This window comes from Leucoraja erinacea, chromosome 39 (genome assembly GCF_028641065.1).
Source record: "Leucoraja erinacea ecotype New England chromosome 39, Leri_hhj_1, whole genome shotgun sequence".
Taxonomy (NCBI): domain Eukaryota; kingdom Metazoa; phylum Chordata; class Chondrichthyes; order Rajiformes; family Rajidae; genus Leucoraja; species Leucoraja erinaceus.
Genome location: NC_073415.1, coordinates 3,126,156 through 3,249,921, shown reverse-complemented (window position 1 = coordinate 3,249,921; position 123,766 = coordinate 3,126,156). Strand labels below are relative to the sequence as shown.

General features: G+C 43.1%; 4 protein-coding genes across 6 annotated transcripts in view; 2 read left to right on the top strand and 2 right to left on the bottom strand.

Annotated features, from left to right (window-relative positions):
* Window positions 1-2,578: 2,578 nt before the first annotated feature.
* Window positions 2,579-13,477, bottom strand: LOC129714336 (coiled-coil-helix-coiled-coil-helix domain-containing protein 5). Of its 3 annotated transcripts, none has more exons than XM_055663880.1 (4): window positions 13,398-13,477; window positions 8,768-8,908; window positions 3,831-3,982; window positions 2,579-2,746 (listed from the first exon to the last, which is right to left on the bottom strand). In XM_055663880.1, coding segments are annotated over exons 1-4 (318 nt in total). In that variant the 5' UTR covers window positions 13,400-13,477; the 3' UTR covers window positions 2,579-2,723. The 3 variants fall into 3 exon arrangements, with proteins under 3 accessions (XP_055519855.1, XP_055519856.1, XP_055519854.1); XM_055663881.1 differs by lacking the exon at window positions 13,398-13,477 and adding an exon at window positions 12,198-12,297 and having other exon boundaries at window positions 2,579-2,731; XM_055663879.1 differs by lacking the exon at window positions 13,398-13,477 and adding an exon at window positions 12,198-12,223.
* Window positions 13,478-14,060: 583 nt separating this feature from the next.
* On the top strand, window positions 14,061-75,181 carry atp13a1 (ATPase 13A1). Its single transcript, XM_055664087.1, has 26 exons — window positions 14,061-14,475; window positions 25,595-25,684; window positions 27,570-27,757; window positions 30,335-30,407; window positions 33,205-33,360; window positions 36,180-36,249; window positions 37,250-37,356; window positions 38,154-38,283; window positions 39,405-39,460; window positions 40,907-41,033; window positions 43,127-43,264; window positions 49,943-50,063; window positions 51,940-52,097; window positions 54,977-55,152; window positions 56,482-56,592; window positions 58,675-58,800; window positions 60,402-60,510; window positions 63,099-63,295; window positions 63,834-63,930; window positions 65,447-65,625; window positions 65,768-65,882; window positions 67,661-67,857; window positions 70,581-70,723; window positions 72,028-72,139; window positions 72,983-73,126; window positions 74,840-75,181. Exons 1-26 carry the CDS (start codon window positions 14,089-14,091, stop codon window positions 74,948-74,950), a joined length of 3,618 nt encoding a protein of 1,205 aa, XP_055520062.1. The 5' UTR covers window positions 14,061-14,088; the 3' UTR covers window positions 74,951-75,181.
* Window positions 75,182-82,081: 6,900 nt separating this feature from the next.
* On the bottom strand, window positions 82,082-110,722 carry mvb12a (multivesicular body subunit 12A). Its single transcript, XM_055664047.1, has 10 exons — window positions 110,510-110,722; window positions 98,744-98,893; window positions 97,187-97,285; window positions 95,270-95,366; window positions 92,526-92,655; window positions 89,986-90,120; window positions 89,587-89,693; window positions 86,071-86,123; window positions 84,519-84,578; window positions 82,082-83,094 (listed from the first exon to the last, which is right to left on the bottom strand). The coding sequence occupies exons 2-10, from the start codon at window positions 98,837-98,839 to the stop codon at window positions 83,032-83,034; spliced, it is 840 nt and encodes a 279-aa protein (XP_055520022.1). The 5' UTR covers window positions 98,840-98,893; window positions 110,510-110,722; the 3' UTR covers window positions 82,082-83,031.
* Window positions 110,723-110,864: 142 nt separating this feature from the next.
* The window catches only part of LOC129714447 (kinetochore-associated protein DSN1 homolog), a 27,871-nt gene continuing 14,969 nt past the window's right edge, over window positions 110,865-123,766 (top strand). Inside the window, exons 1-4 of the mRNA XM_055664046.1 lie at window positions 110,865-110,977; window positions 114,995-115,037; window positions 115,982-116,036; window positions 118,420-118,725. Coding sequence (XP_055520021.1) covers window positions 110,874-110,977; window positions 114,995-115,037; window positions 115,982-116,036; window positions 118,420-118,725 — 508 coding nt within the window. The 5' untranslated portion in view covers window positions 110,865-110,873. The remainder of the gene's footprint in view (window positions 110,978-114,994; window positions 115,038-115,981; window positions 116,037-118,419; window positions 118,726-123,766) is intronic.

Sequence of the window (123,766 nt, the reverse complement as noted above, 5' to 3'; positions counted from 1 at the left end):
TGTAAATCATCAAACATCTCACTCCCCCTTAAACTCTGCTGTGAGTGGGCAGACGTCAAGGCATTAGTGAATAAAGATTCTTTATGTTAAAATATTTCAATGAAAAATCAGAATTCATCTGAACTAACTGAAAATGGTAAATATGCACAAGCACTAAACCTGTCTGTGTGTGTGTGTTAATAAAGTTGTGTTTGCACCCAGACACGACTTGGGTTGTTCTGTTGGCCTCAGGAATAACGATTAAAGGGAGACAGGAAACTACAGATGCTGGTTTACAAAAAAAGACACAAAGTACTGGAGTAACTCAGCGGGTCATCTCTGTAGAACATGGATAGGTGATGGTTACACAAAAAAGCTGGAGAAACTCAGCGGGTGCAGCAGCATCTATGGAGCGAAGGAAATAGGCAACGTTTCGGGCCGAAACCCTTCTTCAGATGGATAGGTGATGTTTTGGGTCAGGGACAGGATGGGTGGGGGAAAATGTTGGAAGAGAAATGATATTGTAAATCCGTACATATCCTCCCTCTCTCCATCGTACTAGTCGTTTAACTAGTTTCATTGTCCTGTTGAGATTCATTGTCTGGATAACTCGTTATCACCTACCCCACAGCCAACAATGGACCATTGTGAGCTCCACCTTTCATTGATCATCATTGCTTTTTGCATATCTTTCATTCATTTTGTCGATGTACCTTCTATATCTCTTGTTTCCCTCTCCCCTGACTCGCAGTCTGAAGAAGGATCTCGACCCGAAACGTCACCAATTCCTTCTCCCCAGAGATGCTGCCTGTTCCCGCTGAGTTTCTCCAGCAGTTTGTGTCTGCAAAATTCTATGTTTAAACATTCACTGAATGGCTCAGTTGCATTAAACCGTTACAAAATAATTTAAAACCCAATGAAAGATATGGTAATAAAAAATATTGAACATTTCCTTCAAGCCCAGAAATAGAAGATTCAGTGGTTGATATCATAAACGAGGCATGACCTTATGCTGTGAAAGACATTTGAGCCTATTGATTTAATCTGCTGATCTCCTGGTGATCTAGCAGAACTAGATATTCAAGTGAAATGGCCAGAGTTTTTGTGTTGCGTAAAATGAGATTTAATGTAGAAACAAAGAACTGCAGGTGCTGGTTTATATCAAAAATAGACACAAGTGCTGGAGTAACTCAGCGGGTCAGGCAACTTTTGGAGAAAAAGTATGGGTGGCGCTTTGGGTCGGGAACCTTCTTTAGACACGAGATTGAATGAGATTTAAACCTGGGTTGGATCAGGAGAATGGAAATAGGGAGGTGTTTCCCAGCTAGAGTGGAGATACTGAAAGATGGATCAACTAAATGGCAGCATTCAGTCCCATTATAAATCGCACTCAGTACTATTGGTTAAAGGGTGAACCAGAATTTTCGGTTCCTGGACCATGACCACAAATCAAGCTTCGCTCAATAAGATGCAAAGGATGAGAAAGAATATCCTGCCGAATAACCCTTACCTATTTCTCACTTTCACTTAACCTTCTATACATACAATGCGTTTGGAAAACACAAGGCATTTATTGAGCGAGCTTCCTGCAATTTTTCATCCATGCATAAAAAAATGCTTGGGAATCAGTTTTTGTACTTCAAAAATTATTTATTCAGAGAAAAGTATAATTTCAATTCCTCTCCAAATCTTAGCTAAACAACGATAACTTGAAGGGAATAGTATAGACAATAACATGGCAGCGATGTGAATGAAAAACATTGAGTTGGATGGAGAGATGTGAGAATGGAGCATAAATGCTGGCACATTTCAGCTGGCCCAAATGCCTGTTTGCATTGTAAATTCTCTGCAATTTCCTGAATGGTGCAGATATAATTTCTGGGATTATGTATGGTCCCAGATTGGTAAAGTTTTGTTGAAGCCTGACATGAATCAACTTACAAAGGGGTGGAATCCTCATCAGCTATGAACAGGTCAAATCTCCATGTATTTATTGCTGATACTAATGTGAGGGCATGTGTATGGCTTTCCGTTTTCAATAGCACTGCAACACTACTGGATATGACAAGGAATATGCATTTCCTAGAACAGTAGAATACAAACCAGATGGATCTTGCTCCATTGGTGTCCAGCGATTCCTGGGATCACTCTATTGGAAAAGCTTCTTGCCACCATATGTTTTTCACCAATTGTGCCTCAAAGTAGTGTTCTAAATGTTGTTGTGAGTAACTTTATTCCTTTTCACCCATCCGCTCCTCCCGGTCACTGCCTTCCATCGGAAAATGCACAGATAATTCCAAAGATTTCGATTTTCACGGCAATACCGCGTGTCTAAGCTATTTATACTGGTTTGGTTCTTCCCTCTATGAACAAACGTGATCTCAAGCTCTGCATTGTCATCGCAGACTCTTCATTTTAATAGGTACACAAAGATGCTGGAGAAACTCAGCGGGTGCAGCAGCATCTATGGAGCGAAGGAAATAGGCAACGTTTCTGCCCGAAACGTTGCCTATTTCCTTCGCTCCATAGATGCTGCTGCACCCGCTGAGTTTCTCCAGCATTTTTGTGTATTTTCGATTTTCCTGCATCTGCAGTTCCATCTTAAACACTTCATTTTGATACATTCCCTTATTGATAGCTGGTCATTCTTAGTCACACATCACCTTCCTTGGGTAGATTCTTCATTAAAGCAGCTCCCGCGGTGTGGAATCTGTGGCAGTGATGATCCCAAGCCCATCAAGCCATTATAAGCCTATTGCAGTATCACCTAAGAACAAAAATTAAAAGGCAAATGAGTGCAGAGTTTTGTACATTAAAGGTCTAGTTTTGTTGGGAGATACAGCGTGGAAACAGGCCCTTCGGCACTCCGAGTCCGTGCCGACTAGCGATCCCCGCACATTAACCCTACCCTACGCACACTACGGCCAATTTTTACATTTGCCAAGCCAATTAACCTACATATCTGTAGGTGTATCATTTCAAGATGGCAGCGCTGGCTAACAGCTGCGGCCCACCTGCAGTCCGTCTGTGTTTTTTTTCTTTCGTTTTGTTCCTTGTCATGTTTTAGTTCATTTTTGTTTTATTAAGTTGTGTATGTATGTGGGTGGGGTGGGAGAAACATGCTTTGGCCTCTTCCTTCGGGGATGCGACTTTTTCTTCGGTCGTATCCCCCGTCTCCGTCTGCGCCGAGGCCTAATGGCGGAGCTGGCAGCAACGGAGCTGTAGCGGCGGAAGCAGCGGCGGAGACCCGACTCGGCACCGAAGCTGTAGCGGCGGCAGCGGCAGCAGTAGCGGAGACCTGACTAGGCCCTGGCGCTATGGCGGCGGCAGCGGCAGCAGCAGCGGTAGCAGAGACCCGACTCGGCCTCTGAGCTGTGGCGAGGCAGCGACCACCCGCGGAGTTTGAACCGTCGCCTCGGCGCAGAGGGAGAACAAAGAGGGAAGAGCCAGAGACTTTAAGATTTTGCCTTCCACCACAGTGAGGAGGTGTTTGGTGAACTCACTGTGGTGGATGTTAAATTTCTGTTGACTATGTGTTTTGTCATGCAGGGAAACAGAATTTTGTTCAGACCGAAAGGTCTGATTGACAATAAACAAATCTAATCTAATCTAATGTACATCTTTGGGGTGTGGGAGGAAACCGCAAATCTCAGAGAAAACCCACGCGGTCACGGGGAGAACGTACAAACTCCGTACAGACAGCACCCGCAGTCGGGATCGAACCCGGATCTCCGGCGCTGCAGGTGCTGTAAGGCAGCAACTCTACCGCTGCGCCACCGTGTCGTGTAGTGCTGTGTAGTACACAGTTGTAATTTTTTAAGAGAACTGTGAATCTCACAGAAATGTTATACCTGGGTTTGGTGCTTTGACTCTCTCCGCACAGGCCAGGAACTTGTTGACATGGTCTGCGCAGTTCATTACGGATGACTGGTTCTGCCTCAGACATTGCTCGAAAGTCATGAAAGGCTCGGCACATTCCGCACGGATCCTTTGAATAACTGGGCTGGGAAAAAAGTGATCAGATTTTAAAACAGGAGGATTCAATCTGTGGCAAGATTCCTGGAATAGAAACATCATAAGCCGACCTATGTTGGAATGGACTGAAATGTTTGCAGTCCAACAAAACACCTCAGTTGTTTCCAAAAACAATGCTACAGGTCTTTATAGATGAAGGGTTGTAGGTGGATGGTTCTGGCTGTTATTGGTGGCAGATAGTTCTGCCGAGAGTGTCATCAATGGGAACAATGCTGATCCACTCCAACTTTCTGAGTATTGAATTGTCATACCAGGCAACGATGCAGTCAGTTAGGATATTTTTAGACTTTAGAGATACAGCTCTGAAACAGGCCCTTCGTTCTACAGAGTCCGCACCGATCAGCGATCACCCGTTACACTAACACTAGGGACAATTTATGTTTTTACCGAAGCCAATTAACCAACAAACCTGTACGTCTTTGGAGTGTGGGATGAAACCAGGAGAACATACAAACTCCGTACAGACCCATAGTCAGCATCAAAACCCAGGTCTGGTGCGAAAAGACAGAAACTCTACCGCTGCACCACTGTGCTGCCCTTTCTACTTTCTACAAGGTATTTGTGGAAGTTTGCTAGAGTATTTGGTGACATGCTGAAACTCTCTGCACTTATTAGAAAGAAGTGTGCAGATGCACTTTCTTTGTGCTTACATCTATGCGCGGGGCCCAGTACAGGTCATCCCCAAGATGTTATTCCCAGAAGTTTTAAGCTGATAACTCTATCCATGAAAACAAGCAAATGGTCTCCTGACCATTCCTTTTAAATTAAAGATGAGTTGCTTTGTTGTGTTGATATTGGGAGGTTGTTGTTGTGGCACTATACAGCAGCTGTTCCATCTCTTTCCTGTATGTTGATCCATCACCTGTGATTTGGCCAACAACAATGGTGTTGGTGGTGAATTTATAGATGGCATTGGATTTTCCTCTGCTACTGTTACGGCTGTAAGGTGAGTGGAGCGAAGGGCAAAATACGTAGCCTTGAGGTGCACACCCTAATTCCACTTTAGCAAAATGGAACACCATTGCAACGTCTTGCACTAGCATCGACTTGCCCTCATTATGATTTTGCACCAAAGTTTTTTTGCAGTCTTCTTTTACGTAACATAGAAAATAGATGCAGGCCTATGGCTGAATCAGTACCCCGTTCCTGCTTTCTCTCCATATTCCTTGATTCCGTAACATTTATGTTACTGTTTATGTTATATAACATTTATGGATGTTGTTTTGGCAGGTTTGGAGGGATATGGGACAAATGTTGGCAAGTGGGACTAGTGTAGCTGGCACATGTTGACTGGTGTGGGCAAGTTAGGCCTGTTTCCACAATGTATCACTCTATGATTTATGTGTAATGTATTTGTGTGTGTTTATCCGAGTCAATGTGTCTGTGATACTTGCTGCAAGCAACATTTTCATTGGATCTTGTCTTTACCATACTCATGCCCATAACAAATTGAACACGTCAATGAAGCAGGGACGTTGTTACTGATCTGCCATCATTGAGGTCTGCTGATGAAAAAGTCAGGGATCTGTTTGCAAAGCGAGTCTTGGAGCTGGGTGACGTTTGAAGACCATCTTCTTTTCGTGTCCATCTTGCGACAAATGCTGACCTCGCTGTCATCGTCCGTCCGCAAGCTTCCGGCGACAATCAGTGTGAGCCATCACTTGTGGCACTAGATGATGGTGGTAGCACAGAATTAGCTCAGGATACTTCCAGTTACCAGCCCCACGACATGGACGCTTCTGCTATGGGGCTTTTGAAGACCATGAATGTGTTTTACATTGAGCTGCACATTGTTTTACAGTGAGATGCTTCGGAGCAGAGTGGAGAGCCAGTGAAACAGCATCTGCTGTTGACCTGTTGTGGCGGTAGGTAAAATGCTAACTCTGTTTTTTTTCCCCACAGATGTGGCCTGACCTATGGACCCTTTCCAGTATTTTCTGTTACTTTGAGTCTCATTGATGTCAGTTCTTTGTGAATGGAAAACTGCACCAAGTTCAAGTGAGTTTATTGTCATGTGTCCCTGATCGGACAATGAAATTCCTGCTTTGCTTCAGCACAACAGAACATAGTAGGCATTGACTACAAAACACATGAATAAATAAACTGATAAAGTGCAAATAACAGATAATGGGCTATTAATGTTCAGAGTTTTGTCCGAGCCAAGTTTAATAGCCTGATGGCTGTGGGGAAGTAGCTATTCCTGAACCTGGTCGCTATATGCTAGCTATAATCAATTATTTTGAGTTAAAACTAACGAGACGTTAAATTCTTACATCTAGAGCAACAGTGCAAGGACAGTCAGTGACTTGGCGAGATGAATGTGTAATAAACAAGCTGTACCAAATTAGGTGAAGAAAAACAATGTACGAAAAATCTATAGGGAAATGGAGTAACAACATCTTCAGGAAAATGCAAAAACAGGTTTAAAAACAAGTCAGCAGGACAAGATAAGAACTCTTAGGGCAAGACGACAAACATTTAATTCCACAGCACTAATAGAAAGAGGTAAACTAGGATTAGGAAGCCTCATAATAATAATAATAATAATGTTTATTTATATAGCACTTTTAAACAAAATCACTTTGAACCAAAGATCTTTACAGAGATTGGTCAAACTAATTGAACAGATTAAATGTCAATAAATCCACACAAAATAAAAAAGAAAAAGAAAAAAAGACACAGAACAGTACACTATAGAAATCAACAAGAAACGTCCCCCCACAGCAGAATTCACTGTGAGGGAAGGCACTAAAAATATCCAGTTCTCCCCCTCACCCGAGGTCGGGGTCTATATGTGGCCTCCTGAGCCAACCCGATGTTTTCAGGCCCTCTGCCGCGAAGCTGGATCATCGGCGTCGGGTGAACATTCCTCATGAATTAAATTGCTGAGGAACAAGGCATTCATACAAACTAGTGTTTAATCTTCTCGCTCCATATTTCAGCTTGCTCCATCTAACAAAATGGTCTCCTCATCTCTTCTACATTGTACAATTATCCAGCTTTTCCTTAAATGCATCCACCAACCACTCCATGTGGCAATGTTTAGTCTAGTTTAGAGATACAGTGTGGAGCCAGGCCCTTCGGCCCACCGTGTCCATACTGACAAGCGATCCCCATACACTAGGACTATCCGACACAGTCGGGACAATTTACAATTTTACCACAGCCAATTAGCCTACAAACCTGTAGGTCTTTGGAGTGTGGGAGGAAACCGGAGCACCCGGAGAAAACCCACTCGATCACAGGGAGAACGTACAATGAGGAGTTTGGGGTGGAGTATTCCAAAGATTCATAACTCTCAGAAAAATAATTTCTCTGAAACAGGTGACACCTTTCTTTGGAACGATGTCTCTTAGGTCTAGATACTGCACCTAGAGGGGAATATTCCTTCAACATCATCCAAATCATTGATATAGATGACAAACAGCATTGGGCCCAGCATCAATCCCTGAGGCACACTACTAATCACAGGCCTCCAGTCTGAAAAACCTTCCACCACCACCCTCCTACCATTAAGCCTCATTAACATAGAAACATAGCAATGAGGTGCAGGAGTAGGCCATTCAGCCCTTCGAGCCTGCACCGCCATTCAATATGATCATGGCTGATCATCCAACTCAGTATCCCGTACCTGCCTTCTCTCCATACCCCCTGATCCCCTTAGCCACAAGGGCCACATCTAACTCCCTCTTAAATATAGCCAATGAACTGGCCTCAACTACCCTCTGTGGCAGAGAGTTCCACAGATTCACCACTCTCTGTGTGAAAAAAGTTCTTCTCATCTCGGTTTTAAAGGATTTCCCCCTTATCCTTAAGCTGTGACCCCTTGTCCTGGACTTCCCCAACATCGGGAACAATGTTCCTGCATCTAGCCTGTCCAACCCCTTAACTATAGGAAGTGCTTTCAGTGACTGGTTCGCCAGAAAATGTGGCCATATTTTTACAAAAAGTTGTAAACACTGCCCAGTCCATCATCGGCTCTGACCTCCCCTCCATCGAGGGAACCACAGTCGCTGCGTCAAAAAGGCTGGCAGCATCATCAAGGACCCACACCATCCTGGCCACACACTCATCTCTCTGCTGCCTTCAGGTAGAAGGTACAGGAACCTGCAACATCCATAGTATAGTATAGTATAGTATAGTATAGTTTTATTGTCATTTCCTGAGTATTCACATACCCAGAGGAAACAAAAAAACGTTGCTATCCATGTTCAGGAAGAAGCTTCTTCCCCACAGCCATCTGACTATTAAACTCAGCTCAAACAAAAATCTGAACTTTAATAGCCTATTGCACTTTATATGCTTATTTATGTGTTCAATGATATATGGACACACTGATCTGTTCTGTGTTTATTTATTTATGCCTTCAATATTCTCTTGTGCTGAAGCAAAGCAAGAATTTAATTGTCCATTCTGGGACACATGACAATAAACTCTCTTGAACTTGAACTCTTAAACATACATTACATATAGAGACGGTGATTAAGGGCTAAGGAGTGAATGTGGATCACTCTACTCTTCCAGTAGAGTGATGCAGATTGTCGTCAAGTGGGTTCAGTTTAACAATTCGCCCAAAAGACAATATTTCTGATAGAATAGTAGTTGCCTAAATGTGGTGCTGTTGAATGCTCATCATTCTGACTCGGGCATGACCACTTGTGGGCACCCTCCATGGTCAGCTGATCGCTCCCCGGGCACCCAAACATCTACTGCGCATCTTTCAAAGACGGCTGCAATGCTTAAACAAACTCACTGTGACGATGTGCACTGGGCAACTGCGGTTTTAAGTTGATCACAGTCCTTTTGCCATGTGGATGGGTTCAATGAGACACACTCCCCATATGCCTCCATCTCCTTTGAGCAGTACCGAGCCGTTATCTCAAAAGCTGCTTGCCTGTGAGTAAAACGAAGCAAAGATTAGACACACTCAGGATGAATGGCACTTATTACAGCAAAACTTTTTGTTTGGAAGAGCAAATAGAGTCAGATTGTGGAAACGGGTCCTTCAGCCCAACTTGCCCACACCAGCCAACATGTCTCATCTACATTAGTCCCACCTGCCTGCATTATCCCATATGCCTCTAAACCTGTCCTGTCAAGAGGCAAGTGTTTTTTTGTCATATGTCCTGGACGGGACAATTAAATTCTTACTTGCTGCAGCACAACAGAATATGTGAATATTTAAATATTGTATATAACAGGAAAAAAAATAAAAAGTTCAATAAATAACAAACATAGTGCAAATAACAAATAATAATATAGTCTTTTGCAGTTCAGAGCTCATAGCTTATTTGTTGTGTTTAATACCCTGATGGCTGTGGGGAAGTAGCTCTTCCTGAACCTGGACGTTACAGTCTTCAGGCTCCTGTACCTTCTTCCTGATGGCAGTGGTGAGATAAGTGTGTGGCCAGGATGGTGCGGGTCCTTGATGATTTTGGCTGCCCTTTTGAAGGCATCTATCGACTACGATAGATGCCTTCGACGGTGGGGAGGTCAAAGTCGATGATGGACTGGGCAGTGCTCACAACTTTTTGTAGTCTTTTTCGCTCCTGGACCAGGAGCAAAAAAGTTGCCGAACCAGGCCACAATGCAACCAGTCAGAATGCTCTCTACCGTGCACATGTAGAATAATAATAATAATAATAATCTTTATTTATATAGCACTTTTCAACAAAACCAGTATTTGAACCAAAGTGCTTTACAGAGATTGATTAAATTAATTGAACAGATCAAATGTCAATAAATCCATAAAAACAAAAAAAGAGAAAAAAGAAAAAAGACACAGAACAGTACACTATAGAAATCAACAAGAAACGTCCCCCCACAGCAGAATTCACTGTGAGGGAAGGCACTAAAAATATCCAGCTCTCCCCCTCATAGTCCACCCGAGGTCGGGGTCTATATGTGGCCTCCTCAGCCAACTCGATGTTCTCAGGCCCTCTGCCGCGAAGCTAGATCATCGGCGTCGGGTGAACGATTCTTCAGCGGCCTGGACTGAAGCGGCCGCCTCCTCCCTGAAGACTGCAATGTTTAGGAAGTTTAGGAGAATCCTCTTCGACATGCCGAAACTTCTCAGGAAGTAGAGTTGCTGATGTGCCTTCTTTACAATTGCATTAGTGTGCTGGGTCCAGGAAAGATCTTCTTACATATGCACGCCCAGGAATTTGAAGTTATTGACCCTCTCCACCATCGTCCCATTGATATAAACAGGATTGTGGGTCCTCATCCTTCCACCGCTAAAGTCCACAATCAGTTCCTTGGTCTTACTGTCCATGTACCTGTCCAATGTTTCTTAAACGTTGCGATAGTACCAGCCTCAACAACCTCCTCCGGCAACTCATTCCATACACCCACCACCCTTTGTGTGAAAAAGTTTCCCCTCAGGTTCCTATTAAATCTTTTCTCCCTCACCTTCAACCTATGTCCTCTGGGTCTCAAAGCTTTTCACTGTACCTCAGTACACGTGACAATAATAAACTAAACTACACTAAAAGGCGATCTGAGGAGAAAGTTGTTTTTTCACACAGTGAATGCTTGATATCAGTAACACACAACCAGAGGAGATAATGGAATTAGATACAATTACTATATTTAAGAGGCATTGATACCACCACGTAAATAGGCAAGGCACCCAAGTACAGGGATTTAATGTCTGCAAATTGGATTAATGCAAGGTGCAATAAGGTCAGTGCGGATGTGGTCAGCCAGAGTTTAGTTTAGTATAGAGATACAATGTGGAAACAGGCCCTTCGGCCCACCGAGTCCACACTGACAAGCGACCCCCATACACTAGGATTATCCTGCACACTAGGGACAGTTTACAATTTTACCAAAGCCAATTAACCTACAAACCTGTACGTCTGTGGAGTGCGGGAGGAAACCGGAGCACCCAGAGAAGACCCACGTGGCCACGGGAGAGAACATACAAACTCCATAATGACAACACACCGGCGCTGAAAGGCAGCAACTCTACCGCTGCACGCGTGCTGCCAATGGCCCATTTGTGTTCTGTACAAGTCTATAACTTTAATTTGTATGTGTTGAGCTGAATTAAGAGTGTCCTGTTCAAAATTGAAATGGCAGAGAACCCTCTTTATGCATACCGTTCCATCGCTGGAATGCTATCAGGGTTATAACATCTATGATGAAGCAAACAGTACAAAATATTAAACTGCTGGTATATTCAAATGCTTGGCACACCCATTCAACCTCAGGATCCCAAAATCAGATCCCTTAGTTACACCGAGTAAGGTCTGTTAGTGTCTCAATAATGAAATGGCCTGCAATTAGAGTTCAAAGGCTATTGACTGAGGCTACACAAGAGCTGACCTGGTGGTTATATTGTTGCATCAATCAATATCACTGCTATAGGGGGGTTGCACGTAAGGTCACTGGGTCATAGGGCTTGACGCACGGAGCCGCTCAATCCATCTGGAGGACATCCGTAACTTCCGGTATATGTTATTAATGCAAGAAACGCGTACTTTCCTACCTGTTAAAAACCGCCAAAATGTTGAATTTTTGCGCTGAAAAAAATTGTGGAAGTCGGGGTAAGTGTGAGAGACATGTACCCAACTTCAGAATTCCAAAAGTGAAGTGAAATGAAGGTAAAGAGAAGCGAGAGCTGAAGGGACAACAGCAGCTAAAGTGCTTGGGGAACATTGGCTGTGCAGATATCGGAATTGAAAATATTGGGAATTATCGCGTTTGCTCACTGCATTTCATCAACAGTAAGGCATTATTTGTGTTTTTTCTTGATTCCTTTGGTATCTAAAAAGTCTCAGAAGTGATAAATCTGGCTGTAAATTTTTCTTCAGAGGCGTTTTCATTTTGTATGTAAAAACCCACTTGAGAACCATGGGCGATTTAAAAAAATTACAGCCAGATTTATCACGTGTGAAACTTTTTAAGTTGCCAAAGGAATCAAGAAAAAACACAAATAATGCCTTCGTTGATGAAATGCAGTGAGCAAACGGCCAATGTTTGCCAAGCACCCTGGCTGTTGTTGTCCCTTCAGCTCTCGCTTCTATCTACCATCATTTCTCCTCACTTTTGAAATTCTGAAGTAGGCTAAATGTCTCACACGCTTATCCCGATTTCCATAATTATTTACAACGCAAAAATTGACAATTACGGCGGGTTTTAACGGGCCCGCTAAGCTGGAAACAATGGTAAGTGCCTACCTGCAGTTCATCGCATGTACTCCATTTGGAGTAGCGTAGCAACAGTACGGGTCATGGGTCGTGACCCGACTGCCGTGAAACCTCCCTATACCTAATGTAATGAAGTGTTCAAGAGATTATCAGCAACTTCATAGATTCTGGTTGTGAGAAGAGAACTCAAGTTCATTTCCTCTTTTCTAATTAAAGATCCCGATTATTCCCTATCATGTATCTGCACACTGTGAATGGCTCAATTATAATCATATATAGTCTTTCCACTGTGTAAGAAGCAACTGCAGATGCTGGTTTACACCGAAGATAGACACAAAAAGCTGGAATAACTCAGCGGGCCAGGCAGCATCTTTGGAGAGAAGGAATGGGTGACGTTTCGGGTCATGACCGAAGAAGGGTCTCGACCCGAAACGTCACCCATTCCTTCCCACCAGAGATGCTGCTTGTCCCGCTGCATTACCCTAGCTTTTTGTGTCTATCTGTGGTCTTTCCACTGACTGGTTAGCACACAACAAAAGCCTTTCACTGTACCTTGGTACACGTGACAATAAACTAAACTGAACCGAGATAGTAGTTCAAGACTGCTCTCAAGTTCATAAGGTCATAAGTGATAAGAGAAGAATTCCGCCATTCAATTGCGGCTGATCTATCTCTCAATCCTAACCTCATTCTCCTGCCTTCTCCCCATAACCCCTGACACCCATACTAATCATGAATCTATGTATTTAAGAAGGAACTGCAGATGCTGGAGAATCGAAGGTTACACAAAAAAGCTGGAGAAAGCTGAAAGCTGAAGAAGGGTTTTGGCCCGAAACGTTGCCCATGAATCTATGTATATCTGCCTTAAAAATATCCATTGACTTGGCCTCTACAGCCTTTTGTGGCAAAGAAATCCACAGATTCACCACTCTCTGACTAAAGAAATTCCTCATCTCTTTCCTAAAAGAACGTCCTTTAATTCTGAGACTGTGACCTCTAGTCCTAGACTCTCCCACTAGTGGAAACATCCTCTCCACAGCCACTCTATCCAAGCCTTTCACTATTCGCTGTGGTGGGATGGTACGGTTGTCTTCCCCAGCAGGACACCGTGCTCCACTCGGCCCATTCCTCTTCCCCTACTATCCCTTGAGCGATAAGGGGATATTGACAGGGTCCGGTGCCCCCCGCGGGCCGCTCATCCGCCCCAGTCCCAGCCCCAGCTTCACTCACATGGTGCCGGCAACCTCTACACGCCGCAGGCAACTGGGTGGGAACCACCCACCGACCCCCGCTGATTGGGCTATCAGTCTGCCAATCAGGCGGAACAATCTCCTGATTGGACAATGGGGGCGGGGCATCCACTGGTTCCGCCCACTGACCCCGTCTATTGGACGTTCCGCCTGTCGATCATCACTTGATTGGACAATGGGGGCGGGACATCCACTGGTTCCGCCCACCGACCCCCGTCTATTGGACGGTCCGCCTGTCCATCATCACTTGATTGGATAATGGGGCGGGACATCCACTGGCACCCCCACCGCCTATTGGACCGGCCGCCTGCCCATCATCATTTGATGGACAATGGGGGCGGGCCGTCCAATGGCACCGCCCACCAGCCCCACAGAGGCCGCTGATTGGAGAAGCCCCCTGTCCGTCACAGCTTCCTCCTCCTGATTGGCCAATGGGTAATATCTCTAAATCAAGGCATTTGAGGGTTTGAGGCCACTCTGGGCGAGTGGATCACAGTTCACGTGACACAGTTAGGGACTGGATTGTCGGAGATTAGATGATATAGTATCAGGTGGCCGGAGTAGACGGTTATACATGTTACGAGGGGAGGAACAGGCAGAGCGGAAGTGCCGGTTGCTATGGAGGTCACGTGTGACGTGCTCCGGAAGTAGCGGTCGCCACTGAGGGCGGGATGCCGGTCGCTGTGCAGCGTCACCGCGGCGGGCCTGCTGCTCCGAGTCCGGCCATGAAGGCGGTGCAGGAGGAGACGGAGCCGCTGCTGGGGCCGGGACAGGGCGAGGACCAGGACCAGGGCCCGAGGAGGGCGGGCGGCCTCCACGAGGAGCTGGTGGAGAGCGTGTCGCTGTACCGCCGCCGGCCCTTGCCGCTGTACGGCACGCTGGGGCCTTTCGCCGCGCTCTACGCCGCCTGGCTCTACCTGTGGGTCGGCCACTACGGGGTCAGCCAGTACCCGGAGGCGGGCCTCATCGCCCTCGCCGCGCTCGCCATCCTGCACATCCTCACCGTGTTGTCGGGGCACTGGTCTGTGCACGCTCATTGCCTGCTCACTTGCACCGCGGTAAGAATGCGCACCAGACAAAATCAAATGTGTTATTATAGACCCAAAACCGCTGGAGTAGCTCAGCGGGTCGGACAGCAGCATCTCTGGAGAAAAGGAGACCCGAAATGTCACCCATTCCTTCTCTCCAGAGATGCTGTCTGACCCGCTGAGTTACTCCAGCTTTTTGTGTTTATCTTCGGTTTAAACCAGCATCTGCAGTTCCTTCCTACACAAATGTATTATTATAGACAGACCGTCTGAAGAAGGGTCTCGACCCGACGAGATGCTGCCTGTCATGCTTGGTTACTCCAGCATTTTGTGTCTCTCTTCGGTGTAAACCAGCATCTGTAGTCTACACAAATGTATCATCGCTATCCATTGAAGGTAAACCCAGCTACTGGAGCGCGTAACGTCCAGTGATGGACAGGTCCAGCACAGAAGATGAACACAAAATGCTGGAGTAACTCAGCGGACCACACAGCATCTCTGAAGAGAAGGAATGGGTGTCGTTTTGGGTTGAGACCCTTCTTCAGACTGGCTATACCGAAGTACCCCCAGCTGGATATGCACGGAGACATGCTGGAGTATTGAGATGGGATTATACTCTGGGAGGGATGTGTGCATTGCAAGTTTGCTTGGATACGGAGAAGAGGTGTACGTTGTGGGTGTGTTAGGGTTCAGGAACTGGGGCTGTACAGTGTGGGTGTATCAGGGTAGAGGGACGGGGGAATGTGCAGTGCGGATATGCTCGGGTACAGGTAGATGTAAAACCCAAAGTGCTGCAGTAACTCAATGTGTCAGCAACATCTCTCGAGGACATGGATATGTTGGGGAGTTTTGTATCTGAATAAGGGTCCTGACTTGAATTGTTGCATATCGTGTACTCCAGATATACTGCCTGACACACTAGTTTGTTCTATGCAAGATTCCAGGCTACGGGGCCAGGTGTTGCACAGTGTGTGTGCAGGAGACGGGGACTGTGGTTGTTCTGTGTGTTTTACATGATACAGGGACTGATGTGGTACAGTGTGTATTTCTGCAGGATACAGGAACTCGGGCTGTACAGTGTGTTTGTGTGCCAGGATACAGGGAGTAGGTGTGTCGGAAAGAACTCCAGATGCTGGTTTAACTTGAAGGTAGACACAAAATGCAGAGTAACTCAGCGGGTTAGGCAGCATCTCTGGAGAAAAGGAATAGGTGATGTTTTGGATCGAGAGCCTTCTTCAGACACAGGGACTAAGCTTGTATTGTTGTGTGTGCACACCAGGGACTGTGTATGAGTGCTGCAGGTGTAAAATCGAAAAATACTGCAGATACTCAGCAGGTCTGGTGGAATCTGTGGAGAGGGGTGAAATTAAGGTTTCAGGTTGCCTATGAGAATTGGGATTAAAACTATGTTTTAAGTTACCGAGAAGGGATGGGTGTAGGAAGTTGAAAGTGCAGGTATATCTGGATTCAGGGCAAGAAACGTGCTGCTGGTGTGCCTGGCTACAAGGATGAGGAATATAAAATGTAAATAGTGCCAAGTACAGGATTATGGAGGTAAATTGTGGGTGTAGGAAGGAACTGCAGATGCTGCTTTAAACTGAAGATACACAAAAAGCTGGAGTAACTCAGCGGGTTTGTCAGTATCTCTGGAGAAATGGAATCGGTGACGTTTCGGATTGAAACCCTTCAGCCTGAGCCTGAAGAAGGGTCTCGATCTGAAATGTCACCTATTCCTTTTCTCCAGCTTTCTGTCCACTTTGTGGGTGTGCCTGGTACAAAGAAAGGCAAAGTGCCATGCAGGTGCGCTCAGTTACCTGAATGGGCAATGTGCACCTGATATCATTTTAATTTACAGTCCCTGGGGTTATTAACTTCCATTGCAGCTCTGAGTTGTGAAATGGATGAGATCTGCAGACTTTGCCACAGCTGACGTTTCAGGAGTATGTTTGGAATGCTGGGCCATTCTATTGTTTGCTCATGTACCCTTCTACCTCCCATTATAAACGTTTGAATTGCTTGGTGTTTTCCCTGGTAGATGCTTCACTATTTTTAGCCATCATAGGTTAGGGGTTGAAGAGATTATTGCATTCATTTTTAAAGACATTTTGACAGTGTTTATTTAAACTGGAAATCCTTTGCCCTTCAATTTAGCCCAATTTGTCCATGCTGATCAGGATGCTCCATCCTAAGCTACTCCCATTTGGCCCATATCCATCCAAACTTTTCCTATCCATATGCCCCTGTGTGTATGTGCAGGAAAAAACTACAGATGCTGGTTTAAAACGAAGAAAGATACAAAATGCTTGAGTAACTCAGCGGGAAAGGCAGCTTCTCTGGAGAGAAGGAATGGTTGACGTTTCGGATCGAAACCCTTCTATAGACTGAAAGGCTTTTGTGCCCTTTCTGCCATTCATAGTCATAGCGTTGGAAACAGGCCCTTCAGCCCAACTTGCCCACACATGTCCCAACTACACTAGTCGCACCTGCCTGCATTTGGCCCATATCCCTCAAACTGTCCTATCCATATACCTGTCTAACTGTTTCTTAAATGTTGGTATGGTTCCTGCCTCAACTACCACCTCTGGTAGCTTGTTCCATACACCCACCACCCTTTGTGTGAAAAAGTCACCCCTCAGATTCCTATTAAATCTTTTTCCCTGCACCTTAAACCTATGTCATCTGGTCCTCTGTTCACCTACTCTGGGCAAGAGACCTAATTTAGTTCAGGGTTAATCTTTTTGCTTGGCAGCACTTTCCAGTACTAACTTTAAATCTGTTGATTCCTTTGATATCTTTAAAACAAACTATTACCCTCCATCATGAATTTGGAGAGCTTGAGATTCCCTACCCTGGGTAAAGAGACATCCATAAACCTCCAGATTCAATCTTCTTCCATATTGACATCTCCAATGTGATGTCACCACCACAATACCCATGTCCGCAACCTTGTTTTTCAATACTCCCAAGGGGACAGTTCTTCCTTTTCTGCTTTTCCTACCACCTTCCCCCCCCCCCCCCCCCATGTCCCCTTTCAGTCTGAAGAAAGGATCAGACCCGAAACGTTGCCCATCCTTTTTTTCCCAGAGATGCTGCCTGACCTGCTGAGTTGCTACAGCACTTTGTGTTGACCCTTTTCCTTCCTCCAGTACCCCCCCCCCCCCAGAAGAAGGGTTTTGACCTGTTGAATTACCCCAGCATTTTATGTCTATGGACTTCCTGCTTGTTGTGATTCATATTTCCAGCTATAACCACTCAACTTTGCACATTATGATGCAATAATAGGAGATGCTACACCTGTTTTTACTTTCATCCTGACCTGGGCCCAAACTATTCTCCAAGTGAATTTACAGTGATTTCACTACAGTGAAATTACAGTGTAGTGCATTTGGTGCTCCAATGTGCTCAAAATAGTCAATACTTTGGTTCTCATCTTCAAAATTATTTTACATTCTGGAATATTTTGTGTCTTGGTCGAAAATGTTCACTGTTTTAAAGGGATGAGAGAAAAGGGGATCTGTTGACCAAGTAGCCCAACCTCAATAGTTGGGAAAAATGTAGTAGTATGTATAAAGAAGTATGTAGTATCGGAATGCTTTGAAAGGAATTGTAAGATTGAGAAAAATATCCATGAATTTATGGAAATCAACTGGAGTTCTTCCGAAGATGTGGTTATAGAATAGATAAGGAAAATCCAGTTGATGTGCTGTATCTGGATTTTTACGGATCTTTTGATATGGTCTTAAGAAGGGGGTTGATCAAGGTTACAGCACACGAATTTGGGGATAACATGTTGGTATAGATGGAGAATTAGTTACTGTTCAGAAAGCAGAGTTGAAATAAGCTGAGAAGGGTCAAATTGGCAGGCTTTGTCTATTGGAACATGATTGGTGTTTGCGACCCCACTTGTTTGAAGCCTTCTCAGCTTATTCCAACTGATTTTCTGAATAATAAGATTGAAGGGACGAAATGTCATATTTCCAACTTCTCTGATGCTGCTGATCTATATGGGATTGTAATCAGGGAGGAGGATGTAAAGTGGATTCAAAAGGATATAAAACAAGCTGAGTGAATGAGTGAAAACATGGTGGATGGAATATAATGTGCAAAACCAGGAGATCCTCCACTATCCACATTACAGTAAAGAAAACTATTGGTAAAAATAGTGAGTGGTTGTTTGATAATGAAAGAGATGTTCCAGCATCGGCAGTGCATGTGGCTTCAAAGGGATCTAGATGTTCATAAGTTCTAGGAGAAAAATTAGGTCATTTGGCCCATCAAGTCTACTCATTCAATCCTGGCTGACCTATCTTTCCCTCTCAACCCCATTCTCCTGCCTTCTCCCCATTACTGCTGACACCCATACCTAATCAAGAATCTGTCAATCTATACCTTAAAAATATCCATTGACTTGGCCTCCACAGCCTTCTGTGGCAATGAAAGAGACTATTTCATATTAACCCCCCCCCTCCCCGTACAGAACTACATGGTCTTGCTTTAGATTCCTCAGTGCTGGTGGAGTACCACTAGCCTGCAAAAATCAACAGGCACTGAAAGTGAGCCAACATCGGGTATCCCTTTTCATAGCTAATATTCCTAGAATTGAATAGTAAGAAGGAGCTCTCAATGCTGGTTTACAAAAAAAAACACCCCGCTGAAGTAACTCAGCGGGTCAGGCAACATCCCTGAAGTACATGGATAGGTGACGTTTTGGGTGGGACCTTCAGACTGATTGTGGGGGGGGGGGGGGGGGTGAAAACTGGAAAAGAGGAGGGGCAGGACAAAGCCTGACAGGTAACAGGTGAAGACAGGTGACGTGGAGTTTTTTGTTGGCCAAATGCCAGAGATATAAATAAACAGTAAGAATAAGGACTTGCAACTGTGGGTTCACATTGTTTCTTTGCTTCAGACTCCTGAAACAGGCACACCGTTTCAACCTTTAAATGATAATCAGAGAGAAATATTCAAGGTGCTCTCAATGAACATGGGCATGAATGATTAGATATCAGATGCAGAAATGATGGATCAGCCCTTCTAACATTTTGTTTCCTGATGTGGTTTGTCAATGCCTTTTGTATATTGAAGCATAACCACCTTTTGTATTCAATTCCTTTAAATAAACAACATAATTGCTGATTATGACCTGCATGCTGGCCTTCTGTGAATCGAGCTATAGACAAACAGATCCCTCTGCATGAAGAACATGTGTACAGAGGAGGAATGCCTGGTAGGGAAATAGCTTTCAACCCAGCGGTATGAATGTTGAGCTTGCAACCCAGTGGTATGAATGTTGATTTCTCCAAATTCAAGTAATCCCTGCATTCCCCATCTATCCGTCCCTTCCCCACCCTAGTCTTCCTGCCCGATTCACTATTTGTATGGGGTGGCAGATTGCAACCTTCACGTGGTCCGCCCTGTTTCGACAAATGCAATCAACCCGGCATGCACAACTAAATAAGATCAAATAGAACAAGTTGTCCTACAACTATAGGCTGCGCACGCCATATGCAAGAAGAATTTGCATCCATATATACACGTTTATTTTCACCTCTTCCACAGCCAACAATGGGCCATTGTGGGCTCCACCTTTTCTTGTTCATCGGTGCAGACTCTGAATTGTTCTGAGCATTTTCATACCTCTAGTTTCCCCTGCCCTGACTCGGTCTGAAGAAGGGACTGAAACATCATCTATTCATTTTCTCTAGAGATGCTGCCTGACCTGCTGATGTACTTCAGCATTTTGTGTCTATCTTTGATGTAAACCAGCATCTGACGTTTCTTCCTACATGTAGGGAATGTGCAGTGCAACTATACGGAGGAATACTTTTTACACCGTAGTATACTGAGGTACAGGAATAAGGGAATAAACATTAGGTATGTAGAGGTACAGCTGTGGAAATATGTAGTGCAGTTATACCTAGAATAAAAACTTTAAAGATATCATCCTTGTTGCTAATTTAGAGCAGGCTATATCAATAGTTATTGGGTTTAAGAAGGAACTGCAGATGCTGGAAAATCGAAGGTAGACAAAAGTGCTGGTGAAACTCAGCGGGTCTCAGTGATATTTGCATCGGGAAAGATTTTTGGGATGGTTTGCCTGTTACTGTGAGCCAGATATTGGTGTACTCAGTTTAAATGTTGGATGTCCTCGTGTTTGAGTATCACACTGGATGGCAAGATTGAAAAGATTCCCATCAGTTTGCCATGCAGTGGGTATCACTGGCAGGAAGCAATGAAGATAGACACAAAATGCTGGAACATGCAGCATCTCTGTAGAGAAAGAATGGGTGATGTCTCGTGTTGAGACCCTTCGGGACAATAAAGAGCAGGTTTCCAAGAAGATATCCATATTGGGTTTGCAAGTTCTAGCCGTGGGAAGTTAAATCGTCATGCTTTCAACAGTCGTGATTTCTGGACTCCAAACAAAATCTGTGTACAATGCTGAGGTCACACAACCTTTATGGCTAGGAAGCTGCCATTTGTATCAAAAATACGGAAAAACATGTATTAATGCTGCTGAGAGCAATACGCAGTCAAACTACTTACTGAACGTGCTTTAACTGAATATATTCATTCCGCATGTGCTCATATTGTCTTGGTTAAACTCATGGATAATGTGGATGCTCTCTTCCAGAATCAAAATAGTTAGAAGCCACTACGGTGGTACGAGTCCAGTCTCTGAGCCACAAAACTATAGACTTTTGTCCTGCTGAGTTCCTTCAGCTGTGTTTTGCTCAAAACTTACGAACGCTGCTTTCAAATTTTCAGAAACAGGCGGGACAATAACCACACACATGCCAATGTTTTGTCCAATATTAATGCTATCACCAGCATGATGTGGTTGTTAAGCAGAACTTTGCTGTTCTGCTCATTGTGGATGTGTGTCTGACACGTGCCACCTCGTATGTTCTCTATTCCCAACTCGATCAATGCCAAATGGGCAACTTTGGACTTTACTCTTCTTCAGGTAATCTGTTGCTGGCCCGGATTTGTACTGGCCTTTTCTTGCCTCCAGCCATCCCACCCGCACCTCCATCTTTCAGTCTGAAGGAGGGTTCCAACCTGTTACGTCACCTATTCCTTTTCTCCATGGAGCTCATTGAAAAGCTTAGATTGATATTCGACTTCTGAATATTACGGGAATCAAGGAATGTGACATAAAGTAATAAAAATGATCGGCAGATGCAGGGCTGCCTAGACTGTGACCCCTGGTTGCCTTCAAAGACCGGGAACCAGAGAGGAGGTAGTTGGCAATAGTGCCGAACGCTGAACAAGGTCCAGTAAGTAGGGACCCGGGATCTTACCTTTGAAAACAGGCATAATCACTGAAGTTCATGCCAATATTTGTACCTACACTTGGTTTATCACTGCTTTTTTTTAAATTCTCGCTCTGTATACAATTGGCCTCCAAAGCAAAAGTACTTTTTGACTTTAAAATACTTCTGGTTGTCCCAAGGTGGTGAAAGGCACCATGTAAAAGGTCAGCTGCGGGAGTCTCCCTGGGGCACGATGGTTGACGATGGCCAGGCAAGGAGAGGGGTGATGGGTTCACGGGATGACTAGATGTAGCAATGTTACAACATTTTGAGATTTAAAAAATCAAATCTGCAATTTATCCCATCAGATAAAGCACAACAATAAGTTTAATTTGACACCTAATTCACTTTCATATCTTCAGTATTAAAAAAGTTATGGCCATTTTCATACTCGGAAATTAGCATCTTGTTCCCTATTGATTTTCCATTGACTTAGCACAAAAGCTGTGATCGAGGACAGTGAAATGGCCTTAACTTTATTAAAAGTTAAGAGAACTGAAATAAATGTTCAGTTATTATAGATTGAAGCATTCTGAAACAAATATTAAACAATCTTACTTGGATGACCTGAAATTAAAGCATATAATTAGTTAGTTACCCAATTGTAGCTAATTCAAAACTTCAATTACTAGATCTAAACATCTATCCATTTCTTAAGAAAAGATTAACATTTTTAAATAGCCTAAGTGTCCAAATAACATTCACAAAGAATTCACAATAAAACATGATTTTTAAATCTCATTTACATTAATTTATAGGCTAAATGGAAGGAATTTAGTGTTCAATTGCTGTAAATTAATGGCCATTTAAATCAGCTTTCGAGTGGGATCCTGTGGAACTCTGTGGAACGCGCTGGTTTGGAACGTTCCCATTGCGGTAGATTTGTACCCCATATGCCCAGAAAAATACTGCAGGATTTAATGGGCCCCCAAATTAGCTACTCGCAACATAAAATTTTGTATAAAGGGATCTTAAGAAGCGCTTTTTAATGTAAAAATAAACAACCTACCTTCCATTGTCCCCTGCATGAGATCCGTCCCGTTGTCGGCGGTCGCGGGTTTAGAGGATGATTTTTAACCTACTATAATAATTAAATTAACCAATTACGTTTAAAAATAGCTGCAGCGAACGAACCTCACAGCGATTTTTCGTCAGCAACTAAGTAGGCTGAACAACCTCGATTTGAATAGCCAAGAGAAAATCGCGTTTTAAACCCGCCCCCCTCTCAAAGGCGCCAAAATCGCGCACACGGGCAGCGACAGATCTGCAGCGCCGCTGAAAGTAGGTTTTGCAACATACCTACTAGATGGAGACGACAGCTGCAGTGGCCTTTGATGCCAGCTGCAGTTGGGACTGTGAAATGGTGCCAAAACCTGGCAACTCTTGCACATGGACTCAGTGGGCTGTTTCTATGTATTATGTACTTATTGTACCCGTGGCAATAATTTCTACTGATCTGTATGCAAAAAAAAAAGGTTTTTCGCTGAACCTTGGTGCACATAATAACAAAGGAACCATTGAGCTATTATACCAAAGATATTCAGAAGACAGGCCCTGACCTGAAATGTCACCTATCCAATTTCTCCAGAGATGCTGCCTGACCCACTGAGTTACTGCACCATTTTGTGTCTATCTTTGGTCAATGCTAAAGCTGTCAAAAGAAATGTTACAAGGACGCCCTCAAAGCAACCGTGGGGTAATTTTGAGAATGGCATTGAAAGTCGGGAAGTTTGGTGAGATGCATGGGATGAAGATAGCATTGGCCTGCCATGACAGTTATGTAAGCTGGTAGAATGATTGGATCATTGGCCGATTAAATTTAATACTGAGAAATGTGAAGTGTTACATTTTGGTAGGAGGAATGAGAAGGAGCAACATAAACAAGGGCACAAGAACAGAAAATGAGTGAGTTCACTAAATCAAAGCTCAGATGCAGTGTGTTGTTTAAAACTGTTAAGTTATTCACTTTGTCACACGAAATAGGAGTTTGTTAAAAAAAAGAGATTGGCTATGTTCTTGCTGCAGTTGCATGAGGGCCTTAAACAGTACAACACAGTAAAAAAGCACCGTAGTATTGTGTGCAGTGCCTGCGAAAGGACATCCTTGCCAGTGAGTGCCGTAATGATTCACTACAATGATTCCAGAGATGGCAGGTTTGACATGGAAGAGATTAAATGGTCCTGGACTGCCTTCTGTTAAGTTTAGAAGAATAAGAGTTCTCATTGAACCTTAATCTCTTACACAACTCAACAGGCTGGATACAGCTGGGGAAATCTCCTTGGCTGAGAACCAGAAAAGAAAACCATATCAGAAAAGGGCACAAAATGCTGGAGTAACTCAGCGGGTCAGGCAGCATCTCTAGAGAACATGGATAGGCATTGACCTCTGGTTCTTGCTCTGGTTTCACAGGCCTCCTCAACAACCCATGAAACTGGAGTCATCCTTGATCCAGAGAAACTGCTGCAGGAGGAGATCTGCGTTATGTTACAGTATAAACATCCGCCCAGTTTATGAATGGCCGACTTGTGTACAGCTCGTGTGTACGATCGAGTGTTGGGGAGGCTTGACGTGGTGGTTTGCCGGTTGCAACAGGATTGCAGGCATTATCTTTTGCGCTGGGAAACTTCCCAGCTGCATTTCCGACTTGCGAACTGTTCAGCTTGCAGAACTCTGCTGCAATTTGGTCGGACCTGTGTGCTTATACATAGAACAATGTTGATATTTTAAGCAAACTCCAATAAGCACTTTTACCAGTTCTGGCTTCAAATTGCAGAATAATTATTTGCTGCTGCAAGTTCCTGGTCTACATGACTGCTTAGTTAGGGGTTGATCAGTATTTCGTATGCAAGAAAATCCTGTGTTTAACCAATTAGCATTTAACAAATTAGCAAACCCTTACAATCTCCATTCATTTGGTAAAGTGCCTTGAGGTTTGTTGTAAAAATCTAGAAAGTTCTTAATGGTTGATTACTGAGACTGAGGAATGGGGAATATAATGAAGCTTTGTTGGAGAAGGTTGGATAAGATCTATTTTGTCCATTGACTATAATTATAGTTGAGGCATGTTAAGCTGGACATGATAGTCTAAAGAAGGGTCTCGACCCGAAATTACCCATTCCTTCTCTCCAGAGACGCTGCCTGGCCCGCCGAGTTACTCCAGCATCTTTGGTATAAACCAACATCTGCAGTTCCTTCCAACACATAGTCTTCACATTGGGAGCGTTGTCCATTGTGTGGGTGCAGTTGCTGTCAATGGAATTGACCAGTGACTTGTTGCGAATGGAGAAGATTAGAACAGGAAAGGTCCAAACGTGCCATAATGAGGTGCCGGTCTAGTGAAACTGCACTAGGGAATGAAATCATGCTAATAGAGCCAAGAAATACTGAAAATAGACACAAATTGCTGGAGTATCTCAGCACATTGGGAAGAAGTCTGAAGAAGGGGCAGCATGGTGGCGCAGTGTTAAAGTTGCTGCCTTAAAACGCTTGTAGCGCTGGAGACCCGGGTTGGATCCCGACTACGGGCGCTGTCTGTACGGAGATCTTCGAATTCTTCCCACACTCAAGACGTACAGGTTTGTGGGTTAATCGGGTCAGTATAAGTGTAAATTGTCCCTAGTGTGTATAGGGTAGTGTTAATGTGCGGGGGTCGGTGGTTGGTGCAGACATGGTTGGCCGACGGGCCTGTTTCCGCACTGTATCTCTAAACTAAATTAAGGGTCCCGACCTGAAGTTCTGCCAAACCAGTAAGTGTGTGTTTTGCTAGAAACAGATTACCTGTCAAACAAAAAAACTCTGTTCAAGAACTCCATTAGCTGTTTTTTCATTTGCTACAGGAACCAAACCCTTTCAAGGCCACTTATGCGAAGGTTGTTCCTACCGCTAACAATGGGTCCCCTGAATTGGTGCTGCTCCTACATGACCAGGTAAGCAACTGATGCTGCATGTGGCTGAAAGTATTTTTTTTATTTTTTTGCAATTCTAATGGAAATTTCAATGGAAATGTGAAAGTGAGAGATGCTCAAATTCCCAGCTACTGTGAATCTACATCAATAATTTAGTTGTGATCTAATTCCTTATTTGAGAGTTTGCTCGAGGTATTTTGTGAAGAGAATTCAGAGGTGTTTAGACTGAGTGAGGGGCATATGCAATAGTTTGTGGAAAAAATGAGAAGTTGATTGTTTGGATGCACAAAACAAAAGCGGAATATTTGTTGGAGAGGTTGGGGTAATGTTGGTTTTCACAGTTCACAAGCTCACGTCACTGATTGTCAGTGAGCAGACATGAGAAGTGGTTAGAAGGGTAAATGGTGTCATTGCCTTTATGGTTGATTTGATTTTACGGAACTTGGCAAATTTTGAGCAAAACTGTTTCTGAGGAACTCTGTTGTCAGGCAGCATCTGAGAAGGGAAACGGACTAACAGTTTGGGACTCAATAGAAGAGTCCTGACCTGAATTGTTGCCTGTCCATTTACTTCTACAAATGTTGCCTGACTTGCCGAGTTCCTCCGGTGCATTTATTCTGCTCAAGATTCCAGCATCTGCAGTCTCTTGTCTCCTCTGCAAATCTTATTGCATTTGGCCTTGAGGGACAATACCTAGAATGTTATGTGCAGTTTTGGACTCCTTACACAAGAAATAATATGCTTGCCATAGAGGAAGTATAGTAAAAAAATTGGTAAATTGGGATTGTTCTCTAGACTGAAGAAAAATGAGTAGAGTCCTCATGTCAAATTGAAACCTTCTTCAACGACCTGTTACTGGAAAGACATTTTTCCCGATTGAGGGTTCTAGCACGTGGATGTAGTTTGATGAAAGGCATGAGCCATCTAACAACGACATAAGAAATTACTTAACTCTGGTGAATCTTTGGAGCAATCTACGTTAAGGCTGGGAGGCTCAATAGTTGATCTTTTCATGGCAAGTATTTGGATATTAGGGGAATTGGGAGTAATGTGGGAAAATGGCACAGAGATAGATCTCATCACTCCCTTTCTGCATTCTTACTGTAAATTACCAGAACAGGGGAACATAAATCTAAAGGTTACGTGATTCTTTACAGTGCAATTTAATCTTAAGTGCATCTTAAATCTGAATGTTTGCAATTCAAAATGCTATCAATCCAGAGCTAAGGATGCAGAAAATGGCAGCAAAACAAGTTTAAGTCAGAGGAGCAGAATTAGGCCATTTGGTGCATCAAGTCTACTCCACCATTCAATCATGGCTGATCTATATTTCCCCCTCGACCCCATTCTCCTGCCTTTCTCCCCACAATCTTTGACACCCTTACTGATCAAAAACCCGTTAATCTCTGCTTTCAAAATACACAAAAGCTTGTCCTCCACGGCCGTCTGTGGCAATGAACTCCACAGATTCACCACAGCAAGTACGGGCCAGTGAAAAGATTTGGCAAAGGTTAGCGGTGGTTAATAGTATTTAAGTAGTAAATGGTAAGATGAACTCAGTATTAAAAATAAGATAAGTTGGTGGAACAAAAATATGAAACCAGTGACTTTTAAATATAAATAGTCAGGTCTGAAATGTACCAGCTCTATCAAACTGGATGAATTGAGAAAATATTTTTTTGAAATGTGAAATTAAAAATGTGTGTGTTAAATTTCAGACATGAGTAAGATGACTATTGATAGGTGTCATGTAGGTGACTGGTTGGATGTTAGGTGGATGCATGTTCAATAGCATCAGGTTTTGGTGTGATGGTGGACTCTTCTCCGCCTTTATTTCCCTTTTCATATTTAAATATCAGTCTCATTGTTTTCACATTGTTGCTTAAATATTCTTCTCTCTCTGCAGGACACGAATCAACAGAACACCATCTATTTTGAGTTTCAAAAGATTAAATACTGGTTTGATGAAGATGAGAATGAGTTTCTCCCTGTCGCTTTCCCAGTAGATTTTCAAATTAATTTTTACCAGACTGCCAAAGGATTCCAGGATGAAATAGAACTCAAAGATGCCGAAAAGAAATATGGTATAAACAAGTATGTACTGAAACTTGGAAAAGTTGTGAAAATGAATGAAGTGTGTATTTGTTCAATAGCCGCTATTGGGGCATACTCAACCATTTGTAAGCGTAACTAAATTTTTGGTGGTTTGTATGTAGTTATTTATTGGCACCATTTGTTTTATCATGGTGAATACTAGTGAAGCTGAAAGATCTCGATCATAGTCAAAGTTTCCAGAAACAGGCCCTTTGGCTCAACTTGTCCATGAAGCCGCATCTAATCTAGTCCCATTTAGATATAGATATGCCATTTATTGTCACTATACATGTACAGTGAAACTGAAAGCTGCTCGTACTCAGTGCATACATACAATTTAGCACAAAAAACAAGAAACAGAAAAAACAAAAAAACAGAAGGGAGATGGAGGGGGGGGGAATAGGTGCACAAATTCTGCGGCGCTACATACATATATACATATATACAGATGGAAGTCCGTGTTGGGCGGTGTAGTCAGTGCATGTGTGAATTTGAATTTATAGTAGTTATAATTCTCGGAAAGCAACTATTCCTGAGTCTGTTTGTCCTGGATTTGATGCACCTATAGCACCTTCCAGAGGGCAGCAGGTCGAACAGTCTAAACGCAGGATGGGAGCTGTCTTTGATGATCTTCTTTGCCCTGCTAAGGCAGCGGGAGGTGTAGATGTCCATCAGGGAGGGGAGAGGGCAGCCAATGATCCTCTGCGCTGTCCTGGTTACCCTCTGAAGCCTCTCCCTGTCTGCCATGGTGCAGCTGCCATACCATAATTTGGCCCATATCCCTCTGAACCTATCCTATCTATGTACCTGTCCAAGTGATGTTTAAATGCTGATAAACTATCTACATCAACTCTCTCTACTGGCAGCTCGTTCCATGTACCCACCCACCCTCTGAGTGAGATAGCTGCCCTTCGGCTCCCTATTATCGGTCCTGGCAACTGATAGGTTCATAACTGAGTAGTTAGTCACTCAGACACAGAATGCTGGCATAACTCCGCAGGATAGGCAGCATCTCTGAATAGGAATGGGTGATGTTTCGGATCGAGAGCCTGAAGCAGGGTCTCGACCCGAAACATCACCCATTCCTATCCAGAGATGCTGCCTGTCCCACTGAGGTACTCCAACATTTTGTGTTTATCTTCGGTGTAATCCTGCACCTGCAGTTCCTTCATACACGTCGCTCAGTTCAATCTGAAGAAGGGTCTCGACTCGAAACTGCCCCTGTTAATTTTCTCCAGAGGTGCTACCTGACCCGCTGAGTTACTCCAGCATTTTGTCTATCTTGGGTTCATAACTGAGTTACCTTTAAATGATATCATATCAGATGCTAAACCATTTACCATCTTGACACAGAGACTAATCAGTCAGCATCACTGAGAATTATTCACTGCACGTGTTAGTTCCTGGCTTTTTGAAAGGCTGTCCAATTAGTCCCATTCCCTTGCCATTTTCTTCATGGTCATATTGTAAGCGTCACCAACTTTGGAGGTCTTAAACCTGCTGGTTGATCTGCTGTTGTCAATAGAAAATTATCAATAGAATTATCAATAGAAAATGAACTTGTGTCAATTGCTGAATACTTGAGGACCATGCAGAGAGTTAACCTGATGTGAAAACAGCAACTCCTTTCACTTAAATGGAGGGAAGTGGTTTCAAGGTAGCAAGATAAGTATTGGGTAATTCGAAGTCTTAGATTAGTTTAATGTCATGATTTTTTCTGATTTATTTTAAATTGAATAAATTTTCAATGGTTTTGATTGCATGTTTCACGATGTGTAACACGATCGCAGCTATGCTGTGGTGTGTTTTGGAGCATTCAAATAAATGACAAATGGTAGTACAGTACTGGAATAATCCTCGTTTAGTACTTTCGGGATTAACCTTTGCCTCTGATCCAGGAGAGGCAGGGCAGCTTGAATTGCAGTTGACTGCCATTCCAAAGCAATTTGTACCATTTTAAGTTTGATTGCAGGACGCCTTGTGAGCATCATCCAGGTGTTACAGATTTTCAAATTGGATGGAACGAACTTTGAAATACAGGATTATTTAAAACAAACTAGTGCTTCCTGCTAAACTGACGATGGGTTGCATGCACTTCCATGTATTTAAAATATCCAGCATTTTGATTGCACAATATAGGTTCATAAATTAGAGGAGCAGAATTAGGCCAATCGGCCCATCAAGTCTACACCGCCATTCAATCACGGCTGATCTGTCTTTCACTCTCAACGCCATTCTCCGGCCTTCTCCCCATAACCTCTGACACCCGTGCTAATCAGGAATCTGTCATCCTGCAGCTTAAAAAAAATACCCAATGACTTGGCCTCCACTTCCGTCAGTGGCAATGAATTCCACAGATTCACCACAATCTGACTAAAGAAATTCTTCCTCGTATCCTTTCTAAAGGCGTGTCCGTTTTGTTCTGTGTCTCTGTCTCTGGTCCTAGACTGTCTCACAAGTGGAATCATCCCCTCCACATCCACGCTATCCAGTCCTTTCACTATCCGGTAACTTTCATAATCAAAATATGATCCCGAATGGTATCATATCCTCATTTCTGATGTGTTTATTTTTCAGGGCTGAAATGATAGTTCCTGAATTCATGCAACTCTTCAAAGAGCGTGCCATTGCTCCTTTCTTTGTTTTTCAGGTAGGTATCTTGGATAACAAAAGCAATTTTAAAACTTTTTGTTTTGAACATGGTGAATATTATGTAGTATGTTTTGAAGATAGCATGATCATATCTCTCCCTGAGGTAGTCTTATAATCATCCTCTGATCTGTCATAATCATCGTGGAGAACAATGATTTGAATATTTCTTAATCTCAATTTCAACCATTGAATTCTAGATTATTATTACTGGCAACAAGAAAAAAAATCCCCATGGTCTGATGAGTCTGAAGAAAGGTCTCGTCCCGAAACGTCACCTATTCCTTCGCTCCTTAGATGCTGCCTCACCCGCTGAGTTTCTCCAGCATTTTTATCTACCCTCGTTGTCTGACCAGTTCCTTATAAAACCTCAGCTTTGCATCCTGGCTTTTATATTCTAGTCCACTCACAATAAATGTTAACATTGCATTTGCCTTCCTTACTACAGGAGCAGGGGTAATATTGAATGGCTGAGCTAGATAGGCTACACAGCCAACCTCTGCCTCTTTCTCATTATAGGGTGCCCTAACCAGTTTCTATACTAACTCCCACCTGCTCTTTGTTTTCCCTGATGTGCAGAGAAACATGGTGCATGATGTTCGTCTAACGATCAACCCCAGCCTTATTTGGAGCCAGAGTTTTGATTTTTACCAACATACTAGACCAATGGTGTGATCCCCAACCCAATATTCCAAAATGCACCAAGTACTCGGGGTTAAACGTTTGAAAAATGAACCCCATTCCCAAATGTAAGATGGCCAGCACTCCCCTGCTCCCTCAGCAGTGGATTGAAATAAACCTCCAAACGCACTTCCCCTGATATGCTGCAGCAGTGATAAATTGCAATACCAATTGGCCCTCCCCTCTTTGTCTTTGTTGAAGCACTTGCTGTTCTAGATTTCCCATTGAGGTGAAAAGTTTAGATTTGTCTCTAAATCTTCCAACCATTGTTTTCCCAGTGAAGTGTGTTGCAATGACATGGTTCAGATCAGATTAAGGAACAGCGAATCAAAAGGCAGAAAGGCAGCCGGACGCCAGGCGGCAGCCACACAGGTTTAATATATAATAGATAGATTGTAGACATTTATAAAGGTCCACCATATATTGACAAAAAAATAAAAATCTGGTCCAAGTACTGCTGGGGTTAAACGTTGGAAAAATATTAGACCCCATATCTTCTTAAAGCTGTATGGCCATTTTACCATGCTGCATCCATTATTCACATAGTCCAAACGTACTTTTTGATATGATACATATGATAAAGAACCATTGAACCTAGACTGCTTTGTCTTTGATCTCTGACATCTGAGTTGTTATTTATTCTAGATTTCTCCCTCCCAGTCCTGTAGCACTTAATTTGTCTCTAAATATTACATATACCATGTCAGATTTTTTTTTAAAAATGTCCCAGTGGAAGTTGTGGCTGCAAGGACATTGGTTCAAGATCAGATTACATGTACTCGCCTTGCATGAGCTACAACAGTAGATGGACTAAAAGTTAGCTGTTTCTCATGCCACGTTTACAACAGCCATCACTGTATTATCTAGTTATCGGTACTGTTTGAGTTTTAATGCGAGTCAGTCAGTCGGGTTAGATTCTAATGTATTATTTATAATGCAGGAGACTTGGTCATGGAGGTACACGGACAGTTACTTGCTGACTGGGGTCATATATGATAAATAAATATTCTGGCTGAAGCCAGGCACAGAGAAGATATATAGTCAGACCTGAGAGAAAGCTGGAAGCAGTTTCAAAAGGTTTTTTTTGCAGGAGGGATTCTAACCCTAGGAAAGGGTTGATTCCAAGTCTTGATGGTACCTGTTTGTCTGCAGCAAGGAGTTTATCACATTTAACAGAAAGCATGAAAAGATGACCTGTCCAACTACTTGGGAAGAGTCCAGTGTTCCTCCCTAGTGCTGGCAGCAGTTTATCTCTTGTAGAAATAAACTGGAATTTTGTTTGTGAAGTAAATATATAAAAATAACTTCTGCCATAATGGCTATTTGCAGCCTAACTGCTATTCAGCTACTACTCCAGGTAGTTCTGCTGTAGTCCAGGGTCCTGTGTGTCGCGCTGGGCTTGGTAATGTGTGCAGGCATGCCGTTTGTTGCTGTGGCGGGGCTGGTGACATGTGTGGGCATGACACATTGCTGTGCCTAGTCAGGTGATGTTTGCGGGCCATCTTGTGGTACCGTGCAGGGTCAGGTGACGTGTACAGACACTTCCCATCTCACTTTGAGATTAGCATGCTTTCCACTCTGCCTTATAATTAATCCTGGTAAGACTCGGCAATAGACTCGAGGGTTTGGGTAATTAAGTCTCCATTGGCTACGGCCAAAAACACACCATCATTACAACTCCCTCAGTAGACTAAGGAACGATTCGACTCCAGCAGCTTTTACCATCTACTACTGTTGCACTACTGATGTTGAAAGTGTATTCCAGAATGCCTCACAGCTTGGTTTGGCAACAACCCAGCCCAAGGCAGTTTCTTCCCTGCTGTTATGAGAGTATTGAACGACACTCCTGTAAGCTGGGATGTAGTCCTGATCTCCCAACCAACCTCAATGCAGACCTTGCACTTTGTTATCTGCATTTTTTCTAACTGTAATACCATAATGCTGTAATAATATATTTTACACTTTGCTAATTATCTCTTTGCATTACCTGTTGTACTTGTGTTTGGCTAGACTGTCCTCATGTAGCATATGATTTAATTTGACTGGATAGCACACAAAGTTGTTCCAGTGTATCTTGATACAGTGATGGGTGTATTCTAAGTATGTGTATTTTGCAGGTGTTCTGCGTGGGTCTGTGGTGCTTGGATGAATACTGGTATTACAGTGTCTTTACCCTTTTCATGCTGGTAGCCTTCGAAGCCTCCTTAGTGCAGCAACAAATGAGGAACATGTCAGAGATCCGGAAAATGGGAAACAAGCCCTTCATGATCCAGGTAGGAGTTTAAGTATGATAGTTCGACACTCAACTTGGAAAAAGACTGAAATTATGCCACCTATTCCTCTTTGTGTTCAGGTTCTTCTTGGGGTCGGTGGGGGCGCTGCGAGTCGGCTGCCCTGCCAACAGCGTGTTCGTTATTTCGACTTTTCTTTGTTTTTTTTGGTGTGTCTAAATGTCTGTTTAGGTGTCTCTTGGTGTGTCTTGTGTGTGGGGGGGTGGGGGGGCGGGGGGGGGGGGGGGGGGGGGGGGGGGGGGGGGGGGGGGGGGACCCGGGGGGGGGGACTCGGGAACCGCTTTTGGTCGCCTCCTCGCCAGAGGAGGCGACTTTTTCCATGTCGCCTCCCTCACGGCCTAACGGCCTTTCTCGGAGTCGGGGCCCAGAGCTTCAGCAGCAGGCGCAGGGTGGACTTTTCCATCGCGGAGCGGGCGAACCCTTGCCGGGGATCGCCGGAGAAGAGCTCCAACCGCCGGCCTGTGGCCTATAACATCCTGAAGCCGCGGTCTCCGGTAGGAAGTGCCGATTCGGGCACTCCAAGCGTGTTTGACTGTCCCGACGTCGAAGTTTGGATCATCCCAACCAGAGGGCCTGTACATCTGGCCGTCCGTAGCGGCGACTACGGAGGGTTCATGGCCCCGACCACGGATGAACTAAGGAGGAGGACTGACTGAATTTGTTGCCTTCCACTACAGTGAAGAATGCTGTGGTGGATGTTTGTGTTAAATTCTATTGTGTGTTCTTTTTAAGTGTATCGCTGCTGGCAAATTCATTTCACTGCACCTTCAGATGCATGTGACGAATAAAGTTGACTTTTAACTTTGACTTTGACTTATTTGAGAGAGTGGTTATACTTCATTTTAGTGCAGGTCCATCACTGATTTATATGGCAACCGGTGGTCTGGAAGTCCTCCTGAAAATGTGGCTTCTAGGCCGGGTGAGGCTGCCGATCTCAACCTCATCGGGACTTCCGCGCCGATCGCCAGGTTGAATTTGCTACCTGCAGCTGAGGCTCTGGGAACACGTTCCCATAGCCAACTTTACCAGCTATGTCTCCGCTCCCCCCAAGGCTGTGACCTCTGGACCCACAAAACTGATATTCCAGAAAGGTTGTGGAACCAAGGGTCCTGGAAAATCAGGATGCACCTGTAGTTACTCTTGGATACCTGGCATTCTATACTTTGCCATTTTTTGATCACGATACTAGTATCACCATAAGACAACACCACGTGGTAGTTTGGCTCACTCCACCCCACCAGAATCTATAGGTGCCGAAAAGGTGAGATGCAGAAAATAAATCTTCCTTTGCAATATAATATAGAACAGTACGATACTAGAAAAGGCCCTTTGGTCTGCAATGGCTGTGCTGACCATGGTGCCAAACTAAGTTAATCCCACCTGCCCAAACATGGTCTGTATCCCTCCACTCCCTGTCTGTTCACGTGCCTGTGTAAATAGCTCTTTAGTCGTTTGTGCTATTGTATCTGCTTCTACCAACTCCCTAAGTATTATATGGAAGGCACCTTACCACTGTGTATTAAAAAAAAACACTTGCTTCAATTCTCTTTTAAGCTTATTCCCTCTCACCTTAAACCTATACCCTCTAGTCTTTGACACTTCCACCATGCTCCACCTACCCTATCTATGCCTCAAATATTTTTATATATTTCTATTGGATCCCCCCCTCACTGTTCAAACTGAAACAATTCAAGTTTGACCAATCTATTATTGCACTCTAATCCAGGCAACATTCTGGTGATTCTCTTCAACATCTTCACCAAAGCTGCCTCATCCTTCCTGTAATGCAGCCACCAGAACTGCATACAATACCCCAAACGTGGCCCTGCTAAACTTTTATATTTGTACCTTCTGATCTGAAAACACTAATTTTACCAGTCAGTATCCTCTCTGTCATCCATGCCATGCAAAGCTGCATGTTAGCCATTCCTAATAGGCAGTGGATGTGAACAAATCGTTCCTCAACGGGTTATTTGTAATCTTGAAGATTTGAAATCAATGGTCATTAATGACCCGAAAATTTGCCTGTCCATTCCCTCCCCAAATGCTGCCCTACCTGCTGAGTTTCTGCAGCACTGTTTTGATCATAGAACAGCAAGCCAGTTGAATTATTGATCCTTTACCTTGTTTCTTGGTTAACTAGGTTTTAATAGAGCCCGAAGCTAACCACTTCCTTCATGCATTTATCGTATCAATCGTATCTTTGTAATTATAAATAAGGATATATATGTACGGGATATACACCAGACTGATTCTGCAGGTGCCCTGTATTAGACTGTCTGATCTCTTTAGAACAGAGAATCTTATAGAAACTTACAAAATCTTAAGGGGTGGACAGGCTAGATGCAGGAAGATTTCTCTATAGTTGGGTCACAGTTTGAAAGATCTGTTATATTTTTTTCACACAGAGTTGAATCTCTGGAACTTCTGCCACAGTTTTAGTTTTTTTTGGCTTATTTCTCCAGGTGGCCCTTACAAGGGGAAGAGGGTAGGAAAGAAGGAGGCAAATCTCAAGTGATCAGCCAGATTATATTAAATGGCGGTGCAGGTGAAGGGCATGGTTTGCACAATTTCTAGTTTCTATGTCATACTTTTGCTCCATTTGTTACCTGCTGAGTTTCTGCAGCACTATGGAGAAGATTGAGCAAGGTTTAGAGAACTAACCATTTCCTTCATGCTTTATCCAATCATGGGTAGCATTTTCATCTGTACATTCAAAACCTCTATAGTTGACAGTTTGAAAGATCTGTTATATTTACTAGTTTGTCTCCTTTACGTTTTTTTTTGCTTATTTTCTCCAGGTCTACAGGAATAGGAAATGGAGGCAAATCTCAAGTGAAGAGATTATTCCCGGTGACATTGTTTCAATAGGTAAATACTTACTCATTTGTTATGAATATGGAGAAGATTGAGCAAGGTTTGAGCTCCCATGGGGAGCATTTCATCTACACAAAACCTCTACGTAAAACAAATTCTGTTAATATCCCGCACATTGGAATGACTATTCTTTTCATCTTTGAAAAATTGTGGTGGCAGCATTTTCTCTTTTTTTTGTTTGTTTCTTGTGCCCAATTAAATTTCAGAAGTTTGGGATTGATTTGCTGCATTGTCAAATAATTTATTAACCACAGGATGCTTTACTTCAGTGCAGTTGTGAGCTTCTTTTGGCCTGGGATGATATTGACTCCCCAACCAAAGTCACAAAAAATAGTTGTGATGTTTGTTCAGTTTAGAGATAGTGTGGAAACATACCGATTGCACACTGACCAGCAATCACCTGCACTCCAGGGACAATTTGCATTTATACGAGGCCAATTAACCTCCAAACCTGTACATCTTTGGAATATGGTAGAAAACCGAAGAGCTTGGAGAAAACCCATGCAGGTCACTGGGAAAACGTGCAAACTCCATACAGATGGCATTCGTAGTCGGGAACGAACCCGGGTCTGTGGTGTTATAAGGCAACAACTCTACTGCTGCACCACCGCCTGTTGGGGCATCAATTTTGTTGGGGAATCAATTATCCCAATACCTAACTCAATATTACATTGCAGTTGGCCATTCCGTTATCCATTCCTTCTTTCCAGAGATGCTGCCTGTCCTGCTGAGTTACTCCAGCATTTTGTGCCTATCTGTGATTACATTGCAGTTATTTGACCCCAATGAGTGCAAATCAGTACCATGTTTATATCCACTACTGTGCAACGTCAGTAGTATTTCAGAAAATGTAATTGAAAATGTAATTAATTGTGGCCTTTGGATTATTCTGAATGTGTGAAAGGCACTGCATAGTTGCAAGCTTTTTCTAATCTTTCATCTGTTGCATGCCATTATCCCTCTAGGTAAGGTTGTTTGCTTTATTTCTGATTAGGTCGGTCACCTCATGAGAATCTGGTCCCTTGCGATGTTCTGTTGCTCAGAGGGCGATGTATTGTAGATGAAGCTATGCTAACAGGAGAGTCTGTTCCACAGATGAAGGTACGGTGGAAGGGTGACAATTTGAACAACCTTAAGATTAGAGAAGGAAACCTTCAAATTGAACATTTATGCACATAGGAATTGATATTTACCCTTGAAAACTTGTGATTTACTTGGCTGAATGAAACTGTATATTAGGCAATTTATAAAACATTTTTATTACATAAGGGGAAAAAGTGTATGTGTTACCAGATTGTCTATTGTACTTTTTATTCCCAGAGGAATAAAACATCTGGCAGCAATGGACAGACTCCATTCAGATGAATGAACATTATCTGTTCATTCCCTTCAAAGATACTGCCTGATACTCTGAGTTCCTCTAGCAGTTTGTTCTTTACTCGAGATTCCAGCATTTGCAGTTTCTTATCTCCTAAAATTTGTGGGAGCTGTGTCCTTTTTGTTCATGGTGCGAGAGGTGGGAACGGGAATAGGTTTGAGGCAGTTATTGCCCACCGCAGTTTTTGAGTGCAAGGAGAATTTGTGTTCCGTTCTCCGGGTCTGCCAGTTATCAGCAATGCAGTTCCACAGTCCTGCTGCCCTCCGCACCTCCCCATACGTTTGAGGTATGTTCAAAGACAGGAACCTTCCTAGTGCATGTTAAAATGTCCGCTGGCGATGAGATGCTAATTTCCCTTACACAGATGACGAGTTCACATGGTGACCAAGACTGATCACCAGAAATTGTCTAAACACTTTTGCTGCAGTGAACATTGAATCTTCAGTTTCTTATTAGAAATATTTTGACAAATTAACGGCAAAATTGGAAAAAATAATATTTTCACTGGTGATTCTCACAGGAACCAGTGGAGGACGTTCCTCCAAATCAGACACTGGACTTGCAATCAGATTCAAAGCTGCATGTAATATTTGGGGGAACCAAAGTCGTTCAACATACTCCACCCCAAAAATCTAGTGCGGGACTCAAACGTAAGTATAGAAAAATAACATTTGCAACTGGAAGAAAAGTTTTTCTGATATTGTCATAATGTTAATATATTTTCATTGCACTAACATGATGAGAATTTATTTTAAGTCCTGTATGTTATCGTCCATGCATTTTATTATATTTGTACTTTAGTCTATAATAGCACCATGCACAACCAACTGATGATTAAAATTCAGCACTTTGGCCTGTTTATCTCATTCAATAAATAAATGTTTAAATGCTCCTTGTAACTTTCTTAAGTTGTCTATTCTTATTCCAAATATTACTTTCTCTTCACTTTTGCCTTCAGTTTAACCTAGTTTTCCAAAATTCTGATATGCCCCTATTGATATGTTATGTATGTCACGATACTTGCTTCAAATTCTATGCCTGTAGGGTGGCAATAGAGATCAGACTATTGTCCGTTTTCACAAAATGTCTGGCGTGGATTTTTTCATCTTTTAATATGGAAATCTAATCTGCTCTTGCACGTTGATACAAATTTGTAAAATCTATGAATTTATATCCACATACAAGATATTTAGTGCTAGCAGAATTTATAAATCTGCAATAGCTGTAGGTGAGCCAATATGATCCAGTTTTAAAGTTTAGACAACTTTTTTTTTATTTTTTTTTTTTTATTTTATTAGAAGTTAGTACAATACAAAACAATACAGTGGGACATAATTTTAGGTGCAAACTAGGTCATAATGTAATTATACATTCTATGTACAACCTCTAGTTTTATGTTTTTGAAAAGGAAATAAGAAAGACAAGAAGGGGAAAAAAAAAATTGGAGAAGAGAAAAAGAGGAAAAATAGATAGTAGAAAATAGAAAAACGTGAAGTTTGTGTATAAGAAAAGAAAAAGTGGAAAGTAGAAATAGGAGAAAAAGACCCTTAAAAGAGAAATTTTCAAATCTTTATTCGGAGATGTAAATTTATCCACGACCTGACAACTTAATGTACCTGAAGAGCCATAACATTGTATGTGGCATTTTGTCACACTTTTTGTTTCTCTCTGACTCTTTCAATATTTAAACTAGCTTATGCTCTCTTGGCAAATGGCATTTTATTTTTGGCTATATACTAGTGTTGCTCTCTTGTTATAATTACTTCCTCAGCTGTGGATAATGGGTGTGCTGCCTATGTACTGAGGACTGGCTTTAACACGTCTCAAGTGAGTAGATTGAAATCTGTTTCAACACCATCAGTGTCGAGATAAGCTGCATGTTATTATTCAGGATCATGATAAGCAATTAATGAGTCAAACCTCCATTTCAATGATGTTGAAATATTTAACCCTGGTTTAATGTGACCACACCCCTGAGAATTATGATCAGGAGTCTTGGATTATTCCCAATCAAGACTCAAATACAAATCTGCCTGGCACATGGCCTATTTTTAAGGTAGGGTTTAAATTCTATGGAAGGACATTAGAGTTTGCTGGTATTTGAGAATACAAATCTTTTATGGTAAGGAGTGAGAGATCTGGTGGGCCTTTCTCCTTTCCCTTCCCCCTGCCCAAAGTGTGAGGACTTGACGTGCACTATTGGTGAGACTGGTGGAAGCTGTCTGATCAAGTTAGCCATTTGAACTGAAAGTGGGCGACAGGTAATACATTGCAATTGCGTACTAGAATTAACACACATGGACTAAGACAGACGGTCCCTTGCCTTCCCACCCCAGTCCCAACCTGCACTTGGGAAATCTTGGGGAATGGCCTACTCCTGCACCTAATTTCTATGTTTCTATGTTTCTATTTCACTGGATGAATTTAAAAGAGAGTTAGATAGAACTCTAGGGGCTAGTGGAATCAAGGGATATGGGGAGAAGGCAGGCACGGATTACTAATTGTGGATGATCAGCCATGATCATATTGAATGGCGGTGCAGGCTCGAAGGGCCGAATGGCCTACTCCTGCACCTATTATCTATGTTTCTATGTTTCTATCTTGTTAATGTAGAAAACATACAAAATTATAAAAGGACTGGACAGGCTAGGTGCAGGAAAAATGTTCCCAATGTTGGGCGAGTCCAGAACCAGGGTCCACAATCTTAGAATAAAGGGGAAGCCATTTAAGACTGAGGTGAAAAACTTTTTTACCTAGAGAGTAGTGAATTTATGGAATTCCCTGCCACAGAGGGCAGTGGAGGCCAAGTCACTGGATGGATTTGAGAGAGAGTTAGATAGAGCTCTAGGGGCTAGTGGAATCGAGGGGTATGGGGAGAAGGCAGGCATGGGTTATTGATTGGGGACGATTAGCCATGATCACAATGAATGGCGGTGATGGCTTGAAGGGCCGATTGGCCTCCTCCTGCATCTATTTTCTATGTTTTCTATGTAAGACATTATGTAGATAGGAGTGTCAAAGCCTGAATGGCATTTTGTTTTTGCCTTGTCCTGAATCTTTTTTAAGTATGTAGACTTTTCTAATTCTCTTTTTTTGCTTGTTCTTTTCTCTGTGTGGGATTGGTAGAATGCCAGTATCTATAATTGCATAATTATTTTATAATGGCCAAGAACAAAACAGAAAATAGGATGCAGTTATATTACCATTGCAAACTGAAAGGAAGTGCAAGAAATTAAATTTGAATTTAAATTTGTTTTTCTTTGACACTACAAGGGCAAACTGCTGCGAACAGTCCTATTTGGAGTCAAACGGGTTACTGCCAATAATCTGGAGACATTTATCTTCATACTTTTCCTTCTCATCTTTGCTATTGCTGCAGCGGTATACGTTTGGGTAGAAGGTAAGTTTAACAGATTCCCAAGTGGTGCTTTGTTTTAACACTCATGCCTTGAGGAAGATAACCTGATCGAGTTTAAGTTTCTATATTTGATATGGCTTGTCCTTCTTTTGTGTGGGACTAGGAAGCGTAGCTTTCCTATTTGGGATAAGGATTGATGGAAAAAGGGGGAGAAGTTTCCTATGGTGTGAACATTGAATTCTCCAAATTTCTCCTCAAATAACCCCCCTCTCTTGGACCCACACCTATTCTTCCCTTCCGCTTCATTTCTATTCTTTCACTTCAAAATTTGCAAATCTTCAATCCTTTTGTCATGCACCTTATTTCATCTCCGGCCTCTGTCCAACTATCTGCTTATCAAACCCTCCCTCACCTGCCAATGTTTGTCCTGCCCCTCTACCATTCTAGCTTTCTTTACCCCCGCCCCCATATCGGTCTGAAGCAGGGTCCCAACCAAAAACATCGCCTATCCATCTTCTCCAGAGATGCTGCCTAGTCGCTGAGTTACTTTGGTGCCATTTATTTTCTATGTATTAGGACAATAGTAATTGAGAATGAATGGTCCATACAGTGAGACCCATTGAAGGGGAGGGTCAGAATGGACTGTGAAAATGTACTACACCTGAGAGTCCTTTGGAGAGGAAAAGAATTGTAGCGAATAGTTGCATGGAAAAAAACATTTTACCATAAGGAAAAAATATTGTGAGCCCTTTTTTTGACTTGGAACTAGTCCTACAAAATCATGTTGATTCAAATGTAAATGTATACTCACAACACAAGTTAAAATTGAGAATGCTTATTACTTGCTTATCTCTCAAATCAAAAAAATCTGGACACATATTTGTATTCAGTAAGGCTAAGTTCTTTAAAAAAAACCTTTTGCTGCTACACCAGTTCGTATCAAAATGTGCGATCTGGCAGTTGTGCTTCAAAGAATAGTTCCTTTTGAATATAAATTATTTGTTTTCAAGTGACCATTCCCTTGAGATCTTAGTGATAAGTGGAGATATTATCGAGCCATTAGTTTACTGGGAATGTGTTCCATTCAGTGGCTATTCACGAGTGTAATTTACTAATATACCTTCGCGTGCATTTTAATTACAATTACTTTTCTCCTTTTTTTTGCTCAAATGGATAAGAACTCACTTAAATCCTAATCTATCGTTAACTTTTGACGACTTTCAAAAGCATTTGGGCCGATTATAGAGATAGGAAGGATTTGGAGGGCTGTGGGCCAAATGCTGGTAAATGGGACTAACCCAATATGCCAACTTGGTCGGCATGGACAAGGTGAGGCAAATGACCTGCTTCCTTGCTGTATAGAAGATAGACACAAAATGCTGGAGTAACAGGCAATATCTCCGGAGAGGAATGGATGTCGAGACCATTCTTCAGACCTTCCTTCCTACACATTCCATGCTGTATAGCTCTGACTGGTGTAGTTATAATTGTTAGTGAAAAGTTTTAACGCAAGTCTATATAAAACAGTTTTAGTTTTGTTACCACTCCCCATATCTCCATGAATTTTGCAAGCCGTGCGCTCATTACAGGCTATCTATCCGACTGGATTTTTTTTTGTATTAATTGGCTCCAAGTGTACTGTTATAGTACACTAATTACTGCATTGTGCAGTTTCAACACATGCTAATGCACTTTGAGTTAGAACATCCTCTCCCTCGGCTATTGACAGCAGTTATGCTGAAGAGTAATTTCTTGGTTGAAAAATAAAAAAAGCAGCCCTTCTGTGTGATATGAATGTGCATTGTAGAATCAGTTTCAAATATAGATGTTTGTAAGCTTGAAAGTACATTTGGTCCAAAGCAACTAATCCTCATCCAATGAACCTGATGGGAGGAAAGAAGGTAATATTTTGTTCATCCTCTCATCGGGTTCATTAGTGTGTCCATCATATTTTTATCCTTCAGCAATATCCACCATTACCTTTACTAGTGTTACCTGAAGAATCTTTAGAGCGGTATCTCAATCATGGTCTGAGATCCAGATATTGGGAGCCATTGACAACCTTTTAGCCATTTCAAAGAGCTAAGTTTACTGTAGTTGTTGATGGTCAAGACCTTTTCTTCTTTTGCTTACAGGCACAAAGGACCCAAACAGGAACCGTTACAAGCTGTTTTTGGAGTGTACGCTAATCCTAACATCTGTTGTTCCACCTGAGCTCCCAATTGAGTTATCACTGGCTGTCAACACTTCACTTATTGCCTTAGCTAAACTCCGTAAGTACTTTGTGAAGCTGAACGGCACAATCAGGGCTCAAACGATGTCATTATTGAAGGGTGAAGTTGCAAGGGTAGTTATTAAATGGGAGAAAAGTGGGCTTTTGTTGGAAGAAGGTTGTCATTAATTGAAAATATAGCCAGGAGCAGGAATTGACAATTGTTGACTGGCAGTTGAATCTGCAGCCTTCTCAGTGGGAATGTAACCAACCATCACCATTGAGATACAAGCTAAATCATAGCCACTTGGTCAAGGTCCTGAAGTGCACCTGACAGCAGGAAAATGCAGATAATAGAGTACGAACATAATGCCAAGTAAAGAGACACAAAGTGCTGGAGTAACTCAGTAGGTCAAGGCAGCATCTGTGGAGAAAAAGGATGGAGGATGTTTCGGATCAGAACCCTTCTTCAGACTTCCGGTCGGAAGTATGGAACTCTTCAGACCAGAAGACTGAAGAAGGTTTCGGACCCGAAATGTCACCCATCCTTTTTCTAGAGTGATGCTGCCTGTCCCACTGATTTTCTTAAGCACCTTGTCCATCTTCAGTGTATACAAGCATCTGCAGTTCCTTTCTATACAGCTAATGGGGAGTAGTGGCTGGCTGACAGATTAGTATTTTTCTTGGGCTAGAACTTAAAGTTCAAGTTATCTAATTAGTTGAATCGCCTAGAATATTGTGGGGTAACATTTTAGCGAAAAACCAGAAGTAAGTTGTTAGTACACAAAGCTGGAGAAACTCAGCGGGTGCAGCAGCATCTATGGAGCGAAGGAAAAAGGCAACGTTTCGGGCTGAAACCCTTCTTCAGACAAGTAAATTGTTTACGCTTATTGATTATAATTAAATGTGATTTTTTAAATTTGAGTAAATGAGTCAAGATATTAACAAAGATAGACACAAAGTGCTGGAGTAAATCAAGTCAGGCAGTGTTTCTGGAGAAAAAGGATGGGTGACAATTCAGGTCGGGATACTTCGGACTCGTTTGAAGAAGGGTCCTGACCTGAAACATCATTTTTCCCCAGAGATTCTGCCTGAGCTGAGTTGCTCCAGCACTTTGTCTCTATCATTGGTATAAATAAACCAGCATGCGCAGTTCTTTGTTTCCACAATTTATTTTTAATCCAGTGCAGTGAATGTTGGATCACGAAATCTGATAGATATTCTCAGCTAGTTTGGAGAAATCGAGGTGAAGTGTAGAAGGGTGGGAGATGTAGGGATGATTACTGGCACAGCCACACTAGGACAAATAGATCCAACTTCTATCTAAATCATGACATTTCAGAGCTTTTCCCTTGGAACAAGGGAATTCCTGTAAATTGAATGCAGACAGCAAGATTGTCAGTGTGACACTTAATAGCTAAATATAGAATCTTCCTCACTTGCGCCATGAAACAAAGAAGACCTTTGTAAACGTTTAGGAAAGAACTGCAGATGCTGGGAAAATCGGTAGACATTTCTCCAGACCTTTGTAAATGGTTATTGGTAGGAAAATTAATTTTTAAATGACTTGTCATCCTTGTAGTATTTTACTTAATATTGTTGATTGGATACGAGTAATATTGATTCTGGCAATGCAAAACATTTGGGATGTTTAGAACCAAGCCAAGTCTGAAATTTGGCTCGGCATATTGAATCAGACTAAAAATATGGAAAGTCACTGTGTCTCCTATCATAAGTGAGTTATGGGTTGTTTTGTTGGTATGTAATCAATTACCTGACCGCAATTAAATAAGATATGAATGAAGGGCACATAAAGTGCAACTAAGGCAAATTGTTGGATACTAGTGCAGCAAGACGATTGAATGGTGCATGAGAAGACTGAATTGCTACATCATGGAATGTACTTACTTTGCAGGTCCTCAGCCATGTGCTCTTGTGAATGTTAATAAGAGCAAATTAATAAATGTTCAAGAAAGGAGAGACAACAGTGAGAAGTAGGAAAATTAGTGCTGGTCCACAAACTGGAGCTATTGTTAGTGTTCCCTGGCCTTGATTAAGACATTATAGGGAGTATATGCTTGCTTGTTATTCACTAATATTTTTCATGTGGATATAAATCTTGAGTTCAAACTTGACACAAGGTCTTGACTATCAGATGAGCAACCTCTCTGATGTACACATGTGGAGTCTGTATTTAGTTAAGATTGGGTTTATGTGCAGTAACAGTGAAATATAATTCTTCAAAAGGGTTAGAGTTCCTTGCCTTGCAGTTAAATAATACACCTGTGTTATTTAACAGTTAATTGTTACTTAGTGATAAACTATAAATGAGTCTGCCCGCTTGATGTTTCTTTTGATGTTTTTATAAGTTATGCTGTAGTAAACAGAATTCCTTGTTTGGGCAGGAGTCTGTTTGAGCCGAAATTCATTATTTTGGCTTTAAAAAAAAATCTTACTTCAACACAATCGATTTGAATGATTTTCTACTGCAATTTTAAGATCTGTTAAATACTATTTTTGTGTGAGGGGGCATTGGGATAGGCTACTGCATGTTCTACAAGATTCATCATCTAGATACATGCAGCCATCTATTCTTCACAGAGCTTTATTTGAGTTGGAGTTGGTAAACTAATGTTTGGTTTTTGTAGTGGGTCTTCAGAATTGGTCCGAGGCAAGAATAGGCCAAATAGATTAGATATTCTTTCATCATGGCTAAAATTGGATCCTGACCTCTGGTGCTTTTTGTTTAGTGTTTAATTTAGTTTATTGTCCCTTGTACCGAGGTACAATGAAAAGCTTTTTGTTGCCTACTAAGCAACAGGCAATAGATGCGGGAGTAGGCCCTTCGAGCCAGTGCCGTCATTCATTATGATCATGGCTGATCATCCCAAATCAGTACCCCGTTCCTGCCTTCTCCCCATATCCCCTGACTCCGCTATATTTAAGAGCCCTATCAAGCTCTCTCTTGAAAGCATCCAGAGAACCTGCCTCCAGAGGCAGAGAATTCCTCAGTCAGCAGTAGGCGGAAAGCCTATACATGCTTACTATCAAGCCGACCCATTGCACTGATACCTGAAAAGGTAATAGCGTTTAGTGCTAGATAAAGGCCTGTAAAGACTACCCCAAATGTGGATGGTAGGAGAACTGGAATAGAGATGGGAGGGAATAAGTTGTTGTAATCGTGTAACGTCACCTATCCATGTTACTCCAGCACTGTGTCCTTTAGTGTAAACCCGCATCTACAGTTCCTTGTTTCTACACTCCACAACATGTTACCTACCACTGTCATTCACAATATTGTTGTTCGGCCTCTGTCCTGCTGCTTAGGTAGATAACTGCTGCTGATCCTTGTGGGGCAACATTAATCTTGTTCTTGTGTAGGAAGGAACTGCAGATGCTGGTTTAAACCGAAGATAGACACAGAATGCTGGAGTAACTCAGCGGGACAGACTTCTCTGGACAGAAGGCAAGGGTGGCGTTTCGGGTCAAGACGGTCAGTCTGAATAAGGGTCTCGACCCCGAAACATCACCCATTCCCTCTCTAGAGCTCCTGCTTGTCCCGCTGAGTTACTCCAGCATTTTGTGTCTATTAACCTTGTTCATCACTAGTCCATGTTTTTTCTGCCCCTTTCCAATTTCTTAAGTGAATCAATTATTTCCACTGTATGCTTTATCTTGGCAAACATTTGCATGCATTATGTAAGTCCATATAATTAATAGCCATGAACAGTGCTCTATGCAACAAATCACTGTTCCAGAAATTCATTCGGGGTTATTGGGCATGCCCTACTTCAGTAGGAAGGGATATCCTTGGGAAAGTTGGTCATTGAGTTGGAGTTATCTTGTTTGACTGTGGCACAATTTGGGCTGAAACCGAAGTCTTGAAAGATAATCAAAAACGTATGAGCAAGTTGGCCAAGATTGGTGATTAAATTAGATTAAGACGTATGCCAGTAAATAAATATTGGAAATCAATTTGATATATTTCATTTTTAAACAATCTAATTTCTGTTGAGAAATTCATAATTACTTGTTCAAAATCACTCCAACTAAAGAGATTAGGGATAGTATTAAGCTGAACGATTTGTAAGGTGGCGAAACAGATGAACAAATCTGAGGATGAGGGCTGATTTAAAATAGGTAGGGGAATAAAGAATTGAAAGGGTAAGAGAATTAAATAAGTTAGTGAGTTTTCATGAAGGCAAATTCAGAAGTATGTACAGTTATGTGAAAGAAACTGCAGGTCAGTTGAAGGCAGGTAGGAAAAATTAAAATGGAAAAACATACAAAAATCTCCTCTTAGAATAAAGGGGAGGTCATTTAAGACGGAGATGCTGCCTGTCCCGCTGAGTTACTCCAGCATTTTGTGTCTACCACAGATATAACTTGCACGGCAGTTAAGAGGAACTAATGGATTTGGTGCGTTGGATATTTAATGTGGTGCTGCACTAAGTTTTGCTGGACTAAATAGTGGTTACCAAATTAGAAATGGGTAGAGGATTGGTTAACAGACAAAAAAATGTGGAATAAATAGTGATTTTTCAGGTTGACGGTTGTGGTGTGTAGGATACCATAAGAGTAAATGATGGTCCATGATTCAATCTGCTCCCATCACTCTTTCATTGTTTGCACTTAAGATCATCATTCTTTTTTCCCCTCCTGCCTTCCGTTAACTGCTCTCTTCCCCACTCGGGAACAGTGTAGTAATAGCCCTGTTCCACGGTGCGAGTTCATTCCAAGAGCTCTCCCGAGTTTAAAAAAAATAATCAAACTTGTGGTAAGCACGGAGAATGAACGTAGCAGGTCGGAGCTCGGGGACGTCTCTTAGCGGCTTGTAAAGCTAACGGCAGGTACTCGGGAAGACTCGCTAACGGCAGGTAAGCACAGGAAGACTCGTGAAGATTTTTCAACATGTGGAAAAATGTCCACGAGAGCCCCGAGTACCGACGAGTGGCCATTACCGTAAATCTCCGAGTTCGAATCAGGGCAAACTCGGGAGAGTTCTTGGAATGAATTTGCACCGTGGGACAGGGCTACAAGCTGTTCTTTCTTCCAACTTGGCATTGGCTAAAGGTCAAACCTGGGAGTAAAGCATTAACCAGGCATGAAAGAACAGGAAGAGGTCACCCAGCCCCTGAATCTTGTGTCACTTAAAATAGGTCATGGCACACCTGTATCCTAACTATATCTCTGTGATTTGGCTCTCTATTGCCTTGATATGATGAATCTGGTTAATGGTACATTTTGATGGAGAATAAATAGCACCCTTTAAATGAAGGAAAATTTCCCCTCTTCACTCTCGTAAGGATGCAGCGTCACCATCTGAAATGTGGATAACTTCTCATCTAAACAGTTTAGTTTAGTGTGTGCCGAGGTACAGTTAGCGGAAAGGCAACGCACAATTGCAATCGAGCCATCCGCAATGCACAGATTCATGATGGAAGGAATAACGCTTGGTGCAAGGCCATGTCCGATTGAAGATAGTAGCAATGTTCAATGTAAAAAATCAAGTCTGCAATTTATCCCATCAGATAAAGCATAACAATAAGTTTAATTTGACACCAAATTCACTTTCATATCTCAAGTATTAAAAAAGGTATGGCCATTTTCATACTTGGAAATTAGCATCTTGTTCCCTATTGATTTTCAATGGACATTACAAAAAAGCTGTGATCTTGGATAGTCAAAAGCCCATTTCTTAAGGAAAGATTAACATTTTTAAATAGCCTAAGTGTCCAAAGATTATTCACAAATAATTCACAATATAACATGATTTTTATATCTAATTTACATTAATTTATAGGCCAAATGGAAGGAATTTAGTGTTCAATTGCTGTAAATAAATGCCCATTTAAATCAGCTTTCTAGTGGGTTCATGTGAACGCGCTGGTTTAGAACGTTCACATCGCGCTGGATTAGTGCCCTCAAATGCCGAGAAAAATACTGCGGGATATAAAAAGCCCAAATTGAACTACTCGCTATAGATAACTTGATATACAGGGTTATATATATGCCCCATTTAATGTAAAAATAAGGTACATACCTTTAATTGTTTGCTTTATAAAACCCTGGGGCTGCGAGAGGTTGCGGAATGAGAGAGTAATTTTAAAACTATTATAACTATATTATCGAGGCCTATAAAACTAATAATACCTTTTGCGACCGGGTCTTGCAGCGATTTTTCGTTAATGATTTACTAGGCTGAACATCTGCGATTAGAACAGCCTAGTAAAAATCGCGTTTTAAACCCACCCCCTCCAAACAGCACCAAAATCACGGACATGGCTGTGGGCAGATTCCCAATGACGATTCAGGTAGGTTTTGTAACATACCTAAAGATAGTCCAAGGATTTAGACAGGTCGTGGTTGTAAGATTGGGTCCTGGTGTAAAGTACTGCCATCAGCCATTTAGCTTCTTCCTGCATACAGGCAGCAACTGAAGAAAGCACCCCCAGAGGTGAGGACTGTACAGAGCTGGTCTAGGGGGGGGGGGGGGGGGGGGGACGGGACGCAGAGGAAACAACTCCAGGACTGCTTGGTGTCTGTCGACTGGGCCATGTTCAGGAACTCGGCAATGGACCTGAATGAATACGCCACAGTCGTTACAGACTTCATAAGGAAATGTGTGGAGAACTGCGTTCCAGCAAAAACCTTCCGAGTGTTTCCTAACCAGACACCTCACACTGGGTTTTGTAGATTGGCATTGGGGAAAGTGTTTTATCTGCTGCTTCTCTTTCAGATGTGTACTGTACAGAACCCTTCCGGATCCCCTTCGCCGGGAAAGTGGAATTCTGCTGCTTCGATAAAACAGGCACTCTGACAAGTGATAACCTGGTGGTCAGAGGGGTTGCCGGACTCCGGTGAGCATTCCTTTTCATGCCAGTTGGCCACACTCACCTCCTGGAGGCCTTGACACTTGGATGTGGTTGCATGAATGATGGCTGCACTGCGCCGTTCCTTTTCCTATGCTTTTTTATTCCTCGGCACCTTGCATTCCCCTTAACCTCTTTGTGTAATTCTGGCTGCTCTGTTTCACTATTTTCACCTCGTGATGCTTTGAGCTATTGATGCTCTGAGCACTCTAAACACTTCTCCCACAAAGCCTGCCTTAGCCAAGTAAATTGTAACGTGAGTTTTTTGTTTGGGCATAATGTCAAAGAACTTGTTCTGAAGAAATTAATACCACCTGAATTCAACTCTGAGGGTAATCTAGCTGCAATGATCTTTACATTTGTCAGGCTTAGATTGCATCCCATGACCCCCGTTCAGCCATCCTGCCAAGAAACAGTCTGATCCAAATAGTTGACATCGAGGCATAGGAGGTTATTATTCAGATGCTACAGCCAGCTCCCTCTGTGTTGGATAGACGCAAAATGCTGGAGTAATTCAACGGGACAGGCAGCATCTCTGGGGTGAAGGAATGGGTGACGTTTTGGGTTGAGACCCTTCTTCAGAGAGTCAGGGGAGAGAGAAACTAGAGATATCGATGGGTAAGGTATGAAAACAACAGATTAAAGCAGACAATAGACAATAGCTGCAGGAGTAGAGGCCATTCGGCCCTTCGAGCCAGCACCGACATTCAATGTGATCATGGCTAATCATCCCCAATCAGTACCCCGTTCCTGCCTTCTCCCCATATCCCCTGACTCCGCTATCTTTAAGAGCCCTATCTAGCTCTCTCTTGAACGTATCAAGAGAACCGGCCTCCACTGCCCACTGAGGCAGAGAATTCCATAAACTCACAACTCGGTGAGAAAAAGTGTTTCATCGTCTCCGTTCTAAATGGCTTACTCCTTATTCTTAAACTGTGGCCCCTGGTTCTGGACTCCCCCAACATCGGGACCATGTTTCCTGCCTCTAGCCTGTCCAAACCCTTCTAAACTCTAGAGTGTACAAGCCCAGCCGCTCCATTCTCTCACGATGATCAAGGAAATGTAGAATGATTCATTGTTGGCTGAGGGGCCGGTGTGGACGAGGGATACAAACAGTAAAATTAATGAGGACAGTGAAACAAGTCAGAAAACTGTGATTGGGGAGGGATGGAACGTTGGCTTGAGCGAGTGTTGGCTGGAGGCTCGAAAGTTATTCCTGCTCACAATCTGCTCATCCACATGAACTGTAGAAGGAACGTACGGGGTTTTATATAGTGGCAGAATTCCTCGTGCAAGACCTTTAAAATAATTAAGTGTATTAAATGTTTTTAATTTAATTCACATACAGTTAACTTTGACCCTGAGGTCCGAAAACTGCAAATGTTCGTTACTGCTTTTGGAGTCCATTGGCACCAAGCAGTTGTCCAACGGTTGGTTCATACCATGCCCTCTATAATGTTTGGGACAAAGACCCATCATTTATTTATTTGCCTCTGTACTCCACGGAGATTTGAGATTTGTAATAGAAAAACATCACACATGGTTAAACTGTGATTGTCAGAGTTTAATTGTCAGATTTTAATAAAGGTCATTTTTATACATTTTGGTTTCACCATGTAGAAATTACAGCTGTGTTTATTAGATATGCAAAAAAGTGACAATGATAAAGGAAACAAGTTGACTGTTGGGTGAAAACAAGAAGCTGGTGCGACTTGGGTGGGGGAGGGGATAGAGAGAGGGAATGTCGGGGTTACCTGAAGTTGGAGACATCAATATTCAAACTGCGAGGCTGTAAGCTGCCTAAGCAAAATAACTAATTTCTCTGTGTTTGGGGTGAATATGAGTGTTTCTATTCCTGTTGCAGAGAGGGCAAGGAATTGGTTCCCGTCTCGGAGATTCCCCTACAGACACACCGGGTGGTGGCGACATGCCACTCACTGGTACAGATGGATGACGGCACATTGGTTGGTGATCCCCTTGAAAAGGCAATGCTCACTGCTGTTGACTGGACACTCACAAAAGGTGTGACAACCTTTTTGGTTTTTTCTCTAATACTGTGCTATGAAGGTGGGCAGATTTTGCAAAGTTAAATGGAGAACATTCTCTGCAAGAATTCAATGCATGCAGTTTTAATTAATTGCACTCTGATATCTTGAATTTGTTTTGTTGATGTATTTGTTGAATTATTGCATGTTGCAATAGTTTAGTTTAGAGATACAGCGTGAAAACAGGCCTTTCGGCCCACCAAGTCTGCACCGACCAACATTTCCCCGCATTTGCCCCGCACTATCCGGCGCACACAAGGGACAATTTACAATTGCCCCAAGCCAATTAACCTACAAACCTGTATGTTTTTGGAGTGTAGGAGGAAACCGAAGATCTTGGAGAAAACCCCCGCGGATCACAGGGAGAACGTACAAACAAGCACCCGTAGTCGGGATCGAACCGGGGTCTCTGGCGCTGAAAGGCAGTGGCTCTACCGCTGCACCATCGTGCCACCCTAATAGTAATAGTCAAGCTAACTAACTCCTTGAGCCTCTCCAATTTTTAGAGACTGTTGGCTTCAAAGCTACGAACGGTGTATTGTTAATATGAGCATATGCTATTCTTTCTCACACTTGCCTTGGTTCTGACATTTTATTTGCCCATTTTCCTGCAATTTTGTTTGTCACATTTTGTTTTTCCCCACTTATTCCTCGTGTTTATACGTGAAACTCGTTGATTTAAACCATGACAGAGACTATGACTCGGAAGCGGACAGCAGAGGAGCAGATCCTTCAGCCCACAAAGTCCATACCAAGTATTATGCCAAGTTACGAGCAGTCGTGTAAATTCACGAATGAAAGTTGCTTTTATCCCTACTTAAACCAAGTGAAGAGGAGGCAAAAAAACCAAATTCCTATGTGATTCCAAACAGCTCCCTGTAACCTAATCAATGTGGGCAATCTGCTGACCCAAGCATGGTACAAGACTTGGTCTTCCATTGGGTGGCCAGCTCCCAGTACATTGGTGAGGAGCAGCACAGACTCCCCCAGTGTAAGTAACCACCTTTACTCCAGATGTTTAAGAAGGAACTGCAGATGCTGTAAAATGGACCCGAAACGTCGCCTATTGCCTTCGCTCCATAAAACCAAAGACACAAGAGATGGCTTTTACACCAGATCTTATTCAGTGCGACGTTCACAAACATTAAAGGCTAGAGTTTGCAAAATCCTAAACCTTCTTCCCCTCCTATAATCACCCTTAAAGTAATGAAATGCATTTAAATATACTGATTTAATAATGCCAGAAGGTTAACTTTGGGGCCTGAATGGAGAAAATTGCCAAAGTTTGCTATTGCTTTTGTAGTCCATTGGCACAGAGCAAGTGTCCAAGGCTTGGTTAATAACTGTTGGAAGTCTGACCTTCATGCCTCGAGAATCCCAAGGCTGTGCTCAGTTAAGTGTTTAAAAGCTGGTGGATGGACAGGAATCTGAAGTAGTTCTGAGCTCTATTTTTTGAGGCTCGTCTACTGTTAACTTGCTTTCTGTGGCCAATGGTGACCCCTGGCGAATTTTGTGGAAATTGCAGTCCAACACAAATTAAGCTGCAGATGCCAGGAACTGCAGATACTGGAGTTTTAAACAAAACATACAGTGCTGGAGGAACTCAGTGGGTCAGCCAGCATCTGTGGAGGGAATGGACAGATGGCTTTTCTGGTCCCTATCCTCCTTCTGACTCAAATGAAGCTATGAGTTTTTTTCAACCAGTTAATTTTTTTTGCTGCTTTACACCACAACATCTTGTTTTCAATTTGGCCATGAAAACTATGAGGCAACGGCCTGTTAGCCCACAGAGTCAGTACCTAATATGATGCAAAGTTAAATGTTGCTCCTCTGACTGCCTGTGATCCATATAATTCCATTTCAATAGACAATAGGTGCAGGAGTAGGTCATTCGGCCGTTCAAGCCAGCACCGCCATTCAATGTGATCACGGCTGATCATCCCTATCCCGTTCCTGCCTTCTTCCCATATCCCCTGACTCCGCTATCTTTAAGAGCCCCATCTAGCTCTCTCTTGAGAGTATCCAGAGAACCGACCTCCACCGCCCTCTGAGGCAGAGAATTCCACAGACTCACAACTCTCTGTGAGAAAAAGTGTTTCCTCGTCTCCATTCTTAATGGCTTACCCCTTATTCTTAAACTGTGGTCCTTGGTCTGGACTCCCCCCAACATCGGGAACATTGCCTGCACATAAAAGGATTGATCTAAAAGATGGGACATGTTGGTTGGTGTGGGCAACTTGGGCCGAAGGGCCTATTTCAATGCTATATGACTATGACTATTGCTAAATTAGGGGCCGTAGTGAGAAATGGTGATGATGGATTTCTCCACAGATTAACGTGAGCTTGCCAGGTTAAATGGCCTCATTATGATTTGGTAATTCCTATTGAAGAAACATTCCAATGCCTTTTAATGTTTGTTCCGTGTTGACTGCACAACTCGCTTCAAGTAAAGCCCACATTACTTTCCTACAGCTGTTGTATTGATAAAATAATCACAAATGTTTTTCGGTTATTTCGGTTAGTGGCCTATCTAGCTCTCTCTTGAAAGCATCCAGAGAACTTGCCTCCACCGTTCTCTGAGGTGGAGAATATACTAGCATTATCCTACACACCAGGGACAATTTACAATTTCACCAAAGCCAAGAACCTACAAACCTGTACGTCTTTGAAATGTAGGAGGAAACCGAAGCACCCGGAGAAAATCCCCTTAGTCACGGAGAGAACGTACAAACTCCTGAAAGGCAGTACCCGTAGTCGGGATCGATCCCGGGTCTCAAAGGCAGCAAATATTATGCTGCGCCACCGTGCCGCCTATGTTTGTCTTGACATTTGTCATGTTTTTCTTTGCTCTTACAGATGAGAAGGTTTTCCCTAAAAGTATCAAATCACAAGGTCTGAAAATCCACCAGCGCTTTCATTTTGCCAGTGCGTTGAAACGCATGTCGGTCTTGGGCTCCTACGAGACGATGGGCTCCACGGACCTCCAGTACTTCAGCACAGTGAAGGGGGCACCTGAAACGTTGCGTAGCATGGTAAGGGCCCGACTTGGCAGAGAGCTCACTAAATGTGGGGAGGTGTACCCGGGGTCTACGAGGAGTGGGGTGATGGGGTCCTCTTTGTTTTTAAACAAAAGTCCTTTATTTGTGGTTACAAGCAAAAGACTATTATCACACAGCTGAGGTCATTCCTTTCTCTTGTCATCAACTATAACTCGTAGCCATCTCTCATTAAGTGGCAATGTGATAGATTAATGCAATGGCAAAAATTGAAGGATAGATGAGGTGAATTGAACACTGTGGTATGATCTGGAGCATCACCTGGAAGGATTGTGGAAGCAGATTTACTAGTACCATTCGAAGGCACATTGGATACAAGTTACTAGGGGAGAAAAGGTCAGGATGTGATCTAAGAGTAGCCCAAGTTGGAGATGTCTGTCTAAGAGCTGGCACAGGCATGTTGAGCTAAATGGCTGCTCTCTGCACACAATCCCATGATCCTTTTGAAGCTGAAACAAACTTTTAATACAAGGTGCCGTTTATTAAAGTACAAAAGCATTAAAATTTGGCTTCGTATTCCAGGTCACAGTTTGAGGCTGTAGACATCCCCTCACGGGTGGGATATCCACACTCCAGTAGATGGATTGACATTGGCTTTTACATTGGAGCTTTGTGTTTTTATGCTAAAGGCCCTAGTCTAACCATTTTTAATTAAAGTATGTGAACAATATTGAAAGTCTGAAGAAGGGTCTCTACTTGAAACGTCACCCGTTCCTTCCATCCTGAGATGCTGCCTGTCCTGTTGAGTTAATCCAGCATTTTGTGTCTATCTTCAGTTTAAACCAGCCTCTGCAGTTCCTTCCTACACATTGAAGTTCTTATTGAGTTGTAAGAAGGTGTTTTTATATTTCTGTAGACAAGTCCAACACTGCAGATTGCTTAGGACCCCTGAGATTTATAACTGAAGGCGTTGAAGCTGAGCCGTTTAATGCAATGTATCCTTCATGAATCTTGCCTTTAGCTTTGGCATGGCTTTATATGTGGTTTACTGGTCAGGTTTGGGGGAGTTCCCCCACCCTGCCACGGGTACCATGTAATCCTGTGCTACCTGCTCCATGGTCGGATAGTCGGCGACTAAACCGGCTCCCCCACCTGGTTTGCCAGGTGAGGAGGGGGCTGTGGACCCCCAGCAGGACCAAGAACAAGACCTGTCAAAGGGTGGATGAGCTCCTAGCGAGCCAATGGCCATCCACACTTCAGTAGAAGTTGTGATTACTGTAGTACGTAGCATTGTAAGGCACCGTGCCCATTGATGTTTTCAACGATGGTGATGATGATGATGATGACTATTGTTTTGTTTTCCAGTTCTCGGAGCGTCCAAGTAATTACGATTCTGTCCACACGGAGATGTCACGAGAGGGAGCAAGAGTATTAGCCTTGGGGTATAAAGAGATGGGATACCTCACTCATCAGCAGGTAATCATGTTCTTTCTTGCTTCAGGTAATCAAGCCGTACAATTAGCAAAGTTACCCCATGATTATTAATACCCCATTCTGGACATATCCTCCAAAGATGCTGCCTGACCCGCTGAGTTACTCTTAAGACTTTGTTTTACTCAAGGTCACTGCAGTTCATTGTCTCCATTGATCCTGAGCCAATGAGGATGTATTGAAGGGACCTTGTACAAGGGACCTTCAATACATCCTCATTGTACAAGGGGCCAAAAGCCTGGTCCAAGAGTGTTTCAAGGTTGCTCTGAATGATACGTGGTTCAGACGCGATTCATAAAAGTGTGCTTCGGTAAATGAAGCTTTAGCTGGGCTAACAAAATCGGGCTTGATGAGGCTATCCTCTGGGCTGAGGGAAATTAGAGAGGTGGGAGGAGTGAGGTCTTGCAGGAATTTGAACGCGGGTGAGAAATTTAAATTGGAGGCACAGCACAACAGCCAGTGTGGGACAGCAAACTCTCAGGTGAAAGTTAAGTGAACAGGTGTAGTACACAGTGGTACAGCAGTAGAGTTACTGCCTTGCAGCGCTAGAGACCCGGGTTCGATCCTGACCACGGGAGCTGTCTGTACGGAGTTTGCACATTCTCCCTGTGACCAGTGTGGGTTTTCTCCGGGTTCTCCGGTTTCCTCCCAAACTCCAAAGACGTACAACCAATTTGTTGGTTAATTGGTTTGGTAAAATTGTAAATTGTCCCTAGCGTGTGTGGGGGGGATAGCATTAGTGTGCAGAGATCGCTGGTCGGCACGGATTTGGTGTGCTGATGGGACTGTTTCCGCTCTGTGCCGCTAAACTAAATTAAGCCAACCTTGGTGTGGCATGAGCGCTCATGCATGCAAACCTAGTTTTTAATAGTTGGAGACGGATATTTTTGCGGAAGAGATTTCTGCATCTCAAACGCATTGTGCTTGTGTAACGAATCTCTGCCTTGCCATTATTGCAAAACTTGTGGATCAGTGAATTGCTGCCCCTGAAGAAGGGCCTCGACCCAAAATGTCATCTATTCCTTCGCTCCATAGATGTAGCCTCACCTGCTGAGTTTCTCCAGCATTTTTTATCTACTTTCGATTTTTCCAGCGTCTGCATTCTCTCTTAAACAACTAGTGAAGGCAGGAATGTTTCAGGTCATGCATGGTGTTAGAACCATATCAAGATAAGAAAAATCCCATAGAGGAAAAACTACAAACAGCAGCTCTCCAGAACTCTGGGCTAACAATGGTCGTTTATCCAACGTTATTAACTGGTGTTTCAGCAACTTTACTGTGTTCAACTTGCAGCTGTCTCCATGTTGCAGCCATAGTTGTAGCCAATGTGTATGTGCTGTTCATTGGCCTGTGGCCTTGTGTGGCGGATACTGTGTGAACGCTGGCTGGCTGTTGAATTGGCATTTGTAATCAAAGTGTGTGTGAAGTGAATTTCAAATTATTTCCTGCAGCATCTGGCAGGGGATGCAATTTCACAGATGCTATTTTCCTAAATAGGGGCACACTTTGATATTTAATTATGAATTCCTACGTGTTTGAAATTAAAACCGAGTTAAGTTACAAATACCCATCCTGATCCAGTTATTCCCTTTACAGCCTGCACCATGTGAAAATGACTCTTTTTAATCCTAAAATGCTCGAGTAACTCAACGGGTCAAGCAGCATCTCGACCAGAAAAGTCAACTATTCTTCTCCAGAGATGCTGCCTGACCCGCTGAGTTACTCTAGCATTTTGTGTCCATCGTCCATGTAAATCAACATCTGCAGTGTTTTCCTACACACTTATGAATCATACACAGTATCAGATCATTTAATAGGATCCTTTGTTCCTTTACCAAAAGCTCTAGGTGTAGTTTTGACCATGTCCTAGTTATATTGTTTCTTTGCTCCGAGCTGCGTATCACGCTGAGATTGAACGTTAGGGGCATATAAATTTGGTCATTGATAGCTGGCAAGACTGTGCACTTTGGAATTTATTGCCTGTTAGGTTTGCCAGTTTTTTTTTTTTTTTTTTTTTTGCTTGAAGGCTTTATAACATTTTATTTCCATATTTTTCACCCTGGCTAGGTTCGCGAAATAGCCCGTGAGGATTTGGAATCGAACCTGAAATTTGCAGGCTTCATGGTAGTCTCTTGTCCCCTCAAGAGTGATTCAAAAGCTGTCATTAAAGAGATCCAGAATGCATCGCATCAGGTTAGTGCACAGTTACTGCTCCAAGTCTCACTTAGTCAATGAGTGGTGGGTTGAGGGTAATAGCCAACAAGAGGTTTCACCTGGAGCACTCGGGGCAGCAGAGTGGCGCAGCGGTAGAGTTGCTGCCTCACAGCGCCAGAGACCAGGGTTCCATCCTGACTACGGGTGCTGTCTCGGAGTTGGTACATTCTCCTTGTGACTGCTTGAGATTTTCCCCGGGGGTTCCCCTTTCCTTCCGCACCCCAATGATGTACAGGTTTGTCAGTTAATTGGCTTTGGTAAAAATTGTAAATTGGCCCTTGTGTGTGTAGCTAATGTAGGGAGATCACTGGTCGGCGGGGAATCTGGGCCGAAGGGCCTGTTTCCGCATTGTATTTCTAAACCAAACTAAGCTTTAAGAGCCAAATCCTCCGAATCATGTGTCAGACACAAACATAATGTCAGCTGATGTCCTCTGATCATTAACGCAACACCCACATGTGAGTTAACATTTTTTGGGTTAAGAATCCCCAAACGTTTCTTTCATCAGTGGCACGGTAGAGTTGCTGCCTCACAGCGCCAGAGACTGTGGTTCGATCCTGACTATGGGTGCTCTGTGTACAGAATTTGCATTTTCACCCCATGACTGCGTCGGTTTACTCCGGGTGCTCTGGTTACCTCCCACGTTCCAAGTTTGTAGGTTAATTGGCTTCAGTAAATTGTTCCTCGTGTGTAGGATAGAACTAGTGTACAGGTGATCGCTGGTCGGTGTGGGCTTGGTGGACAGAAGGGACTGTTTCTGCGCTGTATCTCTAAACTAAACCATCTGACGTGCAAGTGGCATTCGAATAAACCAAATTTAACCATGAGGTTCAATGGCACTAATTAGAATACACAGTTTTAATTATTGCAGATTAATTTTCTGTTTCGTGTTTTCTTTCCAATCCTGGTTGGTTGTCCCTCTGCTCCTGTGCTTTTTCCTATCATTCAACCCCTTCCCCTCTCTCACCTCTGCTCTCTCAGCCTTCACCACCTCGCCTTGCATTCAGCCACTCAGCCCACTATTCCAGCACACACTCCATGCTCCCCCTGAAACATATTCTCCTGCTGAAAAGTTAGCATTGTCATACAGCATGTAAGCAGGCCCTTTGGCCCAACTTGCCCATGCTAACCAACATGTCCCATCTACTCGTCCCACTTGCCTACATTTGGCCCTTATCACCCTAAACCTATCCTATCCATGTACCCGTCTAAATGTTTCTTAAACGTTGGATAGCACCTGCCTCAACCACTTCCTCTGGAAGCTTGTTGCATACATCCACCACCCTTGTGTAAAAAGACAATTATTCCTCAGATTTCCCATTAAATCTTTTCGCCCTCACCTTAAACCTATGTCCTCTGGTTCTCAATTCCCCTACTCTGGCCAAAAGACTCTGCGTTTACCCATTCTATTCCTCTAATGATTTTGTACACCTCTATAAAATCACCCCTTATCCTCCTGCACTCCAAGGAATAAAGCCCCAATCTGCTCAACCTCTCTCTCTAGTTCTCCTGCATTTGTTTTCCCTGGACCTCCCTTGTGTCCATCTTTCACTCATTCTGTTTCTCTTATCTTCCTGCAGATGGTTATGATCACTGGTGATAACCCGCTAACAGCCTGCCACGTGGCCCGTGAACTCTCCTTCCTACAGAAAGTGCACACACTTGTCCTCCAGGCACCGCACGACAAAGGTAAAGCAAGCGTTGCTCCCGTAGTCTGGCTCAGTTAGCTTGATTGGGTTTTCTTTAAAAGGGACAGCGAACGTGTCTGATGGGCAGGGGAGACATTGTGAAGAAGGGTCCCGACCTGAAACGTCACCAGTCTGCTGGTGCAGCACTGTTTCCTGCAAATTTCTATTGTCCACTTCTGGTGATCCTGAATGTGAATGTACAGAGATGTGAGGCAAGGTGATACAGGGCAAAAGGCTAATCAGTACGTCATGCATGGGTTTCCCAATTGTGGCGCCTTACTGAAAGCCATATAGTTAATAGCCCTGTCCCACTGTACAAGTTCATTCCAAGAGCTCTCCCGAGTTTAAAAAAAATCAAACTCGTGGTAAGCACGGAGAATTAACATAGCGGGTACGTTAGAGCTCGGGGACGTCTCTTAGCGGCTCGTAACGCTAATGGCAAGTACATGGGAAGACTCGCTAATGGCAGGTAAGCACGGGAAGACTCGTGAAGATTTTTGAACATGTTGAAAAATGTCCACGAGAGCCCCGAGTACCGACGAGTGGCCATTACCGTAAATCTCCGAGTTCGAATCGGGGCAAACTCGGGAGAGCTCTTGGAATGAACTTGTACCGTGGGACAGGGGTTTAAGTAGGAGCGAGGAAAGATGCAACGTGCAGGAGAAACTCAGCGGGTCGGGCAGCATCCCTGAAGAGCATGGACAGGTGATGTTTCAGGTTGGGACTCTTCTTCAGACTGATCAAGAGAGGAAACCCTGGTTACTTTTGTATAGGATTTACCTTGGTAGCATTAAAAATATTTAGGATGAAGATTAGGATGAAGATGAAGATGAAGTGGGAGCACCACTCAATCCATCAGGACTTGAGGGAGAAAAAAATGGAACTCTGGCAATCAGAACTTTGATAACTAACTTCTAGCATAACTGCTGTTAGACAGAAATCCCACTCTTAGCAGCGCTTTTCAACTGACATAATCTCTAACACTTGCATTTGCATTAATTTTGTTAATTTTGTCACAGATAAGCAGACTGCTATCCAAATATCAATGCTTCTTAAAATGTGGTGAACATTCAATAAAACTGTAGAGCCCGGCCTCTAGTGGCGTAGGTAGAAAGTGCAGCTGTTAAAATAGCAAACAACTTAAACTGTGTAGGGACTTTTGTGGAGCTGTTAGTTAGATAGGTCAAGCAAGTGCACTTGCAGCTTATATGACTTTATGTCGAAGACTGCATCTTTTCCCGTAGCAAAGATTTTAATTCCTGATCTAGCCTTTATAGCAGGCAACACAATGGAAAATGGAAAGTGCCATCTGAGATATCAAAGGTTATTTATATAGTAGTATTTTGTTCTCTCAATACAGATAATGTTACCTCAATAGGACACTGGATGGCTTGTATGTTAATAAAAGGAGAAATCTAATGACAACATCAGTACCTTCAACTACGACTGCCAGCTTTAGCGAATTCAGACATTTGTAAAATGTGTGGTATTTCTGATCTGAAGATCAATGAAATTGCAAGTCCCGTTTATCCCGGTCCCATGAGCATATAGTCTAAAAAAAAAACAAATGTTCACACGCTGCCTCGTTTGGTTCTGGACTGATTGGATGAATGGATAAGTTTATATGTTTTAGGAGCAGAATTAGGCCATTTGGCCCATCAAGTCTACTCTGCCGTTCAGTCATGCTGATCTATCCCTCTCAACCCCAATCTCCTGACCTCCCCATAACCCGTGACGCCCTTGTTTCTTTGATAAAAAGACAAATGGCAGCGTCTGCAGACTTGTGTAGCGGGGATGATGCTTGAGGATGGTAGATGCAGCGGTTTTAAAAAAAGCAACGAGGGATGGGTGAGGAAGAGCTAAACACTGGAAACCAGATGCTATCAGGTTTCAGTTGTGTTTTGCATCAGGATGTGTGGTAAACTGCAAGATAAAAATCATGCATTTTGCACTATTTTTGTTTTACTTGGCATGTTGAAATTTTGCATGATAGAAATGACTAATGTGACAAATATAAGCTGTCCCCAAAACTTGCCGGGGAAGGTTGGGTTCAAATTGGGTCAGAATGAAAGAATGTGCCTTCAGAAAGGAGATGAGGAGGATTTCTGTAGTCGGAGGGTGGTGATTGTGTGGAATTCATTGCCACAGGCTGTTGTGGAGGCCAAGTCATTGGGTATTTTGACAGATTCTTGTTTAGTAAAAGTGTTGAAGGGTTATGGGGAGAAGGCAGGAGAATGGCGTTAAGATAGAACAATCATGATTGAATGGCAGAGTCTTGATGGGCCGAATGGCCTAATTCTGCTCAGAATTTGTGAACTTATCCATTCATCAATACAGAATGGGAAATGTGTGAACATTTATGAATGAAAGACACACAATGCTGGAGAAACTCAGTGGGTGAGGCAGCATCTATGGAGCGAAGGGAATGGGCAAGGTTTCGGGTCGAAACCCTTCGTCAGGTGATCAGAAAGCTCTTTGTGTCTGTCCTTGGTAAACCAGCATCTGCTCTTCCTTGTTACTACCATTTTGTATATATATGAAGTCCTGTCCATATTTCTGAAGGCTAATTGTTTCTTGCTAATCCCTCAGGAGCTGAATGGAATTGGAAGTCAATTGACGGCACAATTCTTGTTCCCATGATTTTACCGACTGGCGAGCTGACCAAAGATTACGACCTGTGCATGACTGGAGAAGGTCTTAATCACTTAAGCACAATGAACAAACCATTCCTGATGAAGCTTATGCCTCACATCAAGGTGTTTGCCCGGGTTGCACCGAAACAGAAGGTTAGATTTTGCAATAAAACCGTTATCATAATGCCTTATAAATGTAACACCCAAAGGAAAGTCAAACACTAAGGCAGCAGCTCCCGATCTTTCTGAATGAAAACATTTGTTCAGTGCAAAAACAATTGTCTCCCAAACCCTCTGTCCTTCCAAATAAGGACCCGGTGAGTGTTATAGGCCGCTGCTTGAGGATTCCTGGGGACTGCGGGCAGTCTTGTGGTCAAAGCAAGCAGCACGCCAGGTGCACTTTCTATATCAGTAAACTACAATATGTAATATTAAAGCTTTGTTCTATCATCCATGTCAAACCTCTTTAGTCTTTAGAGACACAGCATGGAAACTGGCCTATCGGCCGACCGAGTCCACGCCAACCAGCGATCACTGCGTGTACTAACACTATCCTACACACTAGGGACAATTTGCAATTTTCATCGTTGGTCGGCATGGACTTGGTGGGCTGAAGGGCCTGTTTCCGCTCTGTGTCCAAACTAAACTAAAGTCAGGGTTGTGACCGAATGCCTTCTCCTTGTGTCTGCAGGAGTTTGTAATTACCAGTTTTAAGAGCCTGGGTTACACCACCTTGATGTGTGGCGATGGAACTAATGACGTCGGAGCCTTGAAGCATGCTGATGTTGGTAAGCAGGCACAACTGGTGGTAGTACACAGCCAGCTGCAGTGAAGCCGAATACAAGCGTTGCTCTAGTTTCAGCTCTGAATACACAAGTGCTGCCTGTTGAATCCAAACACTCTCAAGTCCTCTATTTATCACAACTTGTGTTTTCTGACAGTTTGCCAATCCGCTCTCCTGCAAGCCCGAGTTACTCACTCCGGCTGATTTTATTGGATTACATTGCCATCACCTCATCAAACCCTGCTTCATTTTCATTTATTTATTCTGGTTTAGTTTGGCATATTTTGAAAATCCACTTCTACCTTCCACTGATATAGCTGCAGAGCCCACTGAATACATCTCCTTGATCCATAGAACATAACTAGGTCATAGAGTCATACAGTGTGGAAACAGGCCCTTCGGCCCAACTTGCCCACACTGACCAACATACCCCATCCACACTAGTCTCAGCCTGCCTGCGTTTGGCCCGTATCCCTCAAAACCTGTTCCAATCCATGTAAACCAAGTCTTTTTTTTTTTTTAAAGGCACTGTTGGAGTAACTCAGCGGGTCAGGCAACTTCTCTGAAGAACATGGTATTGGTGATGTTTCGGGTTGGGACCTTTCTTGATTCCGACTTGAAGCATCCCCTATCCACTTTCTCCAGAAGTGCTGCCTTCCCTGCTTATTTACCCCAGCACTTTGTCTTTTTTTGTTGTAAACCAGCATCTGCAGTTACTTGTACCTTCCAAGTGCTTGTTCTAGGTTGGACTTGCAGTTATTGTGCACTAGTCACAGGAACAGGAGCTCATTAAGTTCCTCCACTGCTCTGCCCTTACTTTACGGTTGATCTTCAGCTGGGTCCCATTTGACTGTTTCTGTGCCAGTTCTTTCACTTAATGGTAATGCTTAACTGGCAAAGCAAGTCTGCAAAAGTTGCTTGTTATGACTCTAGCACTTTGGATCAGGATAGCTGCTAGGCTGTTCCAATTTGTTAGAACTGCTTTGAACTTGCCCACATCAGTATTGAGGCATTGGAATCACTGGAGTGATGCTGTTAATTTGCTTCCCCCAAAGTGCAAAGGCACCTCGTCTACTTGTGCTTTGGCAGAACAAGAAGCCCTGGGACCTTCAGAGCTAGGGTTACTTCTACCACAACTTGATGTAGAGGAAGGGCAGGATTGAACAAGCGTAGAGTAGATTTTGTACACAGTCTGTTCCTCCTTTGTTTCTATGTTCCACTGCATCTTTGTTTAACCTTACATTTAATCCGCTCCCTGCTCTGAATCATGTTAATGTGCTAGGAGCAGAATTAGGCCATTCAGCCCATTAAGTCAACTCCGCCATTCAATCATGGCTCGTCTATCTCTCCCTCCTAATCCCATTCTCCTGCCTTTTCCCCATAACCCCGACGCCAGTACTAATCAAGAATCTATCCTGCTACCGTAAACCATAACCCAATCTTCACCAAACATGCGACCAGTCCAGGCAGTCGGACGTTCTCTCAGCGCAGTAATTCGGCCTGTGCCCTTTGTGTTCCAGGAGTGGCCTTGCTAGCCAACACACCCGAGCGAATTCCGGACAAGAAAAAGAAGACAAAAGAGGCGATAAACGATGCAAAATCGGTGGCTTCCAATGCAGGCGGCAACATGAAGTTAAGCTCGCGAGCAGCAAGGCACCGGTTCATGTCACAGCGGGAGGAACAGCTTGCCCTGCACCGGGTGAGAACACTGCAATCTTCTTGCTTCATAATTCCCAGCACTTTGGGTAGACCTGCATTCTAATGCATGTAAACACACTTGGTTTGACAGCTTGATTTGTTTTTGATGTTGGTTCAGTTGTCCATTGTCATTTTCTGCACAGGAGCGTCTCAACCAGGTGCTGAAGGACCTGGAGGAGGACCAGATGCCTGTAATTAAACTGGGAGATGCCAGCATTGCAGCGCCATTTACTTCCAAGTTGTCATCCATCATGTGCAGTGAGTATTCCTGGATGATCCCTCATCCTGACTGGGGAGCAATGGGCAGAAATATATTTGCTTTGTTTAGTTTGGAGATACAGCGCGGAAACAGGCCCTTCGGCCCAACGAGTCTGCACTGACCAGTGATTCCTGCACATTAACACTACCACACATACGCACGCACGTTTGTTGAATTGTTACATTTTGTAATTAGTTTAGAGATACAGCGCCGAAACAGGCCCTTCGGCCCACCGAGTTCGCACCAACCAACAATCCCAGCATATTAATACTATCCTTATACACACTTGGGGGAATTTGCATTTATACCATGCCAATTAACCTACAAACCTGTATGTCTTTGGAGTGTAGGAGGAAACCCACGCAGGTCACGGGGAGAACGTATAAACTGTATGGACAGGCACATGTGCTGGTGGTTCTGTAGCTTCCTGCTTACAGATGCTTCCCTCCCTGCTCATTGCAGTAGGTGGATGTTAGAGGTGAACTGACCATCCTATGTGGTGGCACTTTGTGCTGTGACTCTGCTGATGGGTTTGTCAGGGCCGATGCTAACCCCTTCATTTGAAAAGGATTGCTGAGATTGAGCCTAAGTGGTTTTGTTGATATTTTGATCTTTGATTTTAATTATCGCACTTAATGTTGTTCAAAATTATTTTTAAATATCAGTTTTATGTTCATATCATGGGAGCAGAATTGGGCCCTTTGGCCCTTCGAGTCTATCATAGCTGATCTATCTTTTCCTCTCAACCCCTTTCTCCTGCCTTCTCCCATAACCCTTGACACCCGTGCTAATCAAGAAGCTGTCAATCTTGGCCTTAAAAATACACAGTGACTTGGCATCCACCACTGTCTGCGGCAATGAATTCCACACATTCACCACCCTGACTGAAGAAATTCTTCATCTACTTTCTTAAGGCGCACCCATTTATTCTGTGGTTATGCCCTCTGGTCCTAGACTCTCTAGCTAGTGGAAACATCCTCTCTAAATCCACTCTATCCAGGCCTTTCACTATTCACTAACTGTTTTTGAAAGTCACTAATGGCAAAATCATCGCGGTTCTACCATGACTGTGTGTGCCTCCAAGGCTAACAAATAAAAACTAAAACCTTGTAGCTTTATTATCCCTGGCAGCGACATGGGATGGATGACTTTGTCCTTCTCTCCCTGCCTGCCTGCCACTACATACATAAGATCAGAAGTTACATTCTGCTTAGTCCGTCTAGTCTTACACGATCTCCTGGTCACCAAACATTTTAACTCCCCATCCCAATATACACACTGACCATTCTGTCCTGGGCCTCCTCCACTGTTAGTGAGGTCACACACAAATTGGAGTAACGGCACCTCATATTTTGCTTGGGCAAGTAACAACCCTGTGGTATGAATATTGATTTCTCTAATTTCAAATAACTCCCGCACTCCCTTCTCACCCACTGCCACCCTAGTGGTCCACAGCTTGCATCCTTGTATCTGTCTCGTTAGTGCATCTTCCCCAGCCAACAATGGGCCATTATGGACTTCATCTGTCCTGAGGTCATCTGTTGCTGGCTTTGATTTGTACTTGTCTTCTCTCGCCTCCAGTTTCTCCCACCCCCAATGTCTTATCAGTTTGAAGAAGGGTTCTGACCCTAAACGTCACCTATTCCTTCTCTCCAGAGATGCTGCCCTGACCCTCTGAGTTACTCCAACATTTTGTGTCCATCTTTGGTATAAACTAGCATATACAGATCCTTCCAACACATTTAAAATATGCAATGCTCTCTCTCTGTCTCCACAGTATGCTATGTGATAAAGCAGGGACGGTGCACGTTGGTAACTACTCTGCAGATGTTCAAGATCCTTGCATTGAATGCCCTGATACTTGCCTACAGCCAGAGCGTTCTGTACCTGGAAGGGGTTAAATTCAGTGACTTTCAGGCGACTCTGCAGGGACTCCTTTTGGCTGGTTGTTTCCTCTTCATCTCTCGATCCAAGGTAAAGTAATGTGTGGTTAAAGTGAGTGCCTGAGTACACCTATATCTCGAGCCACTAAAGGGGCTGCCCCACTGTACGAGCTAATTCAAGAGTCATCCCGGGTTTCCCCTGATTCGAACTCGGAGAATTGCAGTAATAGCCGCTCGTGGGTACTCAGGGCTCTCGTGGACATTTTTCAACATGTTGAAAAATATTCACGTGCTTACCGCGTTTCCCGAGTACCTGCCGTTAGCGTTGCGAGCCGCTAAGAGACTCTGACGTACCCGCTACGTACATTCTACTTGCTTACCACGAGTTTGATTTTTTAAAACTCGGGAGATCTCTTGAATTACCTCGTACAGTGGGACAGCACAATGCATATCTTGAATGAGGTTTTTCATTCTGATCTCTGGGTGTGACTGCCATTAGGTAGAATAGTTTTCTTCAAGCAGTATGGATTACCAAGCCATTCCAACATATTTAGTTCAATACCAAAGTTAAAACACAAAGTGCTGGAGTAAGTCAGCGTGTCAGGCAGCATTTCTGGAGAGAGAAAGGAAGGGTAACGTTTTGGGTTGGGACCCTTCCTCGGACTGAACTCCACTCAGTCTGAAGAAGGGTCCTGACCTGAACCATCACCTATCATTTTTCTCCAGAGATGCTGCCTGACCCACTGAGTTACTCCAGCACTTTGTGTCCATCTTCTGTCAAGAAAGTGACACATTCACAATGTAATTACATACCTATTGTAATAGTTCAGTTTATTGTCACGTGTAGCAAAGTACAGTGACAACATTTTAGTCGCTAACTAACCAGTCAGTGGACAGACTATACATGATTACAACCAAAACGTCCACAGTGTACAGATACAGGATAAAGGGAATAACGTTTAGTGCAATGCTGCTGTTGAAATTTAACAGTGGAGTATAGAAGTTGGGAGGTCAGGTTGCAGTTGTATAAGACGTTGATGAGACTGCATTTAGAATATTGTGTTCAGTTCTGGGCACCATGTTATAGGAAAGATATTGTCAAGTTTGAAATGGTTCAGAAAAGATTTACAAGGATGTTGCCAAGAATAGAGTGTGAGCTATAGGGAGAGGTTGAGTAGGCTGGGTCACTTTCCATGGAGTGCAGGAGGATGAGGGGAGATCTTATAGCGGTGTATAAGATCATGAGAGGAATCGTTCGGGTAGATGCACAGAGTCTCTTGCCCAGAGTAGGGGAATCAAGGACATAGGTTCAAGGTGAAGGGGAAAAGATTTAATAAGAATCTGAGGGGTAACTTTTTCACACAGAGGGTGGTAGGTGTATGGAACAAGCTGCCAGAGGAGGTAGGCTGGGACTGTCCCATCATTTAAGAAACATAGATAGGATGCATGGATAGGACAGGTTTGGAGGGATATGGACCAAGCTCAGGCAGGTGGGACTAGTGTAGCTGGGAAATGTTGGCCAGTGTGGGCAAGTTGGGCCGAAGGGCCTGTTTCAACAATGTATCACTCTGATTCTCTGATTGTAATGGATAACAGCAGATCCTCTTATGGGACCAGCACAGAAAGTGTCGCCTGGCCTTGGTACCATCTTGGCTGTTTGAATTGAGCATGTTGCTGTAGGCCTAAAATCACAAGACAGATTTCCTCCTCTGTAGAAATATCTGAGTTTTGTAGGAATCCATTAGTTTTATCATCACTATTACAGAGATTAGTTGCTTTCGCTACGATTCCAGATTGTTAGGCAAATCTAATTTCCACAGTTGCGATGCTAGGATTTGTGATCTGAATGTCTCCTCATCAATATTTGAATTGTTCAAATTTATTTTGAGTCCCAATTTGTGATGTGCAGCAGAGTGGCACAGAGTTAGAGTTGCTTCCTTGCAGTGTCAGAAACCCAGGTGTACAGAGTGTGCACGTTCTTGGGAAGGAGACGAGGTCACATTTCTTTAGTCAGAGGGTGGTAAATCTGTGGGATTCTTTGCCAGAGAAGGTTGTGGAGGCCAAGTCAGTGTCTATTTTTAAGGAAGAGATGGATAGATTCTTGATTAGTATGGGTGTTGGAGGTTATGGAAAGGGACGAGAATGGGGTAAAGGACCTGTCCCACTCTCACAACCTAATTCACAACTTCTGCCGAGTTTGCCCTTGACCCGTACTCGCAGCATGGTCGTAGGAGGTCGTAGGTAGGTCGTGATGCTAGTCGTAGGTACTCGTGGCATCAAGTAGGTCGGGGCGTTTTTCTAGCCCGATGTAAAACGTCCACGAGAAAAAAAGGTTGTGAATTAGGTCGTGAAAGTGGGACAGGCCCTTTAGGTGGAGAGATTGAATGGGGGAGGAGACTTGATGTGCCGAATGGCCCTTATGATCCTGTGTCCGCCTGTAAGTCACGGGGAGGATTTACAAACTCCGTACAGAGCACCCTTAGTTGGGATCGAACCGGGATCTCTGGCGCTGTAAAGCAGCGACTCTACTGCTGTCACTGTACTTATTACTCTGTGGTGGCCATTATATGACTCATTGAATGGATTTTTGTTTGTAGATCAGTTTGGGTTCCACTGTCCAATGATATGTTTGTGGGAGCTGGGTGGGATCATGGTGTTGGTTTGCTGATAAATTGACCAAGCCTTGCTGCCCCACCAATGTGACGTAGTCTCTGATCAGACGCATGTGGGGGAGGTTTGGAGTTGGATCCAGGGATGATGAGATGTCGTGTGGTCGGATGCACTGTAACATCCTGTTTTCCTGACTTTCTGCAGCCATTGAAGTCCCTATCCAAGGTGCGACCACTGCCAAACATATTCAACCTGTACACCATCCTCACGGTCCTGCTGCAGTTTGCTGTCCACTTCATCAGCTTAGTTTATTTGTACAAGACAGCACAGAAACATTCTTCCTCCAGGTGAGGTCCTCTTTCTCTTCCTGCCTCAAGATAGTACTCAGCAAAATATAGGGGCTTGTGTCAGGAATGCACTTCCATCTTGTGTGAGGGCAGTTGCCTCCCATTTTGGTGTTGAAAGAGCTTGCTGTGTTCATAAGTTCCAGTCATTCTAGTTGGCTTCACCGTCGATGTTCTGTGAGACAAATCTCACTGTTGATTATCCCCTACTGTTCTTCTTGCGTAAGGCATGCACAGCCTAAAGTTGTAAGACAACTTGTTCTGTTTGATCTTCTGTTTGTGCATGCCTGGTTGATTGCATTCGTCGAAACGGGGTGGACCACGTGAAGGATGCAATCTCCCACCCCATCCCCTAATGTGGGAGATCAGTAATATTTTGCCCAGATAGCGACACACTCACAATATAATGACAATTTCTGAATTTGGGTGGGGTGTGAAAATCTCCCATTAGAGTCATAGACTCAAAAAGAATGAATGCAGCCTCTCAACCCACCCTGCCCATGCTACACATGATGCCCCATCGTCATTAGTCCCACCAGCTCGCTTTTGGCCCATATCCCTCGAAACCTTTCCTGTCCACGTACCCGTCCAATTGTCTCTTACATTTGGACATTCAAAGGACAAAGGACATTTAATGTCACATAAACCATTTCTGGTGTAGTGAAATTTGAGTTGCCATTCAGCATTTATATATAATATTTGGCAACATTCCCACCCTCGCATCTCCTGTTAGTAACTCCCTGTATGTCTGGCATTGACTAAAAACTTGTCCAGACAGACCAGAAAAATACCACAGCTAGAACAGATCGGGATAGGGGATTCTGCAGTGAGTGACTCATTTCCCAACTCCCCCAGAACCCTCCCCCCTATCCACAGGTCAGTAGTAACTGAACACTAGACACTGCATGAGTACAAAGCTGTGTTCCTGGGTAAACTAAATCCCTGGGCCAAATTGTGCTGCCATTTGGCCTAGAGACAAGACAGCGTCCACCATTATGATTCCATGTCCCAGAGAGTCGGCAGCTTCAAGGGAGGAAGGTGGGTGTTAGCAGTGATGAGTTTTATATGTTCATAATTTGGCCTAGAATAATTCCTCCTGATGTGCTGTGGCCTGCTCAGGCTAGTGCAAGTCGCTTAATGATCCTAAAATTGCATCTCACCAGATTGAATTGCTGAGGTTCAGAGGTGTTTTATGTATTGGTCTTTCATGCTGGATACCTAATGATGGGTTTTCCTGGAAGCTGAGGATCAGTAGCCCTTCGGTTTGTTTACCTCGTATTTTGCTATTAGCCTTTTGCCTCTTGCAGGAAGGACGAATTCGTGGATCTGTACAAAGACTTTGAGCCGAGCCTGGTGAACAGTACTGTCTACATCATGTCCATGGCTATGCAGATGGCCACTTTTGCCATCAACTACAAGGTAAGTGGAGCAGGTGGTATCATGTCTGGGGCTGCTCGAACAGTGCAGAGGGTGGTACAGATGGCACTCAACTTGGCATCTCAGTGGCTTCTGAGGGTGGTTCTCTGGTCACTGGCTGGATGTGTCATTCATCGGACAGTGAGGTCTGCTGTGATTTCTTGCCCAATAGAACATAGGTCCCGTACTGCACAAGAACGGGACCTTTGGCCCACAATGTTTGGACTTAACATGATGCCAAGTTAAACTGACCTCATCTACCTGTACATGATCCATAATCCATCAATTCTCTGCACTACCATGTGCCCATCCAAAAGCCTCTTCAATGTCACCATCCAATCTGCCTTAACCACCACCCCTGGCAACCCGTTCCAGACCCACTATGTATTTAGATTCAGATTCAACTTTATTGTCATTGTGCAGTGTACAGTACAGAGACAAGGAAATGCAGTTAGCATCTCCCTAGAAGAGCGACATAAATATGAGCAATTTAAACATAAAACCTGCCTGCCGCACCTCCATTAAACATTCCCTTTCTTACTTTATACCTATGCCCTTTAGTGTTGGACATTTCCACCCTGGGGGAAAAAGATTCTGTCTACCCTATCTATGCCTCTCATAATTTATATACTTCTATCAAGTATACCCTCAACCAGAGAAAATAGTTCTGGTCTATCCAACCTCTCCCTGTAGGTGAAGCCCTCTTATCCAGGAAGCATTGTGCTAAGCCTACCTACTCTGAATTTTTCCAAAGCCTCCACATCTTTCCTGTTACTGGGTGACTAAAACTGCACGCAATACCCCCAATAGTGCCTGATGTTAAGCTTGAGCTGTGTACACTTTCAGGGTCACCCGTTCATGGAGAGCCTGAGGGAGAACAAGCCTTTGCTGTGGAGTATTGTTATCTCTGGCCTCGCCATTGTGGGCCTGCTCACCGGCTCCTCGCCAGAGTTCAACCAACAGTTCGGGCTGGTGGATATCCCGATGGAGGTACGAATGCTAAGCAAAGTCACATTGGGTGCGCCTGTCGCAAGGCCCACAGCAACGTGACTGAGAGTCATTGAGTTTCATGCGGTATTGGGGCAAGGTGGACGGGAGAGCTCCCTTTGATCTTCGAGCAGGAGCAGTGGACTGGAATTTTATTTCCCGCAATATTGGGGATGAAAGTGGATTAGGAATGCCGTTGAAGTCGGAATACCTGGACAGGGGATGCTTTGCTCGCAGCAGGTGGGTGGTGGAAGAGTTAAAAGCAGCTGATTTCAGGCCTTGTGCGACAAGGGTAGATGATCACTGCCCAATGAGACCCAATTTAACAAAGTCTGGAATGGTTTATGAAAACTGAACGAGATTGCAGACTAAGGACCATCACTGACTTGAAGGGAGTGTTAGACTATGTGCCCAGACGGTTTCTGCACGCTGAGCCATTGAAGCAGAGACGGTAACAGAACAGGAGAGAGGAAAATAGGGTGGTTTCAGTAGTTTAACACCAGTGTTGGTGAGATGGAGTCCCCTGCCTTTCAATTCCCTAAAACTAGTGGCAGGAACCTGCTTGTGTGCTTATTTCCAGCCCCACTCCAAGCCCATTTTCCGACGCCAATGTCAGGAGGTCAGGATGGAACCTGGGTCTCTGGCGCTGTGAGGAAGTGGCACTACCACCCTCGCCACTCTGCTGCCCTAGAATTGCTAACCATGTTCTCAACCTGTTCTCTGCTTTGACTAAATGATTTTTGTCAAAACAGTTATTCAATAGATTGGAGCTGCAAATGATTTGTTTAGTTACAGTGCGGACACAGGCCCGTCGCCCCCACTGAGTCCGTTCCGATCAGCGATCCCCATACACTCGCACTATCCTACACACTAGGGCCAATGTTTTTACCAAAGCCAATTGACCTACGAATCTGTCCATCTTTGGAGTGTGGGAGGAACCCAGAGAAAACCCACGCAATCATAGAAACATAGAAAATAGGCGCAGGAGTTGGCCATTCGGCCCTTCGAGCCTGCACCGCCATTCAATATGATCATGGCTGATCATCCAACTCAGTATCCTGTACCTGCCTTCTCTCCATACCCCCTGATACCTTTAGCCACAAGGGCCACATCTAACTCCCTCTTAAATATAGTCAATGAACTGGCCTCAACTAATTACCTTCTGTGGCAGAAAATTCCACAGATTCACCACTTTCTGTGTAAAAAATGATTTTCTCATCTCGGTCCTAAAAGATTTCCCTCTTATCCTTAAGCTGTGACCCCTCGTTCTGGACTTTCCCAACATCGGGAACAATCTTCCTGCATCTAGCCTGTCCAACCCCATTCGTTTTGGAGGCAAAGGGAGAACGCACAAACTCCGTACAGACAGCACCGTAGTCGGGATCGAACCCAGGTCTCTGGCGCTGTGAGTCAGCAACCCTACCGCTGCGCCACACTGCTGTTTGTCACTGATTGTGGCTGGATAGGGAGAGAGGTTGTCAAACTCGCACTAGTGTGTTCAAGAAGGAACTGCAGATACTGGAAAATCGAAGGTACACAAAAACGCTGGAGAAACTCAGCGGGTGCAGCAGCATCTATGGAGCGAAGGAAATAGGTAACGTTTCGTGCCGAAACGTTACCTATTTCCTTCGCTCCATAGATGCTGCTGCACCCGCTGAGTTTCTCCAGCATTTTTGTGTACCTTCGCACAAGTCTGATTCTGGTTTCTTTTTGCAGCTGAAGATGGTGATTGCGTGTGTGCTGGTGGTCGACTTCCTGGTGGCACTGGGGATCGACCGAACGCTGCAGGCGTTGCTGGGCAACAGCAGATGCCGCGTGCCTTCCTGATGACTGCGATGGCGGCCGGACCAACCTGATCTCACCACACCGGTCCACGGCTGTGCTCTCCGGCAGGGGAACGCAGGGTGGCAGCGGCTGAGCAAAAAGCCACTCCCCACTGGTGGACTTTTAACTCGCCAACGGTTTTCTTAGATGGCTTTTGATACAAAAAGACTGGTATTTTCATACCCAAACAAACAATTTGGAGGTGAGAAAATAATAAATCCATGTGCAATCTGAGAGTGTTTGTGAATTCTGAGCCATGGAATGTGAAATTTTCATTCATGCTACTAGGCTTTTGTTTTGTAAAACACATCATGATCATTGCCTTGAATGGATTTCTTTAACGGAAAGCTGAAGGTTTTGCTTGTTACTTTACCTTCAGCCAGACCTGCAATATTGCACGAGATGAAGAACATGATTTTACACTAAGATTGTGCATGCCTCCAACTTAGGCCTTTTATCCACGGTCCCCTGTTGAAGGATGAACCTTCGGGCTCTGAGGCTTGGGAATTCTCCCCCTCAAGGAGGGGAAACAATAATTTAAGGTGCAGCTGAAAAGCTTATCTCTGACGTGTGGCTGAGTGTCACATTTTGAAATGTTTTGCAATATAAAGGCAGCAAGTTGTCTGCTCAGGTAACTGGTATACATATTCTCAACATAAGCCCAGACCCTTGCTGTCTCCGTCTACTTGTGTGATGTGCAGTAGCTAGCACAGGTTTGGACCCTGAGGAAATGTGCCCCCCAGCTCATGCAGCAGATACTGATACCTTGCCATGAGCCTATTTGTTCACCAGCTGTAGTAGAACACAACATGTTCCAGAATAAAACATTTGGGTCGGGCAACGTTGGTTAAGAAGGATTATGGATTCAGACTAGCAATTTAGCACACTCCAAGTTCAGCTTCAGGTTAAGATCAGGTGCTAAGGAAAGCTGGACGATTTGATTTTTAATGAACCAAGACTCCTTTACCACAGCACCTTTCTCACCTCGTGGTGCCCCAATGCATTGTTACAGAGCAGACAATTTGTGTACTATGCAATGGCCAGGTGATGTGTTGGAAGTATAAACATTGGGCCAAGACACTAGAGAATTCCGAACACTGAAATGGGACACTTTACAGGTAATTGAGCTTCAACTTTTCTCAAAGGAAGCTGGCAGATAGCGAGGCGTTACTTCCCTCAGCAGTGGAGTTGGCCCAAGAACAAGACTAATTTCCCTCTGGTTTATATTTTCATACAAGTTCACTGTCAAATGCCGATTGCTCTGCATGCACATGTTGTTTGGCACGGCACCCTTCATAATAGCAATCAATGTCTGTTCCCAAAATAAACTGATTTTCCCTTCCCACTAGCCGTCCCTGTCTCCAGCTACTGTACCTTCTCGGTGAATTCAGATCATCCACTTTATCCTTGCAAACCACCATTCCATCGCCAACCACTCTCTTCCCAGTCCTGATCATTTTCTCCTTTCAAAATTTACAAATTTCCTCAATTCAACGGTTGATTTTTCAACAGCAACTCAGCTATCTGACATGCGGTGAATAGACTATGATCCTTGTAATTATTAATGCTGTTGTATGGTCTTTAACATGTTTTGCTCCAGCATTCTCTTCTAAAGCCTCTCCATTATCCATCTGAATACGGTTGCCTGTGTTTACTCCTGCACCACAAAATCTTTAACACTGACTTTGTTTTCCTATAGCAACATTATCATTTGAGGCCCCAAAAATCTGTTGTCCCCCTTTCTGTATATCCCTGCTTGAAAATACCCACCCAAGTGTATACGTACAACATCCAACTCTCCCTTGCCTCCTCCGCCCATGGTTCTCACTATTAGTTATGTTGCTCGACTTCCTGATGTGTAGTTATGGATTGTTGTTAAGATTGCTACCAAAGCATGAATTTATATAGCAGCCCTACTGGGATAAAACCTTGCAAGGTGCTTCACAAAAACAAGGTCCATAAAATGTTGTCACTGAACCACACAAGGACTGTTTCAGAATTATTGACCAAATTATTTGGTTCAAAAGTGTGCTTTGAAAGAAGTTGTAATGTGTTTTGGGGAAAGTCAAAGCTTTGGCCCTTTGGCCTCCATTGCAGGAGCAGGTGAACTTGGTAATGTGCAAGAAACCAGGAATGGAGTAATGCAGACAAGAGAACTAGTGCTGAAAAGGGGTTAGCGATTGTGTGAGGGCATTAGAAGGATTAATAATAAATGGCAATAATAAAGGAAACATTGGCACCTCGGACAGCCCCAAACTTGGAAATGTTAGTTGCGTTTACTCTGTTTGCAGCAGGATAAAATGGACTGCACTATAAGCAAGAACTGAGTGGGGAGCGACGCAAGGGATTAAATGGGGAGGAGAAATGGAAAGGAACAAAGTACATTTTTGTGGTGGATTATAACCGTGGGAAGAATAGTCTGTGGTTTACAGGCCATGACTGGATCATCAAGAATTGAACTCTTTGTTGGAAATCCCATCCAGTCAGACAACAGGAAAGATGTTGATGTGGTTAACTGTAAAATGTCCAAAGACCATGTGCTAAAGCATCCATCACTATCCCCTATCGCTAACACCAAAGCAATCTAAAACGTTGAAACATGGTTGGCATCAGTTTTGTTTCTGAGCGAACCTTTTGTCCTTATATCTTTGTCATCGAGACAATGCACTTTCACTTCTGTCGACCATTACCCATCTCTCCCCCTGTTCTATCCACTCATTCAATGCCAAGACCTGAAGTCTTTGTCAGCAATGTTATAACTATAAAGGTTTATTAACCAGCTTCAGTTTTCTTCCAAAAGTAGACACAAAACGCTGGAGCAAGTCAGCGGGACAGGCAGCATCTCTGAAGAGAAGGAATGGGTAGCGTTACGGGTCGAGATCCTTCAGATGCTGCCCGTCCCACTGAGTTACTCCAGCTTTTTGTCTATCTTCAATTTAAACCAGCATCTGCAGTTCTTTCCTACACCATCAGTTGGTGTCCCACAGGCCTCAAAAGGAAAGTTCCAATTCCTCTCCCATTTCGGGAACCCATCCAGTCTCACAACTTAAGATTTTGACCGCCTGCACAAGCAACAATTTTCTGACGTTACCTATAAATTGGGATTTCCACCCATTTTCAAGACACATATATTGCACTTTGCATTTTTAACCATGCACATTTAGTCCTTGCAATCAAAGCCGCAGGAAGAATTTGGTGCAGTAGGCTGTTGAAATGCGGTCTGTTTTTAGTCATGTGATGTTATGGTGGTGACGTCGTCTGTTGTTGTGTCTGAAAACAATGGAATTGCCAGGAGATGGGTTGGGAGAAAGTTGAATCTTTCAAAGAATTGTTTAGACGAACGTACATTCAGCCAGTGCTGAATTGCTGCCAAATAAACCCACTTTCCTGGCTTGGAATCAATTGAACAGATGAATTAAATATTAGGAGCCGATCTTGAATTCCACAAAAATCATTTTGTGTTCTTGGTGAACATTTCCATTTAGTTTTGCCACATCAGCTTTAATGTAATTTATTGGTTCTGGGCAGTGTTTGCCACAGTTTAGAGATACAACGTGGAAACAGAACCCGGAAACGGCCTGCTACGACCTCGTGACTACCATGCTGCGAGTTCCATCTTTCGAGGGCAAAAACTTCACGGTAATTCAGCCTTTTTTACTCGTGAATTAGGGCTCGTGAAAGTGGGCCAGGAGTACTTACATGGGACATCACGGCAACGACGTAACTATGAGTCAGGCTAAATATTAGCCAAAAGTGATTCAGATCTGTACTTTAAGTGTGTTTGTCACTGTGAAAGACAAAAATGCAGGCCCTTGATCACAGCAAGTTCCTGGCAATTTATATTGCTCTTTTTATGGTCTTCCAAAATACAAAAGCCAGTCACAGAGTTGCTGCCTAGCATCTCCCTGCTCCTTCCTATAAGAATTCTGAGGTCCACTTGAGAAGATGGTTCCCCAATTTATCATCTATTCTGCAGAGCTGACATCTTGGGTAATGTAGCACTTCCTCTACTGAACTAAAGTGCCAGCTCATAATTTGTGCTCAGATTTATAGGCTGGGACTTGAATTCACAAACTTCCTATGTGGGTGGAGGTGCTACATTTAAATAATACTTGAAAAATGACTCGATCAATCAATGGGGATAATGTTGGTGCAATCACTGCAATTGCAGCCACTATTCAGTGCTAGTACCAGCCCACAACATTGGCACTGAGGGAGAATGATTGAACTAAGTGTGGCTTGTTAATCGAGCACCTGAACGGACTCATGATTTGCTAACCATTGTCTGACTTTTACAAGGCTGTTAGATTGAATAATCAAGCATGAAGTTCTTTCCCCAAGTTGAAATAACTAGCGTTTGAATTTGGGTCGAACATCTTCCCTCCATTTGGTCTTTCAAGTTTGAGTCGTACAACAGGAAACTGACCATTTGTCCAACCCCTCTACACTGACTCGTCAGCACTCAGTGTATTAATCCCATTTTCCAGCACCTGGCCTGTAGCTTTCTATAGCTGGGTAATGCTAGTGCTTTTCTAGACACTTAAAGGTTGTCATCAACTCGGCTTCCATTCCTCTATGTGGCATCTCATTAATTCTACAGAATGTAATTCCACTCTGCTCAGTCACGCCTCACTGACAAATTCACAATCCATGGCGTACATATTTTAAAGTCCATTTCTGGTCTTACTAAGGCTGTCGAAAGGTATTGAGACATCTGAAATCAATCTCACTTGTAATGAAGATCAATATAACATTTATGATAAATAAATTAGATGAAGAATGATTTGGAAGAGATCTAACTGGAGCACAAGTATTGGCATGGTATGTGGGTGAAGTGGCTCATTCCTATATTCTCACCGATGTTACTTCATTTCAATATTTCCAACAATTTTGATTTCAGATTTTGGTTGTAACCTCAGATGAACTCCCAAGTTTGTCGCATGTATCGAGGTACAGTGAGAAGTAAAGATAGGTGCAAAGCTGGAGTAACTCGGTGGGTTAGGCAGCATCTCTGGAGAAAATGAATAGGTGATCTGTCTTCAGACAGAGTCAGGGGGCAGTTCCTTCCTACAGTGAAAAGCTATTGCGATCAGACAGATATCTATGCCCCTAGTTCAACAGTGTGGGCTGCATTTGACCTCTGATACGAGACACCATTTCCATCCCGACTGAAAACCAGATCTTTTGTTACTCTTCCTGGAATTTCTTGCAAGAATTTTCATATAAAGATATTTCTGAATAGCTGCTGTATACAGGTTTCCCCTGAAAATCCTGATGAAGTTGCGCCAACTCCCAGTGCTTTATGGTCTATTATACTCGATCTGTCAATTAGCCAGGATTATAAGATTGAGTTCACCAGAAGTGTTAAATTCATGCTGAAAAATTATAAGGGTGCCAGGGGTTATGGGAGAAGGCGATTGAAAGGGAAAAATAGATTAGCCATAATTGAATGACATAGACTTGATGGGCCGAATGGCCTAGCTCTACTTCTAATAATTATGAACTTAAATATTTCATGTTTTATGCATTCTTTACTCTGCATAAGTTTTAAAATAAGTGTGCCTGAGGCAAGGACAATTTGACTAGATTATTTATGTGAAGACTGCATCCAATTGAAATTGTCAAATGTACTCAAAGTCTTAAGAATCACATATTCAATCTCTTTCTTTCCCTGGGTAACGGAGGTTTGCTTATTTAGGAGGATTAGAAGCCACGTGAATGCCCAAGCAGGACTGAGCAGATGTCCAGTTGAATGGGATCTCACCCTGGCTCCAAGTACAGACCGCCCCTTTGTCCTTAGCTGCCCTTTTGTTTCACATACATAATCTCCCAAGTACAGATGAAGAGTCTTGATCCATCTCCCTCCAGATACTACCTGGCCTGCTGAGTTCTGTAAGCAGTTTAATAGCCTGTCATCCAAGCTTCCCTAATCTTGCCCGCTTTCCCTTTCCTAAATTCATACGTGATAGGAGCAGAATTAGGCCATTTGCCCATCAAGTCTACTCCACCATTCAATCATGGCTGATCTATCTCCCTCCAAATCCCATTCTCCCGCCTTCTCCCCTGAACCCCATTAATCAAGTATCTATCTCTACCTTAAAAATATCTATTGACTAGGCCTCCACAGCCTTCTATGGCAATTAATTCCACCTTGCAACTTTACTGGAACACGCTGTCCTTGAATGCTTAAAATATCCTTCGTAAAATATATTCTTCGTAAAAGATCCTCTTGTTAGCCGTCACTCACCCACAAATGTCTGGCCTTAATCTATTTTTGCCAGGTGGACTCTTACACTATTGAGGCCTGCCTCTACTCCCCCACCACCGCACCCCTATCCAACTCAAGATATTCACTTTTAGACTAACCATATCCTTTTTCTTATCTAAGTTGTAACTTACATAATTATAGTGTAGGAAGGAACTGCAGATGCTGGTTTAAACCGAAGATAGACACAAAAAACAGGAGTAACTCAGTGGGACAGGCAACATCTCCGGAGAGAAGGAATGGGTGATGTTTCAGGTCGAGACGTGATGAACCTGCACAAAGGCAACACCAGTGTATAAATGGGAAGTCATTCCACGGTATAATTCTATTCCCCTTACAGCTTTGTGATTTACCTGCATACTAATGTTCGGTGGTGGGGATCTTGTTCCACTGCAGCATCAGTTTTGCTTAGTTGTAACATCTCTACTAAAGCCTCAGCACCACGCTCAGATTTTCTAGCTGTTTGATACCAAAGCTCCTACCCCCACTTTCCATGAAGTCATGGATTCAGTTGCCACTCTGCATGAGAACACAGGCTGGCAGCATTCGTCTTGGCAAAGAGGAAACATAGCCAGGTCAGCAATATGCTTCAGTTTGTATTCAATAGGATCTCTGGCCAGCATTCTAAAACACAAATTACTGAAGGTTCTCCTTACCCCAAGATGGTGATATCCCTTGTACGGCCTGGTCAAGATCAGCTCACATGCACACCACAAACGTTAGTAACTGGGAACTTTCTCCTGGTCTACAGTGCTAGAGGTACAGTAAAATGCATTTGAGCTTCTCTTCTCCATCTATGACTCAATTATTAATCGAGGGACACAATTATACTTGCGGTTGAATAACTGAAAAGTGAAAATTACAAAGTGAGTGCTTATTTTATGCAACTTTAATAATTATTAAAACCTGGTTTGTGTAAACCACAAAGTTTAAAATGAAACAGATTAAGAAAGTGATTCTCATAGCACAGGTGTATAGGAAAGTGTACAACGTCAGGTAATCTACAGGTTGAACATTCATCTTTAGACTTTTGAGTGTATTGTTAATGTAATTTACCCCAACTGGTCTCATGATTGATTCCAACATTAAACCCAAACTGTGAGGGTTGAATAAACCACAACTACTGATGTACTGACAAACTCAGCAATAATTGCAGGACCCTCCATTGATTGGGTCTTGTTCGTGAGTTTAGAAGTAAGAGCAGATAATTGGGTAACCTAAGCCTGCTGTGCACATGTAGAATCAATTCCTTGGACAGGAGATTTTAATGAACAGCATCAAATTAAGCAGGTTGTATAAATCGTTCCTGATTCATTTTAATTACATCAAACTGCTTCACATCCTGCCTTGATACACCAGCCAGCTGGCAATGAAAGCAAAGGCCTCACTATAAATGTTCCAAATGGCACCACACACACATCCCCCTCCCCTCCACCTTACATATTGCCTTACTTTGCAATCTTATTCTCCATCTAAGCTACCCAATCTCCCTCACTAACTTTACCTCACTTATTTTACGATTCTAGTTACATATTATGGAGCTAATGCATACCTTCCCACTACATAAACGACCCTACTCAATTATAGAACCTGCAGTAATAACGATGTTTCAGCAGCAATGCGCAGACGTGTTTGCCCTTGCATTCATTTACCAAAAATAAATTTGTGGCTATTGCGGCCATTGTGTGTTCAAGTGAAGGAGTTTAGTTAAATATTGCAGTGATACCCAAACACAATTCAATGGCTTTTATCCGAAGTCATAGGTAAGAATCTGTCGTGAGTGAGAAGGCTGCATCTTGGACTGGCACTGATCCATGCACTAGGAGGCTGTTGGAGGGAGTCTTGCAGCTGCAGTCTTCTCTGTCATGAAACTGTAGTTATACTAGAATGAAAAGAATATGATATATATTAGCGGAAACATTCATTTGCCTCAAGGTTTACACGTGTCGATGTGGGGCAAACACAGCATCTTCCATGGGGAAAGTTGATGGGAACTGTTCAGATACCACAACTGGCCTTCATCAAGTGTGAAGGGGAATGCATAGAGAAATATCTTGAAACACTGAGTGAAGATAGAATCCAGCTCTAATCAAATAACCCATCTCTGATCATCATTGGCTTGAAGTTGTAGACTTGTAGAAAGCCACAATCATTCCTGTGAATCCAACTCCAACTCCGCCCCCAGGATGGAGCCAGCCTTCCTGATGAGCTTGAAGAAGACAATCCTAGTCTCATGACTTATCCATATAAATATAGTCCCTCTTCTTGATAACCAATATTTTCTGGAACCTTACTAATGCCTTCACATCATTCCTTAAATGTAATGACTAGAATTGAACGATACTCCAGCCGAGACTGGACAAATGTTTATTAAGCCTCAGCATGACTTCCCTGTTTTTGTTTTCTATGCTACTATTAATAAAGCCTAGCACTGTTTGCCTTATTAACCATCTTCTCAACCTGCCCAGCCATTATATTACTGTACCCGTGACCTCAGGCCCTTCTGCTCCTGCACTCCTTTTAGAATAGTAACCGTTATTCCATTTGCTTCCCCTCGTTGGTGCTACTAACATTTTATGTCAAATATAAATTTAGAAATTGTGGCTTTCTACAAGTCTACATCTTCAACACGGATCCTAAAAACCAATGGCCACATCACCAACTTCTGTGGAATTTTCTACCAATCTGTAAAACAATTGTTCATGACCCTCTGCGGCAATCTGGAGAAGGTTTCTCCCATGGTGTTAAAAGTTACTGAGTTGTGTATTCCAACTTTTGAACTCAGCAACTTTGAAGGAGAAGCGAAAGTATTTCCAAGTCAGGATGGACTGACTCAGCAGTGGTAAAAGTCATGCATTTCTGAGGCACTGTTTGAGTAGCCTACATCATGCATTTTGTAAATGATACATATTCTAGCCCATGTGGCACCAATGGGTGCAGTGAATGATCCAAATGGAGAATGGCACACCATTCAAGGCTGCCCCATCTTGGATTGTGTTGAGTTTCAAGTGTTGTTGCGCATGGTCTAAAGGCAGGCAATCATTTCACCAATGTCTTTTGCCAAGTGGGTTTATTTGTACAAATAGAAAGAATGTGAAGACGAGGTGAAAATAATTTAAAGTTACAACTCAACACTTGATAGTCAAGGTATCAAAATGGAGCTGGAGGTTCAGTTTTAATCAACATTTATTCAAGACGGTCAAAAAGAAAATGTAACATGCCAAACAACATGCAAATGGTTATGTTGTTTAAGTGACCACCACAAAATATTATCAAATGACACGTGCACCACTTTGTCAAACTTGCCTCGTTTTCTATTTCAGCACGGCTCTTAATTTGGACGTTTGTAATGTTAACGTTGGGTACCTGCAGGAAGATATGAAATGTGAGCTGCAGCATTATCCCATTGCATGATCACTGCACTAGAACTGAATATGCTGATAGTCTCCAACTTTATCCATTAGTCCAATATGACCTCTGTTCATCTTGCTATGGTCAGGTTTATCAACGTACTAATGAGTGCTTAAAATAAATCTTACCTCAACAATAGAGGCCATGGATAATGGCGGTTACAATATTGGAGAGAATATAAGCAGTGGTCAGTAGCAGATAAAGGTCTCTTCACACTTTACCAAATACACCTGCCAATTTGTTATAAAGTGATAGAGGGGTGGACGTGGTCATCAGCAGGCTATGGTGGCCGGGGACCTTGTGACAGTTATCAACAGCAGTTGGTGGGGATAGACACAGAATGCTGGAGTAACTCAGCGGGACAGGCAGCATCTCTGGGGAGAAGTAATGGGCGGCGTTTCGGGTCGAGACCCTTCTTCAGACTGAGAATCAGGGGAGAGGGAAACTAGAGATGTGGAAAGGCAAGGTGTGAAAATGACAGATCAAAGCAGACAACAATCAAGGAAACATAGAATGTTTCATTGTTGGCTGTGGGGAAGGTGACAATGAGGCATACAAACAGTAAAATTAATCAAGAGGACAGTGAAACTAGTCGGAGAACTAGGGTGGGGGAAGGACGGAGTGGGAGGGAAAGCTAGGGTTACTTGAAGTTACAGAAACCAATAATCATACCGCTGGGGTGTAAGTTGCCCAAGCGAAATATGTTGGTGGTGTTTGGGTCAGTTAGTTATTTCTAGATGGTATGATGTTGGATAGCCAGTTGCAGGGGAATCGATACTATGGTCAGTGGCAGGCAATAGACAACGGGCAGGAGTAGGCCAGTCGGCCCTTCGAGCTAGCACCGCCATTCAATGCGATCATGGATGATCAGCTGCAATCAGTACCCCGTTCCTGCCTTCTCCCCATATTCCCTGACTCCGCTATCTTCAAGCGCCCTATCTCGCTCTCTCTTTTGAAAGTATCTTTATGTAAGATGGTTAGATAGAATTGGGCAGTATCTCTCTCTTGGATATGCAAACAGTGGGCATACTTTGCAATGGAAATACCACACTGTGATGGTGGTGGGGGTGGCATCCATGACAGACAAATAATGGAAGGTATCCTTGGACATGTAAACAGATCCTTAGTAGCATGCGACGAGTTGCATCTCCGCAGAAAATGGTCAGCATTAGGAACTGATTCACTCAGTAACTTGGACTAGGCAGACCCCCATCACCACATCACAATCCTTCAACTACAGAATACAAGGTATATCCTCGTTTTTTTTTTTTTTATGAAGAAACATTAAAATAGCCAATTACCCACTCATTTCCAAGCCTGCAAGCATAGAAAGGCAGATTTTCAGGTGATAATAGCACAGAAGGTTGGCTGAAGGAGAAATCTTTAGAGGAATGCACATTTTGAAATCACTGCAGCTCACACTGCAAGCACAACAGGCTGAACTTACATTCATCGTATTTTCAAATCTGGGGTGTAAAGCAAAAGGAACACCATCCATTGCTGTAACAAAAAAGAATTGCAGCAAGTTAAAAACACTTTGTATTCTTATATCACAACTCTACAACCTTTTCAAAACTGCACCCCATATCGGTGGTAACAAACTGGTTTTCTGATCTCCAATCTGCAAAACAATCTTCCATTCCCACCCTCTCTTTTCACAAAGCATATCACTGCCTGCCATTAATCCAATTTTGTATCCAACCTTGGATATGTTCACCCTCAACTGCTCACCCTTGGGGTGGGAGACTGCAACCTTCACGTGGTCCACCCTGTTTTGACGAATGCAATCAACCTGCGTGCACAATCAAATACAACAAGTTGTCCCACAACTTTAGGCTGTGCACGCCACATGCAAGAATACAAGATACAAGATACATTTAATTGTCATTTGGACCCCTTGAGGTCCAAACGAAATGCCGTTTCTGCAGCCATACATTACAAACACATAGACCCAAGACACAACATAATTTACATAAACATCCATCACATCGCTGTGATGGAAGGCCAAATAAACTTATCTCTCCACTGCACTCTCCCCCCCCCATGTCAGAGTCAAAGTCAAAGCCCCCGGCTGGCGATGGCGATTGTCCCGCGGCCATTAAAGCCACGCCGGGTGGTGCGAGGTCGCACACCGGGTCTTGGTGTTAGAGCCCCCGGCGTGCGCTCGCAGAGTCCCGCGGCCATTCCAAGCCGCGCGGGGCAGTGATGTAGGCCCCGCTCCAGGAGCTCTTCGACCCCGCAACTCGGGCGGGGGAAGTCGCCGTTGTGAGAGCCCTGAAAAGCGGTCTCCCTCCAGGGACCCGCGGGCTCCCGGTGCCGCCGTCCACAGACCTGCCGTTGGAGCCTCCGACTCTCCGGTCGGGCCGCAGCAGCAGCAGCAGCAGCAGCGCTCCTCCACCGCTCCACCCGCTCCGGACTCGGCCAGCCCCGCGACGGCGACGGTGAGTCGTAGCACCAGAGTGCCTGGTCTCTTCCTGTTGGAGGCCGCTCCTCGTTGCGGCCCCAACGACAACGGAAACCCGACGAGAAAAGGTCGGGTCTCCCGTGCAGGGAGAGATTTAAAAAGTTTCCCCACCCCAACAAAAAATAACAAAAACTACATAAAAACACAGACAGAAAATAATAAAACGCGGACAGACTGCAGAGGCCGTTGCTGACCAGAGTCGCGCCGCCCACCGAGAAGAACTGCTCACCCTGGTTCCATTGAAGTACATATTTGGGCTTGATTTATCCAAACCACTTGCAATTGGCATCAACACCTTTGAACATGATTCCTGGTCCAAATTGCTAATCACTGACATCTACTTTAAAAAATTCATGTGGGTTGAGGATCAAACTTGGCTATTGCAAGGGACTTCAGTCAAGAAACTTTCCTGAACCTGCATGTGAAAATTAACTATTGGCCAGCGAGCAGGTCATTAGTTTGGCAGCCAAAGATCTGGAACAACCGCTCCCATGAGGGAAGGGAAGAGAATGAAGATGAGTGGAGTTAATAAAAAAACTAATAACTTTGGAAAATATATCATATTTGTGACAAAGGGTTGTGCTTCTCAATCTTTACCAGAACAAAATCATGTTCCATAACTCTTCTGGCACTGGCAACCATTCAAAATTTAGAACTGAGATAAGAAATTAATTTAGGTTTATATTTGGAATTCTATCCCTCACCAATATGTTGGGTCACTGAAATAGATCTTGAATAGTTAGGAAAGAACTGCAGATTTAAATCAAAGATAGACACAAAATGCCCTGGAGTAACCCAGCGGGACAGGCTGCATCTCTGGAGAGGACGAATGGGTGACGTTTTGGATCGAGATACTTCTTCAGAATGATGTCCGGGGAGTGGGCGGTACAGAGATAAAATGTAGTCGGAGACAGTAGGGACTGGTCAGATTACTGGGAAGGGGGAGGGATGGAGAGAGAGAGAAAGCAAGGGCTACTTGAAGTTAGAGAAGTCAATATTCATACCGCTGGGGTGTAAGCTACCCAAGTGAAATATGAGGTGCTTGAATAGTTAAGTCAGTAAGATAGAATTGGGCAGTAAAATTAACTTGAGGCACAGATTTCAGGACCGGATCCAGAGACCATAACGCCTACTCATACTTCTATTTATGTTGTTATTTGCAAAATAAATAATTCAATCCACAATTTAGGAATGGCCACCGTTCAGTGCTGGGAAGTACAGAATTGCTATGTGGATAAAAATAGAATTAAAGTTATTTTCCCGTTTGTGGTAGGTAAGCATAGAGAGCCAACAAGTATGACTCCAATTTTGTCCACACTGGTGACGCAATGTATGTTTTACTCAGTCGATTTACTCCTCAATTTCCAAAGTAGTTGTCTGTGAAGGAGCGGTTGACAAAATGAATTTAAATTCAGAGATTTTTACTGCCATGTTGGATTTGAACGCAGACCCTGGGAGTGCAGGGCAACCGATAAGCTAGGTAAATAAGATAAAGCTATCTCCATGTACATTTAAAAAAAAGTAAGAATTTGCACCCAACATGTTATATTATTGCCAAGTGCAGTCGAGTAGAATTTTTATGTCCCCCAAAACAAGTTTCTTTTTGAAGTTGGATCAAAATACGATCCAAGAATGAGCAGTGCTGAAGCTAATTGTTTATAAAGGCAGTCTCATAGAAAATAGGTGCAAGAGTAGACCATTCAGCCTTTCGAGCCTGCACCGCCATTCAATATGATCATGGCTGATCATCCAACTCAGTATCCCGTGCCTGCCTTCTCTCCATACCCCCTGATCCCTTTAGCCACAAGGGCCACATCTAACTACCTCTTAAATATAGCCAATGAACTGGCCTCAACTACCTTCTGTGGCAGGGAGTTCCAGAGATTCACCACTCTCTGTGTGAAAAATGTTTTTCTCATCTAGGTCCTAAAGGATTTCCCCTTTATCCTTAAACTGTGACCCCTTGTCCTGGACTTCCCCAACATCGGGAACAATCTTCCTGCATCTAGCCTGTCCAACCCCTTAAGAATTTTGTAAGTTTCTATAAGATCTCCCCTCAATCTTCTAAATTCTAGCGAGTACAAGCCGAGTCGATCCAGTCTTTCTTCATATGAAAGTCCTGACATCCCAGGAATCAGTCTGGTGAACCTTCTCTGTACTCCCTCTATGGCAAGAATGTCTTTCCTCAGATTAGGAGACCAAAACTGTACGCAATACTCCAGGTGTGGTCTCACCAAGACCCTGTACATCACCACATAATATTAGCGTATTTACATCAACGAAGAACTGCATGTTAATTTGCTGCTGATACGTGCAATGGGTCCAACTAGCTCTTGGATTTGGGATAACTATTGCCAACAGCTTGATTTTACACCAAAATAGAGACAAAATAATCATTAACAGGCTCACATTTCTCTCTCCCTTTATGATTATGACAGTGACTTTCTCTCATTTGAGAAACACAAGCATGTGGAAAATAGCATGTTTGTCCACCCTTACCCGAAATTCCATAAATATTCTCCGAGCTGTACACAGTATCTTTGGCCTCCAAGTTTGATCGCCTCTTGCTTAGACGAATGGTAAGTGCATCATCTTCTTGACTTTTGCTGCAACAAGTTAAAAAGCTTTCAAATGCCTAGACTGGATATTTTCATTGCTCAGTGGAGATAGTCATCTCAGCTTAGTCCGGTGCCAACCGCACTGCTGGGCCTAAATCTGTCTAATTGCAGGATAAACTTTAATTACATAAAAACTAAATAATGCAAAAAAAGAGGGGATTTTTTCTTTTTAAACAGTCTGAGATATTAGAAAAAACAATTGTTCCAATTTTAACTTCTGTCAATTGGGATAATAGTTTAAAGATAAACAGTAGCTACATTCTCTGTGAAATGCATTTACCTTTGAAAAGACTTTGTATTCTCATCCTCTAGTGATAGGCTTTGCATAACTTTACTCATGCTTCTGGGCTTGGGCAGTGGTTTTGGTTTGGCGATTCTTCCTTTTCTACACCAAATGACAAAACCACTAAGCTCTCTGTAAAATAAAAACAACACCAGCTAAAACATCGAGACGCAAACGCACACATAGAAATTCTTGCCACGCACAAGTAAACACACCAAAGAGGCAAAATATATAGACACCAATATACAGATTTTAAGAATGCAGATAAGGTGTATCAAATCATGAGAGTTTTACATGAGATTGGGTAGATGCACAGATTCTCGCCCAGAGTAGGTGAATCGAGGACCAGAGGATATGGGTTTAAGGTAAAGGGAAAATATTTAATAGGAATCCAAGGGGTATCTCTTTCCACAAAAAGGATGGTGGGTGTATGGAACAAGCTGCCAGAGGAGGTAGTTGAGGCTGGGACTATCCCAACGTTTAAAAAAGTTAGACAGATGTATGGATAGGGCAGGCTTGGAGGGATATGGACCAAACGCAAGCAGGTGAGACTAGTGAAGCTGGAACATGATGGCCGGTGTGGGCTAGTTGGGCTGAAGGGCCTGTTTCCACGTTGAAATATTCTATGGATACCCAATAAAGGCAGAGACATGTACATGATAAATACACAATGAGATAAAGGATGATATAAAAATTACACAAAATGCTGGAGTAACTCAGCGGGACAGGCAGCATCTCTGGAGAGAAGGAATAGGTGCCGTTTTGAGTCGAGACCCTTCAGACTGATGTCAGGGGAGGGGGAGGGACAGAGATAGAATGCAGTCGGGCACAGTAAGACTGGTGAGAAAACTGGGAAGGGGAGGGGATGGAGAGAGAGAGGGAAAGCAAGGGCTATTTGAAATTAGAGAAGTCAATGTTCATACCGCTGGTGTAAGCTACCCAGGTGAAATATGAGGTGCTGTTCCTCCAATTTGCACTGGGCCTCACTCTGATAATGGAGGAGGCCCAGGACAGAAAATGTCAGATTGGGAATGGGAGGGGGAGTTAAAGTGCTTCGCAACCAGGATATCAGGTAGGTTAATGCGAACAGATTTTATTTTCGGACCCAGAACTCGTTGAGGTGGGGGCAGAGGGGAACATAAGTGAGGCCTCTGCTGAGGACATAAAAATGACATACAATGAAAGAATGGGTCGACTGGGCTTGTATTCATTGGAATTTAAAAGGATGAGAGGGGATCTTAAAGAAACATACAATTGGACAGGTTAGATGCAGGAAAAATGTTCCCAATATTGGGGGAGTCCAGAACCAGGGGCCACACAGTTTAAGAATAAGGGGTAGGCCATTTAGGACTGAGATGAGAAAAAACGCCTTCACCCAGCGAGTTGTGAATCTGTGGAATTCTCTGCCACAGAAAACAGTGGAGGCCAATTCACTGGATGTTTTCAAGAGAGAGTTAGATTTAGCTCTTAGGGCTAACAGAATCAAGGGATATGGGGAAAAAGCGGGAACGTGGTACTGATTTTAGAAGATCAGCCGTGATTATATTGAATGGCGGTGCTGGCTCGAAGGGCTGAATGGCATACTCCTGCACATTATTCTATATAAAAATGAAGATCTCTTTAAACCAAGTAGTGCAACTAATCTTGGGACTGTGGCAGTCAATAATTAACAGTTAGATCCTTCACTGGAGTTAGGTATCAAACTGAAATACAAATCAGATAAAGAATGCAGTTTAAAAAAAATTCACACAAGGTTCACATTTAAAGGAAAATGCATTCAGCTGTAGAGAAAGGCCTTATCTCTACTCAATGAAACTGAAAAGATATATATATTATTCCAGCTTTCAGATTTTCAATTAGCCCTAAAGATAATAAGTACGGAGATAATAAATACAGCGCAATTGTACTCTATATAATGGTATGAAAATCTACTTCAATTAGAAACATAGAACATAGGTGCAGGAGGAGGCCATTCGGCCCTTAGAGCCAGCACCGCCATTCATTGTGATCACGGCTGATCACCCCCAATCAATAACCCGTGCCTGCCTTCCCCCCCATATCCCTTGATTCCACCAGCCCCTAGAGCTCTATCTAACTCTCTTAAATCCATCCAGTGATTTGGCCTCCACTGCCCTCTGTGGCAGGGAATTCCACAAATTCACAACCCTCTGGGTGAAAAAGTTTTTTCTCACCTCAGTCTTAAATGGTCTCCCCTTTATTCTAAGACTGTGGCCCCTAGTTCTGCACTCGCCCAAGTGGAAATTCATTGGGAACATTTTTCCTGCATCTAGCCTGTCCAGTCCTTTTATAAGTTTCTATAAGATCCCCCCTCACCCTTCTAAACTCCAGTGAATTTCAATATTTCTTCATATGACAGTCCTGCCACCCCAGGGATCAATCTCGTGAACCTACACTGCACTGCCTCAATCACAAGGATGTCCTTCCTCAAATTAGGTGCCAATATTACACTTGATGGGTAACATCTTTTATTTCTTGTAATTGTGCACTCGGGCAAAAATTCTGAGGACATTACTTACCCAATGCATGTGTATGAAGGCACAATCTGCTTGCTTTTCCCTGTCAGCTTGAGATCAAAAATAGCCGTGTCAGCCTCTTTAAATGGGATTCTCCTAATGCATAGACGTTTCTTTTTAGACACCGTAACCTCTGGGGAAAAAAAGGAGAGAACAGTTACCAAAACACTGGGAGGTGAGAATGCTGGGGGGAGGGGGGGAGGGGGGGAGGTGAGGGATTTAAAAAAAGTGGAAATGTGGAGAATATGCAGGTATGTGGCTGCCCATCCAAATACTGTACCACTGGTGACTTAAACTAGAAACCTACTCCGCTAGATTCCAGGCACCCAGTCATAATCCAATCATTGCAGACAGTGTACTGTATACTAAGCAGCAGTAGAAATGGTCGTCTCAAGAGATTGCATGGCTTCTACCTGCACTTCTCCTTGACGTTCTTCACCTTTGAGTATTGAGGAAGGATTTAGAAGCAAGTCAATGGATCTCCCAAGTGGTTTGATCTTGCATTTGGTGAATTTGAAAAAAAAGGTATGTATATTTGATTTATATAAAAGCAACAAGGAGTACATGGGTGTCCCTTGAAGAATTGAATCTCTTCCAAGGCCTTGGATGAACCAAAGACAAGTGTCCATGATTTCTCTGTGACTAGTACCAATGAGCAGACATTTTCTGGCAAAACAGAATCAATGGGCTAACCTAATTTTAGTTGTGAGCAGTGCTGGATTTAGATGAAGAGAGGCCCTAGGCTGTTCCACTTGCGGAGGCTCCTCCCCATCCCCCACGACTAGAGGAAGATGGAAGAGTCCACCAGATTGACACCAATTTGCAGCCGACCGTGGCCAATGAGATAAGGAGCTGGAAAGCGGCACTTTTTATTTATTTATTTATTGCCAGTGCTAGTGTTGAGTTATCAGCTTAAAACACTATTATTCTGAAATGGAGGGCAAGGAAAATCACTGAAGGGTTATTTAGAGACTACAGTGCATTGTGACAGCATATGTAAGAAAGGCCTATGGTAGTGTTAAAAATATTCTACACTTGGCCGGAGGCCCCCTAGATTTCGAGGCCCTAGGCTTCAGCCTACGAAGCCTAATGGTAAATTTGGCTCTAGTTGTGAGGTTGTTCTTTGATTTGTGTAAAAAATGGCTACTGGCTATTGTGACAAATGGTGGTAATTGTGGAAAATGTCACACTTGTTTAGGGAAGATGGAACAGAAGATCAAATTATTACCATGTATTTAAGCACTGAGGTAGGATAGATAGATAATTAGATATTCACTATATATCATCTTTGGAACTGAGAGCAACCGTGTCAGTGCCAACGATACAGCCCACTAGTACTGACAATCCAGCTCATGAACACCAAACCAGAGACTTACTGATTCCGCATCAGCTAGTTTGATCCATTTGCCTCATCAAATCTTAATTAAACCAATCTGATCATTTGGCATTTCTTGTAATTGTACTTGAGAGCAGCACAAGGTTGCCAAGATATACCAGAGATAAAGGATCAAGAATCATGGCACACAAGGAACATGGAGATGGAAGCAACAAGGTAAAATAACTGAGTGACACACTGAGACATATATAGTTTGAACACTTCCATTACACAGAGCACTCTTCAAGACAATATATGGGACACCAAACAATCTTAGTTAAAAAAAAAAAAAAATTATAATCGCAAAACCACACAAATTTTTAACATAAGGGAACATACTCACATTATTTATTTGGACTTTCAAGAAGCATTTAATAAATAATAATAATAAATTTTATTTATGGGCGCCTTTCAAGAGTCAAGGACACCTTACAAAAATTTAGCAGGTAGAGGAAAAACATGTAAGGGGAATGAAATAAATAGTAAAGACATGACTAGTACACAAAGTAAAGACAGAATTCAATACAAAACACAATATGAGGCAATTAATGCACAGATGAAAAGGGAGGGGGACGTGGGGCTAAGGATAGGCAGAGGTGAAGAGATGGGTCTTGAGGCGGGACTGGAAGATGGTGAGGGACACGGAATTGCGGATCAGTTGGGGGAGGGAGTTCCAGAGCCTGGGAGCTGCCCTGGAGAAGGCTCTGTCCCCAAAACTGCGGAGGTTGGACTTGTGGATGGAGAGGAGACCGGCTGATGTGGATGTGAGGGACCGTGAGGGTTGGTAAGGGGAGAGGAGGTCAGTGAGATATGGGGGGGACAGATGGTGGAGGGCTTTGTAGGTGAGGATCAGGATTTTGTAGGTGATCCGGTGGGAGATGGGAAGCCAGTGAAGTTGTTTGAGGACTGGACTGATGTGATGCCAGGATTTGGTGTGGGTGATGAGTCGGGCGGCTGCGTTCTGGACCAGTTGGAGTCGGTTGATGTAGGTGGAGCTGATGCCAAGTCACAATAAAGTCACTGATGCTTAGAGCTGAAGGCAATTTATTAAATTGTTAAGAAATTAGTTGAGCAGCAGGACGTGGATTTGCAGAATGAGTCAGGTCCATATGTAAGTTAATACATACAAGCTTTTTCAATTTTTATTATTAAAGAATTTTATGAGATGTGCTCAGCTTTTATAATATCCATCATCCCAGGTACCAGGAAAGTCTGCACTGCAGACGTCTTGTCCACCAACAGATTTAAGTGCAAGGCACAATATATTAAAATAACCAGCGGCACCAAACATTTCATTCTGTTATTTTATAGTTTGAGATTTCTGACAGTTCTGCACTATAACAACCTTAAGACTGCTGCCAAAAATACTCACTTGAATCTACGAATTCGTCAACAAATGAATATCCTGAATGTAAAGGGCTTTTATCGGGAAGCAGTAGGATATCTGCCACAACATCCCCATGAGGATTCTGACAAGAAAGCAGACCATCAAATGATTATTTTCTCCTAAATCGTGCACAAACACCATTTCAAAATCTGGTGATTTATCAGCACCCCAAGCACCTCAAGTTTCACTTAGATCTCAACATCACCCACTGGAACTGATAGAGTTCAGCTCAGTAGAATCAAACAGACCATTGAGACTTCATCGATTTTAACTGAAATCATCACATTCATACACGAAAAGTGCTAATGCATGTCAGTCTTCCAGTACATTAAATGCACCATTTGGATGTCTTGTCTTGCAACGACCCTGCACAAAACTAGAGATCTGATGCACTTAGAGTTGGCACTGGAAGTATACAGTAAGCTGTCTTCTGTAAAGGACAATAATGAGGATGATTTGGTAGCGCAGCTGTAGAGTTGCTGCCTTGCAGCATCAGGTTGTATAAATATAAATTGTCCATAGTGTGTGTGTAGGATAGTGTTAAGGGCCTGTCCCACCTGGGCGTTATTTGAGCGTTATTTACGTGACATCATTTGCTCGTCACAATGCATGACGCGCACGTCGTGACACGCGCATGGCGCCTGGTGAGACGTGGTGGCGTAGGCAGTGACACATGGTCGCCCTAGGATTTTGGGATTCACAAAATCTTCGAGCGCCACCCGCGTGTCGCGCAAATGACGCCCAAGTGGGGCAGGCCCTTTAGTGCGTGGAGATCGCTGGTCAGCACAGACTTGATGGGCGAAGAGCCTGTGTCCGTACTGTAAATGCAAATAAAATTAAATAACCAAACCATCACATTGGATGCCTAGGATCAAGCCTAACCCACACACAAAATGTTAGATGACAACAACACAACCATAAAGCCAGGCCTAGCAGGTGACTGCTTGTATTCAAAAGCCCTTTGATTAATAAATTCACAAAATATTTATTGTGTGATGCAATATTTATTGTGTGATGCATTTAATCAGTCGTTTTAATTTCCCTTTCCTACACATCTCTTGTCAATGAGCCCCAGAAGCTGTGCTGCTGTCTAAGTTGTCTCTGTAAATATACCCATTGTATAATGCTTCACCAATTCTTTGATTTAACCAATGTGAATCTGACTGTTGAATCTCAGCAGGTACATGCTCTGCTGTTGGAGCCCATATAGAGTTCAGCGGAAGAGTAAACTAACATATATTACGCATTCCAAATTTGTTTGCAAGTTTGAAACTTCCACAGAAAGCAAGTACAATTGGGATGGGAGGTGGGAGCTGGATCTTGATCATTCTAACAGTCAAACAAGATAACTGCTAGCAATTTGGAGTGGATCTACTGAAATTTACTAGAAAGGTCTAGACCCTTGATTCACAGTTATTATGCAGTCACTAGTCCCACAACATAAGAAAATAAGGCTGCAATCAAAGAGAATACTCATTTAATTTTAGTTTAGTTTACAGATGTAGCACGGAAACAGGCCCTTCGGCCCATTGAGTCCTTGCCGACCAGAGATCCCCGCACACTAACACTATCCTAACACCAGGGATAATTTATAATTTTACCAAGCCAATTAGTCTACAAACCTGTACGTCTTTAGAGTGTGGGACGAAGCCAGAGCTCCCGGAGAAAACCACGCAAGTCACGGGTAGAACGTGCAAACGCCATACTGACAGTAGCCGCAGTCAGGATTGAACCTGGGTCTCTAAGGCAGCAACTCTACTGCTGCGCAGCCGTGCCATTCTGTGAAGATTCCTTGTGCTCAAAACAAATTTAAATTGAACATAACATCATATACACGGGCGCCATCTGTGATTGGGGGGGGAGGAAGGTTAAGTGGGAGCAGAGAGAAAAATGACAACCTACCTCTTTAATCAGCAAGGAGCTGACACACAGGTAACAGCCCGATTTCTGACCAAAGCCTTTGGCAAAGTTTGCAGAGGACCCATCTGTAGTCGTAGTGATCTAGAAAGAAATACAAATTAAAGGATTAAATGTCAAATAATTCTCAATTTATTTATGATCTTGTTTATGCTAACCAGTATTTCACTCTCTCACATCAAGGATGAAGCCAAAGCTGAACTTTGTAAAGATAGATGCGATGTATTTAGTGGGAAGCTGATTCACAACTTCCACTCTGGCATAGGTTACCTTCTTTCTCGACACAGTTTTCTCAGTTCTGGAGGCATACAGCATGGAAATAGGCCCTTCTGCCCAACTTGCCCATGCTGACCAAGATGCCTTATCTACACCTGCCCGCATTTGGCCTATATTCTTCTAAACCTTTCCTATCCATGCACCTGTCCAAATACACCATGTACCTATCCTCAAAATTGAGTGATCATCTTGATCATTACCCCATCCACTGACTTAAATAGCGATTCCCCCACTGCTGCATCTTCACTGGGTATCATCCAAAGAATGAGCTGAAAAAATCTGACCAGCCGCAGGATACCTTGTAACTTTGTCAGAGCCCTTTATGTGGTGACTATTTACATACCTTGGGTCTGCAAACAAAGAATTTCACTGTGACTTGTCATATGTGACAATAAAGTATTCATTCATTCAAATCACCAAGGCTTTTCTTAAGGCAGCTTACAAATCTATCGCCACATAGAAGACCAAGGCAGCAGGTGCTTAAGAATACTGACTTTGATGTGACGTCACTATCCCTTCAATGGTACTGGATTAAATTCTTGGAAATCTCTACTTAACAACTCCGTTGCGATGCCTTCACCACATGGGCTGCAGTATGTCCAGAGGATCCACCATCAACACTTTATCAAGAGCAGGGGTGGCACAGTGGCGCAGCGGTAGAGTTGTGGCTTTTTAGTTATAGCGACCCGGGGCGATTCTGGCTACGGGTGCTGTTTGTACGTTCTCCCTGTAACCGCGTGGTGTTTTCCCTGGGTACTCCGGTTCCCTCCCGCGCTCCAAAGACGCGCAGTTTTGTAGGTTTAAGAAGGAACTGCAGATGCTGGAAAATCGAAGGTAGACAAAAATGCTGGAGAAACTCGGCGGGTGCAGCAGCATCTATGGAGCGAAGAAATAGGAAATGTTTTGTTGCCGATTTCCTTCGCTCCATGGATGCTGCTGCACCCGCTGAGTTTCTCCAGCAGGTTTGTAGGTTAATTGGCTTCTACAATTTTCCCCTGGGGTGCAGGATAGAATTGGTGCAAGGGTGATCGCTGGCGGGAGTGGACGCGTTGGGCTGAAACGCCCGTTTCAACACTGTATCACTAAACTAAACAATCTGGCATTAGCAAAAAAAAAAAACAAAAAAAAAAAAAAAAAATTGCTCATATGATCATATAATAATGAAAAAAAGTTAATTTCCTAACTTATCCCACTCTTCTCAAAGGCTAATACACCAAGCACCGGGAGAACTATGAACCCAGGATTATTGTCAAGAGGCCGACGTACCAGTTGATATTCCTTTGGACAGGTGTTCGGGTTCGAGGTCCATCCTACACCAGTTAGAGGATAGCAGTTTGATTCACTCATCTCAGGTGCAGCCATCTGGTATCGGGTGCAAGCTAAATCCTCTTCACCAACCACTTCATCAAATCAGTCCTTTAGGATCAAACAAAAGCAAATGCAAAGAGAGATTGGTATAAACAATGTTTTCTGGAACACTTAAGAACAAACTTTTGAAGCAAAGTACATAAGAAACAAAAAAGGAAATATGGTAAAACTTCATTCATCTACTATCCACGATCCAACAATGTTGAAAACCCCGGATAGACACAAAATACTGGAGTAAATCAGCGAGTCCGGCAGCATCTCTGGAGAAAAGGAATAGGTGACGTTTTGGGTCAAGACCCTTCTTCAGACTGAGAGTCAGGGGAAATGGAAATGAGAGATAAAGATGGTGATTTAGAGAGATATGGGACAAATATATTAAAGATATGCAAAAAAGTAACGATGATCAAGGTACGTTGGAGCCCACAATGGTCCATTGCTGGCTTGGGGTAGGTGATAACGAGTTATACAGATAACAAAATTCAACAGGACGACAGCGAAATCCATACAACAACTAACGTGGAAGAGGGAAGGAAAGAGAGGGGATGCAAGGGTTACTTGAAGTTTAAGAAATCAATAAAGAAATCTATATTTTTATAGCAATTTATTACATCATCAGTTTATCTCTTGCATTACTGCCATTACACAAGCAAATCCAGCAGTCAATCTGCAGAGTCCGATCAATAAAACAAGATCAATGCCCACAGAATATTATAAACTTAACATCAATCACCCACAAGTCTGTGCCAGCTTTCGCAAAGGGCAGTCAAAATGTAGCAACAAAAAAAAACTGCAGATGATGGTTTACAAAAAAGACACAAAATGCGAGAGTAACTCAGCGGGTCAGGCAGCATCCATGGATAACGTGGACCGTGATGTCACCTGTCCATGTTCACCAGGGATACTGCCTGACCCGCCAAGTTACTCCAGCACTTTGTGCCTTTTTACTCCCTCAAAGAGCAATTCAGTTGAAGACAATCTATTATTTCCCTCTCCTTAAGATCCTTTGCAAGTTATATATGTAGGCTTTTACCAAAACTTTATCCACCTCACTAGTGGGCAGTTCGTCCCAAACCGTAAACACTTTTTTTCCCATGTTGCCTCCAATTCTAGATAATTGTACCTGTATCCAGGTTTTATTTAGTGGCGGTGTTAAAAGAGACTGCGTAGGAGAAACAAAGAAAACGATTAAATGGTCTGTGTGGAAAAATTAAGCCACAGTGACATATTTCAATGCTGTAACACTCTTATTCTATGAAATCGTAAGGCAGCAGGAAAACAAAAGCTGCGATTGTAATCCCAGTAGGTTAGTATTTGACACCACAGTGAGAGGATTTAGATTTTCTTAATTTATCAGAGGACCCATCGTCTTGAGTGGTTGTCAATGCGATGGGAAGATGGGTTGTTATCTGTAGAGACAAGTTAAATGATGACAATTCCCCCCTAGAGGCACAAGAGACCGCAGATGCTGGAATATGTAGCAAAAAAAAGAGGGCAGCTGGCAGCTCTCAGCAGATCAGACAATATCTATGAAGAGAAATTGACAGTTGATGTTTTGTGTCAAGACCCTTCAACTTAACTGAAATAGAGAGCCTGAAGAAGGGTCTCGACCTAAAACGTCACCTATTCATTTTCTTCAGAGATGCTGCCTGATCCGCTGAGTTACACCAGCTTTTTGTGTCTTATCTAGAGGGGAAGTAGCCAGTATAAAGAAGTGGGTGGAGAAGTGGAGGGAGGGGGGAAATTAGCTAGCAGGTAATAGGCAGAAAGACATAAAATGCTGAAGTAATTTAGTGCGTCAGACAAGGGTTACTGCACATTTTGTATCTTTCCTTGCTAAATCAGCATTTCAGTTCCTTGTTTCTATAGTTAAAGTTTAATATGGGTGGGGCGGGTTGATTGGTAGATAACAGTCCGGTGGGGGAAGGGAAGGGTGGAGGTAGCAATAGGGCCAAGGTTGACAGAGGATGGAAGTGTATAGGTACTAGATATCCAGGGTAGATCTGCCAGGATTACACCTCCTTTGAGCAGGACACCATCCCTTTCAGTTTTTCCATCCCCACTAGATCTCTCGAGATGAGGCTTTCTGCAGCAGGACATTTGAAATGTGTTCCTTTTCCAGGAAACACGGCTTCCCTCCCACTGCGTTTCATTAAGCCCTCACCACCATCTCTTCTATACGTCACACTTACACTCTTACCTCACCTCGCCCCAAACAGAACAGGGCTAGAGTGTCCTTAGTTCTTGATGGTCACCCCATCAGCCTCAGTATCCAGCACTTCATTCTTCAACAATTCCACCAGCTACAACATGATCCCACCATCACTCACATCTTTCCCACCCCCGTCCTTTTCTGCTTTCAGCAGGGACCAGTCTCCCTGTGACTCCCCGGTTCCCCAAGCACTTTACCCTGCAACCACAGGTGGTATAATAGGTCGCTAAATGTAAAACATCTCACCCCTCACCCCCATCCAGAGACCTGACCGGCCCTTCCAGGTGACGCACGTAATGACCTGCACCTTCTCCAACTTTATCCACTGTCTGCAGTGCTCTTGTTGCGGCCTCCTCTACGTCGATGAGACCAAAGGCAGATAAGACGAGCACTTTGCTAAGCATATGCTCTCTGTCTGCTGTGTCCATCTGAATTTCCCAGTTACCAGCCAATTTAATTCCCAAAACGACTTGTCTGTCCTTGACCTCCTCCATTGCCAGGGTGAGGCCAAATGTAAACTGGATGAACATCACCTAATATTCTACCTGAACGGCATGACTATTAAATGTCACGGGGCAAGTTTTGCACCACCCCAAGATTGTTGGTCTCTGCCCCTGCAAGTGTTGTGGTAGCATGACTTGAAGCACAACGTTCTGCAAGGAATTCAGTTCCCACCACCTTTCCAGGTCCAAGGCAACGCAGGGCTTCATCTAATGCAAGTCCCTCTGCTCTGCTGACTCAAGGGCTTCGACACCTGATGAAGCTCTGTCCCCAGGCTCGTCAGCTCTTAAAGCTGCCACTATTTTTGAATGTTTGCAATGCTTTTGATATTCACAAACAATCAAAATCACCTGGGACCTGTTAGAAGCAAACATTAAAAATGTAAAACTTAAAATTTTAAAGACTTTAAACAAAAAAATTAAAAACAATGAAACCTCATTAAATAACTATCGCCCCCAGAGTAGCTGAAATTTCCTATTTGTTTTAGTGGGCACAGGTTCAGCATTCAGATTTACCAGCCCGAGAAGGTGGCACAGTGGCGCTGCAATGTTGCCTCCTCGGCTTCAGAGGCCTAGATTTGATCCTGATCATTGTTTCCTCCCACATCATAAACTGTGCCAGCATGTTGTAATATACTTTTTTGGGAAGGAAAATTGTCAAACTGGTTGATTGGTAGATAACAGCCCGGAGGGGGAGGGAAGGGTGGAGGTCGCAATAGGGCCAAGGTTGACAGAGGATAGGGGTTTAATGGCGACATGATAGACAATAAATTGCACAGCTACTGGAAGGAAGTGGGATAAGGGAGCCATGTAGATTGTAATGTTGGGATCTGTGTAGTTACAATGTGTAGTGTAAATAACAGCACTGGAGCTAACTACTACAGCAGTTTCAGGCCATGTGCTATTCCGAGTGGAAGCTTGGATTAGCTCAGATACAGGCTTGTTTGCCAGCAAATCCCATCTGGATTTTTGCTGAAGATCAGCCCTCACATCTTTCCACAAACCTACCATTACACATTTAGATCTACGAGGCATTATTGCACTGAAGCAGCCCAAGTCTCTAATTCCTAGTTCACACTGAGGTTTCAACCATCACTTAGCATACCACCGAGGTCCCGTCCTTGCTGCTTTGGACTCAGGGTGTGGAAATTAGTGGGAACAGCTACACTTCCTGTCAGATTATTATAAAACAAAAAACTGCGGATGCCAAAAACCTGAAATAGAAACGGAACATTTTGGACATATTAACTTTGGGCAACATCTGTGGAGAGAGAAACCGAGTATTCTTTCAGGCTAGTAAACTTTCATCAGTGTGCTTCTCCCTTTGCACCTTCCACCCTCAAACCCCCACATTTGCCCACTGCCAAACAACTATTTCACATCTATAATAATAAACTATCACTCTTTTAGTTACATGCTGAAGAAGTAATGGACTTTGGGAAGAGAACGCAGGACTTGACACAGAAATAACTAAATTCCAAAAGACATGGTTTTAAATGGTCCTCGAAGGCAAGTGCAAGGCAAAATAGAAATTGGGGAACAAAAAACCTCAGCTACAGTTTGGAAATTCTGCTCAAAACTGTGCATTCCTTTTTATATACAAGACTACACCTAGCTCAATGTATTCAGTGGGATACATTTCCAGAAGTTATGACTGGTCTCTGTATCAAATCTTGCAAGTGGAAAAGATTCCGTCAACTATAAAAATATGAAAAAAATAAACCTCTTTCTTCGAGTAAAGATCCCGCGGAAAAGTTGAACACCATAAGACAACACGTGCGTGGATTCATTCCCCCCCAAAAATGTTGAGACTCAATAACCACAAAATCACATTCAAGCAGTGATCAAGAGGGAAGGAGATGGATAAATGGAACAAATGTACACAGTTCCTACCATTTAAGAGTTGAGAAACACACAGCAGGAACTAACTACCCATGTAATCTAAAGAAGGTTCCTGACTTGAAAGGTCCAGGGATGATGCCTGACCTGTTAAGTATTTCCAGCATTTTTTAGTTTTTATTTCTGATTTTGATCACCTGCAGTTTAAAAATAAATTATTGTTCTGCATAATACAGAAGACAAAAGTTGAACATAAACTAACCAGCTTTAAACTATGCTTAAAATATTTAGTTATAATTGAGTATATTAGTAAATCAAATTAATCATAAATATATAGCTAAGAAGCACAACCTGTACAAAAAAAGTGAAAATATCAAATGCAGCAATGTTAAAAATATACCATGTATACTGAAAGTAAAATTCTTAACAAATGCATTACAAAAAAGGCACTGATTAAGAGAGAATAGGGCATTCTCAAACATATAAAAGTTATCTGAATAGTTACACTGTCCTTCTGATTAGTTTTAATGTCTGTCTGACACTGTCCTTCCGATTAGTTTTAATGATTGTTTGCCTCCTTGTCACCTTCCCCGAACAATGAAACATTCTACATTTCCTTATCATCGAGTGCTTTGATCTGCCGTTTTCACACCTTACCCTTCCATATCTCTAGACTCCCTCTCCCCTGACTCTTTGTCTGAAGAAGGGTCTCGACCTGAAATGTTACCCATTCCTTCTCTCCAGAGATGCTGCCTGTCCCGGTGTTGCTCCAGCATTTTGTGTCAATCTTCGATATAAATCAGCATCTGTAGTTTTTTCCTCAGTATAAACTATTAACGTCTGTTGAGAGTGTAATCTGGTGCAACTCACAAAAGCACACACCTGATATAGGCTTTGCCATGCAAGATATGATCAAACCACATGAACCACAGAGGACTTCCTCTGATGCTTCCAAGTACATGACAACAAGCAGCAAAAGTAAATCTAATACAGTAATGAGACAAGCCATTTATATTATGAGATAAGTTGAAATGCAAAAAAATGTCACAAATTTCAAAGCAGAAAATAGAGGAAAACAATTCAGTACTTAAAACGTTTTTTATTAGAAATAGAGCATTAATTAAGCACTGGGACTGAAACAAACATATCTGATCCTTTCAGTAGAAAAGCTCCATTCTTGAAAATAGACTTGGGAATTTTGCCTTCAATATAGGTAACTTTGGGTCTTTCAATAAATCAAACAGGAAAGACAGAACTAGAAGTATGAAAAGGCTGCCCTTTATTGCTACATAAATCAACCATCAAACCACTTAAGTAGGTAAATATCAAGTTAATGGGGAGGTATTAAAGTGCAACCTAGTAAAACTAAAATTTAGATATTCCCCCTTTTACACAAATTAATAAGGAAATGTGCACACGTGCAGAAAAAGGTTGACTGATTTTGTAACCAGCAATATATAAACTTTAGGAAGCCTTCTCGAAAATGTCTTTATGCATTCTGCAAACTAAATTGCAGGTTCAAATGCCGTTCATGAACACAAAGGAAGTCAACCAAATCAGAGTGTTAGATGACTAACAGTGCTCCTAGTCTCGCATTACACAAAGTCCATTGTCCTCTTTAACATGCGGTAAAAATAAATCCGCAAAACATTGTTGTTGCAATCAACACCAACAGAATGAATCAAGTTTACCGATCATTATTTTGCTGTGTATTTGTAAAGTGCTTGGGGAGAAAGAATCGCAATGAATCACAAGATTTCTTGGGTCTTGTTATCCAATGACAATATGAAATAGGAACAGTAAATACTGAAAATACTCATCAGTTTTTGCATCAATGGAGAAAGAAAGATTTTATGTTCCAAGTTAATGACTTCATAAGTTTATACAATAACAGGAGGAGTAAAGCTGGACAGGGCTGCAAACAGAAATAAAACCGAAATAATGTTGTTCTTTTGAAAACTGTTATAGTATCATAAAATGGTTACAAGCATAGAAGGAAACTATTTAAACCCAATTCTCAGTCTTAAGAAGGATCTATTCCTGAAACTTCACATATTCCTTTTCTCCAGAGATGTTGCCTGTCCCGATGAGTTACTCCAGCATTTTGTGCCTCTCTTCAGTAAACCATCAGCTGCAGTTCCTCCCTATACAGTACATATTCAAAAAAACCATGTCTGTGCTGGCACTATCAGAATAACTTGCTAGTTTCACATCCTGACCTCTTTCCTCTAATATTGCAATTTGCCCCTAATTGATTCATTTCCGATCTTGATCCTGCCTACACCATATATGCCTTCAATGCATTCCACAAAACAACTAAATGCATGACAAATAGTTTATCCTCATGTCATCCTTAATTTTCCTCTCCTTTAGTTTATACCTGTGACTGATCCACCAGAGGGTAGGCCTCCCATTATCCACTTTGTCCAGATCCTTGTATTGTTATACACTTCTATTGGGTCTCTCTTCACCCTTTACTTCTCCAATCCATGCTATAACAGTAGTCCCTCATCTAAGGAGCCATTCTCATAAATTTGACAAGGTCCCACACAAGAGATTAGTGTGCAAAATTAGAGCATTGGGGGTAGGGTATTGATATGGATAGAGAACTGGTTGGCAGACAGGAAGCAAAGAGTAGGAATTAACGGTCCTTTTCAGAATGGCAGGCAGTGATTAGTGGGGTGCCGCAAGGTTCGGTGCTGGGACCCCAGTTATTTATAATATATATTAATGATTTAGATGAGGGAATTAAATGTGGCATCTCCAAGTTTGCGGATGACACAAAGCTGGGTGGCAGTATGAGCTGCGATGAGAATGCAATGCAATGAGGCTGCAGGGTGACTTGGATAGGTTGGGTAAGTGTGCAGATAAATGTGAGTTTATCCACTGTTGTGGTTAGAACAGGAGGGCAGATTATTATCTGAATGGTGTAAGATTAGGAAAAGGGGTACAACGAGACCTGGGTGTGTTTGTACATCAGGCACTGAAAATAAGCATGTAGGTACAGCAGGCAGTGAAGAGAGCTAATAGCACATTGGCCTTCATTGCGAGAGAATTTGAGTTTAGGAGCAAGGAGGTCCTACTGCAGTTGTACAGGACCCCGGTGAGACCGCACCTGGAGTATTGTGTGCAATTTTGGCCTCCTAATTTGAGGAAGAACATTATTGCTTTTGAGGGAGTGCAGCATAGATTCACCAGTTTAATTCTCGGGATGGCAGGAGTGACATATGATGAAAGAATGGATTGACTGGGCTTGTATTCACTGGAATTTAGAAGGATGAGCGGGGATCTTATAGAAACATATAAAATACTTAAGGATTGGACAGGCTGGATGAATGAAAAATGTTCCCCATGTTGAGGGAGTCCAGAACCAGGGGTCACAGTTTAGGAATAAGGGGTAGGCCATTTAGGACAGAGATGAGGAAAAACATCTTCACCCAGAGAGTTATGAATCTGTGGAACTCTCAGAAGGCAGTGGAGACCAATTCACTGGATGTTTTCAAGAGAGAGAGTTAGATTTGGCTCTTAGAACTAAAGTAATCAAGGCATATGGGGGAAAAAGCAGAAACGGGGTACTGATTTTAGATGATCAGACATGAGCATATTGAATGGCAGTGCTGGCTCGAAGGGCCAAATGGCCTACTCCTGCACCTATTTTTTTATGTTTCGACATCCTAGACTCTTCCACTAATAGAAACATCCTTTCCATTATCCAGGCCTTTCACTATTCACACCTCACCTGTCCTGTATCCACCTATCACTTGCCAGGCTTGCCCTGACCCCCACTTCTCATTTTCAGATTTCTCCTCCTACTACAATCAGTCTGAAGAAGGGCCCCGATTCAAAACGAAATCTGACTAGTCCCTGCACCGATGCTGCCTAATACGCCGAGTTCCTCCAGCACTTTGTGTTTGGCTCACAATTCCACCACCTGCAGTTTCTTGTCTCTCCTACAAACATTTCATACTGCGTCCTGTGACTCACAATGATTCACGTATCCATATTACTAGGTTTCTCTGTTCCCGCACGCTTTTTAGAACAGTAACTTCATTGTAAATTTCCTCACCTCATCCTTACTACCAAAATGGATCAGCTCATATTCCTCCACATAAAAATCATGTTTTCATCTATCTGCCTGTTCTACCAGACTGTGTGTATATCCTGCTGCACTTCATCACTATCTTCTTCATAAATCACAGTACCATCAAGTTTTGCGCATCTGCAATTTTAAAAATTGTGGCTTGCACCCCTGTCCAGTCTGAAAAATCAAAAGTTAATTATCATTAAGGTGCAGTTTTCCAGTTGGAATGTGATGTGTACTTAAAAAGATCAAACACTATTGCAAATTCGAAAAGATAACACAGCAAGAAGTTTAAAGAAAGAAAACACAATACAAATATTCAGTCCTCGATTTGATTTGAGACAAGCTCATTTACTGGAGCTCTTCTACACTTATTGATTCACATTAAAAGCAGGGTAAGATTGAACCAGCACAGCCATTTAGTAGCTTCACTGTGGATTTATATGTAACCTCAACTCTGTATTCCAAGCCTTCTACAGTAATCTTCCACTCTCTTGCTAACCAAGAATTATTCTACCTCTGCCTTGAAAATACTCAAATATTCTACTCCCTCTTCATTCTGTGGGAGTGTTCCAAAGACTCATGACCATCTGAAAAAATTGACTCATAGGTCTTAAATAGCAATCACATATTTCTAAACTGTAACCTTTAGTTCTAGATCTCCCCATAAAGAGGAAACAACCTCTCCACACCCATACTGTCAACACTACTACTCAGTTTGTATATTTCAATGCCCCTTACTCTTCCAAACTCCAGAAGGTACAATGAGCAGGAAGAAACTGCAAATGCTGGTTTAAACCAGACACACAACGCTGGAGTAACTCAGCGGGTCAGACAGCATCTCTGGAGAAAAGGAATAGGCGACATTTCCTGTTCCTGAAACATCACGTATTCCTTTTCTCCAGAGATGCTTTGTGACTGGCTGAGTTACTCCAGCTTTTTGTGTCTATCTCCAGATGAGACAATCTGCCTATCAATTTTTTTCTAAAAAAATAATCCATTCATCTCAAGTACCAGTTGAATAAACCTTCTTGAATCTACATATGATGCATTATCATCCTTCCTTAAAAGGAGTGACCAATGCTGTCTACAGTGCCCCTGAGGCCGAAACCAATTCCAGATATGACTGAATTACAATAAATCTCTGATAATCCTGTGTAGTTATGGATATATTTAAGTGATTCAACATCTGGCTCACCACGACTTGTTACCCACTCTCCCCTTGCACTCATTCACGCCCCAATACCCGTTCCCCTTTTATACTCACCGACTTCCTGTTCCCGTACTCTTTGCATAATTCATTATACTATTGTATACATAATTCATTATACATTTAAAGATTAGTGATGGATAATCGGCTAATCTGACCCCACTAAAAACTAGAGGATCTCTGGAGAGAAGGAATGGGTGACATTTCGGGTCGAGACCCTACTTCAGATGGATGTCAGGGTGGGAGGGAGATAGATAGATAAGGAAGTGTGAAGGTACGAAAACAGGGCAAAAGGAATGGCGATCAAGGAAAATGCAGAATAGATAATTGTTAGCTGGGAGAACTCCTTGCGGATTCAAGTGCTCGTCTAGATAATTAAATGTGAGTGTACTTGCCTCCGCTGCCCACTCACACAGTGTATTCCAGAATGCAATCGTCCCCTCAATGTAAACAAAGTTCCCTCAGTTTCCTACTAAATCCCTCACTCCTTGACTCTGCTGTGGAGAAAACATTTCCAACTGTGTATTCCAATTTTGTATACCTAATCTTTTTCTCCAATAATTCTACGATTTCACACTTCCAAGCATTAAAAATTCCACTACCTTATTTTGTTTCATTTTTAAATAGTTTGTCAAGTCTCTGTTGAAACAAAAGTTCCATCAATCCCAAAACACACAGGGTGATTATTTCCTCATCACCTGATATTTGAGGTTAAACAATTATTCTACAGGTTCCCACAGTACAGACGGTAGCTTATAAAAATAATTTCACCTACATTCATTATGGGCTGAAGGTACTGAAATGACAACCCTCAAGTGGGAAATTCCACGCAAAGTCATTTATGCTCCTACACTTTGCAACACGCAAAGTTTGTTTCACTCCATATATCTACATTTGCTGGCCCTTAATCATATCCATGTAATAATTCACCATAATTGCTAGTTTCACCATAATTGGTAACAGATTCCACATTTTAGTTACGCAATATATCGAATAAACCATGCATAATTGCTTCCCCTTTTCATTAAGACACCAAAGTGATCAAATGTTCTGGAGACAAGAGACAGTTCACAGCGATCAATGCATACATGTGTGTTCTGGCTTCTGTACATCTATTTTAGGGCCACCCACAACCTGCTTAATTTATCACACTCCATTTATCTGTTCTGATCCAAGATCATCAATTGGAAATATTAACTTTGCGCTTCTGTCTCAGTACCTACCCCGAGTATGACCATGATATTGTTATTATATCTGAATTTCTTCATGTCATTTACAATATTAGACATGTTTCTTGAGTCAATACTCCTCACAACATCCCAACAATTCCGGTTTCAAAGTCGCAGCCCTTTTCATTCACTGCCAGGAAGAATCTGAGATGCCCATTTATTCCATATATCATCACTAAGTCCACACATCAATGTTTGGGAAACCAGGGGGATTGGACACAAATATTTTCGTTGAAATGTGGCAGTGAGGCGGCATTCAGAGATGACCTGGTCCTGTGATGACGACATCAACTTGGAAGTAGTTGGAGGCAATAAGGAAGCAATAAATATAAAATAAACGTTATCAATACAGATACTGTCTTGAGTAATTTGCCGATTTTCATTGGCCTGAGTTGAACTTTTTATCACGCCGGGAGTTGTGTTTCAAACTCGGCAGCGGGGACAACCTGGTGACTCAGGTGGGCGACTCACCTGTAGCGCCTACCGCGCCCAGGTGCTGTGCACTGCTCCCCTCGACAACACGGCGGACACCGGCCAACGTAGCCCACGCCATCTCCTCCGTCCCCCGCTTACCCCACACACAAACTCACACTCACCAGGCAGCCTCGATCCTCGTAGGTGTTGATTCTCCTTCTCCTCGACCGATCTGATCTAATCTGATTTCCCCTCCAGCCGCCGACGCGCTCGGAACTTTCGGCGAGCTGCCGGAGTTCGCGGGCTCTTCGGCTCTTTCCGGAGCTCGTGCGTTCGTTCGCTCGCTCGCGCCGCCCTTTCGAACTGACTTTAACAGTTGGCCACCTCGCGCAGGGCTGCTACCAGCCGAACGTCTCATACGGACGTCGATCTGCGTCATCACGCGGCCAACGGCGTTTCCAGGAGGGGAGGGGGAGGAGTGTGAGTCTGTGACACTGCCCTCGCGTAACGCATGCGCTTTGGGCGAAAGTCTCGCCACGAACTACAATGTCCGGCGTCCCTTGCGATCGACCCGTGCTCCTTCGCGCGTGCTTTGTCGCGTCGGCGGGAAAAGGTGCAAAAATGGCGGAAGACGGGAATATCAGGAAAAGGTAAAGTTTGTACTCGACAGGCTATCCCTTTGAGAACAGCGGTAGTGTTTCCTTTACTTTAGACTTCAGAGATACAGCGCGGAAACAGGGCCTTAGGCCCACCGAGTCCACACCGACCAGCGATCCCCGCACACTATCCTAAACACACTCGGGCCAATTAACCTACAAACCTGTACGTATTTGAACTGTGAGAGGAAACCGGAGCACCCGTTGAAAACCCACGCGTACATACTCCGTACAGACAGCACCTCCACTTGGTCAAAAAGGCCCACGAGATCTCATCAACTTGGTCAAAAAGGCCCACTTCAAAATATAATCACTACTCTACTCACTCCGACCTGCGCGACATAACCACTTATGAGGTGTTTGTGCAGTAATCAATCAGAACCAGAACCCGTAGTCAGGATCGAACCCGGGTCTCTGGTGCTGCGAGGCAGCAACTCTACCGCTGCACCACTCTGCCTCCCACTTGTACTTTTTTTTCTGTAGGGATCCTCTGTGCGTCTAACACATTTTTATCTGTGCTTTCTATGTGCCTGGTGACAATCTATCCTGTTTATGTACCTGTCCAAATGTATTTTAAATGTTGATATTGTGCCTGCCTCTTTGGGAGTAGGATTTATTAAAGTCTTGTTACATAGATGTTGTCTTTTAGAGATGTGGTTTTATTAATAATTACTATGGCATGGGCTCTAATGTTATTTCTCTTTCCTGTTAATAATTTTAAAGAAATGAGCCATATCTTGAAAGTGGAGAATCTGGACCTGTTTTTATTAAACTATATTTTGGCATTTGGTCTCTAATTCCAGAATGTTCGCCTGTAGTTAAATAAAGCTACATTTTGATGTGCTTCACAGCCACTGTGTCACTCACAATGTCAGGCCTGCATTTCAAATAAAACAAATGTTTTTTAAGTCTCCTGTATGCCAGTTTTTTGGTAGTAATATTTTCCAGGCAGGAAAATATTACTGCCTGACGTAACAATTCATTAGCTTTCTGTCTCTCCACGCCATTGGAAAAACTGAGAAAATAACTGCCTTGTGTATTATGTTTCCAGTTAAGATTGGCAAAATTCTAATCTTTGTAGTAATTGAAATATTCCCAGATGCTGTAGATTTTGACCTTTTTATTTCAGCATATGGCATCTAACAATTCAGCCTTATTTCTGAATTTAATATTTTTTTAAGATTTATTTTTAATATATGAGGATTACCTGCTTTGAAGTACCTGTAGTGAGTCTGAGATCACTACCACCCTTTTGGTGAAAACATTTTCCAACCAATTACTCAATACTTGTCTGCAGGTTTTTTAACATGTCAGTTAAGGGAAATATGTCCTTCCAATCTTAGATTTTAATTTACATTTTAAATCTTAATTTTGTAATTTTATTATGTCTGTGCCTATTTTCAAGTACTGGCAATGCCCACAATCTCAACGGTGCTGTTGCGTTTTCTTGAAATGTGATGATCAGAATAGTTCACAGTCTCCCCACCATTGATTCCGTCTACACTTCACGCTACCTTGGAAAAACGGCTAACACAATCAAAGATTTGTCCCATTCCAGTCATTCCTCCTTCTCCCCACTTCTGTCAGGTGGAAGATATGGATGCTTGAAAACGTGCACTCAGAAACAGCTTCTTTCCCTCAGGGAAATCAGGCTCTCTGAACAGTCCTTCTATAAGGTCTGGCATTGTCCGACTACCCTTTATTCCATTGCGAACATTGGACTTTGTCAATGGAACTGGTTCACTACAACGTTGAGAACTATATTTTGCACTCTTTGGTTTAGACCAGCATCTACAGTTCCTTCCTACCCATATATTTTGCCGGCAGAAAGGTAAATGTTGTGCCTTTATTCAAGATGGGCAGCATGGAAAATGCTAGGAACTATAGGCCAGTGAGTTTAACATCTGTAGTTGGAACGTTACTAGAGGGTATTCTGAGGGATAGGATATACAGGCATTTAGATGGACATGGGCTGATTAGGGATAGTCAGCATGATTTTAGATGTGGGAGGTCGTGGATCACAAATCTGATTGAGTTTTTTGAAGACATGACCAAGAAGGTCGATGAGGACAGAGCTGTAGATGTTGTATATATGGACTTTTGTTAAGCATTCAACAAGATTCCTCATGGTAGGCTGCTCTGGAAGGTTAGATCGCATGGGATCCAAGGAGATACCTGAATGGATAGAAAATTGGCTTCATGGAAGAAAGGTGATGGTGGAAGGTTGCTTCTTGAACTGGAGGCCTGTAACCAGTGGTATGCTTCAGAGTTCGGTGCTGGGTCCGTTACTGTTTGTCATCTACATCAATGATTTGGATGACAGCATACAAGGCAAGATTAGCAAGTTTGCAGATGGTACAGAAGTGGATGGTTTTGCAGAAGTGACGATGGTTGTGAGGAATTGCAGCAGGATCTTGATCAATTGGCCAAGCGGGCTGAGTAATAGTTGATGGAATTTAATGCAGAAAAATGTGAGGTGTTGCATTTTGGGAAGTCTTAATTATGTTAATAAATGTTGCAATAGTCCCTACCTCAACTACCTCCTCTGGTAGCTTGTTCTCACATTGTGTGAAAAAGTCTTAACATGGGTAGGACATACACAGTGAATGGTAAGGCTCTGGGGAGTATTGTGGAGCAGAGGGATCTAGGAGTGCTGGTGCATGGCTTACTGAAGGTAGAGTCGCAGGTAGATCGGGTGGTCAAAAAGGCTTTTGGCATATTCAGTGTTGAGTATAGAAGTTAGGAGGTCATGTTGCAGTCGTATAAGACGTTGGTGAGGCCATATTTAGTGTATTGTGTTCTGTTCTGGGCACTGTGTTATAGGAACGATGTTGTCAAGCTGTAAAGGTGCAGAGAAGATTTACGATGATGTTGCCAAGACTAGAGAGGAAGCTATAGGCAGAGGCTGAGTAGGCTGGGACTCTATTCCTTAGAGCGCAGGAGGATGAGGGCTGATCTTATGAGGGGTGTAGGAAAAGATTTAATAGGAATATGAGGGATGACTTTTTCACACAATGTGAGAACAAGCTACCAGAGGAGGTAGTTGAGGTATGAACTATCGCAACATTTAAGAAGCAGTTAGACTGGTGCATGGATAGGACAGGTTTGGAGGGATATGGACCAAATGCTGCCAGGTGGGACTAGTTTGCCAGTGTGGGCATGTTGGGCCGAAGGGCGTGTTTCCACACTGTATCACTATGAATCTTAAACATGATATGCCTTTAATAAATGGAAGCAGCACAGATTCAGATTCAGAGTTGCTGCCTTAGAGCACCAGAGACCCGGGTTCCATCCTGACTACGGGTGCTGTCTATGGAGTTTGTATGTTCTCCCTGAGACCACGTGGGTTTTCTCCAGGTGCTCCGGTTTCCTCATACACTGGTTGTAGTACATACATTGGCTTGGTAAAATTGTAAATTGTCCCTATTGTGTGTAGGATAGCGTGAGTGTAGGGGATGGTTGGTCAGCACGTACTTGGTGGGTCGAAGGGCCTGTTTCCACGCTGTATCACTAAACTAAACTAAATCCATGCTGGTTTTGCCTAACCTATCTTTGGCTGAACATGTCCAAGTGACATCTAATTCTGTCATTGATTACCATTCATTCCATTGTTCCCACCACTGTATAGTTGCTGAGTTTATCCTTCTGCCTTCTTTTCAGGGGGCATGTCATATTTGCAGCTGCCCATTTCTTGGGCACCATCCCATCTTAAGATCATGAAGAAATATGGCAAATTTCTGCAATTTTGAACCCTATGTGACTTGGGATGGTTCTTGGCAACTAGAACAGTCATTACATTTCAAAAGTAATTACTTAGCAAAGTATTACCATGAGACATCCTGATGTCATGCTGAATACACAACAGTGTTAGCATTCTTCATTGAAGCAATATGTGTTAGAGCGTATATCAAGCTTGAATTTTGTAATGATTTAAAAATGGCTTTTAAAGCTTTGAATTTGCTTAATGTCCATTACTGATACATTCTTTATTTTTGTTCTGTTGCCAACCAGACTCAGGAGTTTCAATACCCCAAACACAGCACAACCAGATCAGGTTAGTAACAATGAACAATGTCAATCTTTTCACTTCCCAGGTTTGCTTTAGTCTAGGTCAGGGTAAATGATAGAAGTTGGCTGGACACCCTCCTCATCCAAAGGGACAAAGACCAGGGAAATGAACCAAAAGTTGAGTGTGGTTGCCTCAAGTTGGCCAGTATTTTTTTATAATCGGGTATTGGTTCTTGCACAGCAGATCAATCCAAGATTTAACACTTGGGCTTGTTTGAGTTCACCAACCAGGCTTAGTTTGGTCTACAGCTTTGGAGCTGCAGGAGAGGGGTGGGGATGGAAGAAGAATCTTTGTACGATATCCACTGGAAAGTAAATGTGTTTTTGTTCATGCAAAACACAAACTCCAGAACAATACACCATCTAGTTTAACTGATGTTCTTTCCCACACCCTAGCCTACATAATTCACATCCTAAATTGAGGCGGCACAGTGGTACAGCAGTAGAGTTGCTGCCTTTCAGCGCCAGAAACCTGGGTTCAATCCTGACTACGGGTGCTGGCTGCACAGAGTTTGTACGTTTGCCCTGTGACCCCATGGGGTTTCTCTGGGTGCTCTGGTTTCCTCCCACATTTCAAAGACATGCAGGTTTGTAGGTTAATAGGCTTCTGTAAATTGTCCCTCGTGTGTAGGATAAAACTAGTGTACGGGGTGATTGTTCGTCGACATGAACTCAGTGGGATGAAGGACCTGTTTCCATGTTGTATCTCTAAAACTAACTAGATTTTTTTTTTAATTCAATGTTTTCGCAAATTAAATCATATAGTAGTTTTACATTTGCACACAAAGCTATTTTTGTTTTTAATATTACCCGCTGTAAGAAGAATTCGAGCAAAAATTAAAATGTAAAATGTCAGCAGAAAGGGTTTAAAGATTATTTCACGATGCATCTAATGCATTAATCTTAACTGATTGATTTTGCTTTTAATAGGTTGTATCCTCATCTAAAAGGAAACGTACCAGACATCAGAAGGATGTGGAATCTGGTAAGAATATGCTCACATTGTACTGCAAACGTTCTGTGCAAGTTGAAAAGTATATACCAAATTTGCCCATCGGCTGTCAAAATACAAATACAAATGTTCTGAAGGTTGAGGAAAAAATAAAGTAGTGAAAAGGAAAATTACATGGAAAGTATGGCCATTTTGCCAAGAATAGGCTTGTAAAAATCCCTCAGAAACTGAATTTCTAGATTTGCCTTGGTGTTTTCTGGGACACCCGTTCTTTGGTTTTGCATATTGCCGCTGCCAAGTTCAGTACTTACATAATAATGACTGCACTTTGAAAGTTGGCAGTGAGGAGGTTTAAGGCATCACGAGCAGGTGGGAAGTGCTTATAAATACATAAAGATTCTGCTGGACAACCACCAACTGAACAATGAACAAAGCACTTTCTTGGCAGAAAATATACGTAGAGCTTTTAGTCTTTTCTAGTGGTTAGCATATAGAAAAGACTGGCACCATTGTTAACATTAATGCCATAATTAAACTTTGATACTTCAGTTTAAAAGTAGATCTGGGCCAAAATTTATCACATGCACTCTATGGTACTGAAACAGTTAGTCTAATTATTGAATGCATCGTGATCAAATATGCATACTTTACTCAGTATTTGTTTCTGTTAAGGGAGAAATGATGAAGGAAGTGAATAATTTATGTTCAGTCAAGTGCAGTCTCTAAGTAGTGGAGCACGAAATAAAAATACCGAAGATAGACACAAAATGCTGGAGTAACTCAGAATGTAAGGCAGCATCTCTGGAGAAAATGGATAGGTGGCATTTTGGGCTTTTCTCCAGAGATGCTGCCTGACTTGCTGTGTTACTCTGGCACCATGTGTCTATCTTAAGTAGAGGAGCATTTCTGCTATTACTGTTGATTCTTCTCTTTTTTTTCCCCCCATTTGTTTTAGAATGGACTACAAAGCCAAAAGTATCCCCACAAAGGAGGAGCCTTCGTATCCAGGGCAGTGGCAGGCTAAGTGGTGATTTGTGTACAGATGGCAGCTTTCTATCTCAAAAACGTGATGTGAATCCAAGCCCTCAAACTATCAAGGAACCCCTCAGCAGCTCAACAGAAGAGCCCAAGAGCAGTCAAATGCGATCCCCCAAAAGACAACACAAAAAAAGCCCCCAGCCGCGATCAAAATCATGGCGACGCTCCAGCTTCAAGGGTGGTAAAGGACGGAAATCACTGCCTCCAATTCAGCGGGATGTTACAGGTGAGAAAGGATAAGCGTTGCCTGATTGCAAAACCTTTTTTCTACTTCAAAACTTTTACCAGTTTGTATCTGCAACAAGAAAGATGCCTCACTCATTCCTTTTTATTTGGAGATTCCACTGCGGAGTCTGGGAGCAAACAACTTAAATTAGGGAATTATATGCATTTGTTCAAAGTTCGTACTGCTTTCTGTTCCAGAAATATTGCTAAAATTATCATTGAATGATTTTGCTCAGCAGTTTGTGGATTTCATTGTTTCTCCTTGAAATCGCTTTGACTTAAATCATTGCTGCCTATATTTCCTTGTGTATTACCTTGTGTATTAGGATTATGTACCTTTTGTCAAAAGTAGATAAAAAGTATGCTGGAGAAACTCAGCGGGTGAGGCAGCATCTATGGAGTGAAGGAAATAGGCAACGTTTCTTGTAAAGCCCCTTCTTCAGAAACGTGATTTCTAGATTTGCCTTGGTGTTTTCTGGGACACACCCGTCTTTGGTTTTGCCGTTGCCGCTGGGGGGGTTCAGTACTTGTAATAATGACTGCATCTTTTTTAAGGCACCCACGAGCAGGTGGGAAGTGCTTATAAATACATAAAGATTCTGCTGGACAACCACCAACTGAACAATGAACAAAGCACTTTCTTGGCAGAAAATATACGTAGAGCTTTTAGTCTTTTCTAGTGGTTAGCATATAGAAAAGACTGGCACCATTGTTAACATTAATGCCATAATTAAACTTTGATACTTCAGTTTAAAAGTAGATCTGGGCCAAAATTTATCACATGCACTCTATGGTACTGAAACAGTTAGTCTAATTATTGAATGCATCGTGATCAAATATGCATACTTTACTCAGTATTTGTTTCTGTTAAGGGAGAAATGATGAAGGAAGTGAATAATTTACGTTCAGTCAAGTGCAGTCTCTAAGTAGTGGAGCACGAAATAAAAATACCGAAGATAGACACAAAATGCTGGAGTAACTCAGAATGTGAGGCAGCATCTCTGGAGAAAATGGATAGGTGGCATTTTGGGCTTTTCTCCAGAGATGCTGCCTGACTTGCTGTGTTACTCTGGCACCATGTGTCTATCTTAAGTAGAGGAGCATTTCTGCTATTACTGTTGAATCTTCTCTTTTTCCCCCCCATTTGTTGTAGAATGTACAAAGCCAAAAGTATCCCCACAAAGGAGGAGCCTTCGTATCCAGGGCAGTGGCAGGCTAAGCGGTGATTTGTGTACAGATGGCAGCTTCCTATCCCAAAAACATGATGTGAATCCAAGCCCTCAAACTATCAAGGAACCCCTCAGCAGCTCAACAGAAGAACCCAAGAGCAGTCAAGTGCGATCCCCCAAAAGACAACACAAAAAAAGCCCCCAGCCGCGATCAAAATCATGGCGACGCTCCAGCTTCAAGGGTGGTAAAGGACGGAAATCACTGCCTCCAATTCAGCGGGATGTTACAGGTGAGAAAGGATAAGCGTTGCCTGATTGCAAAACCTTTTTTCTACTTCGAAACTTTTACCAGTTTGTATCTGCAACAAGAAAGATGCCTCACTCATTCCTTTTTATTTGGAGATTCCACTGCGGAGTCTGGGAGCAAACAACTTAAATTAGGGAATTATATGCATTTGTTCAAAGTTCGTACTGCTTTCTGTTCCAGAAATATTGCTAAAATTATCATTGAATGATTTTGCTCAGCAGTTTGTGGATTTCACTGTTTCTCCTTGAAATCGCTTTGACTTAAATCATTGCTGCCTATATTTCCTTGTGTATTACCTTGTGTATTAGGATTATGTACCTTTTGTCAACTTGTAAGTAGATAAAAATGCTGGAGAAACTCAGCGGGTGAGGCAGCATCTATGGAGTGAAGGAAATAGGCAACGTTTCGGGTCTAGCCCCTTCTTCAGATTCAACGTGATTAGTAAAGTTTTGCATGGGATGGTACCGTTGTTGTCATGGGGGGTGGTGTTGCTGAGCATCTTTCTTGCATCTATGGAGCGAAGGAATAGGTGACATTTCCGGTCAAGGCCCTTCTTCAGAATGTTGTCGGGGGAGGGGGCCGCAAAATGAAAGGAGCCCCCTCCTCTACTCCCTCTTCACCTATGACTGCACACCTGTACATGGTACTAACACCATCATCAAGTATGCAGATGATACAACGGTGATTGGCCTCATCAGCAACAACGATGAGCTGGCCTACAGGGAGGAGGTCCAGCACTTAGCAGCATGGTGCGCTGACAACAACCTGGCCCTTAACTCCAAGAAGACCAAGGAGCTCATTGTAGACTTCAGGAAGTCCAGAGGCGGCACGCACACCCCCATCCACATTAACGGGACGGAGGTGGAATGTGTTTCTAGCTTCAGGTTCCTGGGAGTCAACATCTCCGATGACCTCTCTTGGACCCACAATACCTCTACTCTGATCAAGAAGGCTCATCAGCATCTCTTCTTCCTGAGGAGACTGAAGAAGGTCCATCTGTCTCCTCAGATCCTGGTGAACTTCTATCCGCTGCACCATCGAGAGCATCCTTACCAGACAGATGGACCTTCTTCAGTCTCCTCAGATCCTGGTGAACTTCTACCGCTGCACCATCGAGAGCATCCTTACCAACTGCATCACAGTATGGTATGGCAACTGCTCTGTCTCCGACCGGAAGGCATTGCAGAGGGTGGTGAAAATTGCCCAACGCATCACCGGTTCCACGCTCCCCTCCATTGAGTCTGTCCAAAGCAAGCGCTGTCTGCGGAGGGCGCTCAGCATCGCCAAGGACTGCTCTCACCCCAACCATGGACTGTTTACCCTCCTACCATCCGGGAGGCGCTACAGGTCTCTCCGTTGCCGAACCAGCAGGTCGAGGAACAGCTTCTTTCCGGCGGCTGTCACTCTACTAAACAACGTACCTCGGTGACTGCCAATCACCACCCCCCCCTGGACACTTATTATTTTTTTTATTCAAATCGTTTGCTATGTCGCTCTTCAAGGGAGATGCTAAATGCATTTCGTTGTCTCTGTACTGTACACTGACAATTCGACAATTAAAATTGAATCTGAATCTGAAAATCTGGAAGAGGCGGAGCCAGTAGGCTGTGGGAGAGCTGGGAAGGGATGGGGAAGGAGGGAGAAAGGGAGTTTAGCAACCTCCTCTCATCGCGTACTTCCTCCTCCCCTTACCAGCTCTCCCACAGCCTATTGTCTCCGCATCTTCCTTTCTTCTCACCCCACCCCGCTCTGAAATCAGTCTGAAGAAGGGCCTCGACCCGAAACGTCACCTATTCCTTTGCTCCATAGATGCTGCCTCGCCCGCTGAGTTTCGCCAGCATTTATGTCCACCTTCGATTTTTCCAGCATCTGCAGTTCTTTCTTAAACATCTTTCTTACATGGTAACAGTGCTCCCACAAATGATCCAGGATTTTTCTCGTGATCCTTGTCCTTGGTTATAGAGGTCATGGATTAAGAAGTTTGTTATCAAAGAGGTATTGGCAAGTTACTGCATTACATGTTGTGAATGGTATTCAGTGCAGCAACTATTTGTTGATGAGAAAGACAGTGTATGCCTATACCATGTTTCACCATGACAGTTCGAGTGGTGAATGTGATATTGCTGAGATAATCTGTTCTGGATGGTATGAAGCCTGTTTTGTTGACTTATTCATGCAGGTCTGGTGTTTATTTCATCACCCTCTTAAATGATGCCTCGTGGGCAGTGAAAAGACTGCAGGGAGTTGAGTGATGAATACCTTATAAGATATGAGAGACTGCAAAATGTTCTACTGTTGACATACTCTTATTTATGAAGCTGGCTCAGATGTTTTCAGTCAGTGACCACTTGGGATGGTGGGGATGCAGTGTGATGTGGTTAGATTATCTTGTGATTGAAATGGAATTTGCGTGGTGCCAATGTCACCTATCACTTAATCGTAATTATTCAAACCTTTTTATAAATACCATTGAAAGCTTATACCATCATTAGAAAACAGGTAGAGAGCTACTGCCTTACAGCACCAGAGATCCGGGTTCGACCCTGACTATGGGTGCTGTCTGCATGGAATTTGTACGTTTTTCCCGTGACCCGAGTGGGTTTTTCTGAGATCTTCGGTTTCCTCCCACACTCCAAAGACGTACAGGTTTGTAGGTTAATTGGCTTGGCCACACCATTACATCAATGACCCCATGGGCATCCTTGGCCAGGACCTGCCCCGAAAGCTGTGGATAACCTTGAGGACAGGCGTCGGACGCTATAAAGTAGCGATGAAGAGGTGGGGCCTCGTGGACAGCGCCTCCTGTGAGTGTGGGGACCCAACACAGACAGTGGAGCACATAGTCACCAGTTGCCCTAAACACCGGCCACTGCATGGTGAACGAGGTCAGATTAACCTGGACGATGACCTGTTGGCCTGGCTCGCCTCAACGGAGCTGCAGGTCTAAAAGACACACGACAGAAGAAGAAGAAGGCTTGGTGTAAATGTAAAATTGTCCTCAGTGTGTGTAGGGTAGTGTTAATGTGCGGGGATCGCTGATCAGTGCGGACTCGGTGTATCTAAACTAAACTAAACATTACCCAGATGGATTCCTGCAGCCATGTTCAGGTGTTTAAATAATTGGCTTCAAGGAACCATTAAAATCTCTTTTCTAAACGGAAGAGATTGAATTTGACTGGGTTCCTGGATGCTGCACCTTGTCTGACACTGACATCGAGGGTTTTGGCCATGTCTGTGCTGTAATTGTTTACATGTCAGATCGGCAAGATTACAAGCAAAGCCCAAGTGAACAAACAGTTCACACCGTTAGGATTTGTTACGTTGATGCTAAGGGTTCGGGTGCAGGAGAGGAAAGATTGACAATAGTTGATCAGCAGTTCATTCTCCGTGGATTGTCACCTTGTCGTGGTGGAGAAGCTTGTGTGGACCTGAGATCCTGAGAGCGATGCCGTCTGGAGCTATGCTCCAGGTAGGGCCACCCGTGACGGTAAGGTCGAGGGGGAGGTCTCTGACAAAGAGGCAATCCAACCAAGACCTCAACGGTGGAACAGGCGGAGGATGATGGCTGACCTTAGTGGAGCGTCACAACGGCTGGGAAGGCGGATGAAGACTGCAGCAGGAAAGGGTCTCCGGTCGTCTTGGACTCCACGCCACTGGATCCTGACCTAGATCTGTCAAGGACCATGGGGTGGCTGTCTGTGCACCAGTCGCCCCACGTTAAACAAAGTCACGCACAGGCGTCCACGAACTCTGGAGACACCCATGGTTGGCCATGACCGAAGAAGTTACAACTGGGGCTAGTTTGTGTATGGCATTCTCTCCTGTACCTAGATACACAGTATAATAAGGCAAGGCAAGGCAAGACAAGGCAAGTTTATTTGTATAGTACCTTTCAACAACAAGGTAATTCAAAGTGCTTTACATAAAACATTATAAGCATTGGAAAGAAACACATATGAAATGACATTTAGATGTAAAACGATAATTAGATTATTCAGATAAAATAATTACAAAATTAAAAGCAATCAAATAAAATATTTAAAATAGAATAAAACCAGGAATAGAAGTTACAGTGCAATATAGGTAATTAATAAATTGTATTGTTTACTGAAAGGCAGCGGCAAACAGAAAAGTCTTCAGTCTAGATTTAAAAGAGCTGAGAGTTGCAGCAGACCTGCAGTTTTCTGGGAGTTTGTTCCAGATATGTGGTGCATAAAAACTAAATGCTGCCTCTCCATGTTTAGTTCTGACTCTGGGGACACAGAGCAGACCTGTCCCAGACGATCTGAGAGGTCTGGGTAGTTCGTAGCCAAGCAGAAGATCAGAAATGTATTTTGGCCATAAACCATTCAGTGCTTTGTAAACCAACAGTAGTATTTTGGGCTTAAATAAGGGCTTTGGTGACATAATTTATTCACTTCCATATCTATATCTTTAACACTCTTTCCTTTGCCCATTTGCTCTGTCATTTTGTAGGTTGCAGAGTTTGCAGACAGTCGCTTTTAGTTTAGAGATACAGCGCGGAAACAGGCCCTTCGGCCCACCGATCACCGGCCAGCGAATCCCGCACACTAACACTATCCTGCACACACTAGGGACAATTTTTTACATTTTATACCAATTCAATTAAACCTAAAAACCTGTAAAACTATGGAGAGTGGGAGGAAACCAAAGATCTCAGAGAAAACCCATGTAGGTCACGGGGAGAACGTGCAAACTCCGTACAGACAGCAACCGTAGTCAGGATGGAACCCAGGTCTCCCGCTGTAAAGCAGCAGCTCTACCTGCGCCACCGTGCTGCCTGCAGATTAAGTTGCTCTGTTGAGAATTTCTTATCAAATACCACTTTGATGTGTTTAAGATTTCTGCCTTTACCATCCTTGTAGGCAGTGAGTTATGAACTCTTGAGTGGGAAAAACTATTCTCCATCACCTTATATCAGTTACTTTGAATCTGTAACCCCTCTTTTGACCCATTTATTATGCAAAATTGGTCCTTTCTGTTCACTTTCACTAAAACCTTTA

Excerpts from the sequence above, each read along its gene's own strand:
- mvb12a (XM_055664047.1), bottom strand. The coding sequence starts at position 98,839 with ATGGCTGCACCTGAGATGAGTGAATCAAACTGCTATCCTCTAACTGGT. Across the intron at positions 95,367-97,186 it reads GCTCCTTGCTGATTAAAGAG|AATCCTCATGGGGATGTTGT; the intron begins GTAGGTTGTCAT and ends CTTTCTTGTCAG. Across the intron at positions 83,095-84,518 it reads GTGCTGAAATAGAAAACGAG|TATAACTACAGTTTCATGAC; the intron begins GCAAGTTTGACA and ends TTTTCATTCTAG.
- LOC129714336 (XM_055663879.1), bottom strand. Across the intron at positions 3,983-8,767 it reads GCCCAGTGCACATCGTCACA|CCCAGTTATTCAAAGGATCC; the intron begins GTGAGTTTGTTT and ends CTTTTTTCCCAG. Across the intron at positions 2,747-3,830 it reads AGTCAAAGCACCAAACCCAG|GTGATACTGCAATAGGCTTA; the intron begins GTATAACATTTC and ends TTTTGTTCTTAG.
- atp13a1 (XM_055664087.1), top strand. The coding sequence starts at position 14,089 with ATGCCGGTCGCTGTGCAGCGTCACCGCGGCGGGCCTGCTGCTCCGAGT. Across the intron at positions 50,064-51,939 it reads AGAGGGGTTGCCGGACTCCG|AGAGGGCAAGGAATTGGTTC; the intron begins GTGAGCATTCCT and ends TTCCTGTTGCAG. Across the intron at positions 63,296-63,833 it reads GGGTTGCACCGAAACAGAAG|GAGTTTGTAATTACCAGTTT; the intron begins GTTAGATTTTGC and ends TTGTGTCTGCAG.